Source organism: Protopterus annectens, chromosome 1.part1, assembly GCF_019279795.1.
Source record: "Protopterus annectens isolate FY-2018-M chromosome 1.part1, PAN1.0, whole genome shotgun sequence".
NCBI lineage: Eukaryota > Metazoa > Chordata > Ceratodontiformes > Protopteridae > Protopterus > Protopterus annectens.
In genome coordinates, this window is record NC_056726.1 from 149,575,363 (window position 1) to 149,719,541 (window position 144,179).

Below are 144,179 nucleotides of genomic sequence, written 5' to 3' on the forward strand. Positions count from 1 at the left end.
CCTGTGAAACTCCTGATATGTCTCCAGTCAGATGCTAAAAGGATCCTGAAGCAAAGCCAGTTAATGCTGCACAAACCTGTCTGTCCACTGGGATAAACAGTTCATGCATCTTCCTTGATCTATTATGATCTACTAGCTCCCATGTGAAGCCACTCTCCCTATAGTGGCAATCAACTATGTTCTGTCATGGAGGAGATAGTATGTCAGCTGCTAACAGACTGTTCTACAATGCTGTGGGTTGTGACATTAAGAAATGTGAACAGTAGCTTCAAAAAGGCCAGTAACTCATGTGGACCAGCTAAAGTAGATGCTTCCTCTAGTATTTTAATGTGAGTGATACAAGTTGAGTGAAACACCTATTTGTTGAGAAATTATAATTATTGGAAAAGGTGATCACCACGGCTTATCTTACAGATTTTATATATCTTTGAAATGTACCACGTTTGATTTTTTTCCATTTCCGTAAGTGATAGCTTTCATTAGCATGCTGGCACTCATTTGCTTGATATTATGCATTCATTTGCATATTACCAGCTAGAAAGTCCATATTACCAGACCTTAAGCCACTTTTTCTCCACCTTTCGTAATACCTCATGGCACCCCTAGGTTCCCTGGAGGATGAGGGAATTTTCCCAAATATTCTGACTAAATTTCTGCCATCTGTAAACATACCACCTTGAAGCTCCCTTAGAAGCAGGGTACAAGCCAAACAGGACTAACTCTTCTTCTTCTTCTTTTGGCTTTTTCTCCAGTTAAGGGTTGCCACAGCAGATCACCTGTCCTCTCATGACTGGCAGTAGAGTTTTACGGTGTTGAGTTGCCAGCCTGGCGCCCAGCCTTGCACAGAAAGCCCCAAATGGGACTAACTCTGACAACAATAAATAAATACTTTACCAGAAAGTCTCTTCAAAATTCCCATAACTTTGCACTTCTGGAAGATATTTATTTAACTTTTGTTTACTGGGAAAGTCTGACTTGGAACAGAGCCAATTTTCTGAGGAGGCCCAGGGAAAAACACTCCAAACACATCTTTGCAACATGAGAGGAAACCAAACCGCCCAAAGGAAACCCACGCAATTGCAGGGAGGACATGCAGACTCTGCACAGAGGGCATCCCAGCTTAGAATCAAACTGGAGAATGTCTTGCTGTGAGGTTATAACACTACCACTGCACCACTGTACCATCTGAAAATCATCATGCATTTCATGGTGGCTTTGAATAACTCTGGTTTCAGCATTCTCCAGCCGTGGTGTACATCAGTAATATATTCATGAACTGACCATAATGCCTGTCTAACTACTGACTTTACTTCATTGAGTAACACTGCCATTATTCACTGCTGCATGGAAGCATCATATCAACATATTATACTGCAAGACAACTGTACTAATATGTGCAAAAGGTGTGTAATTGGAATCTCACACACACATACACACACACACACACACACACACACACACACACACACACACACACACACACACACACACACACACACACACACAGACACAGACATGATAATTATGTGTAACACGTAACACACACTTAAAAGCAGTGAAAAGTTACACCTTGCCTAGCCTACATGGTTTAATAAATGTGCCAATATAGACATATTTGAGCAAGGAAGCTGTAAGGAATGCTTGGGATGATTGGCTAACAAGCGGGGACAATGGAAGGTAGTGATTAGCCATTCAATACAACACCCACATTAGACAGGGGAAATGTATGCCTTGCAGGAGAGGAAAGACCCCTATCTTAATGCTGCAACATGCTCTGGAAAGCTGCTATTGTTATTGGCCATGTTGTGTTTCAATGATTTCTGTAGGTTCCTCATCACTGGTCACACCATGCTAAGATCCTACATCTGCTTGAAAACATATGTCACATGGAGCCACAGAAGCCATGCCAACATGCATCATGGTGGCATAAATAACATAAACACAAGCATGCTACACCTAATACAGCATCTACACCACTCAAGATGCATAAAAACACAAGGATCAGTGTCTCATCAAATAAGCCCCTAAGGCAAAGCACATCTAAACCAAATTTTTTAGTCATTGATGATTCCATTGTGAGGCACACAAATGCCCCAGTCACCAGGCAGGATAAGGAGAAGGTTATTGTCAGCTGTCTATCGGGTGCCAGGATCCATCAAATCATATATGGTCTCAAGTCTCACAACAACAAGAACCATTATGACTTCATCATAGTTCATGTTGGTGTGATTGACTTGAGATGTACCTCACTGGACTATATGAAGAGACACACGATTGAGCTGTCTGAATACGTTGTCCCAGGCAGGTATGTCCCTAACAATGAGCAGGATTTTACCCTCACCGAGGATTATACCACAATATAAATAAAAAATGATTGACTTCAGCAATTGGCTTAGTTCCTGGTGTCATTCTAAGGGGATCCATTTTCTGTCAGCCTGGGATGTCATGGTTGGCAGACCACACAGCTTTGCCAGAGAGATGATGTTCCCCTGTCAACTCTAGGCTTTTGGTTACTGGCTAAGGTACTTGCCTCCCCATACAGCCTTTTTTTTTTAGGCAAGGTCTCAAGAACAAAGTTTCCAATGTGAAAATATCACTCACAAATAAATTAAGGGTCATGCTGCTAAATGCAAGAAGCTTAAATCAAAAACTGCACTCCTCTCCCTGTAGGATGCTGATGTCTGTGTAATCACAGAAACTTGGTTCAGAGCCACAGAGAGTACCTTGGTCATCCAAGTCTACAATGTCTTCCACACTTTCAGACCATGAAATGATTGTGTGAGAACCAAAGGACGAGAAGTATCTATCTTTATCAAAGATAAATACACCTCTAGCCTGGTTAGACAGGAAAACAGTATGGAGTTAGTCCAAGTTCAACTAACTGTGGGTAAGACCCCCCCCCTCAAGTCATCATTGGCTATAGGCCTCCTTCAATTAAGCAAGTTACCCATGCTGCTTATTTGAACCTACTGGAGTCAATCAAGTTAAAACCAAATAATCTAGTCATGGGCAATTTTAACTGTCCCTCCATTGACTGGGAAACTTACATGACTACCAACATGCTCGCACAAAGGCTCCTGGACTTTGTTAACACTAATGACCTGGAACAAATAGTATGTATCCCCCTCATCAACATGGGTGAATGTTGCACAATCACAAGTACAGGACCCTCACTGGTTAAATCAGATTACAAATCAGTCACATCTGAAGTAGCTATTAACACCTGAATCCATCTTAGGTGAAATCAAGCTAAAAAATTTCACCAAAGCTAATTATAGCTGCCTATGAGATGGCGTAAATAACTAACTAGCTCCTGTTCCCACAGATGGCATTGACAATTATACTAAGGTATACACAAATGCCCTATACAAGCACTTATACAAATATATTGACACAGCTCTACCTGATAAGATCAAAACAAGATCCTCAAAAAAAGCAAGCCTCCCTAGTGGATATCTAGCATTAATAACTTATAAAACAAGAGGAAGAAGTTGCTGTCTAAGAATAAAAAAGATAAGTCCCAGCACTATAAGAACGCCCTCTTCTGCATGAACAAACAAATAAAGCAACTTGTAAAATCCTCCAAGGGCAACTTCAAAAAAAATTAGCAACCATAGTTAAAGATAACCATAAGGCATTCTTTAGCTATATCCGTAACCTAAAATGTAGGACCCAGATGTGTGCTGAACTAGGTGTGGATGGCATCACACACACTGATCCTGCAAAAATAGTTAACCTATTAGCTGAAACGTCTGATGAAAATTTCAGCCCCCTGTCCCATCCTAACATTCCACAAATCATTCCTTCTACATATTCCCCACCTTGCATCTCCAAAGAGCAAGTCATTAACGCTCTCTCTAAGGTCAAAAACACAGCCTCTATGGGACTGGATGGCATACCAGGTTCCATGTTAAATGGTTTAAAATATTAGTTAACAACTCCATTAGTTACTCCCTTAAATCACAGTCTAAGTATTGGTTTTGTTCCTGCTGAATGGAAAACAGCAACTATCGTCCTGCTTCATAAAGAAAGTACAGCAACAGATCCTGGGATCAACAGACCCATAAGCTTAACCCGCCTTATCTGTAAAGCCATGGAACAAATCAACATGGACCTCATAAATAAGGATATAGGTGATCTCAATACCCTTGATCCGACACAGTTTGATTTTGTCAAAGGCAGGTCATGCCTATTAAACCTGGTGGACTTCTTTGAAAACATCACAAGAGCCATAGATGAAGGCAAATATGTACATACATCCTACCTTGTCTTAGCCAAGGCCTTCAACACAATCCCACATTTGGGCATCATTGATAAACTCTCCCATTTGAAAATCAACCCTTATTTTCTCAGGTGGGTTCATAACTGGCTCACTGACAGATCATACGCAGTCAAAGTCAAGGACTTTACCTCAACCAGCTGACCTGGTAGCAGTGGAGTTCCAAAGGGATCAGTGCTGGGCCCCCTGTTTTTTGGCATATACATCTCAGAAGTTCAGGCCAAAAGAGAAGGGCTGTGGCTACGTTTTCTGACAACTGCAAATTTGGTGCAATCACTGAATCTCCAAATGATGTCAATATACTTCAAGAGGGAGTTAGACAAACCAGTGATTGGTACAAAAGCCATGGCCTTAAATTCATTGCTAAAAATGCATTATCATCCTCTTCAATAAAAATTATATCCCTGCAGGCTATCACATAAATAATAACACCCTAAGTAACAACTCAGTAGTGAGAGACTTGGGAATGCAAGTTGACAGAAGCCTAAACTTTGACCACTATGTGTCCACTGTGGTAAGGAAGGTCTTCTACGTTGCATACCTCTTAGCAACGGCATTGCTTCAAGAGAGAAAAAGGTCATAACTCCCCTGTACTCGATCCTCATCAGGAAAATAATTGAGTACAGTGCTTCCTTTGGTATGTACCTTACCAGGCACCTGCAGCAACTTGACAGACACCAGAGATTTCTAACCATGAAAATTCAGGATCTACAGCACATCATACATTGACAGACTGAAGTCATAGTCACTGTACTCAGTAGTGTACATACTACTTAGAGAAGACTTGTGCCTGTCTTACAGAGCAATCTCAGATCCAAACCTAATGGAAATGCTGCACATCCACAAGTCAAATGGGACAAAGGTCACCCACTCTAGGTACCTTAACCTGGTCTGCAACATAAATAGGACCTGCTGGAGAGACAGATATGTCTCTTAGAGGTTGCTGCTCCTCTGGAATAGACTACTAATTCACATGAAACAAAGCCCCTCTATGACCTTGTTTAAGCATAGCCTAGATGACTGGATGGAAAACCGAAAATTCTTGCAGGGGATGTCACCTGTGACCCTCCTACATATGGGCAGTCATTGCTAATTAAGATCTTGAGTGTAGGCAAGATCCTATATATTGTGTTTCTCTAACATTATATTGGGGACACATGGCTAGGCTTATAAATACCTATAGCCTAGTGCTCACCTATGAACCTATGAACATATAAGCTGGCCAATACCACTGGCTCAAAGACACCTGCAGTCAGGTCATAGCAAATGGTGTATATCATCTTCAGTTTGCTATTCAATCTTCATTTATTATCTCCTTGCAACAATTAATCATCTCACCTCCTTGAAATATGGTTTTGCATATTGCTTAGCATTTCTTCCCATTTTTAATTAGAATATGTTCTGTCACCATGGCTTTCAGCAGCTCACAGCAGATGTCTCATTACCCAAAAGAAAATAAAAACAGAACAAAAGATGTGCTTACCATTCAAGTAACACAACATGCTCACTTGAGAAGGATCTGACATCTACCAGTAGCACAAAGTACATATGTACACATGTTCTCTGTTATTACTATATATGGACATAAGGTAGTGTGTGGATACATTGCAGGCAGTCTAGTTCACATCCATATGCACAAAGCAACTTTGTGTATCCATATTCTAAGTCAAGAAAGCTTTTATTTTGTTTCCAATATGTCTGAATGTCTGATTACAGAATTTATCTAAGTGGTGCATGGGTATCTGGTACAAAGTCTACTTTCTGGTGGCAATGCAGAAGTTCCTGTTGCATAGACCTCATTATTTGTGCAGTCACCATGCTGCCCCCTGTGTAGCTTTAGCTTTGGGGCTATCCTATATCACAGACCAGTCACCCGTGTGGTATGATACACTGTTGAAAGCCTGTTGTGAGGCATAACGGCTATAAATATAGCCATTATGGGTGCTACTTAAGTGGTAGATACACACATGTTCATGATAAATCCAGGATGGTTGCAGACTTTTTGCAGGGTGAAAGATTGAATGAAGTGGCTTTTTCCTTCTGTGGTATGGTCTGCACACAGTGCATGGACTGATATATGGATACAGTCAGTGATATTAACTGCTCTAAACAGATCCATCATCCTGTTGAAGTCACATAACACTGGAGCACCCTGCTTGAGTTGTAAGCATGCGACTGTTTTGAACTGCATATGAAATTCTGTTGATCAAAGACAGATGGAGGATTCAGCAGATAGAGGCTTGAGAAGTGCCAGTAGAATCCTCCGAATCACACTGACATGGCCCATGTGCTCCCTAATGTTATTATTTTGATTTTGAGTGTCATGTGGCCTCCATGTCATCATGCAGTGAACTGAAATTGTTAAGTGTGGGGGCATCTATCTATAGCCATTCAAGTAATTTGAGAGTGGCAATAAAAGAGACTAAAGTCAGGCAGTGTCACTGCATGCACTTTTTGGTTTTGTCTTCCACAGTGGTGGTATGGGATCCCCCCATAGCTGCAAAAATCCACAAGATAAAAAAAATATGACTGGGCTACATTTTAAAGTACACTAACATATGCCCCAGACTATGGGACATTAATCCATGATGTGCCTCTGACTGTGTGCAATCTACCATTATTTTCACATCCTTCTATCTTAACACATGTGTGATGTGGCCTTTCAATTGTGCTGTGCCTTTTGTGCACACAATGCTACTCATAAATGTCATTAGCATATGCAACACATGGCCTTCTGACCAGCTAGGTACCAGTTCCAGACACTTTTATAAACAGTTATCATTAAATTCTGTATTAATGCCACATTTTGCTAGATCATGTACCATCTGTACAAAGTATTTGCTATGCCTCTACACATAGTATTTGACTTATTTTTCAAAATTTTTGTTTTATGGGTCATGTATCATTTGCGTGCAACCTGTTTGTTTAGAAATTCAATAGTATTTTATTCTCTGAAAGAAGATTCCTATATTTTTATAGTTCAAGCCAACAGCAGGAGAAGAATAGCACTAAAATAATTACTTTATAGAAATTTAAGGGTAAATGTATATTAGTAAAACTATCTATATGATTATAGCTGTTTTTATCAAATATCTGTTACATCAAACCACCTTTCATCAGCTGAAAACATTAAACAGCCAATATATCAAAAAAAAAAATACTGCATGGGGCAAATCCACCTGTACACTAACCTGGAGGACTATATTCCACATATACCCTCTACATTAAATATAGCAACTCCAAGATCAGTGGGAGGAAAGACAAATCTCCCTACCTCACTGTTTAATGATCTTGGACATAAAAATACCTAACTCACTAAGTTAGTGATTGGCAAAATAGAAACTCGGTGAAAAGAGCAGGAAACTCCGATTTTGACCAAACAAAGATCTGATCTGCACAGCTGCACCCATATATCTATCTATAAACATACACATAATATAACTGCAGTTCGTAAGAGCCAGCATTCTTCTTTCTTGTTTTGATGACTGTTGGGCTGTTCTATGTCTGAGACTGTGGTACAGAGGGACTGGAAATTTGTCCTTTCCCTTCTGTTGTGTGATTTTGAATTTGGTATATATAATTATCAATTGGTGATGGGGGTGCAGAGGAAAATGCCCTTCTGTCTAATTTTTTTTTGTGTGTGTCATGTGACTGGACCTAAAAAGATCAATCATTTTTGAGTGTTTACTATTTTATTAGCCAAATATATATATATATATATATATATATATATATATATATATATATGTATGGGTCTAAAAGACTGAATCCCAAAAGACTGAAATTTCACAATACTGAATTTGCTCCTTCTCCACTGTTGTGCGATCTTGGAGTTGGTATATATATATATATATATATATATATATATATATATATATATATATATATAGTTAGCAGGGGGAGCGGGGGGTGCAGCTCCAAACATGAGGAGCACAGAGGGGCTTGTCCCCTGCATTAAAAATGTGGTCAGTAATTTGAATTTTCAGTCTTTTGGGATTCAGTCGTTTGGTTTGTCAGTCCTCTGAAGTAGACTTATATATATATATATATATATATATATATATATATATATATATATATATATATATTCCACTTCACAATGTTGAATTACTGAAAACTCGAACTTCATATGGTTGAGACCATATGATCGCGTTTTCAGTAACTCAAAATTACGATGTATAATAAAAAAAACAAAAACAAAGACATCGTTTCTGCAGGGGGGCAAGCACCCCTGCACCCCCCACACTCCCCCTACTTAAATATACCAACTCAGAGATTGCACTACAGTGGGGAAAAGGGAATTCTCCTGTTCTGCACTGTATGCAGAAGCGCAGAATGGGAGATCTCCCGTATCCTCGCTATAGTGGGATCACGGAGATGGTATATTTAAGTAGGAAGGGTGCAAGGGGGTTTGCAGAAATGTGTTTTTTTTTTTTATTTTATTTTTTTATCACACTTCTTAATTTCAAGTTATTGAAATCTCAATTATATGGTCTCGACCACATGAAGTTCAAGTTTTCAGTAATTCAACATTGTGAAGTGGAACCATATATATATATATATATATATATATATATATATATATATATATATATATATATATATATATACACACACACACACACACACACACACATATATATATATATATATATATATATATATATATATATATATATATATAAATAGATAGATAAATATAGATAGATAAGATAGATATAGATATATAAATATATTCAAAAGGCAGAACATTTATTCATTAAAAGAGCACAATAATAAGTCAAAAACTAAAATAAAAGTTGGCTGGAATGTCGAACTTGATAAACATGATGATCAACATTCAACATGCCAGACTTCCAGTTTTTAAAGTCCATGTATTCTTTTACTGTGACCTCTGCATCCCCCATGCTTATTATATGTACTAACACCCGAGATCGCACTACAGTAAAGAAAAGGGTAAATTACCCAGTCTGCACTGCACCCCTATCTTCATTCAAAACAGCAAGTTTTTATTAGCAAAAGTATACCCACTTTCGCTAATATACACTTGACGACTTTCAGTTCAGCAGAACAACTTAGAAACTACACATTCAACTGACTGGTATTCAACTGGGTGCATTTCAGAATTTTGATGGCAAACCTATGTATGCAGATAGATCTATATATATATATATATATATATATATATATATATATATATATATATATATATATAAATGATAGTGTATTCCTTTTTATCTAAGACACTTTTCTTCTCATCGTGAAATCACAAAATAGATAAAAAATGGATCTAATATACATTTAATCTAAAACACACTTACTCTTTATCACATTACATCTAAAATGACATATACTTCCACAAACCAAACCCTTTTTTCTGCCCCCCCACATGCAGACACACACACACACACGCATGAGCGTGCATGTACACACACACACACACACACACACACACACACACACACACACACACACACACACACAGACTTAAATATACTAACTCCACTGTTGCACAACCATGAAGAAAAGAGAAAACTCCGCATAAATTGAATCACTGCTGTTGTACAAATACAAACTTCAGGGATATGATATAACAGTGGGCATTAGAAAAAGTACAAATACTGACAAACACAAACTTACATTGCAGTTCCTGTGAACCAAAACCACACCAGCAGTGTTTTTTATAGACATACAGTGTGATTCAGGCATTTGTGTTTTTGAAGAAATTAATTTTAGTACAACTGTCAAACATTTTTTTTTTGTGGATGAAATATGTGCCATAGTTCAACTATCACAAACCCAAATATATAAAATATACCCACACACACTTTTGTATATATGTATTCAGTTGTATGAGTTTGTGTGCATGTTGCTGTGTGAAAATGCCTCTTTAAGTTAATTAGAAATCACTAGAGTTATTTACATTACTAACATGTGATCACTTTATGAGTGATATGATTATCCATTTCTATTAAACAATATTTTGATTTAAGTTCTACAGAAATCTTGCAAGCAGTTTACATTATATAACAAAAACATTCTGTATATCTTAGCGTTAGTAGTTTTTTTGGTGCTTCTCCAACTATTCCAAATAATGTCAGGTAAGATACGACCAGTGTCAGTCCATTAAGATGGAGAATGCATTTGTGATATAAATGTAGCACAATCTTAAGACAAGTGTGAGGGTGGGAGGTTTAATCGTTAAGATTTGTCTTTTCTCTTGTACACTTTCTGATAGCCTTGAGACTATTGAATACAACAATTTCATTTCCAAATACAGAGTACAGAATAAAAAAGGCAAATGTTCCTATAGAATTAAATAAATGAAAAGAAAGAAAAGATTTAGAAACAGTGCCCAGTCAGTGAGACAAAAGCCAGAATTCCTCAGTGTTAATGCAATACATGAGCGTGGTCATCTCCGCTGGCACATAATTATTGAAAAAGGAAAAGAACAAACACTGTCACAATTTAGTATAGATATCACAGTGGAATTGTAAATGTGGATTTTTCTTCTAAGTACATCATTAATCTTCTGGTGTCTTGCACAATGAACACTGTGTGCAGCCTTTGAGTAAACAGACCTTTAAAGATAAAACCCTTAGGGATTTGATTAGACTTCCCCATGAATGAAATGTTTTAAGCTCTCAAGACTAACATGATGTGTTTCTGTTAATCTGCTACTTCCTTCTTCCCCGTAGAAATCTCTGTTTAAGTCTGTTGGAATGAAAGACAAAGCTGAGAACACTCACAATTAAGGAGCACCTGTCAGCTTATAGATGACTACCTACACATTCAAAGTTAAGAGCTCTTGGCAGCATGTTCTAATCAAGACGTCGTTTGCAAAGAGAATCTGAGCAAGCATCGCCTGTTTTATTGTCATCTCCCCATGCATATGTATTACGTATTTACATCAGTGACTCACATTTCTCAAACATTTGAAGATAACACACACTATGAGCAGAACAGGTGCAGTCCTTAACATTAAAATGCAGTTTTTAATTTATTTAGTGAAGCATGTGATTTAATATCTGCATTTAGATTAGAGGATAATTGGCACACATTTTCCCCAGATGTCAAGTCTCATATATTTGCAGCACTACATACACAATGTTGTATCTAGATTACTATTTGCTAAGTCAGAAAATTACTATCAAGCAGTCATATTTCTATATTTCAATACTATGACATTTACTTTTCTAACCAAACTTTTCATCAGTTTTACATTAAAAACAATTACAATACAGTTCACCATTGACATAGTAGAATGTTTTAAGGGTGAAGCAATGACTTTGAACAGACAAGGGTGAAAAAAAACATGCAGTCATTCACCCTTAAAACTGATTTTACTTATTTGATTTGTTCATTTATTAACTAGAATAGAATGCAGATCCATGAAGACCGTTATTAATCCAATCCCCGGTAATAGAAGAGTAACAACCTATATCAGCACTTAGTGGATAGATGTGAAAGAAACAATGGGACCCTTCCTATTTGTGTGCATACACAAACACATGCACAGAAGTGCACACACACACACACACACACACACACACACACACACACACACGCACACTGATACCCAGAAAGATACACACATATACACACAGACACAGACACAAAGACACACATAAACACACACACTCACACACACACACACACACACACACACACACACACACACACACACACACACACACACACACACACACCCACACACACACGCACACACACGCACACACACGCACACACACACACACACACACACACTGATACCAAGAAAGATACACACATGTATACACACACACACACACACACACACACACACACACACACACACACACACACACACACACACACACACTATGCATACCTCTGGACAATTTTGTGGATTATCAGTTCACCTATAGCACTGTCTTGAGATGTATAGAAAATAAGGGAACCCAATGAAAACCCACATAGAGATAGGGAATATATAGAGATTCTGTAGAGAAGAAATTTTGTGTGAGAACTGAACAAGAGAACCAAAATGAATTAGTTATGACACATTAAGAGGAAACAGTGTGAGGGCTGTAGACCCTACCACACATAACAAAAGAGATAGGACAGACTGCAGGTAAAGCTACCTCTAGTTGTTAAATACGTAACTCTGCCTATTTTACAAATCTGAAATTCCAGGGTGCTGGAGAGATGATAAGTGAGCAAGCAAAGGAGAGTACTAGTATTGCTGGAATTTAATTCATCCTAGAGTATTGGTGAGTACCTTCATGAGGTGGACCTCGTTTTTTACAAAATCTCACCAAGGCAACGCCGACATAGGTTCATAGGTAGGTACTAGGCTATTTGCCCTAATGCCTATATAAGCCTAGCCAAAGGTACCCTGGCTTTTGCCACCCAAGAAAATTATTTTCCTATGCCACTGTTGAGCAGAGCCACAGAAGTGATCCCTGGGTGAATTTCCTATCTCCCATCCAATCATCAAGATTTTTCTTGAAGAGCACTAATGAGGAGCTTTGTTTGATATAGATAGGTAGTTTGTTCCAGAGTATGGGAAGTCTCCGGGACAGGAATCTATCCCTCCAGCATGTTCTGTTTATTGTGGTGATAAGGTTTAGGTCCCTAGACCGTGTACCTTGTAGGGATTGGGATTTCTTTAAGTGGAGCATGTCTAAAAGTTCTGGGTTTGACATAGCTTTGTGTGTTAGGCAGAGATCGCCTCTGAGTAGGCAATATGCAACGGAGTAAAGCTGCAGTTTTTTGAGACTGTCTGCATAGGGCATCTGTTTGATGCCAGTAATCCTCTTTGTGAGGTATTTCTGTGGCCTTTCCAGTTGTTGTAGATGTCCTGTGAGGTACATACCAAAAGGGGCATTGTACTCTATAATGGGTCTAATGAGTGACGAGTAGAGAGGAACAATGACCTCTTTTTTCTTGGATGAGAAACCTTTTGTGATGAGATGTGCCACATAGAAGGATTTCCTGAATACTGTGGCGATGTGATTATCAAAGGAGAGACTACTATCCACCTGTGTCCCAAGGTCTCTTATCACACTTTCAGTGTTAAGTAGACTACCGTCTATGTGGTAATTCATGGGTACTGAGTTTTTACCAAAAGGGATGACAATGCACTTTTTGGCATTGAGCTTAAGGCCATGGCTTTGACACCAGGCATCTATCTCAGCGAGGCCCTTTTGTAGGATGTCCACATCTTTTGGAGTTTTGATTATGGCTCCTAGTTTGCAGTCATCTGTGAACTTCATTAGCCAAACACCTTCTGTGTTGGCCTGTACATCAAAGAAGTAGATACCAAACAGGAGAGGACCCAGGACTGAACCCTGTGGTACTCCACTTATCACTGGTCTGAAGTTGGATTTGGAGTCTGCTACTTTCACAGTGTGGGTTCTGTCAGTGAGCCAGTTGGCAACCCATCTTGTGACATAGGGATTTATACCTAGTTTATTGAGTTTATCTATAATTCCAGAGTGGGGGATGGTGTCGAAAGCCTTGGCGAGATCTAGATAGGCTGTGTGAACCACCTTACCTTCATCTATGGCTTTGGTGACTGCTTCAAAGAAGTCTATCAGGTTTAGGAGACATGATCTGCCTTTTGCAAACCTGAACTGGGTGGGGTCCTGAGTTTGGAGATTACCAATGTCATTGTTTATAAGTTCCATGATGATACATTCCATAGCCTTGCAGACCAGGCTCGTTAGGCTAATGGGGCAGTAGTTTCCGGGGTCTGTGGTGGCTCCCCCTTTGTGGAGTGGGATAACTGTCGCTGTGCGCCATTCAGTGGGCACATAGCCTGAGGTGAGGCTATGATTGAACATGGTACTTAGGTGGGGTGCCAGTTCATTCTGTAGTTCATGTAGAACACAGCCTGGGATGTCGTCAAGTCCCATGGATGCTGTGTTCTTGGCTTTGGATAGTGTGTTTTTTACCTGTGCAGCCGTGATTACAGGAACTTTACAGGGTAAAGTTAGCACTGAACCTATCTGCCAGGATGTCGGCAATATCAGTTGGTTTTGTATATTTAGTGCCATTGTGCTGTAACTCAGAGCAGATCTGAGTGCTGCCATTGAGATCCTTGTCATAGCTTATAGAATGCTTTGTGGTTGTCTTTAGAGTCAGTAGTGATTTTGTTTTCATAACTAGCTTTGGCGGATTTTATGAGGGATCTCAGCTTCTTACTGAGGCTGACCAGGGAGTTTCTCCAATTATGGCATTTTACTCTTTTTTGCAACAGTTTCTTTCTTCTGTTGTAGAGTTTGTTTATGGCAGGGGACCACCAGATTGGCTTCCTTTTTTGGAGGATAGCATCTTGGTTCTGTTAGGGATTGCATGAACCATGCACTCATGTAAGTGCTTATAAAGTGCATTTGTGTAGGATTCAGCAGTCATACCTCAATTGTCCATCAGCATGGGTGTCGTGAAGTTTGCCACTTTTGTCTTAAGAAGCATGAAATTGGCTTTGGAGAAATTTTTTACTGTGGTTTCCCTAATGTGGGGTAGGGGAGGGATATGGATGTCTAGGGTGATTAACTTGTGGTCGGATCTGACCAACGAGGAATTGACCTCTGGTGTGGAGCACCGGTTGCCCATGTTGGTAATAACCAGGTCTAGGATATTGCTGCCCCTGGTGGGGGTGTGGATAAGTTGATCCATGGCATTGGAATTTATGAATTCCAGAAAACGTTGAGCACAAGAGTTGGTACATGAGTAGTTTTCCCAGTTAATGGTAGGGTAGTTGAAATTGCCCATTATTAGGGTATTAGGTTGTACCCTAATATTTTCCAGTGTATTAAGAAATGAGGAGTGGGAATCCTGGGGCATGGTGGGGGATCTGCAGCAAGCTACATTTTGGATTGCGGTCTTGCCTAGAGTTAGTTGCACTTGGATAATCTCGGATGCATTATGCTGAGCAACTAGCCTGGAGGTGTGGATATCCTTAATGAATATGGACACGCCTCTGCCTTTAGTGATACGGTCCAGGTTAGGTGGCCAAAAGGTGTGATATGAATTATAGCCTGGTAATGCAGGGGTACTCTCTGGAGCCTTGAACCAGGTCTCTGTCACTGCACAGATGCCGATGTTCTCCATTTTAAGGAGTGCCTCGAGTGAGTGCATTTTAAGGTTTAGACTTCTAGCATTGAGTAGCAATACCTTCAGATTCATCTTGCCTGTACCTGTTAGGGTGGTGAAGTTGTCATTTGAACCTTGCCTAAAAAAGGAACTATAGGGGTGGCTAGAGCCTTAGCCAGTATCTGGAATCCCAGGGGCGACAGGTGCAGGACATCTCTGGCAAAGCATCATGGTTTATCGATCATGTCATCCCAGGCAGACAGATACTGGATCCCCTTAGAATGACACCAGAAGCTTAGCCAATTGTTGAAGTCAATCATTTTGTCCTTGTACTGTGGTATCATTCTGGGTGATGGCAGGATGCTACTCAGGGCTAGAATCATACCTGCCTGGGCTACAAGATCGGACAGCTCCTCCATGTCACTTTTCGTGTAGTCCAAGGAGGTACGTCTCAGGTCATTCACACCAACATGGACAATGACAGAATCATATTTGTATTTGTGGAGTGACCTGAGTGCATGCGTTAAGTGGCGGATCCTGGCACCTGACAGGCAGCTGACAGTAACTTTCTCCTTGTTTAGCCTGGTGAGTGGAACATCAGTGTGCCTGACTAAAGAGTCACCTATGACTACAGTGTTAGGTACATTGTTATGCCTTATGGGCTGTGGTTGAGTGGCACACTGAGGTTGTGGGCTATGTGTCATTTGGGTTGTGTTGGGGGGGTGGAGGTTGCTTGTGTTTCTGCTTTGGAGGTCCCTGTTGCTTGAGCAGGCTTTTACTGAGAGCCTCTGCGAATGTAGGTGTGTGTTTTGTGTTTATGTGTATGCGTTTTGGTGGTGTAGGTTTTGAGGGACTATGTGCTGAGTGTGGTGTAGTGCAAGTGTTTACCATCTCCTCTTGACTATCTAGTCCAGTCTTGGGTGAAGAGAACTTTGCTTTTACTTTTTTACTGTTTTCGTTGTGGTCCAGTTTTGTTTCGAATAAAGATGATTTGCATCAAGTTCTAGGAGTCAAGGTTCTGATTGTTGCTGCTTACTAGTGAACTGGTCGGAAGTTTGTAGTGCAAGTGTTTACCATCTCCTCTTGACTATCTAGTCCAGTCTTGGGTGAAGAGAACTTTGCTTCCAGTTTGGCTATATAAGTGCATCTCTCACAGGTTATAGTGTTGGGTGGTAGGAGGAGAGGGTTGTCTGTGTACATGAGGCAATTACTGCATTGCCCCAAGATGCCCAGATTCATCAGGTAGACAGGAGAAAACACCGGGAGCTGACCCTTAGACATGCCTGGATAGGTGTTTATTTGTTAAGTACTAGAAACTGTTTTCCTCTAGATAGTGAGGAAAGTTGAGTGCTGTAGTAATTTGTAACTTATTTAATGCTTACAATAAGTTCTGAACAAGTGCTGAGCTCAAAGAAACAGACTTGAGTGCTGAAACAAAAAACTGGTTAGTTCTAAGAAACAAAATTAAGCTAGAAGGCTTCCCTCCAACACAGAAAGGCTTGGGGGCCTAGAAGCCTACAAATAGTCCTGGACACAACACATTTATATCCAGACTAGACTACCCACAGGAAAGGCAGGAAACAAGCTTAGAATTTTTTTTTTAATAGCATATGTTATAGACAGAAGTAGGTTAAAATAAAAAATATATAGCTGGATGCACAAGACCCAGGATTAAAAAGTGCCCAATTCTGGTAGGTGCACTGGTGCCAGGACTGGAAAAAATGACAGTACAGAATCCTCAAGACACAGTAATATTCCTACAATGGGGCTAGGCCAGACCCAGCAGGAGGATGCCCCCCCCCCCCATTATTGAAGAAAGTAGTAATCCACAAAAATCACAAAAACTGATAGGCCAAAAAAGACCCATAAAGACAACAGAGTAGACTACAGAGAATAGAAAGAAATTCTGTATTGTTACTATTATGCAAGAAACCCTGAATTTCTGGACAGAAGATATACAAAAAGATTAAGAGAGAAATTAGAAAAAAGTTAAATACTTCTGCAAGAAAAACTGTCAGTAGCTTCAAATAAAAAAAATGTGTTCATTAATACAACGGATTTATGAAAAACGTTATATAGACCAAGAAAACCTTGGGCCTTTTGGAATAAGAAGCAACTGAGGAAGTATGAAAATATTAAGAACATAATCTGGAGACTTTTGAAAGGTATAAAAAAGAAATATGGACATGGGAAAGAAAGAGAGATCTGATATGGTGCAATATTAATGCAAAGGGGAAAGCCAAATTAATCAATACAAAAAAGGCAGCCCCAAACATATTCATACAGAAATATAGGCAGAGACATTCAGATATGGAAAATTTCACAATACAAAAAATAAGATCACAAAGAGGGAACATAGAAGCGAAGATTAGCAAAGTAGAAGTCAAAAAGTAGAAGTTTTAGTTATAGAATACCTGTGAAATGAAGGATTTGGTATATAAAGTATAACAAAGGTTATATCACAGCATGATGGAATAACAAGCCCCACAAGTAATGAGAAACAGGTGGAGCAGGAGACATCTGAAAAAGAAATATGGACATGGGAAAGAAAAAGAGATTTAATATGGTGTAACATTTATGAAAGGAGAAACCAAAACTAATCAATACAAAAAAGAGCAACACCAAAGATATTAGAAGAGAAATACAGGCAAAAGCATCCTGACATGGAACATTTTACTATACAAAAAGATAAGAAAACAAAGAGGAAAAGTAGAAAAGAGGATTAGTAATGGAGAAGTTAAATAAATAGAAACTGAGGTCATGGAGTACCTGTGAAGTGAAGGATTTAGTGTAGAAAATCTAACTGATAACATCACAGCAGGACACAGCAATGGATCACTGAATTAAGTTAAAATGCAGTGGAGCAGGAAACATCTGTTCAGTTGCCATATGAAGATACTTTGGAACCTTCCAAAGGAAATCAGTACAAACGTTCAGTTGGAGTTGCACAGCAAGGGAAGTAACAGGAACCTGTGGCAACTCTGACACATTCAATGTGGAGTGATAGGCCAGTCAGTTCCCATATGAAAGAGCAACGGATTACGAAGGATGAAAATGAAGAGAATGAAGAACAGGAAGATGCTCAGGGACTTTCTATAGAATGCACACAGGAAATGGAGAGCAAAGAATGTGCCCTCAATTTGGAAAAAAATTATCTAAGAGAAGAGTTGCTTGATTTAATAGAGATGGACAGATATATTAAGATCAATGAAAGAAATAGACTACATAAAGTTAATAAAACTCCAAAAGATAGAAGTCTGATAAACAAGTGAATGCAGTAATTAGGACTGTTATAGAGATTCATGCAATATGACAGAAGTAGATAGGCTATATTACTCCGCAGCTAAGTTAATAACAAAGTCTTACCACAAAAGCACAGGGCAGTAAGGGAAAAGAAGGGGAGAAATCAAATGCCATCATGGAAGTATCAAATAGAGAAAACTATAAAAGAATTAAGGCAAGAGGTGTCAGTGGTAGAAGACTATAGAGGAGGGAACAGATCAACAAAAATACTCAGGAAGATAGACATGATAAAAGCAATGCATAGTATCAGAACAGATCAGGATGTATAGAGAACTATTGCAAATAATAAACTAAAATGTCAGTACAGGCAGGAAAAACTTAGAAAATATGCAAATAAATATAAAAGAAAAGTACAAAATAAGTAATTTATTGATGACCCAAAAAGTTTTATAGAGAGTTGGCAAACAAGGCAAAAGGAATTGAAACACCACCAAAAAAAAGAAATATATACATTTTGGAGAAATATCTATGAAGATCATATTGAACATAACAAAGATGTGAAATGGATAGAAGAAGTAAAAGAAAGAATAAGAAGTTTAAAAGTGCAGGATATGAAATGGGATGAAGTAACAGCCAGAGAGATTGAAATAAAGTTAAGAAAATCCCCTAACTGGAAAACCCCAGGCAGAGATGCAGTACCTAACTTCTGGCTAAAAGTGTTAACATCTTTACATGAAAATTCAGCCATGTGTAAGAACTATTTATATGAACACCCTGAACAGGCACCAGTCTGGTTAACAACAAGAAAAACAATACTCCTACTTAAGATCAAATCTGCAAACTATCCTAAAACTATAGATGCATAACCTGCCTTGCAACAACATATAAACTATACACTCGAATTGATGCTGACATAGTTTATAGTTATTTAGAAGAAAACTCAATCATGGCACTAGAACAAAAGGGTATCATTTGTTCTATAAAGTCATAATGGAGAACTATAAAAAGGGGAAGAATGGCATGAATAGACTACAAGAAAGTATTTCATAGGTTCATAGGTAGGTACTAGGCTAGCGGCCCTGGGGCCTATATAAGCCTAGCCAAAAAGGTTCCCTGGCTTTCGCCACCCATGAAAATTATTTTCCTGTGCCCCTGTCAAACAGTGCCACAGAAGTGATCCCCAGGGTGAATTTTCTATTTCCCATCCAGTCATCAAGGTTTTTCTTAAAGAGGGCCAATCAGAAACTTTGCTCAGCATGAATGGATAGTTTGTTCCAGAGTATGGGAAGTCTCTGGGACAGGAATCTATCCCTCCAGCATGTTCTGTTTATTGTGGTGACAACGTTTAGGTCCCTGGAGCATGTGGTTTAGAGAGATTGGGATTTCTTTAAGTGGAGCATGTCCAACAGCTCTGGGTTTGACTTAACTTTGTATGTTAGGCAGAGATCGCCTCTGAGTAGGTGATATGCGATGGAGTAGAGCTGGAGTTTTTTGAGACAGTCTGCGTATGGCATCTGTTTGAGGCCAGTAATCCTCTTAGTGAGGTATTTCTGTGGCCTTTCCAATTGTTGTAGGTGTCTTGTGAGATACATGCCAAAAGGTGCATTGTACTCTACAATGGGTCTGATGAGGGATGAGTAGAGAGGAACAATGACCTCCTTTTTTCTGCAGGAGAACCCTTTTGTGATGAGGTGTGTCACATAGAAGGATTTCCCAACTACTGTGGTGATGTGGCTATCAAAAGAGAGACTACTGTCCACCTGTGTCCCCAGGTCTCTTATCACATTTTCAGTGCTTAGTGAGCTAGCAACTATGTGGTAGTTCATGGGTACCATGTTTTTCCCAAAGGGGATGACAATGCACTTCTTGGCATTGAGCTTGAGGCCATGACTTTGACACCAAGCATCTGTCTCTGTGAGGCCCTTTTGTAGAATGTCTACATCATTAGGTGATTCTATTATGCTTCCAGTTTGCAGTCATCTGTGAACTTTGTTAGCCAAAGACCTTCTGTGCTGGCCTGCACTTCAGAGAAGTAGATGCCGAACAGGAGAGGACCCAGGATCGAGCCCTGTGGTACTCCACTCATCACTGGTCTGCAGTTGGACTTGGAGTCAGCTACTTTTACTATGTGGATTATGTCAGTGAGCCAGTTGGCCACCCATCTTGTGACTTAGGGATTTATGCCCAGTTTAGTGAGTTTATCTATAATTCCAGAGTGGGGGATGGTATCAAAAGCCTTGGCGAGGTCAAGATATGCTGTGTGCATTACCTTGCCCTCGTCTACGGCTCTAGTGACTGCTTCAAAGAAGTCAGTCAGGTTTAGTAGACATGATCTACCTTTTACAAACCCAATCTGAGTGGGGTCCTGGGTTTGGAGGTTACCTAAGTCTTTGTTTATAAACTCTGGGATGATACATTCCATGGCCTTGCAGACCAGGCTCATCAGGCTAATGTGGCAATAATTTCCAGGGTCCGTGGTGGCACTCCCTTTGTGGAGTGGGATAACCGTCACTGTGCGCCATTCAGTAGGCACATAGCCTGAAGTGAGGCTATGATTGAACATGGTACTTAGGTGGGGTGCCAGTTCATTTGTAGTTATTGCAGTATGCAGCCTGGGATGTTGTCTGGTCTCATGGATGCTCTGTTCTTCGCTTTGGAGAGTGCTGTCTTTACTTGTTCATCTGTGATTACAGGAGCTTTCCTATTCTTCTGGTATTAAGATGGGCCCTTTGGAGGGTGAGAGAGGGGTAAAGTTAGCACTGAACCTATCTGCCAGGATGTTGGCAATATCAGTTGGTTCTGTATATTTAGTGCCATTGAGTTGTAGCTCAGAGCAGATCTGAGTGTTGCCATTGAGATTCTTGACATAGCTGTAGAATGCTTTGTGGCCGTCTTTGGAATCACTGGCAATTTTATTTTCAGAACTGGCTTTGGAGGATTTTATGAGGGATCTCAGCTTCTTGCTGCGGCTGACCAGGGAGTTCCTCCAATCTTGGGATTTTACTCTTTTTTTGCAACAGCTTCTTCCTTCTATTGTTGAGTTAGTTTATGGCAGGGGACCACCAGATTGGCTTCCTTTTTTTGGAGGATAGCATCTTGGTTTGGCAGTATCCTACATACATCCATGGATACAAGAGTGCTTAAAAATGTATAAGATACACCTTACACTGATCAGTTCCATTACAGTGACCGTGAAACAGTGGCAAAACACTTTGCAGTTAAAACATGATAAAGGACAAGTTATTATTCCTTGGATAAAAATTCAAAGAGAGATATTCCAGAGTGACTCTCTGTCACCCCTGCTCTTTTGCCTTGCCCTTAACCCATTAAGCTGTCTACTTAACAGATTAGGTCTTGGCCAAAATTTGACTCCCAGAAAGCAACTAAGTGTAAATACTTCTCATCTTCTTTTTATAGATGATTTAAAACTGTATAGTTCAGCAGATGAGGAACTGAAAGCACAACTACAAGTGGACAAAACTTTTTTCAGATGATAAAAGAATGTCATTTGGTCTTGATAAATGTGCAAAAGCAAGCTTTAAAGAAGGAAAGCTGCAGCACCAGGAAAACATCAGTTTAGGACAGGAATGTGATATAAAAGAACTTGAGCAAGAGGGAATGTATAAATATTTGGGAACTGATGACGTATCTACAATAAAACATGAAAAATGCAAATAAAAATGATTAAAGAATATTATAGAAGATTAAAATGAATACTTAAAATGGCATTGACATCTAGGAACAAAGTCCAAGCTATAAACCAATTTGCTGTTCTTTTCTTAACTTACAGGTTCAGAGTGATTGACTGGTCCCAAAAGGCAGAGGTGCCGGAAGCTGTTGTAGATTTGGGGGTGGAGGGTGAGAGGGGTACTTAGTTATCTAAAAACAGCAATTTTTTAAAACTATTTACTACCACAACATAGGTTAATTTGGAGGACATTTTAAACTTAGCCATTTTCCATTTTGGTGTTAGAATTAACATTTCCTGATTGGTCTTACCTATCTCATGGCTGATAATTGTATATTAGCCCGAGTGAGAATAACTGTGATTATACCATAGATAATTTGAAGGGGCCCATGTAAGGGATGCAGCATTTAGAAACTGTCTCAATCCATTAGTGGCATGAGGGGCAATCCTGGAGTACATTTTCTATTACCTATCCTTAGATCCAAGTTGCATTTGAATATGGGCAGGGATAAGTTTTGTTTTACTTGAATGGATAGTCTGTTCTGGAACAGTTGTAACCTCTGTGATATATATATCCATCTCTCCACAACATTCAATTTAGATAACTGGAGTGACTATTTCTGATGCCATTTGACTTGCTGATGTTCAGTATATTAGGTCGGAGCATGCCTTGTGTGCCAGACATGTCACCTCTAAGCACTCTGTAGGATACTGAGTATAGTGATAAATCTTTGAGGTGGTCCATGCAAGACCTATTGTACAGGACTTGTATCCTTTTAGTAAGGTATCTCTGTGGGTATTCCAACTGTTACATGGGTCTGGACAGATACATGCCAAAGTGAGCATTATACAAAATGATCGACCTAATGAGGGCTTTGTAAAGGGGGAAAATAACATCTGTAGATCTAGTCACAATCAATTTGTTTATAAGCTGTGCAATATAGAAAGACTTTCTTATGACTCTGGGCACATATTGGTCAAAAGTTAGGTCACTGTACACACAAGTTCCCAAATGCCAAACAACTGGGTCATTTCACAGGGGGCATTGTCAATCTGGCAGATCCCTGGAGTAGATGACTTCCCAAAGGATACAGTAATGTATTTCTTGGAGTTTAGTTTCAATTCATGATTCTGGCACCAGTTATTGTTTGGGACAAACCTTCCTGCATGATGGTTAAGTCATTTGTGGATTCAATAACTGCTCCTAGCTTGCAGTCATCTCAAATTTAGTCGTCCAAAGCCCTTTGGTATTTCCTTTTACTTTTGATATGTATATGCCAAACAGAAAATGTCTCACCACCAAACCCTGGCAAACCCCATTGGTGACTGGTTTCTTCCCCTGTTTTGATCTCCTGCATCCTGTGAGCAAGCATACATGTATGCATTCTTTGATTCACCTTCCTGATTGTATTAAATTATATTCCTTGTATAAAACAGCACCACTTGTTAGAATGTGTTTTAAATTTGTAGTTTGGAACAGTCTTCTAGTAAGCAATGAAACAAAATGTATGAACCAATAATGACAAAACTACCCATTTCAGAAAATTTCAACCATAAAAGGCCACTCAAACTTCTGTCATTACAATCCACCAATATCAGTAAATATGCAAAATCTCTGCAGAAGTAAGCCATCTAAATAATTTCACATTAAAGGGATCTGTAACTAATGAAGAGGTTGCTGCTAGCAAACAACTTTATATTTCATTGTTTCATTTGCAAATAAAGTGCCTGTTGCTCTTCAAGAATAAATTGCGTATGATACATTAAAAAAAATGATAAGCCAATAATTTTGCAATGGGGAATGGATGGCAAACTGATAATAGAAACATAGCTACTAGGTAACTCTTCCTAAGGAGGTCATTCATAGGACTGCAGCATCCACTCCCTTTAAAGTACAACACAGTACAGTATCACTGATCCATCTGCATACTGTGGGAGTAGAACCCACAGCCTTTTGCATCAAAATCAAGTGTACTACCTGTTGCACTACTAACAATGCAAAGAGCTTAGCATAAGTAGCACTAAACTTCTCTTCCCCTGAAGTTCACTGCTCCTTGTAAAATCCACTTGACACTCAACTGAATCTCTCAACTTTGCAGCACAAGAAATCTGGAAAAAGCCAAACTTTATTTGGGGGGGGGGCAAAGGCCCAAAACCAGGGGCACATTTTAAATATTGCTTGTATAATCTTAGAAAGTTGCTAAAATAAAGTGTTTTGTGTTACCATATATTTCCTGAAAGATAAAAAGACTGAAACTTAAAGAGCGATCATTATTTAGTGAATTCAGTTCTCACTGATTTGGCAGAAAACCACAATTTTTAAGAGGAACAGACCAAAAGTATGAGCCAAATATTCAGTGAAAATCAGGACAGTTGAAAGCTATGTCAACTCCCTGAATAACAAATGGTGGTAGGGGTAGAGAATTCAGGCTATTGTTTAAGCCTGAGTAACAGTAATCACCAGGTATAGCTAAATGGGGCATTTCACACACACACACACACACACACACACACACACACACACACACACACACACACACACACACACACACACACACACACACACACACATGAGCAGCATAACTCCTGCAGTTGAAAGAACAAAACTCTCTTTATTGGCATGACTCTGGATCTGGCAGCACCAGAGCAATATGAGAACAACAGCTAGTTTAGTTAGTTTAACTTCCACGCTTGAATCCACGTTAGTGTGCAAACTCCACTTCATTAATTTTTCCTGACAGGTCTTGCAACTGTAAAAGTGTGTGGGGGGGGCTTCATCTCCTCCCTGGCTCTATGGTTTTGGCACCCATGCCAAAAGGTGTTGGAGTGATTGGACAGGAAAACAAAAAGGGTGCTTCATGTTCATCAAATGATTTATAAAAATCAGTGTACACCAAGACTATATATTCCCTGTTTTAAAGGAGGGATGGGCCTCCTTGAAATTGATTACATGTATAGATCTGCAATCGTAGGACTGCATACATATCTGCTGACCTCAGAAGACCCAAATGTAAAGTTTTGAAACATGAGGAGAATAAGTCTAAGATGACTAACCTGCTTACTTTAGCAGAAGCATATTGCTGTCAAGCGGGGAATGGAAAGGAAACCAGAAGCAGATAAAAATCAGGCAGCAATTGAGTGTACCAAAAAGAAATGAAGGAATATAAGATGAAGAATCAGATGAGAAGGCAGGATATGTGGAAAATGTATAAATACAGTTGCAAGTATAGAAAACTCCTGAAACAATCTCATGTTGATCCGGATCAAATGCAGAAATGGTTAAGGAGAGGTGAATTTAAACCAAAAGATGAAATGTTAATATCGTCTGCCCATGATAGTGGGCTACGTACATGTTGGTTTATAAAGTCCATTGAACATATGAGAGAAACAAACAAATGTAGGTTTTTAAAACAGAATTGGGAATAGTGGCACATCTTGTTGCTGGTTGTGATATACTAATGTCAGAAGGACTGTATACTGAAAGGCATAATAATGTAGCAAGACTGTTGTATTGGGAATTGTGCAAACATTATAATACTGAAGTAGTTGAAAACACTGGGAACTTGAGTCACAAAGCATTATAGAAAATGATGAAGTTCATATCACGTGGGATCACCCATTACCAACAGTTCTAAAAATAGATGCAAGAAAAACAGATATAATAGTCCATGAAAAGAAGAAAAAAGTAGCATTGATAATTGAAATTGCTACACCAAGTTATTACACTGTCTTACTTACAGAAAGACACAAAATCATAAAATGCTAGGATTTGCAGGCAGAAACAAGGGCAGTGTGGAAGAAGGATACCCAGACAGTTCCAATAGGAGTAAAGGTAATGGGTCTTATAAAAGATAATTTACAATCATACTTAGATAAGTTACTGGACAGCAGCAATAAACAAAGTCTATAATAAAAGGGAAAAAAAATTGCCGTCCAGGACCAAGAAGGAGCAGGTGCCAAATTGGAAGCAATCTCTCCTTTGTCTCAACAAGCAAATAAGGTCACTGGTGGAATCCTCTAAGGCTAACTTTGAGTAAAAATTGGCCACATCCACTAAGGACAATCACAATGCTTTCTTCACATACATCTGCAGTCTGAAAGGTAACACCCAAATCTGCTCTGAACTGGTGGTCAATAACACCACATACACAAACACCATAGATATAGCCAACCTACTGGCAGACAGGTTCAGTGACCCCCCCCCGTCCCCCCATCAGTAAACCAGGACATCCCCAGCACCTGCCCACCTCCCCTCATCACCAGGGAGCAGGTGTTTAAAACCCTCTCAAAGGCAAAAAATACAGTCTCCATGGGATCTAACAACATCTCTGTCTGTATCCTATATGAATTCAGGCATGAGCTGTCAGCTCTGTTAGGCACTCTATTCAACCAAAGCCTGAACACTGGCTTTGTCCCAGCTGAATGAAGGACAGCCACTGTGATCCCTCTACACAGAGTTGGAGAATCCACTGACCCAGACAATTATAGGCCCATCAGCCTAACTAGCCTGATCTGCAAGGCCATGGAATGTATTATCATGAATGTTATAAACAAGGACATTGATAACCTCCAAACGCTTGAACCCACATAGTCTAGTTTTGTCAGAGAGAGATTGTGCCTGTTAAACTTGGTCAACTTCTTCAAAACAGTCACCAACGCCATGGACGAGGGGAAGACGGTGCACACCACCTACCTTGACCTAGCCAAAGCCTTTGACACTATTCCCCACTCAGGCATAATAGATAAACTCTCCCAGCTTGGCATCAACTCATGTGTTACCAGATGTGTAGCTAACTGGCTCACTGATAGACCCCACTAAGTCAAAATAGGGGAAGCCACCTCTAGTAGTAGACCCGGAACAAGTGGTGTACCCCAAGGATCAGTCTTGGGGCCTCTACTGTTTGGGATATACTTTTCTGAGGTGCAAGCCAAAACCAGTAGTCTGTGGCTGAGCAAGTTTGCAGATGACTGGAAGCTGGGTGCTGTCTTAAAATCCCCTAGTGATGTGAACATCTTCCAAGAGGGCCTTACCCAAACAAATGACTAGTGCCAGAAGCATGGCCTCAAACTGAATGCCAAGAAATGCATCATTATCCCCTCTGGAGAAAATGGAGTACCACTAATTATCACATTAATTGCAATGTACTAAGTATGCAATCACTCGTGGGGGATTTGGGGACCCAGGTTGATAGCAACTTGACTTTTGACCACCATGTTGCCTCTGTTGTATGGAAGGCTTTCTACATGGCCCACCTCATAAGTAAGGGTATTTCATACAGGAATAAGGAGACCATAACATCCGTGTACCCCTCCCTTATCAGACTCATTATTGAGTACAATGTCCCCTTCGGCATGCACCGTGCCAAGCACATGCAGCAGCTGGAGAGACCACAGAGATCTCTGACTAAGAAAATCTAGGATCTCAAACACCTCTCCTATACTGATAGGCTAAAAGACCCTGTTCCTCTACTCATTCTTGTACAGACTGGTCAGAGGTGACCCATGTCTTGCATACAAGGCCATCTCAGACCCAGCGTTGATGGAGTTGCTGCATATCCATAAGTCAAACTCCACTCATGCAACATACATGCAAGGCCTCAACCTGGTCTGTGACATTAATAAAACTTGTTGGTAGGATAGATTTCTGTCACAAAGACTCCCCCTTCTATGGAATAGACTCCTCTCCATGTCAGCCATAGTACCTCCCTAGCCCTCTTTAAGAGGAGCCTGAATGACTGGATGGGAAACAGAAAATACACCCCTGGAATCCCACTTGTGTCCCTGCTGGACAGGGAAAACAGGTGCTAACTTTGTGGGAACATGGGCAAAATTATTGGCTAGGCTTATATCATCCTATGAACCTATGATACATGTAGCTCCATATGAATTGCAGGAGTCATTACTGGGCACATGGCAGGTACTGTGAAGAACACTTCTGGCTAGCATCAAATGTTGAAACAATTCTAATTTCATGAACTTAACTCATACTTTGACTTAAGAATGGCGTCCATTCCTGTCATGTTATTGGAGGCTAGAAGGGTCTGTAAGTTTAAGGCTGTAACCCCTCTGCACATGTCCATAACTTCCCCAGGGTTTAGCATGTAATAGGCATTAGTGAGGATGTGTCACTTGCTTTTGTGGGTGATTTAACTCCTTAAAACCTTCTTGCCTCCCTTGAAGACAGCTTTCTCACTGAAGCTCTGGTCTCCACTACCAAGTTTTTGAAGGGACTGAGCACCTAGACATGCCCTCTGTCCCCTCTCCTCAAAGAGAGGTTTGGCTGACAAAGCTACATCATTCTTTCCTTACCCAGTGACAGTCCAAGCAGGTGAGCAAGCTGATCTTTGAACCTGGGTTTCCTGAGTTACAGTTAAGGCTTTATCCTTCTATACCAACAGAATCATCCATTTATAGACAAAGATGCCTTGATTAGGTGTTCTGCACCACATGCTATGTTCAAAGAATCTGTTAATGGCCTAGAAATAAACTGCTCTAACTTTTCTTTAATGGAGTTTAAATATTTTGAGTGTAATGAATTCCTTTTTTGATGATGCATTCAGTCCACTGCAGACTGGACACTTACTCCAGGTGGCTGGCTGAACTTTGCCTGTTGTTCCTTGGGCAGATTGTTTTCTGAATTATGCCTCTTTCTCTTAGAATGAGGGGTGGATTTCATCTACTTTAAAAGAGGTCATAATGAACACACTCCTTAATGAGTCATCTTTGAACTTAACTAACTGGGAAAATGTCCATCCTGTTTCTGATATTCCCTTTTCAGGAAACATTATTGATGAAGCAACTGACATTCAGCTGCACTTCTACTTGACATCACATGGACAATTTGAGGCTTGCCGTTCTTTTTTATAGCTCTGTATACAATGCAGTACAGAAATGATCCTTGTTAAACTAGTGAGTGAAGTCATTATGGAGAGGTTTCAGAAACATCATGTTTCTTGTTATTTGTGGTTGATTTCTGTGCAGCAATTGATTCCATGGATCACTGCATCCTGAAGGAGCATCTTCACACCTGTTGTAGTCCGTCTTTGAAAGTTGTCATGTGGCTTACCTCTTTCATTTATGTATAATCTTAGTGTATTGTTTCTATGACCAATTCAAATGTACTCACTGGGATAAGGGTGAATGAGGCCCTATTTTAGCCTTGACTCATGCAAACTGCAGGGATTCATATCACAGTTAGGATTTGAGGTACTTTTCCGTTATCGGTGAAACACTTCAAAATGACCACTTGGAATCTTACCAGGCAATCGCAGTGATCTCGCAGCTGCTGCTGAAGTGGGCCACACACACACTTAATTTCCTGTCACTGATAATTATTAAATGTGACCCATATCTTTGTTATTGTAATCACAGAGTAGCCAGAAACTTTGTGTGGCATGTGTCTAAATCTAATAATCTGTTCTGTATATGCTACTAACTCACTTTTTCTTCAATTCCATTTCACTCTTAGCATGGAAATAAATGATGCCATGCCTAAATAGTAACACACTCAGATTGTCACTTGTAGCAATAATTACCTGTCTGGTGCTATCGCAGTTATACTCATTCCACAGATGGTGTTGATCTAACATACCTCACTTGACCAATTGCCCACAGCTTTTTTTTCTGTTTTTCATTGATTAAAGTGATTGTACATCGAGCACTGTACAATAAAACCCACAACTTGGCATGAATTGCATTATTATCTTAACATCTTTTGTAATGGTCTACTTCTATTTCTTCCGAAGTGATATGCACAAAGGCTATTAACATGAATGCTGACTGATTGGATTTAGGCTGCTATTTTGCTGCTGTGACAGAATTAAAACAAGGGTATAAGTAACAATTTCACTAGGTACTAAAAGGGTTTTAGAAAAGGCGGCTGTTTTCCGATGTTGACCTGATAACAGAAAGTAGTCATTAGAAGTGTTGCTCCAATAACGAACCGACTTTTAGTACCTAGTGAAATTGCTACTGATATCCTTGTTTTAATTCTGTCACAGCAGCAAAATAGCAACCTAAATCCAACCAGTCAGTGTTCATGTGAATAGCCTTTATATATGTCATTAGAAGTGTTGCCCCGATAACAGAAAAGTACCGGATTTGATTTTAATCATATAAGTAATATCTGACTTAAACTCAATATAGTAGAGATATAAAGTGCAGGTACATGCCATAATGAAACATTGTACCATTGGTGCATACCATATTCTGCCTGCTGCAGGTTTGGTATCCACCACTCTGTATTTTTAAGTGGAAATTAAAGAGTGTGTGCCAATATGTTGACAGCTAAGGACCAGCAACCAGGGGTTGTCAAGTTATCTTACTTCTTTCTGAAAATACTGCCCAGACATAGACCTCATTCTGCCATTGCACCTAATAACATATATTCTTGCACTAGAGTTAACATATCTGGCTTACTGTAGTAGTCCATACACAATGACCTTAGGATACTAACCTTTGCCATACATTGTAGCTCCAGAATTCTGAGGCAAGATATTTTCTATGATCATCTAGGTTGCATGATATTACTCCAATACTACCAGATCTGTGGCTGATCAGCCTATGGATACAATTCTCCATTTGAATAGTTGGGCACCACAGATACTCTGTATCCATATATTTAAAGGATCGTCTTGGTCCTTGCATCCCAGTGTATCCATCACATTATCAGGGGAGGGTTTGCTAACTGAAAACTTTGGGAGCTGTTCTTTTGCATACCCCATTCTGTTTCTATGAAAGTGTCTTGCTTCTCTGATGGTGATGAGGGATTGTGAAGCTTAATTTATGAAGACTCTTTAGTAGCACAATTTTAGAATTTTATTTTTCTTAAATCTCAGTAGAAAGAGTATGTGTCTTTTATTAATAATTTGTACTTTTAACATTCTCATATTTTAAGATGACAGATTCACGTTGCTATATCACCTATGTGTCTTTCTTTTCTCTATGAATTTCTTAGGTGATAATCACTTTGACTAAATGAAATGCAGGCAGTGGAAAGTCTACAATCTGATTAGCTAAACTGGACCTAATGCAGAATTTTTCTGGTAATACTTTTAACAGATCACTTCTTAAAACTATAAATACTGAGGCTAACATCTTCATAACTTCTCCAAATGATATAAAGTCCCTAGGAATCTCAAGAAGAGCAGCGAGATGGGGAGTGTGAGGAATTAGATTTGTAGGTTTTCTTTGTCCTTTCCTTGTACTAGATAAACCAACATTTCCTTCAGCTTCAACACTTGGCCTACAGCTTCCTGAATAAACTCTGAAAATCTTAAATATACCCATCATCTATCTGCTGCAACCCTAGACCTAATGTATCCTGAACAGACTGACTATCTTAACTACAGCTGACTTTCCCAAAAAAATCATGTTTCTCCCAAACTTTTTTCTCTGTGAAGCACTTTGAAAAGCAGAATTTGCCAAAAGGATACATCTTAGCAATTCACTTATCCATGTGTGCACTTAACAACAACAAAAAGTCATATAAGTACTTCCAAATGAAAATATTCTACTTAAGGAAACAGGAGTCCCCACAACTACCTCCAGTGTCATTTGGACTAAATTCATAGAAATGTTATATTAAGAATTCTTACTATTTCACTTCTCTTTTAAATCCTGGAAAATGTCCCTTATGTCACATATATAGGCATGTGTGAATGCATTTAAATACATGGCAGCTGTGAATTTAACTGAACTTACCATTACTGGATTAGTATCTCATGACCTTCCTCATCACAATAGTTCAGTTTAGCTATATTTTAATTTTGTATTTAGACTTGTTGATTTGGGATACAGCACCAATCTATGGAATGAGCTTTTTCATGCCCAGCCATGTTGCAGAAGTGACAAAAGAACAAACCCATTGGCTATGAAAGCATAAGTGTAGTAACTCCCAAGTAAAAAATAAGATGTTCTGATCCAGCTGTAACAAAAAGTAATTGTCTGATGTCTCATCACTTGTCAATCATGATGGTGTGTACTTTTTTCAGTATGCCTTTACTATATGGAGTCAGTATTAAACTTGAGTTTAGAAATAGCTACAGAGTTTCTGTTCTTAACCAAATTTTGTTCTTTTGAAGTTAGTTTTGAAACTTTGGAAATTCCTCTTTTAGTGCCTCTACAGTATCACATCCATATACAATAACAGATCACTCTGTTTTTCATTTCTCAATGGTAACATTTTTGCTTCCATTACTTAAACATTTTCATATTTTTACTGTTTAAAAATGAATATTCCAGGGGTGTGACCAAAATAGCGAACTGAGAGCAGCAACTGATGAAAGCTCTGTAACTGAAAACTTTTTTCTGACAGAAAATATAATAAAAAAAATAAAAGTTGGAGATACTTGTTAGCTAATTTTATTCATAATAGGTGGAGAAAAGATTTATAGCTTCAAGTTCAAAAGTTGTAATTTTCCTGTCAGAAGAGACTTCAACATAAGCCACTCAATAAATGGTTCTTGAGATTCTTGCATTAAAAAGACATCCAGTCTTTAATATCTAGTATGCAAGATGCATTGCTTAAAATGGACAAACTGGATACCAAAATAGAAAGTTTCAAAGAACAGACCAGAAAGAATATGGAACATTTAAAAATCCTTATGAAACAACAAAATGCACAAATCAACAGTATAGAAGATGCTTTTAATGTTCATGAAGGGAGAATAACTGAAGGTGAGTCTCCGACCAAATTTCTTTTAGAACAGAATAACTTGTTCACAAATAAAATCAATGATTTAGAAAACAGACTGAGATGAAATAACTTTAGACATTATGGTATACCTGAAAAGTATGTAGGCAGACACTATAGCAGATTTCTTAACAAACTGGCAAAATAAAACATTGGCTCTACCTAAAATTCTATCTTTTGGAATGGAAAGGGTACATAGATCCCCAAGAGCATCTTTGATGAAGGAAAACTCACCACCATATTCAGTTATAGCTAAATGTATGTCTAGCTTAGAAAAACATCAAATATTAAAAACAGCATAGTCCAACCCATCTGCTAAAACATGTGAACAAGTAGTCAGATTTGACAAAGATTATTAAAGTAAAGTAATGAGCAAAAGATAATCCTGCTTACCACTGATCAAGTAGAGTAAAAGTAACAATATTATAGACATGTTGGTGTTTCCTGCAAAGATGAAATTATTTCTTTCTGAAGGAACAAATATATTTGACACACTGGAGGAGGCATCCACTTTTGTCAACAAAACTAAAATCCTTTATACTACTGAAGAAATGTATTGGAACAGTAATATCATTAAATTATAAGCAATAGCAATGGTAATTTTACGACTATATTTTTATTTTACATTTGTATACCAGGAAAGTCCGACTGGACACAGGTCCTTTGTCGGCGTAGGCCCAGGGAGAAAAGCTCCAGTAGAAAAAAGGTTTACAAATATGGAATACAAAGACATTTACAAATTAGTAATGTAAAACATATAAGAAAAAGCAATACATTTTAATCAACATGTATGTGGAAAATGAAGGAGAAGTTACATATTTAAAACAAATACACAAAGTATGTTTAGTAGATTACTTTGCTATTAAACTGGAATACATGAAAGAATAGGCTCTGTATTTAGGAGCATTCACATGAACATTCAACAGAGTGCATCAACCACAGTGAAATACAATTTAGAGATGAAGAAGGTAGTTTACTTATAGATGTTTTACATAAGTTAAGAATTTTATTTTATTTTTTTAACTTTGCTTAGTATGCACATTGCTGGGTTAACTGAATGTCAGATCTAAGTAATATGCTAATTAGATGTGTTAAAGTGCTGGTGATTTTGTTTTCTTTGTTCCTGTGTAATACATTCCTTTCATACATCATTGTAAAATAATTAACACTTAAAAAGCTTGATAACAAAATAATTTCTCAGTTGTGTCAGAATGCTGGCTTCTTGCTTTCCTTGCTTCTCACCCTGAGCTGTTCTGTGAAAACAGATAGGAACATTATTTTTCTTTCAATTTTTAAGTATATATGTGAGAAATCTACTCAAAATACCATATTTTTTTCTTTTCTTAAAAGTGAAGAATTGGTAAAAAAATCTATAGCAATGTTTTATATTGAACTGCTGCTGACATATAATTTACTTACATTTGATGAATATGAATAGCTTATGCTGTAGTGTTATTAGCTCTAAATGTGCATATTAATGGAAAAAAGTAAATTTAGATGTCTGTTACTGATTAAAACAGTTTAAGAGAAATAAGAAGAATGAGAAATTTATAGAAGAAATTAGCAGCTGCTGTATGCTGTGAGTTGTCAGTTTCACATGCATTAATCAATGTCTAATGCCAAGATGTGGAGCTTAGATCAAAACAGCCATTCACAATGGTTAAAAATACACAGTCAAGTTAAACAAGCAGGAATTTTTTCATATAAAATCAAGATTGCTTGCAATACTAGAATTACTAAGAAAAGTAAATGTCTTATGAATACTATGCATATGCACAATGAATAAATTATCTATTATATAAGATTAATAAAAGAGTAGTATCAGTAAGATAAGACATGGAGATACATACAATAATATCTCATAGCTGGTGATTTAATAGCTCTTTGATGGGACTGAAAGATTTTAGAAATGCAAGTTATATGGAATAAGGTAGAATATTAGTGGTCAAATAAGACAAAAATATATTTAAATAAACTGCTTATAAGCAAGATATGTATTACATATACATGTATATGACAGAAATGTGAATGTACAAGGTCTCATATAATTTACATAGAACATCATATCAAATATTTGAAAATATCATGAAAGCTGAAATTTGAAGCTTGTCATGTGAACTTTGAAGCTTTTTGCATATTGTATGTTATCTGATTCATTAATACTACCTGAAATAACTAATTTCATAAGTCAGAGCTAAAATGAGTATTGAATCAGTACATCCATTTTGATAGAAAGTGAGGTAGATTTTTCAATATGTTTGAATCCAGACAGGGAGAATTAAGCACATTGTACCTTTTGAATATAATTTGGACTGCAATTTTTTGGACTCCATATAAATAGAAAGACATTTTTTATGACCTCAGTATTACACATATTTTTTTATGAATTAGTTTAATAAGCTAAAAAAACACAATTTTAAGATATAGGCACTAATACTTTTAAAATTAATTCAGAACTTTTGTTAGAACTATAAAGTATGCCTATATCTTTTAGCATGATAAATATATATGTGCATTACTTTTCCTTTTGTATAATAATTTAGTATAATAAGATTTGCTGTCATCTGTAAGCTTACACATTAATGTATTTCTTCAGGTCCCACTTTGTTCTTCTTATGTATTTAGATATTTAGTTATAATAATGTTGAATGACTGAATAATTTAAGAATATTTAATGGATAATGCATACTACTATTACATAAATAGGTATATAGTACACCATTTGTTGGATTATTTAATATCTGTAATTAACAGAAGAGGATTATTAAACTTTTATGTAGTAATGATGGAATAGTTTTAAATGGCAAAATATATTAGTAAAGTAATAATCTATTTTTTCTAATATATATATATATATATATATATATATATATATATATATATATATATATATATATTATATTATATTATATTATTTGTAAGTCACAATAGCTTTTGGCTAGCTTTTTGATTAATTTTAGGTATTGCTGGGTAGAGAGGTAGTATAGTAGTTTGTCTATTTGATAGGTAAACTAGGAATTTTGCTATCCATGGTAGGTTATGTTTATTAGTAATATATACAATTACAGTTGTAGACTTGTTTTTATTTACAAGTCTTACTAGTTCAGTTTGTAGAAAGGAAGAATTCAAAAAATGTGGAATGTTAAGCTAGTGGGAGCAATACATGAGAGTCTTCTGTGCAATTACATTAATTTGGTGGATAAATGTGTCATGTTATCTTTTAAAATAAATATATTTTTTAAATAAGCAGTATGGATAGTTTTAATCTACTCTCTGTGAAAATAAATGGATTAAATAACGGCAACAAAAGGAAATCATTATGAGATATCTAAAATTAAATAGGAAACATGTTCTTGCAAGAGACTTGCTTTACAGATAAAGATATACAATATTTAAATCACTTAGGTTACTTAATTTAATCATCTACTTCTTTTTATAAAACATGGAGAGAAACAGATATACATTAGAGAAAATCTACTGCAATGCTTAAGGTCATAAACTTCATTAATGACTACAAAGAAATGTATACATTTGCAATAATTAAATATAATGGCAAACACTATACACTAGTTAATTTTTACTGGATTCCCTGGGATAGGTGCAAGAGTGGCTAAAGGGCACCTAAACTCACTACAAATTCATTGGAAGGGTAATTTAATTCTAACAGGGTATTTTAACTGCATATTGAGTGCAGAATATACAAGTGAACAGAATTATGCTAAAATTCTGGCATCAGATAAAGCGCCTAACAGATGGATTAGTAATAACAATTTATTTGCTTTAGTAGTGAAAGCAGAAGCTAAGTCACTGCTCTTCACTTATTATTCTTATGCACATAGGATGCAAACTAGAGTTGATAGGATTTATGCCTCTACAGATTTACTTAATTAAGCAAATCATTTTAAAACCATTCCTTGTCCTGTATCTGAGCATAATGCACTAAGTATCAGTATATTAATGGATATAAGGAAATTTCAAATGATTTAGGGAATCCCAGTATATATGCTGAAATTAAAAGAATTTAACAGTTATCTTAGGGAACAAATCAATTGTTTTATCTTTGAATGGTGATAGGTTAATAAAACCATACTATGGGATATATATGGATTCACTTTAGAAGATCAAAAACCCATAACATTGAAATTCAAAACATTGAGACCAAAATCTTGAAAATTCAAAAGATTGAACACTCAAAACATTGAATCCAATAATATTGAAAATACATTGGAAACCAACATTTAATATATGCCAGCACAACTACATGCAAAAACAAATAAAAAAACAAACCATATTACATATCTCAAACTATAAGCTGGGGGGAAAGCCCCTTGCACCCCCATATGGGAGGCTGCGCCCCCACACCCCCTGCTACTTAATTATATTAACTCAGATCACACTACACAGAACAAAATGGCAAACTTACCATTCTGTGCTTCATGACTTCATATTTAAATTGTAAAAACTATCTTTAACCTTCTCTTAGAAGCACTACTTCACTGTTAAAACATTACACATTACTATATATGTACCAACCAAGGCTCTGCACGGACGGCAAGTGCAGAGGTCAAAATATAATCATAAATGGACACACAAACAGCCAGCACAATGAGAGGAATCCAACTTCTTATTCTGGAACAAAGAAGGCAGACCGGTTTTGGCCTAAATAAACCTTTTTTAATGCCAAAAAAGTATTGTACACAACACCAAGTGCTCCTTATATGTATGCCACTAACCTATGAACCAATAAAAAAAAGAGAAACAATTAGTGAGCAAAACCATATGCAAAGAAAACCTAAGCAAAATTCCTAATACAAATAGACTATAAAACAGAACACCATAATAATAATAGAAATAATTACATGAAATATTCCTAGAAATAGAAACAAATAACTTTTTTTATCAAACCTAATATAAATATGGAGAAGTAAACAATAATAAAAAATGTATTAAAGATGTTCATTTCAACCAGGTGGAAAAAGGCCACCCAATCTAATGATTCATGATCTTTCTTCATCATTAAGAAGTTCATGCTATTTCTTTTTGGAAAATTGTTGTTCCATCACCCTGTCAATAATTGTAAAATGAAAACAGGCTGTTTTGTGGACTAAAGTGTGCTTATATAGTGCATTGGTAGCAACCCTATTTTTTATGTTGCTTAAATGTTCTGAAACACACAGCTTAAAAGATCTGGATGTTTATCCTATGTAAAATGCAGAACATTGATATTCAGCCAAATAAATGACACAAATGCTGCTGCAGTTAGAAAATGTAAATATATCAAAGACCAGTGTTGTATTTTTGCTGGAAAATTCTTTGGCCTTTAATATATATTTAAAAAAACTGCAATGTTTGCAGGGAAAACAACCTGATAATTTGATGCCATCTAGTCTGAAGAAGCCTTAGGGTGAAAGCGCTTACTACTGTTTGTTCGAATAAAAGGTGTTGTTTCTACGAACGGGAGTCTTTGAATTCGTTTTGACTTTTGGAATTGTCGTACCATTTTCATTCTGGTGGACTGCCTGTTGCTCCTGTATATGCTCTCGATTTTGCGTTTTTTATATATTTGTTTTATTACTACAGGAGCAATTTTCCTGTTGTGGTTCTTGCTGGTTTCCATCTAGTGATTGTTGAACTGTATGTTTGGGGTATGGATGTTTTCTGTAAAAATTTAAATAACTTCCTATAGTGACACCCCTCCGATAGGAAAAAGTGCATCTATTGTTCAGTAATTCGGCTAATTGTTCATCAGCTAGTAAAATGTCCCAATGTCTTTGTATTAAATCCGTCAGTTGTTTGGTATTCCTACCAGATGTAGTGGTAAATCGGATCTTGGATCCATGGATGGATTTAGATCCTTTGTATGTTAATAATTCTTCCCGAGACATTTTGCTGACCAAATCACTGGTCTGTGTTAGCTGTTTAACTAGGTAGCCCCATTCTACAAACCTATAAATGAGATCCTCATTAAAATGTGTAAGATCTGACTATTTTGTGCATATCCTATAAACAGTGCTGGTTAAAGTGCCATCTTCTTGTTTATTAACCATAACATCTAAAAATAAAAATCTAAAACTGATCAATTTCTTTTTTAAATCTCTGAGTGGGATCAGAGGTAAAATACCCAAGTCCTTATTATCAACCAATTATCGTAAAGCTGCTTGTTCAGTCTTTGAGAGATTATTAGCTTTACATACATATTCAGTAGAATTATAATGTAAATCCGTCAAAACAGAAGTTTATAACATAAGAACATTGGGATGCATGGGGGGTGTAAACTTAGACCTATGATACTGAAACCTGTCATCATGAACATTGCTGTCAGAATTTACCTGCAGACAAGGGGGATGCAGTGATGGTCATGAACTGGAAACAGTATAAGGATGAGGCCATTTGACAATTGGGGGATGGACGCTACTATATGAACATGCCCCTCGATCCCACTCAGAGATTTAAAAAAAAATTGATCAGTTCTTGGCCTTAGCTAGGGAGGAAGGTATTATCTCGGACCGTGAATTACAACAGTTAATGGTCACAGATCCTACAAATCAATATATCTATTTCCTCCCTAAGATACACAAAGACCTGAATTACCCACCTGGTAGACCTGTTGTTTCAGGAAGGGGTTCCATTACAGAACCCCTATCCCAATTTTTAACTTTATGATTGCAACCTTTACTTAAGTGGGTACATTCCAGACTTCATGACACCACTGTATTTCTTCAAATTACTGCTGATACATAATTGGAACCTGGTTGGCTATTGTGTACCCTGGATGCTTTGGCCCTATACATGAATATACTGAACTGGGCAGGTTTGGATGCCTTGGAGTATTGGCTAAACAGGTCAGAACTTTACTCCCCAGGAGTGAATACTGTTATTATCAGGCTTGCTGAACACATATTAACCAAGAATGTTTTTCTCTATCATGATAAATGTTTTTGGCAAATCAAGGGGACGGCTATGGGGTCATCATTTGCCCCCATCTATGCATATTTATTCATGGCATAAATTGAGGGGTTTATAATTTATGATACCTCCCATAATATATATCTAAATGAAACTGATATCTGGAGGAGGTTTTTGGATGATTGCTGGATGGTATGGAGATTGGATGAGATGTATTTGAAAGAATTTGTAAGTTATCTTAGTAACAACAAGTGGGGTATTCAATTTACAGGCAGTAATAATTCCCACAGGATCACTCTTTTGGATGTATTGATCACTCGGAATGATGACCATTCCCTAGAAACACAGGTATATAGGAAATACCTCCAGTACAACTCCCTTCTCCATGCCTCCAGCTTTCGTCCACCTCATATCTGCAAGAATATACCTAAGTCCCAATTTCTTACAATGAAAGATATTTGTTCCAAGCCTGATAGTTATGTATGGTATAGGGATGATCTCATTTCCAGATTTAGAGATAGGGGGTACTCAATGGGCCATGTCTTGAGAGCTAGCAATACTGTCTCTTTATTGGACAGGCACAATACTTTACAATATAAACAGAAACCATCATCCAGTCATCCGTTTTGTGACCACTTATGGCAGGAACATGAAAGTTTTACTTAATACTGTTCAGAGACATTGGAAAATATTATGGGCAGATGAATATTTTTCTACCATTCTGGGGGACAGGTACTTGTTTTCATTTCATAGGGGGAGGAATATTGGGTCCCAGTTGAGTCACTATAAGCATATTAATAAGGGTTTGGTTGACTCTGGTCAAAAGACAATGACTGGTGACTTATTAGTAGGTTGTGGACCTTGTTGTCACTGTACCCACTGTAAGGTTGTTAATAAAACCATGGATTTTTCCAGCAGCAATACGGGTAATGTTTTTAAGATTCCCTTTTTTTATGAATTGTGGGACAGATTGGCCTATTTATTTAGCAACCTGTACTTGCCATGCCTTCTATGTGGGACAGACGTCCAGACCCCTTAGGATTCAGATTTCAAAACATCTAAGTGGGATCAGAAACAAAAAACCTAGTAATGCATTATATAAGCATACTATTAAACACCCCAATGCTGCATTTAGATTTACAGTTATTGATAAAATCATTGGAAATAGGGCTAATAAATCCAGATGGCATAGCCTTTTGGACTCAAAGGAAAGGAAATGGATAATTAAATTAGGTGCATTATTTTTACCTGGATTGAATGAACATTTGTAAGGAACTGATGGTTGTTTAGCATTCATTTATGTGTATGGTATTTAAGGCACTATATTTTTGATATTACCTTAAACACTGAGGAAGGCTAAATTGTACTGGAGCTGAAACCTGTCTGTTTCAATGTGCTTTATTGGAACCCAATTATTACAGTTTGTCATTGTCTGCTGGCTGCTTTTTGACTGATCAAAATATCTGCCCCCACACACCAAATTTATTGCAGTTTAATTTGTAGTGCTAGATGTTTGGGATTCACAGAGTTTAGCTGTAACTTTCTGTGCATGGACTTGATGAAACGCCATAAAAATCTTGTGGGCAATATACTTCCATAACATATGAGGAAGCAATTAATGTACTTAAGCCTTTTTTCCTTAATAAGGAAAAGAAGGACACAATTTATGTGTTGAAACACGTCAAATGTACTGGCAGTCAAAGAAGCTACCTATGCAAGGTTTTTTATCTTATTTTAACTAGAAATAAAGGGGTAAAAGAATCTTCAGATGCCTACATAATAGAACTAAGTGACATCACCATTAATGCTGTATCTTCAGTTACTCACCAGGTCGGTAGCAAACCTCTCTTGTTGCAGTTCTTCCACAAGGTTTATAAACACCAACTTACATATAAGAAGAGCTGTCTTCACATTTCCTATGCTTGACTGTTGTTTTGAGGATGATGCTGGCTGGGGGACCAGACTGTTTATTCCTCATTGCTCTTCTCATTGCCTGTTTGACCCCCTACCCTACCTCCATTTTCAACTACTTCCAGCACCAGCTTATTTATAAATCCCTTATTTGACCCTTTCCAAGTTATATCAGACAGCCCCAACAAAACAAGTTTCACCTTTACACGTAATCAACACAGCATAACTGACAAACTCCAGTCATACCATTAAACTCAGACATAAAAGTCTAATCTCTCTTTGTTACCAAAACCTGCATAATAATAGCAATAATAATAGTAAACTTTATCTAAACAAGTCCACTTACCATTTAACTAATAACTACCATTCCATAACACTGCACTCTCTCCCACATCTTACTTGTTAGAAACTGATAAGAATCTCTTTCACATATGTTTTCCTTGATAACCATTTCATCCCACTTAGCCATTTTACCTCTTATAAAATTAATAACATTTATGTACTAGAAGCTGAAATAGTAATATCTCTAAATGACAGTCTCCTCTTTTCAGTCACTTCTACCCCAAAGGAATACCACAATAGTCCCCATCACCCTCCTGCTGTTTCTAAAGTGAATAACATAGTTGCATGGCATTCACACCATCATTCATCAAACAAATACTTCTGATATTGACATCTTTCAAGTACAAAACATCCATTCATCACAGGAATCGTTACAACCAATAGTCTATCAAAATATCTCTTTAAAAAAAGATTTAATCACACTATCAACACTCAGTAAAGCAGTGTTAACAAAAACATTCAATAAGTACCTCAGCAAGACACATAAGCAACTCTAGTGGTACTGTAACATAAACTTTACACTACCGAAGTGGATGTATCTCATTTTACTCAAATTAACAATCCTGGCAGGTGATATGTACCTTAATACTGGTGCCCTCAATAACTCTATGCAACACTGGAAAACTTAAAGCTAAATGCACACTAAAAGCAATCTTGCAAATGTTGTAAAGGACTCAAAATTATAAATTGAAACATGCAGTCTTTGCAGGAAAAGTGATTAATTACATGTTTTATGGATTTCTACATACCAGACATATCAGTTATAAAATAAATCTGGCCAAAATATTACAAGATAATTGGGGAATTCACCCCTCTAGGAAATGATATCTTCTGGTAGGACATATCCCATAAAGGCACAGGAGGGACAGTTATGCTTACTAAAAACCATGCAAATTTAAACCACCTATGATAAACAATGCCTTTAAGAAATGAACATAGAAACCATAACAATAAACATACCTAACTCCTGGGTATTTATATTTCTCATGAAAAAAAGTGTGCATACCAGAAGACACCTTAAATTTGTTACTTGAAAATAACCCATTGGCTTTTAAACTGTTTTTAAACTGTATACTCTAAATATAGTGCATACTGTAAAAATCACCCGTATGGAGTTTGTGTCAGGAAAGTTTGTTATTAAAGGCAAGGATCTTTCATTTAAGCTTGAAACTAGCACATAGAACAATATATTGTTTGAATCTACATTTAAGACATTGAATCTCTCGATTTATGTGTACAAATCTCTGTGCATTTTTAACATATTTGCATATGAGTCATATATTGTTTGACAATGAATGTAAGTGCAGAAAAGACAAGCTGATGCCCTGAGCAATTTCCTTGGAAAGCATTATTGTCCCAGCCTCACTTTGAATAAACCACTCTGGACACACAAAGCCATTTGATGACCTTTATTATATATCATCATTACATGAACTTCAAACATATAAACAATATCAATTGCCTTCAGCCACAACGATCCTCAGGGCAGTGTAACAACTCCCGCTGCTCGATTACACCTCAGGGTAGCGTACCTGCTCACCCTGAAACTTCCTCCATCTGGGCAGCGTACCTGCTCACCCCCCCACACACAAATACTAGGCAGCGTACCTGCTCACCTTCCACCACACAAAACCATTGGCCAAACCAAACCACATCCTTAGAGGGGGAACAGAAGAGGACAATCCTGTCCCTCTTCTCCGCTCCAACCAATCAAACTTCCTCCACCAAAAAAGGGAGGGTGGGTGGGGCCAACTCACTCCAAATGTAACTACATCCTTTAGCTCCCTACACTTAAACCATCCTGGGTCCCACCCTTCCTTACCTCACTTCCTTAACAACTCCAATCCCCCTTCACTACTTACATTGCCATGACTCTAGTGATTAGCCAATCCCTTAATCCCTAGCCTAACTCTTCCCCACCCCCTTCCTACACTTACTCGTGGGTCCAGGACAACTTTGTTTGTGCCAAACTGCATTTGTCCTGGCCCCCCTTTTAACAAACCACTCTGGACACACAACACCATTTGACGACATTTATTATATATTATCATAACATGAACTTCAAACATATAAACAATATCAATTGCCTTCAGCCACAACGATCCTCAGGGCAGCATAACAACTACCCCTGCTAGCGTACCTGCTCATCCTGAAACTTCCTGCACCGGGGCAGCGTACCTGCTCACCCCCCCCCCCCAAATAATAGGTAGATTACCTGCTCACCTTCCACCACACAAAACGATTGGTCAAATCAAACCACATCCTTAGAGGGGGAACAGAAGAGGACAATGCTGTCCCTCTTCTCCACCACCAGCCTGATCCCAGGCTGTTCCCCCTACTAAACCTTAACCTGCAGCATCTCTTGTAGAAAGAGCTTGAGATGCAAATTAAACAAATCCAAACCAATTTCATTCAGATGAACTCCATCCATATGATACCAACCTACCTCTCCTTGCCAAAAGTCCCCATATTGAATGATATGTATCCCCAATTTTCTTCGTTGCCCCTCCAATGTATGGTTAACAAACCTCCTGGCCCTTTCAATAGCTTTATAACTGCACGCCTCCCTCCAAAACAATGGGGGAATCAACTTAAATCACAAAATTTGCATACCTGGGTACCTATCCTGTAGTCTTCACAAATCCTGCAAAATAATCTCCACTAAACACTTCTTAGTCAAAATACCCAAGCCATTACCTCCCAAATGAATTATTATTATATCAGGACACCCTATCCGTGATTTAGCCTTCTGAAATTCAAACATCAACCTATCCCAATGCATACCCCTAACCCCATGCCAAAACACACAACATCCTAAATAAGATAAACCCAAATTACTTCCATCCTCCCTGATTAAAGCATGCTTCTCAGCCCAGTGGATATACGAATGGCCCAAAATTAGTATACGCTTCTCTAAAAGAAAAAGAAAAATTGTTAATAATCACAAACACTACTATCTAATATAAGATAAAAAGGCATTTGAGGACCACCTTACCCGCCCTCTTAATGTCCTCAATTGAACTACCCTGTCTAGCCAAATCTGAAGCCCTCCAAATTCTAAAAGAATGAGCTGCAAACTTTTCAGCCGGAAATCCCATGCAACCCAAAATCTTCTTAATTAAAGTAATAAACCTACTACTGGAAACTACCCTGTCATCCTTTGAATAAAACACCAACCCCTCTGAACACCCCAACCTCCTACTCCTAAATTCTGTAATCCAAGTTAATGGGCAAAGATGAAGGTTCCTGCCCGCTTTGAGCATTACCTTACATCCCCTACCCAACTGATCCATCTTGCTTTTCTGTATTACAATGTTGACCTCTCTTTCAGTCACTATAACATCCTTCCAACATAAGGAACCTAACAATTCCGATACCCTGAAAGTGCCAAAATATAACCACGTGCATAGATTGCCCCACATAAAATAATCCAGTGACCCACCATGTAATAAACCTAAACCCTGTAACAAAATCTTCAATATTCCCTTGTAATTGGCAACCATGTATCCCTGCACTCCACCATCACCCTCCCCCACCCTCTCAACATACGTCCTAATGTCCAGGACTTCGTAAAATCGTGCAACCCCCCTAACTTAGCAAAATTGCTAATAGCCGCCAGATCCACTTTAACTGTCTTCAAAGCCTTACCTTTCTTCCAAGCACTAGCCACATATCTTAACAAAAAGTCCTCTGACCATACCCTTACCTCTTCCGGCAATCACAAAACAAATTGATTAAAATCAAAAAGAGCCCTACCGTATGCCTTCTTCATAGAAGAAGCCCAAGTATTCTGCACCAGATGCCTGACTATCCTGTCCCAAGATTACACACCTCCTCTGGCAGTGTTTCCGGCACCTCGACCGCCCCTGGAGCCAACCCTCGAAACCTGTAAAACTGAAAGTGGGACAAACTATTAGCAATATCATTTTTAACACCAGGCACATGTAACGCTGTAAAAGAAAAATTTATTAACAGGCTCTGCAATACCAACTTCTGCAATATCCTCAACAGTAATTCTGCCCTAGCTGTCTTCTTTTGTAACACCTTCACCACAGCCATATTATCCGAATGAAACACTACCTGCTTGTTCATCAGCTGTTCCTTCCATACTACCGAAGCTGCTCATATCGGCATCAGTTCTAAAAAAGCGACATCACGCCTCCATTCCTCATCCCAATCTGGAGGCCATTGCACTGCAAATCATCTTCCCCCAAAGTAAGCCCCCATGCAGATACAGCCCGCTGCATCAGTAAACAACTGAAGTTCTTCCTGACCCACCCAATCTGATTGCCAAAAGGAAATCCCATTAAATTGTTGCACAAAACCATCCCACAACTTCAAATCCTCCCACACTAGCCTGGTCACCCTAAACCAATGATGTTTGCTCCTACCCCCTTTAAGCATATAAGATAATGCCCTGCAAAACATCCAACCCAGATGTACCGCTTGACAGGCAAAGTTCAGAAGACTCAATAGTTCCATGACTGAACCAACCCGAATCTTATTCTTGTCCAACACCCCCCGTATAGCTGACCGCAGCCTCTCTATCTTATCCTGAGGTAGACGAAGCAATCCCCATTCCACATCTACCATTAACCCCAGAAACTCCAATGCTGTTGCAGGATCTTTCATCTTGTTCTGTGCAAAAGGAACACCCAGTTTCTCACACATACTAGTACATTCCTGCAACCCCTGTTGAGCCCCCACCCTCCCTTCCATGACTAACAAGAAATCCTCCAAATAATGCACCGCCTTCTGCGTTCCCACCCTCTGATTCCAAATCCAATGTAAAAGGGTACTACATTTCTCAAACGTCGCACATGCCACGGAACAACCCATTGGCATGGCAGTGCCAAAATAGCACTTACCACCTACCTTCATCCCCATCAACAGCCAATCCTTCCTCCTAATGGGCAACAAACAGAAAGCTAATTCAGTGTCAACCTTAACCAACCACATCTCCCAAAATTCCCTGATCACCTGCACTGCATCGTCCAAAGAGGTGTAACGCACCCTAACTTCTTCATCCTCAATAAAATATTCACTGACTTCCCATCTGGAAATGAAAGATGATGAATCAATCTAAACTCCCAGGCCATTTCTTCGGCACTAAACCCAACGGCGACACCTTGTAGCTAACAAAAGGTGGCGTATCAAATGGACCCCACAAACGCCCTGACTTACACTCCTTACCTACCAACTCTTCCAAAATGTCCTCTTTCACTTGCACTGAACGTAGGTTCTTACAACTCTCCCCCCCAACCCCACCATGGACTTAATAGGAAATCCCCATTGAAACCCTTGAATGACCTCAGTCTTAAGAACGAAATCAGGACACTGGCAAAGCATATCCTCCAATGTCTCCACCTTAATGGGGAAAGGCACCCTCCCCCATTGTCTCTAAAGTATCCCATTCCCCAGGGTCCACGAAAATTGCCCCTACCTCGAGCTGTCTGTAATCATTAAGAGGAAAGGAAATGTCCCTCTTGGCCCTTACCAGTGTTGTTCCATGCACCAAAACCCTGCTGTCCACAGTAAGCCACAGAACGATTTCCTCCACATCTTGAGCAAGTGTGTGCAAATTTGCACCCAACCCATGAACAAGTACCCTTGTTAAATGACCAACACACCCCATCTGCCTCATCCATGCTCATCCTCTTATTAAACCCACCAAAGCTGTCCATCATTGTAGTCAGCCATATACCAGGATGACACACCTCCCACCGCAGAGACTGGTCAACTGCTTTCCATTTATGGAACCGCTCATCATACCACAACCATGTGTTCCCTGGCCTCAATGAATGGTGAGAAAATACCCCAAAAGGGGCTAAGCCAAGGCTCCATCCTTCTCCAGCTGCACTGCCATGTAATAAATAAAGCCAACCACCTAGTTGTCCCAAGTCCTGGGCCTAAGCTTACCTGTCCTTTTCCTACCAAGCACTGCTAACACCACCAAGTCCTTGCTTGTGTCTGACTTCACTTTAACTAACCTCTGGAGCCCTTCTGCATCTAGCAGCTTAAACACATCCACATACTCATCTTTCCAGATTTTTTTCTTTCACCATCCCTGAAATGTGCAGGGTTAAAATAACCCCTCTATTGTCCTGTGCCAGCACCTGAGTAGCTAGCCAGTACCCTGGCTGCAGCCCAAAATTTGATCCTACCTCTGAACCAGTCAAGCAGTCCTTAGAGCCCAGGTCCACTCCAACCATCTGTCCGCCCGGACACCTGGCTGCCTGTACCAACCCCATTTGCACTCTGTCTTACACTGTTTCTCCCCTTTCCATATCCCCATCCAACAAGACCTCATCAACCACCTGTGCCTCACCATCCTCACTACCTCGTTCCCCAACCATTGGTAAATTAATATCATTACCTGCACCTTCGCCTTGTGACGTACTGTGAATAGGAGCCTTCACTGTAACTATCTGTTTTTCCGCCTGCTGCCTTTTCCCCCAGCTTGGAGTCATCACAGGGTGCCATCTCTTTCTGCCTGAAGCTTGCTCTGGCTCCGCCTCAGACCTCATCATGTCCTGGAATAATTCTTCCACTTGGGCTACGATAGCCTGCCATTTTTGTCATAATTCTGGTAACTTAGGTATCTGTAGAAAAGAACACAATGTTAAAGTTGTTCCACAAACCGGACTACCCTACTCCCCCAACCCCTATAATGTTGTCTTGCCCTATGACCCACCACTCTCTACCAACTCCCCTACTTACCTATACTCTGCAGCATAGAATCCCCCCTTGCATAGCTTACTTGCTAGGCATACACTCTTGTCAGTACTTGCACTTATACTTCCTCCATAAATAAAATATTCCCTGCCTAGCACACTCTTAACCCTTCTGCTGCACACTCATTCAGCCACACACTTCCCTACAGCTACCATCTCCTGCCCTATCACCACTCCTTCTGCAGTTTATATAAGGATACATGTATTGGTAGCATATCTAACTACTGCAAATTCTTTTTATTAGACCTGTTGCTGATACTGCTTTTGGAGCTTTCTGCGTATCTTTCTCCCAACTGCCATCATTTCTGCAAGTAAATCCTAGTATTTTATGACTTTGTGTCTCTCTGTACGCAAGGCACTGTAATCACTTTGTGTAGCAATTTCAATGATCAATGCTACTTTTGTCTTTTTTCCCCGGACTACTATATCTAGTTTTCCTCACATCTACTTTTTGAACTGTTAGTAATAGGTGATGAAATGTGATATAAACTTCATTGTTCTCTACAATGCTTTGTGGTTAATGTTTCTGATGTTTCTCAGCTTTTTCAGTACTGTAATATTTGCACAATCCTCAATGCAACAATTTTGTCACATTATTGAGCCTTTCAGAATACAGGCCCTCTGCCATGAGTGTATCACATCCAGCAAAAAGATGTGCGACCGTTTCCAATTCTTTCTTAAACAATCTGCATGCGTCCATTTCTTTGATATGTTCAATGGACTTTATACTCCAATGTGTATGTAGTCAACTATCCTGGGCCTCCATTATTTACCTTTCGTCTTTTGGTTTCAATTCATCTCTTCTTAACCATTCCTTTGTCAAATCCTAATCACAAGATCTCTGTACTTGCCCCAATATTTATGCCTTTTACACATTTCTTTACTTCTTATCTGATCCTTCTCCTTTTCTTTCTTTCATTTGTTTGTTGGCACATTCAGTTGCTATGTGATTTTTGTCTGCCTCTGGTTTGATTTCCATTCCCACTTTACACTAAAAATGCCCCTGCTAAACTAAGCAAAGAAATCATCTTATACTTCTTATCCCCATATTTTAAATCTTTCATTATGTTTGGATCCGGTGAGGTCAGAATATATGTATGCTGTCCCTTGACTGCAGATCTATATATCTAATCATGGCATGGTGTGTCATGCATCCCGTCCAATGAGTTACATAGACATAGTTCATCTAGTCCTGTAAGTCAGCATGCACAACCACAGTAGCCTCATAACATCTTCTAAGGAAATAGTGGAACTCACCTGTGTCTCCACAATGGCTTTGCACATATGTTTGCTGACAGATAGTGATGTACCAGCCTTGGGCAAGGATGGTAACAATACCTCCTTTGACCCTTTGACTGAATATATTGATCCCTCTGTGTGATACCTCCTACCCACAATGGCTAGGGACAAATATGGGCATGTCTACACCTGGGGCCACCAAGCTACCCTGATGTACAGTGTCCCCACCAAAATGTCCACTCTCAAATGGTTCTGTGTCATGTGTATGCATAAGCAAACTGTGTCCATAGTTCATGGAGATGATATGGGAAATCACACTCCCTATATCTCATATACACCCTGCAAACCCAGACCATGCCTGGTCATCCCTGCCATTGTCATCAGAGAGGCAGAGAATCCCCCAAAATCAGACCAGTGTAGTTCCACAGTGTTGGTGTCAGACAATGCTTCACCTGCGAATATACCCATAAATAAATAACTAAATAAATAAATAAATAAAATAAATACCCATTGTAAATTTGCCCATACACCACAACTACACACACAAGTACTATAATTTTAATTGCTAATAAACATTACTACATGTAAGAATGGCTATACCTTGTGCAGGTGGTTGGTGCACCTCTATGCCAGATATATCTATATGCAGTAGGTGAGATAGTGATTATAAGCATTCATTTACCTGACAACTGCAAATGGGGGACTTCCTGAAAGTAGGATTATATACTTGGGGCATCACTAGATTGAAATCTTCTGGGATCTATCAGTTTCTGCCCCAACTTTCAGCACTGCACTGTGAAACTCTGAGGAGTCAGTGCCCCTGAGTTATGCCAGGAACTCCTCATACCTCTCAACTGTACAGATTTCCACAGAATGTCCAGATTTTTGCCTCATTTTTTTGGTCCATTTTTCATAAATTTGTGTTTTTCTTGCAAATTAGTGGCAAATCATTAAATATTAAAGTTAGAAAATAACAATAGACATTTGAACTAATTCAAGACCTGTTATTTTATCAACTTTCTAAGTTTGTAAGGCCAATATTTAAAAATTGTCCATACTTCTGAGCCTTTGTCACACTTTTCCTTATAGCTTTGTCCAGGTTTCTTACTCTAAGAGGTTGAGAAGTATAGAACTCCTCCATTTTGATAAATGATGGAAAAGTAGACAGCCCACTACCAGTAGCCCTCTGTTTTCATGCCATGGTGTCCACTCTGACGATAGCCCTATGTATCATATGCCCTGTGTCAGACCATTTCATAATTAAAGCCATGGCCACTGGCAACATTTACATCGCTGACCACCTGCTGCCTGACACAGTCACAGAAGGCCTTGTTGGAGGCTTAAACTGCAATGAGTTGTCCATCAAACTATCCCCTCATTCTTAGCCTCTGAGATATGAGGCTTGTGTGTGGGTGTTCTCCTTAGTAGCCTTCATCTTAGGCATATCCCTGTTGTTTTGGAATAAAAACTGGATATTAAAAGGAATGTTCCTGCACTGGTAGTACACGAAATGTAACAATAAGGGAATACATACCAATACACTGCCATGCAATGGCATTCTGGGGCCTAATACAAACATAAGTCATCTCTAAAAAAGGACAACCAACAATCTAAAGTCCAGCTGCATGTGTCCACCCTTCCAAACAAAAAGAATTAACAGGTTCACAAGTGTCAAGTTATCATATACACAACTCTTAAGCAGAGCAACAATTTAAAAGATAACATGCAAAACCTAACTTTGCATTGAACAAAACTGTGCACACATTTTGGTTTACCCAGCATTGTAATGGCACATGTTAAAATGTATTACTCTATAAAAACAAACTTGTAATCTGTGTTGGCAGGCTACTAAAGGCTGTAGTCGTGTGCTGCACTGTATCCATAAAAGACATTTCTTATGACGTTTGCAATTATGTTAAACAATATAGATGTCTAACCATCTGAAGTTGTATTACCCATTGAACATATATTCAGTGTAGAAAACAGTGGAATGGAGGTATGCCATGCTTTAGCACAGTCAGTGGACATAGAGAGCACAATAAATATTTTCCATACATTTTTATAAGTTTGCCATCCAAAACATGGTTGCACCCTTTTTTTATTGTCACACTTTAATCTGTTCCAAAAGAAAGCAGTACATACTCATGCCCAAACAGTGTATTTCAATGTAAATTCACATTTCATAAGTAAAAATAATTGCAAGTGTAATGACTTTGTTCTTAGTAAATTGTTGCTTGGCACAACTTTGTATTCCAGTCTAATTGGTTCAGGGTTATAATCCTGCAAAGGTGTTATTTTTTTAAGTTTGTAACTCTGCATTCCTTTCCAATAAATAATATCTCAAAGCTGAAAATGTTTTACATATATCTGTTACTTGTGCCTCATGGGTCCTGTGCACTATGATTCCTTAAGTGACTAAATTAGCCAGTGCAATGATAATCAGTCCGTATTAATGACAGTCTTGAGTATATAAACATCCATAAATATCAATGAAAGTAACCCCTTCATCATGCACATCATATAGTTATTCAAAATCACAACCATTATCCATTAGCAAATGTTAACAAAGTAACTTACACATGTAGCCCCAAAGGAAATATCGAAGAAAAATGTGTGTTCATGTTCAAACTCTGTGCAGTTGTCAATGGTTGCAATAGAGAAATGTTGCTGGTCATTGATGACATTTATGAGTTCTCAGCCAAATGTAAAAACTGAAAAAAATTCCTATGCATGTGCAAAGCCTTAGCCATCATTTACACAAATGTGCATGGTGTCGGTGCATGTCAGTTAACACATTGAACACAGACACAAGTGGTGTCAGAAGATTAATTTCCCATACAATTAATTGTTTTAGTCTCAATAAGGTTTGATACTAACTGTACCGTTCAAATCCACATATACATTTGATCTTAAAAACAGATACACCTGTATTCAACATTTTCAGTTTATCAATTCAAATCACTGCCCCTCATTACTTTTAAATATAGTCAGATGTGTACTAACAATAAAGGGTTGCGTTGTTTTTATATAGACATTGATGCATATCAACAAAAGAAGTTGGTGAACAATATACAAGTCTGAATTCAAACTCTAAAAGCTTGTATTCTTTAAAGTTACAATTCTTTTCTGAGGATACCATGCTATGCTTACCTATATGTGTATCAAAGGGCTCACCTCAGTAGTTTGAAAAACCCATAGCTGTGCACATGCTGTGGAATAAAAAGGATAATTAAAATAAAAAAAGACATACTCCCCAAATAAATGTACATTCCAATATGTAAAAAATGCCACAAAATACAGAATTGCATAAATATGCTCCCACATTGTCAGTGGCATATCTGGCTAATGCACTTTCTGTTTTAATATGTTAGGAATGTGTATGGGCTCACAGCATCTCATATGATGTAGCTGTGTCATTTTCCACTATGTTTTCTTCCCCTAAAATAATAATGATGCTATTTAAAACACAATTACATCACGCACATGCACCAAAATATTCTTAAAAAGTAAAAATGCCATTTTTATGGTCATTCATCGTGTGACAAGTGGTGCAGAGAAATGTCACTGGTCAGTGATGACTGTAGGGAAATGGTAGTTCTTTTCCAGTAATTTACACTTTTCTTGTCCTCACTTCACACCCACATGATGTAAGTTCCCGTGTACCATCACTAGAGAATACATAGTTCAATAGGTGGTGAGTTTTGCTTCTAGAGGTTTGATTCCAATATTTTGTATATAATCCATTAATAAAATGTTTTTCTCTCTATGCAATGCATTCCAAAATCATGTTAAAAATACGCAATCACAATGCACAGAAACACCAAAAATAGTTAGGGAAATAGATTTGTGTAAGACTTTTAACCTCACAAATTTTATAACCAATCCCTGTGCACATGCTGATGGTTGTGGATGCCATTTCTCCCTGCAGCAAATTCATCTAATATAAATGTTACATTGCATATAAGAGCCCGTTCATGGCCCTATTCAAATGGAATCTGGATCAATGGATGGGTGAGTGCAAATTCACTCCAGGGGCGGTGCACATGTCCCTCCTGGACAGAGGAAGGCAGTATTAACTACTATGGTCCTTTATATTTGCAAACTTCACTCACTTAACCATCGACAATTGTGGCAACACGTGATACATATGGCTAGGCTTGTAAGGTCTCTAGCGCCATTAGCCTAGTAACCTTCTATGAATCTATGAACCTATAATTATAGTGATAACATAGAATAATATGTCATCAGGCCAAGTAGAATTTAAAATCAGTTGCATCTCTGCAGCTATTTTAGACTATTTACATTCCCTATTGAATGGCTGTTATATGTGAGAGCCAATTGTATTACAGTGATAGCATAAAAGTAATTAATGGCCATGCATGTTTACATCTGGGTGTAATGAATCCAAATAATGTACCTGGAATGTGTAATGACTATGACCTTAATATTAAAGAAGTATATATAATGCTTTTGTTGTATGTGCCTCACCACTTTCTTTCTTTCTATCCTTTCTATTTGATTTCTTTGAAATGATAGAAATAATATCATTTACTGTTCCATCACAACCTCCAGCACTGAGAGCTAGGCTAAGCACAGTGGCTTGGCTTTCCATACCCCCAGAGATGGCAGAGGCAGTGTTCCCCTCCAACACTACAAGTACCCAGCACTTATGGGTCACAACTTGTCAGCATTGCATCCACACCTCTTACATTACCTGCACCACCTGCAGCAGACAGTTCTGCTCTGAAGGTTTGTACAGTGATACCCACCCAAAATACCACCAGTAAAAGTGGTGATTTTGTCACCCAACAAGGCTGGTAGGGATGGTATTAGAGATCATGGATAGGAGACTTGGTGCCACAAATGGAGAAAAGTTGCACTGGTTTACTATATTACTGCCCTGTTCATCACTGCCTGAAGTTTCTGAGGCAGGAGACACTGGTGACACCTCTGAGGATAAGAAATATTTTCTTAATGTGTTTATGCTTCTAAACATCTATTCCAGTCCTCCATCACAGTGCTCCCCACCTTGTGTCTGTCACCAGTTCTGTTTGTATTTTATGCCTTATTTGTCTGCACCTGCTACCTAACCACCCCTACTTGCCTACATCTGATATCCCTAGGTTTCTTCCCCAACTTTCCTCTCTCTGAAAAGAAAAAAAAAATATCCATCCCGCAAAAAAAATAAATAAATAATAACATTCCATGCATAACTCTCCACTCTGCCTTTGTGTGTGTGTGTATTACACACCTGGTTCCAAGCAGTCACACAGCATTGTTAAGTTGTTGTCATCATACATTATTTATAATGCACTTATCTGAAAATCACAACATAACTTGTAAAGAAACTGAGGCTTATGGTCCTATCAAACCTCCAACTAGATAATTTATGAACTAATACCCAGTGTGTGCTACCTTCTGCTTACTCCCCCATTTTCATCTCTGTCCTATCATCCATTAACTCACCTTTAATCTGGTCAAAAATAGTGAGCACACCACACACATGGTCATAAATGGCTTATAAGCAGAAACATCTATTTCAATACTCGCCATTATGCAAGAATTTGCTAGGAACAAATTCCTATGTGTGCTTTAAGACTTTGCCTTCAGTTACCCACCTGAGCTTTATACCATCGAGTGTCAGTAAGCTACTCTGACATGACGAAAGTAAGGTAATGGGATTCAGTTCTCTGAAACTGCCTTCATGGCATAACAAATAAATGATGTAAGGTGTCCATTCCAGACTAATCAGTACATTGTTCTAAGCCAATGAGATGGGATGTTGTTTAACATTTTCTTGTCAGTCTGTCACTGTCTTCCATTACTCTGAGTTCTTCCACAGTCTATACATCACAGTTTGTCAGTAATGGCCATGATAGCCCTAACCATAGAAAGTTCTAGTTAGTATTGACCATAATATTCCTAGTAGGAAAAACAGGGATTGAGGTTTGCCATGCAGCACGTGTTACAGCACAGTTGGTGCAGAGAGCTAATATTGCACCATTAGTTCTTGTGAGGCAGGGTCTGAGTCCCTCATCCCTCATTTGCCTACTATTGTCATCTTGAGCAAGTCATTTAACCAGATATTGTTCCAGGATCACCTCTGAAAAGGGTCTGTGGGCCTATTATTTATTATTACATTGGTTTTGGAATTGTAAGACTTACATGGCTGCAATGTTCTTGTTACGCCATCCCAACATCTGTGCAACCATCTGCTTCCTTCCCCTTCACTCATCTGTCATATCTTCCATTGCCAACATATAATTTGCTCAAAACGTACATACACATATGAAATACATGGCCACAAATGGTTTATAGAACCATTTTTCTAACTGATATTTTTTTCTTATCTAGTTAAAGTATCAGTTACATGAAGCTTGGCATTGAGCAGCATCGCTAGTCATTTATTAGCAGAGGGCAAAGAAAGTTCTCATTTCATGGCAAAAACAAGAAAATTCATACATAGGTGCTAAGAATTTTCCACCTGTCATGCAACTGAGCTTTACAACACTGCATGTCAGTAAGCAACTCAGACAGAATGCAAATAATGAAAATTGCCTGCTATTTGCATTTGCTTTCATGGTTCAAACTAAAAATGAAAAGTTCCAATGCATTCAGTATAGTGTTGTACGTCACTAAAGGTGGGATGTTGTCTCACATTTTTCTATTCATTCTGAAACTGTTTGCCTTTCAACTGGTAAAAGATGGAAATTTGCAGAATGATAGCACAAAAATACATAATGAAATTATTTTAGTTTGTACCTTGGTATCATTCTGCATATGGTACATGTTTAACTGTTATTTCTCACTGAGGAACACATACAGACAGTCTTACTTACAACATCAGATACTGCACTGATATGGAAGAAATCAATATATTATGCATGAGTTACACTCTAGTATGTTATATATGTTCCTATCACCAGCCACCATCCTGCTCAATCCAGGCAGCAGATGCAGTTAGTTTGTAATTTCGCTCCTCTGTCACTTGTCAGATAAATACAGTATAAGTACCTCTATTTCTTCCCCTAATACAGCATTGATGTGGAGCATATCACTTACTCCAGCATGACCTCCATTCCACTGATGTATATTGTGCATCACTCTTAGACACATACACACACACACACACACACACACACACACACACACACACACACACACACACACATATATATATGTGTATGTGTATATATATAAAAAATAATATATATATATATATATATTTATATATATATCTATATATATATATATATATATATATATATATATATATATATATATATATATATTAATATATATATTATTTATGGGTTTACTTTCAAATCCAACCCTCAAATGATCGACTTTCAAAATCCCGAGACGAAAACCATGAAACGATAAAAACCTGAACATCATATGTTTACCAGGGTAAGTCAACACTTGCCCAACAGTAAACAGAACTCACCCTGAGGAAGGTAATCTCCCCCCCCCAATGTGGGGGGGCACACCTCCTACACCTTCCCCCAACTATCTATACCAACTCCAGGATCATACTACAGTGGAATGCCACCTCAGCATGAGTTCTGTTTATTGTTGGGCAAGTGTTGACTTACCCTGGTAAACATCTGACATTTGGGTTTCCGTGGTTTCATGATTTTCGTCTCTGGATTTTGAAAGTCTATCATTTGGGAGTCATGATGAAGAGACAGACATTATGGATCTTTCAAACTATGTGTCTCAGACTGGTATGGGCTTAGCATTGAGCAGAATATTGCCATCACTGAGGATGATGCCACTACATTAGCAAAAAATGATTGATTTGAACAGCTGGCTGTCTTTCTGCTGCAATTCTAATGAGATCCTGTACTTGTCAGCTTGGGAGAACATGGTTAATACAGCACATTGCTTTGTCAAGAATAATCTGCACCTTTTCCATCCAGGCATTTGCATTCTAGCTAAAACTTAATTCAAGCCAAGCTGACAAACTTAACTTCATAGCAAAATCAATTTGACTAAACCTCAAGGGGTTAATGCTAAATGCCAGTAGCCTAAATAAAAATCTACACTCCCTTCATGCCCTCCTCACACTTCAGAATATATAATTCTGTGTAGTTACTGAGACTTGGTTTAAAGCAGCGTAGAGTATCACAGCAGTGCAAGGTTTCTCTGCCTTCCACACTTTTAAACCAGTAGTCATGCAGACAAGGGCTAAAGGCGGAGGTGTCTTGATATAAATCAGTAACAAACATACCCCTAGGGTGGTCAGACAGGAGGACATGCATGAGTTCCTCTACATACAGATCATGATAGACAAAATCCCTTACCATATCCTAGCCAGCTATGGATCACCCATCAAGTCATGAGAAGCTCACAATGCATATCTGGAGCTACTAGAAGCACTTACTGTGTAACCTAATACCTTACTCATGGGAGAGTTTAATTACTCCTCTACAGACTGGGAATCCTATATGACCTGAAATCAACAGACACATAATAGATTCCTGAACTTTGTAAATACAAACACCCTTGACCAAATAGTAAATACACCAATTAGAGGCTCCAATATACGGATCTCATGCTCAGAAATACAGCAGAATGTAACAAACCCCAATGTCTCGTCCTCCCTGGTAAGATCCGACCATAAAGCCATCTCCTTCAAAACTAAAATCAACTCCATTGTCCCCTTTAAACCAGTAACAGGAACTATTCCAAGGTAAATTACCTTTTAAGTGATGGTTTGTCAAATTTCAATGCCCATCCAAACCCGAGAACACAGCAGCCTATACTGAATTGCTCTGAGAAACTCTGTACAACAATGTCAATGGCTGTATAGAAGCTGCTGTACCTACCAGAAGTAAGTTCAGGACTAGCCATAGAAACAAACTTCCCTGGTGGCATCACAAATAAAACAGGATATACAACAAAAGGAAAAAAGAATTATGGCAAAAATCTGGAAGGATATTTCCCATAAAGATAAAAACTCCCTCATCAAACTAAATAGGCAACTAAGAGGGCTAGTTAGGTAAAGCAAAGCCAACTTTGAGGATAGCCTCTAAGGTGAAAGATAACCAAAAGGCCTTCTACAGCTATGTCTGAAACCTCAAGGCACAACACAGTAGTGTGCTGAAGTGGTGGTTAATGGTGACACATTCACCGAGCCTGGCAATATAATGAACTTGTTAGCAGACAAATTCATTTCTGGATTTACCCCTTCTCCCCCAAATTATCCCCCCAAAATACCATCAAATATAACCCATCCAACTATAACTAGGGAGCAATTTCTAGCTGCACTCACTAAAACCAAGAACATGACCTTAGTGGGCCCCAATAACATCTCAGGATCTCTCCTGAATAGTCTAAAATATGACAGATGAGGACCCCTGGAGTCATTATTTAACTATAGTGCCATGTGAATGGAGGACTGTGACAGTCATCCCCCTTCAAAAGGGAGGACCTTCAACAGATCTTGGAAGCTACACACCAATTATTTGACTAGTCTTATTTGCAAAACCATGGAAAGATTTAGCATAGACATTATTAACAAGGACATAGGAGACCTGCAGACACTGGATATATTTCAGTTTTCCTTTGTCGAAGGAAGGTCATGCTTACTGAATCTAGCAGACATTTTTTGGAAAGGTCATTAGGGCAATGAATGAGAAGAAAATGGTTCATGCAGTCTACCTAGATCTGGCTACAGTACTTGAGAAACAACAATGGGACAACCATGGCAAAGCACATATATTTAATAAACAATAAGCAATAAACAGATAAGCACTTCTGGAGATGCCTTCTTCATCAAATCAATACAAAAAATATAAAATCAGTCTGCATATAAATACACTTGAAAAACCAATTGCATTAATTAAAACCTTTAACCAATTAACATTTTCTAGCCTTTAAAATAGGTTTTAAAGGTATAAAACCATGTAAGCCTGGTGGAACATCAGCTCTCAAACCAGCTATCCAGTGGGTTTCTTTAACTTCTGTGGCATTCTTTATATCACCACCTCTAGGTGCAGGAGTGTAAATATCCAAAGTCATAAATTTAAAATCATCCTGTGGAAATTCATTAATGTGTTGGGCTACTGCACTTCTTTGCACATTTCTCCATATATCATCCAGATGCTGTAAAATACGTTCCTTTAACATTCTATTGGTTTTACCAACATAAAAAGAAGTGCATTCTGAACAGGTTGCTATATAAATTACATTTTTAGTAGAACAGCATACATAGTGTGAACACTTATATATCCTTTTAGTAGCAGGCTGCTCAAATACATTATCAGTCTTAATATACCTGCAACTTTCTGAAATCTGTGCACCTTGTTTGCTGTAGCACAGAAGTTAGTAGTTTATTGGCCATTTTGGGCTAATTTCTCTCGCTTTAATTTCTGACAAACTTTCAACTTAAGCACTCAAACCATTCATTTCATAGCCCAGCACTTGCTCAAAACTCATAGCAAGCACTAATTAACCCTAGCACTAGATCCCCTATACTGTCCAGAAGGGCAAGGCTCTCTATTCGTCCCTACCAGCTAATCAGTAAAACAGCTCACTTCACCTATTCAGGCATGTCCAAAGGGCAGTTTCAGGTGTACTCTCCTGTCCAACTGGTGAATCTCGGCATTCTGAGGCAATATTACAACTGCCTCATGTACACAGACAGCCCTCTCCTCCTACCACCAAATGCTAATATATGCGAGAGATGCAATTATACAGCCAAACTGGAGGCAAAGCTCTCTCAACCCAAGACTGGAACTGACAGTCAAGAGGAGAAGGAAAATACTTGCAACACACCACCAGTCTCACACAGACCTACTAAACCAGCACCGGCAAATAACACACATAAATAGACGAAAACATACTTGGAGGCTCTAAATAAAAATCTGCAAAAGCAACAGAGACCTCTAAAGCAGATGCCCAAGCAACCTCAACACCCCATCACAAACCATGAAACACATACGTCACATAATCAGTGTGCCACACAATCACAGCCCTTAAGGCAAAATAACATACCCAACACACTAGTAATAGGCGACTCTATAGTCAGGCACACTGATGTCCCACTAACTAGGCTGGACAAGGAGAAGGTTACAGTTAGCTGCCTGTTGGGCTTCAGGATCCGCCACATAACACAAGCACTCAGGTCGCTCCAAAATAAGTACAAATATGACTCTGTCATTGTCCATGTTGGTGTGAATGACCTGATATGCACCTCCCTGGACTACATGAAAAGAGACATGGAAGCACTCTCTGATCACATAGCCCAGGCCGGTATGACCCTGACCCTGAGTAGCATCCTGCCCTCATCAAGAATGATGCCACAGTATTCAAAAACCTGGATATCAACCCCAAAGCATTACCATTTCTAAACACCAGTTTAATGAAATCCTGTAATTTAATAGAACCCCTTAAATACTCCATTGTACTAACACAAAAATTATTTAAATCATTAAACCTTATACAAGCTATGATGACCTTACAACCCTTACATAAAAACCCTAATCTCAAAATAAATAATCAAACTTTAAATCTAAATCTCTTCCCCCGACTAATAAACACAACCATACAAGACTTATATCCATACTTAAATTGCTCTGTTCAAGAATTAAGGAACCAATTGAACATTCCCAAATCATATTTACTGATCCTGACAGATTAAGGAGTTATGTACTAGTTATCTCCATGAAACTACCATTAATAATGAAGACATAGTAACCTGTAAATTACTTTGGAAGACTCTCCTCTTAACTAAAAAATCTACCACATGTACTTACAAAATGATCAAAGACATTAAATTCCAGAAACATATACTCATCTCTGTTTATTGGAGGAAAAACCTTCCATCCATTGATAATCATGAATTGAATCAAGCAATTAACCTAACAATAAAATCTATATCCCTTCAAAAACTAGCCTTTACTCAGCTCATGATCTATAATAATGCGTATTTCACACCTACTATTTTACATAAATTTAACCCTAAAAAATTCCCACTCTGCCCACACTGCAAAGATAAATCTGCTGACTTACTCCACATTTTCTGGAGCTGTAAATGTGTATTCAAACTCTGGAACTCCCTTAAACTTCAACTACAAAAGATGGGATATCAGTCATCCACACTCACTTGGGAATTTATGATATTACACATCCTCCCAAATAATATCTCCTAAAACCAAGCAATTACTCTGATTAATATTGTCCTCTTAATGAAACTTTATATAGCTACTAACTGGCTCAACTCAACCAATAACTCTTGGGAGAACTTTAGATTGATGGCGATTAAACATCTATTAGCCCATAAAATAATAATTAACAAAAGGGAACAAAATATTAAATCTTGCAAACTATGGGAACATATTTTTAATATCATACTTGCATAATCTACCACAAATGACCATATTTCATCATAACTAAGAATTCTCACAACTTTTTACATCCCTAATTTACATAAATATCTATTTCTCTTTAAGACCTTATTTATACTAACCCTATTGAAATTATCTCTTTTGCTAGGTCGAATTTTGGAAGCATCTATGTACATAGTGTAGATAAGATTGTTTGATGGATTAACCTCTTTTTGTATTAATCTTAATGTATAACAATTGTTTAATGCTCATATGTTTTTGTTTTTATTTGCTACATCTCAGTTTCTGTTCTGTTATGTTGTAAAAATAAATAAATATTATTGAAAAAAAATGATACATTAAAAAAAAGAATGATGCCACAGTATAAAGAAAAAATTATCAATTTCAACAATTGGCTAAGTTTCTGGTGTCATTCAAAGGGGATCCAGTATCTGTCCACCTGGGATAACATGCTCGATAAGCCACATTGCTTCACAAGAGATGGCTTGCACCTGTCACCCTTAGGCTTTCGAATACTGGCCAAGGCTTTTGCCACCCCCATAGTGCCTTTTTAGGCAAGGCTCAAAAGACAAACCCACCACCGTAAATAGCAGAAGTAGCCAAAAACTGAGGGTAATGCTAGTCAACGCCAGAAGTCTAAACATCAAAATGCATGCACTCGAGGGACTCCTCAGTATGGAGAACATCGATATCTGTGCAGTAACAGAAACCTGGTTTAAGGCTCCTGAGAGCACCCCAGCACTACCAGGCTATAACTCATACCATACTTTTCGGTCACAGAACCCAGACCGAAACACAAAAGGTGGGGGTGTATCCATATTCATCAAGGATACCCACACCTCCAGGTTAGTGGCACAGCACAATGCCTCAGAGATCATCCATGTGCAACTAACAATGGGCAAAACTGCAATTCAAATTGTAGCTTTCTACAGATCACCCACCATGACCCAGGACCCTCATTCCGCATTTCTGGAGACACTGGAAAATATGAAGGTCCTACCAAACACCCTAATATTGGGTGATTTCAATTACCCAAACATTAACTGGGAGAACTACTCAAGTACTAACTCCCTTGCCCAACGCTTTCTAGAATTTATAAACTCGAATGCCCTGGATCAACTGGTCAATGCCCCCATCAGAGGTGACAACATATTGGACCTGGTCATCACCAACATGGGCAACCAGTGTTTTACAACACAGATCAAACCCTCGCTGGTTAGATCAGACCATAGACTAATCACTCTGGATATCCACATGCCGCTCCCACCCCCAATCAAGGAAACCACCATGAAAAACTTTTCAAAAGCAAACTTCACATTATTTAAGACTGAGGTGGAAAGGTTCACAGCCCCCATGCTAAAGGACAACACTGTCCAAGCTGCTGAATCCCTTACAAAGGCACTCTATGAGCACCTGCAAGAATGCCTGGATTGTGCTATCCCAAGCAAAACCAAGACTCACTCCTCCAAGAAAAGGAAACCAGTCTGGTGGACCCCTGCCATAAACAAGCTATACAACAGAAGGAGGAAACTAGTGCAGAAAAGAGTAAAATCCCAAGAAGGAAAAACATCTATGATTAGTATCAGCAAGAAACTACGATCCCTCATAAAATCATCCAAGGCTAGCTTCAAAAGAAAAATTGCCAAGGACTCCAAAGATAACCGCAAAGCGTTCTTTAGCTATGTCAAGAACCTAAGTATCTGCTTTGAGTTAGTGCAGAATGGCACAAAATACACTGAACTGACAGATATTGCCAACATTCTGGCAGACAGGTTTAGTGAAAACTTCACCCCCCTCTCACCCCCTAAAGGACCCATAACCATACCAGAAGAATGTAGTGCCCTGGCAATCACTGACACACAGGTTAAAACAGCCCTATCCAAAGCCAAAAATACAGCTTCAATGGGTCCAGACAGTGTCCCAGGCTGTGTCTTACACGAGCTCCAAAATGAACTAACCCCTCTCCTAAACACACTGTTCAAACTCAGCCTCTCTGCAGGCTACGTACCCATAGAGTGGTGCACAGCAAACGTTATCCCGCTACGCAAAGGTGGAGCCACAACTGACTTCGGGAACTATCGCCCTATAAGCCTGACTAGCCTGGTCTGCAAGGCTATGGAGCGCATCATCATGGATTTCATTAACAGAGACATTGGGAACCTTCAAACATTGGACCCTACCCAGTTTGGCTTTGTTAAGGGCAGATCATGCCTCCTAAACCTGGTGGACTTCTTTGAGACAGTTACCAAGGCTTTAGATGAGGGAAAGGAGGTCCACACAGCCTACCTAGACCTTGCAAAGGCTTTCAACACCATTCCCCATTCTGGTATTATAGACAAGCTCACCAGCCTGAACATAAACCCCTATGTCACGAGATGGGTTGCCATTTGGCTCATGGATAGAACCCACACAAGGAGAGTTGCAGGCTCTAGGTCCGACTCTAAACCAGTTACAAGTGGCATCTCCCAGGGCTCAGTCCTGGGACCCCTCCTCTTCGGTATATAATTCTCAGAAGTACAGGCAAGCACAGGAGGACTATGGCTGATCAAGTTTACAGATGACTGCAAACTGGGGGCCATAATTGACTCTCCAGCTGATACAGACATGCTCCAGAAGGGTCTCACTGAGATGGATACCTGGTGTTAAAATCATGGCCTCAAGCTAAATGCCAAAAAGTGCATAGTCATCCCCTTTGAAAAAAAACAAAGTACTCACAAACTACCACATACGTGTTAGTTCCCTATATACAGAAAATGTAATAAGAGATCTGGGGACCCAAGTAGATAGTAATCTCTCCTTTGATAATCATATTGCCAAGGTGGTTCAAAAATACTTTTATGTGGCCCACCTAATCACAAAAGGGTTCGCATCTAGAACAAAAGAGGTTATTGTGTCCCTCTACTCATCACTCATCAGACCCATCATAGAGTACAATGCCCAATTTGGGATGTACCTTACAAGACACCTGCAACAGCTGGAAAGACCACAGAAGTACCTCACCAAGAGGATTACTGGCCTCAAACATATGCCCTATGCAGCCCGACTGAAGAAACTCCAGCTGTACTCAGTTGCATACCGCTTACTCAGAGGTGATCTCTGCCTGACATACAAGGCCATGTCCAACCCAGAATTGATGGATATGCTCCACCTAAAAAAAAACAAATCCCCAAGAGCCACAAGCTCTAGGGATTTAAACCTCACCACAATGATAAATGGGACATACTGGAGGGATAGATTCCTGTCCCAGAGACTCCCCATGCTTTGGAACAGGATTCCAATCTACATTAGGCAGAGCCCCTCACTAACACTCTTCAAGAGAAACCTTGACGAGTGGATGGGAAACAGAAAATTTACCCAGGGGATCACTGCAGTGGCTCTGCTGGACAGAGGCACAGGGAACTAATGGATCTGCTGGACCGAGGCACAGGGAACTGATCTAAGGGGGCGGTGAAAGCCAACACATTCTGGCTAGGCTTATAGATGCCCTCGGGCAGATAGCCTAGTACTTACCTACCTATGAAACATACCTTACATCTTTTACATGGATATGTACCTGATTTTCCACTATATAATTTACCTTGGTTATTCTTATCACGAGGTCCTGGTCTATAACATAACAGACTCTTTAAGTTACGATTTCTCTTGTAGCTGAAGTTTGGCAAATCAGCTAGTATATTTTTCATCCTGTCATCGGACAGTAATATCTTCCAGTTATTTTGTATTATATTCTTTATATATTTAAAATCAGTACTAAAAGTAAAGGGTATCCTAACCTTACATATATTTCTCTGTCCCTTATTAATTGAATCTCCAGTGTTCTTTTAATACCAAGGTCTACCTTTCACATCTCTCATGGACTTAACCCTTTCTGATGCTTCCCTGTTATTATTATTCTCTGTTACATTTATATGATGTGAAAAAATCACTTTCCTTACTACAAAGTTGGGAAGTACTCAGAAGCTGATTATACATGGCATTCTTAAAAATATGGTGGGGGTGCATGCTACCCCTATCCAATAGAGCTTTTTTCCAGCATGACCTATGGTATAACAAAGTGCTTATTTTACCCTTTCATCCACTTATAATAAAATGTCCAAAAATTCTATAAAATCTACTGATGAATGCACAGTAAATCTTAAAAATGTGGTGGTTGTCTCTAAATAGTCAACAAAAGCATCCAATTGTTGTGTATCCCCTTTCCACAAAAAGAAAAGACATCATCCACAAATCTACAATATAAACCCATATGTGCTAGCCACAGATTTTCTTCAGTCAAAATGTATCTCATCTCCTATTCAGCTAGAACCAGGTTCACATAGCTGTTAGCACCGTGTGTGCCCATGGCAACATCCCAATGCTGTAAATAAAACTTTTGTTCAAAGGCAAACACATTGTTCTCAAGTACAATACTCAACAATCTGCATATATGTTCAACATATTTTTGTCCATATATGCTACTCTTTCATTAAAGCAATATATGTACCTTAGCCCTATATCTTTAGGAATGACTGTAAAGAGATTCTTTACATCTAGGGTCACAAGAATAAATCTTGCATTTGAATTCAAGCTCTCCATATATTCACTTCATTGTTGCAAAAAGTGTTGAGTCTCTTAACACAGAGATAGCCTTATTAACCATAGGTCTAAGTTGTTTGTGTTGTTGCAGTTGTTTCTGTAACCTATCCGGAGCCATTTACTATTGGCCTTAGAGGAAGTCTTCTAAAGATTTATGTATCTTAGTAAATGGCTCAGGATGGGCTACAGAAACAATTTCTAAATGAGTAGATGGACAATTTAGACCTATGGTTAACAGGGTCTATATTAGAAGATCGAAGACACATTCTTTTGAATGCATTTTGGTCGAATTTAAAAGGCTGAAAACGCAAAATATCGAAGCGGCTGTTGAGCGAATTCTTTCCTTGGGAAAGAATTTGCTTGGCCGCTTTGGTACTTGGCCGTTTTTGGCACTGTAGTGCGGTCCCAGAGTTGGTATATTTAAGTAGGAGGGGTGTGGGGGTGCAGCTCCCCACATCAGGGGGTGTGGGGGGCAAAGCCCTTCGCTTAATGTAATGTTTGAAATTGTTTTTCTTTATTTTTCTTTATTTTTTTTGTTGGAACAGCGATTTTTTTCCTTTGGGAAAAAATCTCTGTTTTGACAATTCGACATTGCAAGCTTTTGCTTACATAGGGTCGATTAATCACCATTTGCTTTTTTAAGCATTCAATGATCTAATATAGATCCTGGTTAATAAGGCTGTCTCTGTGTGCTAATAGACTCTTTACGTGTTTTACAACAATTAAGTGAATATATGGAGAGCTTTAATTCAAATGCAAAATTTATTATTGTGCCCTTAGATGTAAAGAATATCTTTACAGTCATTCCTAATGATATAGGGCTAAGGTACATATATTTCTTTAATAAAAGTGTAGCATATATGGACAAAAAATATGTTGAACATATATGCAGATTGTTGAGCATTGTACTTGAGAACAATGTGTTTGCCTTTGAACAGAAGTTTTATTTACAGCATTGGGATGTTGCCATGGGCACACCTTGCACTAGCAGCTATATGAACCTGGTTCTAGCTGAATGGGTGATAAGAAACATTTTGACTAAAGAAAATCCGTGGCTAGCACATATGGGTTTATATCGCAGATTTGTGGATGATGTCTTTTTTTTTTTGTGGAAGGGGATACACAACAATTGGATGCTTTTGTTAACTATTTAGAGATAACCACCACATTTTTAAGATTTACTGTGCATTCATCAGTAGATTTTATAGAATTTTTGGACATTTTATTAAAAGTGGATGAAAGGGTAAAATAAGCACTTTGTTATACCATAAGTTATGCTGGAAAAAAGCTCTATCGGATAGGGGTAGCATGCACCCCCACCATATTTTTAAGAATGTCATGGATAATCAGCTTCTGACAACTTCCCAACTTTGTAGCAAGGAAAGTGATTTTTTTACATCATATAAATATAACAGAGAATAATTTGTTAGAACATGGTTACAAAAGTAGGGAAGTTAGGGAAGCATCAGAAAGGGTTAAGTCCATGAGAGATGGGAAAGGTATACCTTGGTATTCAAAGAATACTGGAGATTCAATTAATAAGGGGACAGAGAAATATATGTAAAGTTAGGATACCCTTTACTTTTAGTACTGATTTTAAATATATAAAGAATATAATACAAAATAACTGGAAGATATTACTGTCCGATGACAGGATGAAAAATATATTAGGTGATGTGCCAAACTTCAGCTACAAGAGAAATCATAATTTAAAGAGTCTGTTATCTTATAGATCAGGACCTGGTGATAAGAATAACCTAGGTAAATTATATAGTGGCAAATCAGGTACATATCCATGTAAAAGATGTAAGGCATGCAGGTATATTAAGACTGATAATGTGTTTGAGCATCCTGCTACTAAAAGGATATATAAGTGTTCACACTATGTATGCTGCTCTACTAAAATGTGATTTATATAGCAACCTGTTCAGAATGCACTTCTTTTTATGTTGGTAAAACCAATAGAATGTTAAAGGAACATATTTTACAGCATATGGGTGATATATGGAGAAATGTGCAAAGAAGTGCAGTAGCTCAACACATTAATGAATTTCCACAGCATCATTTTAAATTTATGGCTTTGGATATTTACACTCCTGCACCTAGAGATGGTGATATAAAGAATGCCACAAAAGTTAATGAAACCCACTGGATAGCTGGTTTGAGAGCTGATGTTCCACCAGGCTTAAATGGTTTTATACCTTTAAAACCTATTTTAAAGGCTAGAAAATGTTAATTGGTTAAAGGTTTTAATTAATGTAATTGTTTTTTTGAGTATATTTATATGCAGACTGATTTTATATTTTTTGTATTGATCTCATGAAGGAGGCATCTGCTTATTGTTTATTAAATATATGAGCTTTGCTGTGGTTGTCCCATTGTTGTTTCTCAAGTATTTTAACCTGCTTTTTTCTACATTGGGACTGATTTTCTCCTTGTTGCTGTTTGCCTACTTTATAGATTGGCTAAAGCATTTTATACAATGCCCCACTCCAGTTCACTGATAGGACTCAGGAGGTAAGAATTGGTGAGGCCACATCCACAAAGTAGCCAGTCACCAGTGCAGTCTCCCAGGGCTTTGTGCTAGGCCCACTCCTCTTTGACAGCTACTTATAGGATGTCAAAGCCAATGTCAAAGGCCTCTGGCTTACCAAGTTCACAAATGATTGCAAAATGAGAGCAGCCATTGAATGCCCTCAAGATGAGAACACCCTTCAGGAAGGTCTAACACAGGCAAACACTTGGTGCTAAAGCCATGGTTTAAAACTCAATACGATGAAATGCATAATAACACCTTTTGGAAAGTCTGCCACCCTGATTAACTATGTCATCAATAAAACACCATTAAAAGTTGATTCTCTAGTCAGGGATTTGGGAACTCATATAGATAGTAACATAGCCTTGACCAACATGTGTCCAAAGTAGTAAAAAAATCCTTCTATGTCACTCAACATATACGCAAGGACATGGCATCTAGGTCCAGAGGGGTCATCGTACCTTTATACTCGGTCTTCATCATACCCATTATAGAGTACAATGCCCCCTTCAGTATGTACCTGACCAGACACATGCAGCAACTGGAACATGTACAAAAGTTTCTTACAAAAAGAATACAGGAAGTAAAGACAATGTCCTGCACTGATTGTGTCAAAGCCTTGTCTCTTTACTTGGTGTCATGCAGTCTTTTGAGAGTTGATCTTTGCCTGGCACACAAAGCATTCCTGGACCCTGTTTTGTTGAACCTTCTCCATGTTCACAAAACAAACAGCATCATAGCTACCAGATTAAAAAAAAACTAAATTTTGCTTGCAGCATAAATAGGACCTGTTCAGATATGTTTCTCATAGAATTTGCAATCTCTGGAGCAGGCTTCCCATCCATGTGAAGCAGAGTTCCTCCATATCCTTGTTTAATCACAACTTGGACCAATAAATGGGTAAACAAAAATTCACCCCAGGTGTGTGCAGCACCTATGTCTCTGATGGACAAAGGCAGTCAGTAAATCACCCAGTGTATAAATCAAATTTGTAGGTTACATTTGGGTTGTACATCTAGGCTTATAAGGGCCTTAGTTGTCATTACCCTAGTATACACCTATAAACCTATGAACCCATGTGAAGAATTTTGATCCCCTAAAATACTGTACTCCCTTTTAAGCAAGGTTATAATCATTCACACACAATGGTGATGGTGTCCTCTGAAATGTGTGCTTTATGACAACTGCTGTATAGGCCCTCTTTTAGCATCTTCCTTTAAAGGACAGTGAGTTAGGCAGGCAACAGTTCAAATCCGGAGCAGTGCACATTGTCTCAGTGTGTAAATAGCAATTGGTGATATGCAAGAATGGCTTCCTGAACAAGTGGGATGTGAGACATTCTACTTGGTTGTGACACTTTCACCGGTGGAGGGTTATGATTCTCCAAGTGTCGCACTCTCTTTTAAGCAAGGTCATATTCATTTGCACACAATGGTGATGATATCCTCTCAAATATATACTTTCTAACAACTGCTGTGAAATTTTTTCTGTGATATTGTTCATTAGTTCCTATGTCCAAAGACTGAGTTAGGCAGAACACAGTTTGAATCCAAGACAGCACTCATTGAATGTGTAAAAAAGCAATTGGTGATATGCAGGTATTGCTTCTTGAGCGTATGCGATGTGACAAAATCAACATGTGTGTCACACTTTAACAGGTGGATGGTTCTGATCCACCAAATATTGTACACCCTTTTAAGGAAGGCCATATACATTTGGACACAATGGTGGTGGTACCTCATCGAATGTCTGCTTTCTGAACATGGCTGTACAAGTTCTCCTTTGGCATAACATTGCACATTGCTGTTTAGTGCATAAGTCAGAATAGCATGAGTTAGGCAGGCAGCAGTTTCAATCCAGTGCAGCATGCATTGTATCAGTTTGTAAAGTGCAATTGGTGCTATTCAAGAATGGCTTAGCAAACATATGCAGTCTGATAAACTAATATTTGACAGGTGCAATATTTTGATCCCCTGCTCCAGAGGATTAAGGCTGTGAGCTGTAGCTCCTGTGGTTCAGGATTTAATTCTAATGTGATATTTATCTTGTCAGTAAGGTCTGTACATGTTTGTGATCCATTGATTACTGACATTTGTTTAACAATGCTCATTTATTTGTCTGTTTTCCATAATGGTGTCACACTCCCTTCAATCATGTGGCTTTCAACAACTGTTGTATAACTATTTTCACTTGGGAGATCAAAACCATCCTCCTGTGAAAGTGTCACAACCACGGAGAATTTCTCACATCACATCTCTTCAGGAAGCCACTCTTACTATGACCCCTTGGACTATGTACATCAGTCATGAGAATGTGAATTAGGCAGGCAGGGTCTCAAGTCCCATCTGGTGTATGCTCTGTCAGTCTGTGTGCTGACGTAATACTAAGTTAATGAATATATATGTGTTGTAAAGAATTCAGTTTGAATGTTACTCTTCCATAGGTGGAGGGTTTAATCTCCTAAGTGTTGTACTCCCTTTTAACCATGGTCATATTCATTCACAAACGCAGTTGATGCCATTCCTTCAAATTTCTCCTTTATGTCAAGTGCTATATAGCCTGTTGTGTGGCATCAATAGCTACTGCACAAGTCCAAAGACTATGAATTATGCAGGCAGTGGCTGAAATCTATGATGATCTAATTTGTGGAATGGAGACAACTGTCATTATCATGCACTAATAATGTCATATTAGTGTAAAATGCTGTAACATGATATGTGTATCTGTTAGATTCTGATTCACTACAATCATGCAGTGGTTCATACAGTAGATGGTAGCTTTCATTCCTCACTTCTGTTATGTCATTTTTCTTTGCTCATTTTATGGCCTAAAGCATTAAGTTTAACTTTATATGTCTACGTGTATTCAAACCTCTTCAGAACTCCTTAATCTCTGGCATATCTTGGGCACAACCGTAACTCTGCCATATCAGTATGAAAGGTCAGGCAATCCAACACACACATGTGCATTTTGTTTCCTGATATCACCTAGACTGTTTCCCTGAAATGCATTTTGCAGCCACCTGTTTCATAGCACTTTGCTCGCATGCCATGACAATACCCTGTTCTGGTGAACAGACTCTGAAACAAAGTCAGGGATTTAAACCAAAACATATGCATTTGGTTCATCTTAATATAAAGTATTCCACACCCTAGAAATGTGTTATTCTAATCACTGTTGCTCTCACTGCATGGCCTGCTGCTGCAGTAGTTTCAAATATATTAATAGCATCATCAAGGGTTCAAACCATACCACTGGTTTTCCTTTTTCAGTGTTGTCATCTGTTACATTCCCACAAATGTAAGTTACCCTGTCGTGAATTTGTACATTATATGGGGTACATTGGCATTGCCTATCTTAATTTATTCATCCTGATTCATTTGCCATGTTTAAATTGTTGGGGGGATATGTAGTCTTAATGTCTATTTGATTGATGAATGTAGTTATGCAAAAATGTGAAATGTGTTGTATAGCACTTGCGACATGACAGCTTCTCTGGCTACCCTTGTTGAGGTGATAGTGTGATACATTGTAGTGCGGGACGTCTGGGTTTATTTCCCTTGAGGTCTGTCACATGCTCTTTTTTCAATTACAGTCCACGTGCACATGTGATACATTTTATAGTTATGTTTTTTATGACAGTTTGCACTATGAACTTGCCAGTGTCTCACCTTAACTTTACAACATTGATAAATTTTCATTGTAGGCTGAAGTGCTTCCCTGACTCACCTCAGGACAGACATCTTTTATTTTCTTTACTTAGCATCCTGGTATAGTGTAAGAGGACAGGTGACACATACTATTGTTGTTAGGTATGGTGCATGCTTTTGAATCACATTACTGAATTACTTTCCTATCTCACATCTCCCATATATAATTCAGACTGTCTTAAAGGCCATATTATGTCACACATTTTTATTGTGTACATTTCTATGCAATGTTTTATTATCACTTTGCACATTAATGTTCACCGTCATCATGACCCATGTCTGTGAACTCCACTCCTGTCTCAGTGTCTGTGTTACATGGCTTCCATTGCATATATATTTCTGTATGTATCCACTGATGTTGATTATATCATCATACAGCACTGTGCATGCACATTCACTTAGTATAAGGTGGTTTATCATGCACACTCATTTGTTTACAGCATGTATATAGATGTAGCTACAAGGCAGCTTACCATGATATGATGTTGGCTGGAGAATAGGCTCCTAATCATGCCTTGGCTGTATGCATATGTGATTAGCAATGCATCTTTTCACACTATGAAGGTAAATAGTCTTGGCTTGGCAGGGACACTAATACACTGTTAATGAATCCCAGGGACTGTTAAACATATAGAGCCAAATAAGTGGGCAAGATGGACAGTGACAGTTGTGAGCAGAACAAGCTGCATACATGTTTAGTCCCTTAAAACTTACAAAAAATAGAACAAAATGGAGCATTATAAGTAGGTTCAAAGGTTAGTACCAGGCTAACAGCCCTTGTCATTATTTCTAAGCCTAGCCGATTATCCCATTAGTTGCTTAAACTTAATCTATCTCACTGAAGTTTTGATTCACGTAACTCTTTCCAAGATTTACTCTAGTGATAATTACTAGATTAAAACATAAATATATGGAGGGGACCCATGGATTGAGTTAATGCCTTAAGGAGTTGTCTCTGTCCATTAGTAATATGGGGGGGGGGGGGCTGGGTTAAATTTCCTATTTTCCATCCATTGATCCAAATTACTGTTGAATGTGGCGAGGAATGAGCTTTGTTTTACTTGGATGGAGATTCTGTTCCAGAGCTGTCATGTCATCTGTGAGATATACCTGCTCCTCAAAACAGTAAATTCTTAAAATGCTCATGGAGATGCAGGGAACCAACAGACATTTATTACTGTATACAAGGTTTAGTGCTTTCATTCCCAGACACAAGGACTTCTTCAGAACAACTCTAAAAAATACAAAACCAACTTAAATAAACTTTAACACAAACGTCAATCAAACATCACATATAACACCACCTCCTATCATTCTTTAAAAAGACAATGTACCTTATCACTACAAAACTCGATAAAATTATCTTAAAAATGCAAAAATGTACCAAAATGCTAAACATTATAGTTAAGAATAATCAATATTCATCCCATTAATGATAATTCATAAGTCCTCAACTTCAAATCCTATTAATGGATATTATATCATTCAAATCAAGAAAGTCAGAAGCATTTAAAAGTAATTGCCACCAAAGTTCTCTTTTCTCAATAATCTCAGACCATGGCTCAGCCCTTATTTATTTATTTATTATATTTATTTTGGCATTTGTTAACCAGGTATGTCCAACTGAGCAGTAGCCCATTTTCAGTGGAGGCCCAGAGAAAAGCCCCATACAGACACAAATACAAAAATAGTAATAAACACAGTGGCATCACAGAGAGTAACAACAAACACAGCTGCTTTTATATACATAGACATATTTGGGCACCAATTCAAAGGCAAAAAAGAAAACTTAATGTGAATTATTAATGGAAATATGTTTGCATGATGCATTATTAATATTAGCCTTCTCAATATCATGCATATACTTGTATATCCTATCTTTATACCTTCATTGGGTCTTCTAGTATAAAACTCTTGACAATGGTAATAAAGGGCCACTTAAATGGAACCCCTGGATAAGCAATTAATATGTCTTCTGGGTTGTATCACTTCTTTTCCAACCAGAATGCACTCTTTATTTATAACATTATGACATTGTTTACAGATGCCACATTTAAGAGTACTTACTTTTTTATTTGCCAAATCATTTTTAACCCACTTTGTCACTTTATACATATTATCAAAATAGTTTTTTAAAAAGTTTACCTCTTTTAAAACTAATCCTAGGGGAGGTATCCAGAAGATCCCTCATTTCCTGATTGACTAATAAAAACTCCCAGTTTTTGCCTAATATTTGTATAGTAGCCCAACAATCCAAGCTATAAAGTGTTATGAATGACTTGTTGAAATCAATATTAACATTGTTCTCCTCTTTAGTAGCATTAGCTAATACTTATTTGATCATAAGGGGGCCATGTACACAGCTTCATCCCATATCGAGTCCAAGAAATTGTGATGATGCACCTATCCTTACAAATATCTCAATTAAGATATCATATTCTCTCAAAAATGTATCAAGATATATGACCGTTCTTGCTAGTCTAACTAACAGTCCCTTAACAGAAGCTTTTTTCCTATATGTTGGGTGTCAACTCAAAAAATGTAACAATGGGTTTGAATAGGTGGTCTTTATATATATATATATATATGGTTCTACCTGACATAGTCGAAACCACACAACACCGACAACCACATCACCGACACCACATATTCGACAGTCCATAAACACGAAACCACACATAACCGACAACGAAATAACCGACGGTACACAAACACGAAACCCCATACACTGCACACACCACAATAACAATTAAAAACAAAACACATCCCCATTCCACAAACCACACACACAACACAAGCACACCAAAATCCTTACAAGCCCACACTAAACCTTACCCTAACCCTAAGGTCCGTCACTATCGCACACTTACCTACCCGCTCCTAACCCTAACTCACTTAACCCGCCCTATCGCTCCTAACCCTAACTCACTTAACCCACCCCTATCGCTCCCTAACCCTAACTCACTTAACCCACCCTATCGCTCCCTAACCCTAACTCACTTAACCCACCCCTATCGCTCCTAACCCTAACTCACTTAACCCACCCCTATCCCCACAGACCGTCAATCTCCACACTTACCTGCCTCGCCCTAACGTCCGTCACTACGCATACTCACACAGCCTTTCCCCATGTCGGCATCCTCGGCGTTGGTGTTGTCATCCGTCGTGTCGGTCTTCTGCATTGTCGATGTTCTGCCACTCGCGATTCGGCCGGTCTTCTTCGTTTTCGATCTTCTGGAGCTCCGAATTCCGCTGTCGGTCTTCTGCGCTGTCGACGAAGTCAGGTAGAACCATATATATATATATATATATATATATATATATATATATATATATATATATGTATATATATATATATATATTAGTTACAAAACTATTTTCCAGAATATTTTTACTGCTTTCCAAATCCAAATAATGAATACACTGTAAATTAGAGGATTATATCAATTTCAAAAATGTAGTAGTTGAATTAATATACTCCGCAAATGCCTCTATCTTGGATATTTCATCTGTCCACAAACTAAAAATATCATCAAGGAAATGAGTATAAAAAGCTCATGATTTACTGCTTTACCCACTGGGCCATGACCAAGTCAGAAAACAAATGGGGCAAGTAGTACCCATTGCCACCCTTCTCCTTTGTCGGTAATACAGACCTTCAAAAAATACTAAATTATTACTAAATACAATATCCACATGATGTGCCAAAGTATTAATCTCCCCTGGATCAATATCAATGAAGCCAAGTTTTACTGGAAAATCTCATGAATCTTTACAATAAAACTGGATAGCTTTATTAAGATGTTTAAGTCTATGGTCTAAATATTTTGCTACTGGATGTGTTTTTGACCAACCAGCATCTACTACCGGTCACAGGGGGATTAGTTAAACCTTTATGAATTTTAGGTATCCCAAAGCTAGCTGGTATAAAAGGCTTATCAGTAATCATGTATTTATAGACTTCTTCATTAATCTGCCCCTAAGATAAAAGACTGAATAACCGAACATCAGTTTTTGTAAACAATGTTAATTTAATTTCTTGAAACTTCCTCATATGTTTCATCCAAAAGTAAACAACACATCCTGTTACTATAATCACTCCAATTCATAAGAATAGTTGCCCTCTTCTTTATCTGGTTTCATAACTCTTAGTTGAGGGTTCTGAAACTATATCAAAAAATAACTCCCAACCTTCCTTCCTTCCATATTATACCAATTGTTGTCAACGTTATGGGTTAACATGAGCCTAAAATCCAGTCCACAAGTTTTTTTTTCAAAGATTTGTATCAAAGGATGCAATGTAGAATTAAACGTGTTAATTTTTGGTATTGACTGCCTTGTACTTGCTCAGATTTGTGTTTAAAGAAAACTTAAATTCAATTTCCTTGTTTACAATGCCAAACCAAATAATACATTGCATATCTTAGATCTTGAAGTTGGGAGAAGAACTGTGATCTGTTTTCTCCTGGTGAGAAAAGGAGTGCAGATGCATTATTTCCTGGAGACTGCTGATTACAGAAAGCTTAGTAACTGCTTTATAGGTGACAGCATGGAATCAGTTCTTATATTCTGATCCTGGTGAGAGTAGGAGCAGAATGCATTGATTCTTGACTCTTTCTGGTTGTAGAGTGAATGTTTGTGCTTATCATACTTGATTGGTCTGGTAACTATTCAAGGCATCTGCCAGAAAAAGGCTACAAGCCTGCAGACAATTGCATCATCTGGGATAAGACTGTGGATCACCAAACAGGCCATGGCCTGCTTCTCTTCTTGGGATTGGTGCTAACATTTTGCTTCTGGTGAGAGAAGAAGCAAAGGAGTATTGTATCCCAACAGAGTGAAGCTGTGCTGAGACTAGCAGTAGTAGTAGCCAGGCAGTAACAATTCATGTGACTCCTCTCTTTTCATCATTCTTCACAAGCTAATTCTTTATTTTTCAGTAAGTACTGCTTGATTTCTTTCTAACTTCATAATATCTGCCTAAATACTTCATCCTTAAATTTTCAGGGTCTATGTATTAGTTTCCTCTCAAGTGTTTGGCAGTACTCTGTGAGGACACAGACACCCTGAGTGAATTTTTTCCTGTAAAAGGAATATATAAGGAAACAGCTCCAGTACTTAGTAATAATAACCATCCCTCTTGGCATGTCTAAAGTTCAGTTCCTTGTGCTTTCTCCTATTAACCTGATGAACTTGGGCATTCTGAGGCAGTGTAGCAACTGCCTCATGTACGCAGACAACCCCCTCCTCTTACCTCCCAACACTCAGATTTGTGAGAGATGCATTTATATATCCATACTGGAAGCCATGCACTCTCAAGCCAAGACCAGAATAGCTGGTGGTGTCTCCATATTCATAAAGGATATGCACACCTCCAGACTAGTAGCCCAGCATAATGCATCTGAGATACTTCAGGTACAACTAACATTGCGTAAGATGGCGATTCAGGTTGTAGCCTGCTATAGGTCACCAACAATGTCCCAAGACTTTCACTCTACATTCCTAAGCAACCTGGAAACTATTAGGGTCGAACTCAACACTCTCATACTAGGTGACTTCAACTACCCCGCCATCAACTGGAAAAACTACTCATGCACCAATACACTGGCCCAATGCTTCCTGGAATTCATTAATTTCAATGCCCTGGACCAGCTCATTCTTACCCCCACTAGAGGCAGCAATATCCTTGACCTGGTTTCATTAACATGGACAACCATTGCTCTACACCAATAGTCAGTTCCTTCCTGGTTAAATCTGACCACAAACTAATCACCACGGAAATCCACATCTCACCTGTACCTCTCTAGAAAGGTAACCACCTTGAAAAAATTCTCCAAAGCTGACTTTGGGCTCCTAACAACAGAGGTGGCTAACTTCACGGCACCCATATCAATGGAAAATAGATGCCTGACTGCCGAATCATACACCAATGTACTGTATGAACATGTACATAAATGCATGGAAGTAGCCATACCCAACAGAGCCAACACAAAGGGCCCATAACCATACCAGAAGAATGTAGAGCCCCTGAAATCACAGACACTCAAGTTAAAATATCCCTTTCCAAAGCCAAAAACACAGCATCAATGGGACCGGATGGTGTCCCAGGCTGCGTCCTACACGAGATCAAAGACGAACTAACCCCTCACCTAAAAACACTGTTCAAACTCAGCCACTCCACAGGCTACATACCCATAGAGTTGTGTACAGCAATGGTTATTCTGCTCCACAAAGGTGGCGCTACAACAGACCCCAGGAACTATCAACCTATAAGCCTGACTAGCTTGGTCTGCAACGCTATGGAGCGCATCATCATGGAACTCATTAACAGAGACATTGGGAACCTCCATACACTGGACCCTACCCAGTTTGGCTTTGTTAAGGGCAGATCATGCCTCCTACACCTGGTGGACTTCTTTGAGACAGTTACCAAGGCTATAGATGAGGGAGAGGTGGTACACACAGCCTACCTAGACCTCGCAAAGGCCTTCAACACCATTCCCCATTCTGGTATTATAGACAAGCTCACCAGCCAGAACATAAACTCCAATGTCACAAGATGGGTTGCCAATTGGCTCATGGACAGAACCCACATGGTGAGAGTTGTGGGAGCTAGGTCTGACTCTAAACCGGTTACAAGTGGCGCCCCCAGGGCTCAGTCCTAGGACCCCTCCTGTTCGGCATATACTTCTCAGAGGTACAGACAAGCACAGGAGGACTATGGCTGACTAGGTTCGCAACCGACTGCAAACTAGGGGCTACAACTGACTCACCGGCTGATACAGACATCCTCCAAAAGGGTCTCACTGTGGCGGATACCTGGTGTCAAAATCATGGCCTCAAGCTAAATGCAAAAAAGTGCATAGTTATTCCCTTTGGAAATAACAAAGTACCTACAAGCTACCACATAGGTGGTAGTCCCCTAAATAAAGAAAACATAATACGGGATCTGGGGACCCAAGTAGATAGTAATCTCTCCTTTGATAATCACATTGCCAAAGTGGTTAGGAAATCCTTCTATGTGGCCCACCTAATCACAAAAGGGTTTGCATCCAGATCAAAAGAGGTCATTGTGCCCCTCTAATCATCACTCATCAGACCCATCATAGAGTACAATGCTCCATTTGGGATGTACCTTACAAGACACCTGCAACAGCTGGAAAGACCACAGAAGTACCTCACCAAGAGGATCACTGGCCTCAAACAGATGCCCTATGCAGCTCAACTGAAGAAACTCCAACTGTACTCGGCTGCATACCACCTGCTAGGAGGTGATCTCTGCCTGACATACAAGCCATGTCCTGCCAAGAATTGATGGACATGCTCCACCTAAAAAAAACCTTATCCCCTCGAGCCACATGCTCTAGGGATCTAAACCTCACTACAGCAATACATAGGACATGCTGGAGGGATAGATTCCTGTCCCAGAGACTTCCCATGCTTTGGAACAAGATTTCAATCTACATTTGGCAGAGCTCCTTGCTAGCACTCTTCAACAGAAACCTTGACGAGTGGATGGGAAACAGAAAGTTTACCCCAGGGATCACTTCAGTGGCTCTGCTGGACAGAGGCACAGGGAACTAATCTAAGGGGGCAGCGAAAGCCAACACATTCTGGCTAGGCTTATAAATGCCTTTGGGCAGATAGCCTAGTACCTACCTTTGAACCTATGAACCTATATCACTAGGTGGGTTGCAAATTGCCTCACAGGTAGAACCCACGGTGTGAAAATAGTGGACTCTAAGTCAGACTGCCGACCAGTCATGAGTGGAGCTTCACAGGGATTGGTCCTGGGTCATCTCCTGTTTGGCAATCTACTTCTCAGACATCCAGGCCAACATGGAGGGACTCTGACTGACCAAGTGTGCAGATGATTGCAAGCTGGAAGCCATTATTAACTCCTCAAGTGATGTAGACATCTTCCCTCATTACGCCAATCATCAAATATAATGCCCCATTTGGCATGTACCTCACTAGACACATGCAACAACTGGAAAGGCCACAAAAGTACCTCAAGAAGAGCATTCTAGGCCTTAAACACATGTCCTACATGGACAGACTCAAAAACTCCATTTATTTTCTGTCTCATATTGTCTACTAAGAGGCGATCTCTGCTTGATTTAGAAAGCCATGTCTGACCCAGCTCTGCTAGAAATGATTCAGCTAAAGAAATCCCAATCCCTCTGCACCACACACTCCAGAGACCTCAACCTTATTACCACACCCAACAGAACATGCAAGAGGGACAGGATCATAACCCAGAGACTGCCCATGCTCTGGAATAGACTTCCCATACATGTCAAACAGAGCACCTCACTGGCCTTCTTCAAGAGAAATCTAGATGTGTGGATGAGAAATAGAAAGCTCACCCCGGGGATCACTCCAGTGGCTCCACTTGATAGAGGCACTGGGAACAAACATCAGGTGGCACGATGCCCGGGCACCTCTATGGACTAGGCTTGTAAAGGCTCCAGGGCCATTAGCCTAGTACACACCTATGAACCTATGAACCAAAAAATTAGCATGTTGTTGACTAATATCAATGTCACTAAAATTATAAATCTTAAAGTCACCAAGTCTAGTTAAAATAATTTTAGGAGTTGCTTCACTGAAAAGCTCACCTGCTCACAGTGTCCAAAACTAAAATCGGGACCATCATTCAAATAAGTGACCTGTACAAAAGTTACTGTATGTGCCATGGGTTTTGTGCCTGCCAAGAATTGTTGTTCTTGCAGAATCTGTTCCTGATACACTCCAAACATCATGGGTTGGGGGTATTGTCATGCTTTCACCTTTCAAGTAGCTGATTTGCACTCTGTACTGCACGTTCAGCTAGACAATTTGACTGAGGATATTCAAGACTAATAGTGACATGTACAAAGTGCAAGTCTTTTGCAAATTTCCAAAACAACGGGCTAGTTAATTGAGTACCATTGTCAGAAAGAAGTTTGCGTGGACTACCATGAACTGAGAAATGATGTTCCAGCTTAGTAATAAGAGCTGTGAATGTTAGGTTAGGTAGTAGATCAATCTCAAACCAATTTGAATAAGAGTGTGCTAAAACTAAGTAGTGTTGTTTGTTCCACTCAAAGATATCATCTGCAACTGTTGACCACAGTAGTTCAGGAACTGGACTTATCTGAAGTGGTTCTCTTTGCAAACGCAGTCTAGTACTATTGCACAATGAACAAGATGAAAGTTCTTTACCAATGGCTTTTGGTAATGAAGGCCAAAATGCTAATTTTCTCGATCTTCTCTTAGTGGATGCAGAACCTGGGTGACCACGATGCAAAATCTGGATACATTCTTGTTGTAAAGATGCAGGAACAACAATTTTAGGACATTTGGAAATAATGCCATCTTCCATAAACATTTCATCTCTGTAGGGAAAGTAAGTTTCCACTTCAGGTGGTACACTAGATTTCTTTGATGACCATCCAACATTAATGTAGTGAGCGAGCTTCTGCAAAATTGGATCAGTCTAACTGTATTCTCTCAACTCTTCAAGTCTAGTGGTAGAAAAATGATGCACTGCCATCACATCAAAATCAAAATTCTCTGCGTCAAGCTATTCTGTCATATTTCTGGGTGATCCAGATAAAGTATCAGCCAAATAAAGGAATTTACCTTTTTTGTAGACAATTTTAAAATTGTACTTTTGTAATTTAAGAATCATTCTTTGCAATCTTGCTGGAGCGGAGTACATAGGTTTCTTTAGAATAGTAAGTAGAGGTTGGTGGTCAGTCTCATTCTGAATAGCTCGACCATAAATATAATCATGAAACTTAGAACATGTAAATACTATTGTCAAAAGCTCCTTCTCAATCTGAGCATACCGCATCTCAGTTTGGATTAATGTTCTAGATACATAGGCTACTGGTCTGCCCTCTTGAAGTATAACTGTTACAAGACCAAGTAAATGGTTTGTTTACATCATAGTATCTTAATGTAGATGGGATAGCAATTTTCTGCTTAAGGTCTTCAAATGCCTTCTGTTGCTGTCCCAACCATGACCACACAACATTTTTGCATGTTAGCGCTCTTAAAGGTGCTGTCAACTCACTGAAGTCTGGTATAAACTTGCCTAAATAGTTGACATACCTAGAAAACATTGTAGAGCTTGTACATTATCTAGTGCTGACATCTCAAGAATAGCTGTTTGCTTGGTCATGTCTGGTCTCAAGTCCTATGTATGTAACTTCTGGAAGTCTGAATTTGCACCTCAGAGGACTGAGCTTCAATTCAAGTTTACCTCACGTGCTCTATCTAGAACATTCTTGAGGTTTCTATCATGCTCTGCTTCACCACTGCCTCCAACTAGTAAATCATCTGCTATTATGGCACAAGGATAGCCGAAAAAATATGCTCCATTGCACGTTGAAAGACTTCACTTGCAGAATTTATTCCAAATGGCATTCTTAGGAATCTGTATCTGCCAAACAGAGTACCAAAGGTAGTTAGAAATGAAGATTTGTGATCAAGCACCAATTGCCAAAATGAACTCTTTGCATCCAAGACAGAGAAAACAGTGGCATTCAGTATTAAGGCTGCAACCTTTTCATTTGTTTGCATTGGATGATACAGTCTTTTTAATGCTTTGTTCAGATCTCTTGGGTCAATACATATTGTGATTTAATCTGAGCCTTTTTTGTGAGCTGCTATCATAGACGATACCCATTCAGTGGTTCTGTGACTGGATACATCACACCTTGCTTCATCATTTTATCCAAATGAGTTTTAACTCTATACTGCATAGCTATTGGAACTATTTTTGCTGGTCTGACTACAAGAATAACCTCTGGATCTAACTTCATGGAATACACAACTGGAAGTTTGCCTAACTTGCCATCAAAAACATCAGCATACTCTGAGAAAATGGCTTCAGAAAAATTAGAGCTTGCAAATACACTTACATGATGAACTCCTTTAGCAAAAGAAAGTAGATTCATTCTTAAACTATCTTTGAGACCCAATAAAGATTGCACTGGTCTACAGACTACATAGAACAAGTTGTAACAGTTCTCAGCCAAATAACATGAAAGCATCACAGAACCTTCAGTTTGAATTTCTTCACCTCCATAAGCAACAAGTCTCACACTACTGGCTAGATAGAGTTGTTTGTTAGTTCTCACTTTAGCAAATGTATCTGCTGATATAACATTACACTTTGAACCAGTGTTTACTTTGAGCTCTGTGGATTTTCCATTATTCCAGACAGTACAAAACACTTCACTTCTTGTTAATAAATTCACTGCATCAACTCTTTCATCAAGTACTGATACACCATCTACATAGTAAGCTGTCTGCTTTGGCTCTACTTTATCAACTTGCTTCTTTGTGTGACCTTTCTTTACAACTGTGTGAGGCTTACTTAATTTACAAAACTTTTGGAAGTGGTTTCGTTTTTTACATTTGTAGCATTGCTGAACATATGCTAAGCACTTCTTTCTTTTAGACTCATGATTTGCACCACAATTGCAAAAGTTAACAATAAAGCTGGACTTGGGTTTTGCTGATTCATGCTTGTACTGCATTGAGCTAGAACACGCTCCTTTCTTAGAACTTGCTGGAAAGCTATGAGTCTTCCATGAAAATCTCATAGTTGTCACGTGCTTGGGCCTACTTTTGTCTGCCACAGGTTGCATACTATCTACATTTGCCCTGGAGACAAATGAACTCATGCTCTTGCCACTTGCAAGCATATTCCTGTGTTTTTTCTGTCACCTCATGGATTTGACAAATCTCAATGGTTTTACTCAACATTAAATCACTATCATGAAGCAGAATCTTTCTCACAGCAGCACTGTTAATACCACACACAAGCCTGTCCTTTATCAGCTCATCTTTTAAGTCACCAAACCGACACGTTTTAGCTCTGAATCTCAGGTCAGTTATGTAAGCTTCAAATGTCTCCCTTGGTTTCTGACCTCTCATGTAAAACAAATGCCTCACTGATGTAATACTTGTTTGAGGGTTACAAATTCCTCTGAACTTGCGCTTCAAACATTCTGGGTCTTCCCTTGATTCAGCCTGTACAACAATATGACAATTTTCATGTTCTCCTTCATATACTGCAGATACATACACAAATGAATGCTCTCTTTCTATGGCCTCTGACCCAGCTAGGTTTAGCAAAATGAATGCCCTGGTATGTGCATCTCTATATGCATAAGCTGCTTGTATAAAAATATCATACTCTTACTCGAATATTCTCCAGTTTTCTGCAATATTCTGATCAAACACAAGTGGTAGGGGTTTTCGAAATCCATCTGCCATATTAACACATACCAGCGAAGGGTTTTGCAAATAAGCACAAACATGCACTCATGCACATACGCCAGAAACTTATGCCAGTACTTGTATCTGAATTTATTTCTTTTGGGCTTTTTGAAATAATGCTAATGAACAAACTTGCAGTACCTTTGAATAATTGGACTTTGTGAAATATACTTCTCGAGGAGTTTAATACTCTTGTAGTATCGTTTGGAAGACTAAATGCTAAAGTCATTTATCATCATTTTGCCAACATCATTTATCATCATTTTAAGAAACATCTCAAACAACTTTACGATGTGAGTGAAATAAACTCTCTGGCACTGTAATATTCTTGTAATATTGTTTTTGCAATAAATTACCTGTTATTAGTTTAAGTAACATAAATAACTGTACAGTGTGAATAAACTGGACTTCTTTTGCCCAAAACTCAATAACATTCCTAAGTAGTTACACTTTGTGAATAACTGCATATAGCACACTGAAATGTCCCCATAATGGTGGTACTTTGCTAGGCAATTCTTTACAGTGCACAAAACACTCTGTAATGGTCGTACTTTGCAAATAGACACACCCAGCACAAGAAACTTTTCGAAATGGCCATACTTTGACTGTGTTTCATGAAATAGTTGCACTTTGCACACAATAAACTCTTTGAAACGCATGCACAGTAATAAGCACACACAGTAAGCACTTTTACATACCTCGAGATACTTCAAATAACTTTAGTTACACCCTTGATACAATATGAAGTTGTAGTTATGCCAAAATATAGCACTTTGCCAAAACACATGCAGTTGCATTGTTTTATTTTTGCTTAATGTGCCCTTTTTTTCTCGTTTTGCCTTATTACATTAATTTGGCTTGTTTAAGCCCTTTTCATGCCCAATGTACTTTTCTTGTGCTTGTTTTACTCTACACTTTCCCAGTTTTGTTTTGAACACACACGCTTTACTTTAAATATGCTGGTTTTATCTTTATACACACTCATTTTGCTTTAAACATGCTTCTTTTGCTTTACTGTTAATCATTTCAACAAATACTTTTGTTTTAAACATTTCTTTTGGCCAACAAACTTTTCATGCCTTCTGCTTGCTCAGTAATGCAGTTTGTGCCCTTATAATATCCCTGTTTTATCTCTTTTATCAAATAAACAGTTTGTGCTACTTACACTATCTTTATGGAGCTTTTCTTCCCTGGCCTCCACTGAAAATGGGCTCACCTTGGCCCAGTAGACTATCCCAGTAAACAAATGCAAATAAATAAATAAATAAATAAATAAATAAAATGTTCTAACTTTCCTGGTTTGAGCAATACAATATCCATTAATAGCATTTTGAAGTTGAGAACTTATGAAATATGATTAATGGGATGAATAGTTATTATTATCTATAACTGTTAGCATTTTAGTACACTTGTACATTTTAAGATCATTTTGTAGAGTTTTGTAGCAATAAGGTGCATTGTCACTTTAAAGAATGACAGGAAGTGATGTTATAAACATTTGACTGGTGTTTTTGTTAAAGTTTATTTAAATTGGTTCTGTACTTTTAAGAGTCATTCTGAAAGGTCCCTCTGTTAGGGGATGAAAGCACTAAACCTTTTATATAGAAATAAAATTCTGTTGGTTCCCTGCATCTCTGTGAGCATTTTAAGATTTTATTGGTTTGATTTATGCCTAGCCAAGGTTTTGCTTATACCTGTTCCTCCAAGCCATTCTGTTAATGTTGCAGAAGAGGTTTAGGTCCCTGGTTTGAGTATTTCTAATATCATTTAATTTGCAGATTTGAAGTAAGTCCATCAGTAATACTGATCACCAATTTGCAGTCTATAACATACTGAATATAGTAATGTGATCTTGAGGTGATACATGTTAGATGCATCCTTTAGGTCTTATATCCCTTTTGTAAAGTATTTTTGGGGTGTTCCTCTTGCTGCATGCATCATATCAAAAGAGGCGTTATATCAATGACTGGCCTAATGAGGGTGAGTAAAGGGGTGTAATAACATCCATGGATCGAAAAGCAATCCCCTTGTTTATGAGATTTGCACAATAGAAGGACTTCTTTACCACAGACAACACATGCATCTCAAAAGTTTGGTCTCTGTCCCCATAAGTCCAAATCCCTTACTAATGGGTCAACACTTTGGGTTGTATTTTCAATGTGGTAGTTCCGTGGAAGAAATTACTTTCCAACGGAGATGATAATGCATTTTTTGGCATTAACTTTAGTTCCTTTAGTCTGTGAGTCTGGCAAACAGTTATTTGTTTGGGACAAGCCTTCCTGTGGGATAGCTGAGTCTTTTGGGGATATGGTCACTGTTCCTAGCAACAAGAGAATTTATTTCTAGTTTATTAAGCTTGTCTGCTATGTCTGAGTGGGAGATTGTGTCTAAAGACTTGGCTAGGTCAAGATTGGTGGTGTGTACTGCTTTACTTTCATCCATTGCTTTGGTGACCTTTTCAAAAATGTCCACCAGGTTGACTAAACATACTTGCTTTTAAAGAATACAAACTGAGATCAGTCCAGTGTTTGGAGGTTCCCTATATTCTTCCTGATTAATTCCATGATAATTCTTTCCATGGCTTCTCATATGAAACTGGTCAGAGTTGTGGATCTTTAATGGCCTGAGTCCATGGAAGGCCCTTCCTTATGCAGAGGAATAACTTCTGGTGTTCTTAATTTTCTTTGCACAAAACACACATGAAGACTATGGTTGAACAGTTTTGTTAGGGGCGTGACTAAATCATGTTTTATGCTTTTGAAGATGCATCATGGGATATTGTCAGGACCCAGTGACACTGTCTTTTCTTTTTTTGCTTTTGAGAGTGCTTTCAGAAATTGGTCTTGTTTTTTTTTTTTTTTTTGTGACAAGTAGGTTTCAGATATTTAATGTGAGATAGATGGGGAGGGGTAAAATTTGAAATGAACTCATTGACCAATAGGTTAACAACAGCTTAATCTTTGGTTTAGGTAACATTGTTTACAATCAGTTCAGCACATTGCTGCTTTGTGCTTCTGACATGATGAATGTAATTGAAAAAAAGGCCTTGTATCTTGCTTGGGTGGTTATTTTTATTTGGATGAGAGCATCCTCCCATGTCCCGTTAAATGCACTTTAGAAACGTGTCATCTTTGCTCTTCTCTTCCTTTACCCCAAATGACTTTTATGGAGTTATAGGCTAAAACTGGGCGCAAGACATCTATTCTTTTTCATTTGAACTTTTTTTTGTTCCCTGCTTTATGCTGACCATCAGCTCTCCATGATCTGTTGGCTCACATGTTCCTCACAGGGTGAGAACTATTCACAGCTCATTTGTTCCCATCAAGGTGAGAGAAGATAATAGAGCTGTTATCCTGGCAGCCATTAGGGAATTTTATAAACGCAGCTTAACCTCACCCCCTTGTCATGACATGGGTTCTGCATCAATAGTGAGGTGCCACCTAGGTCTCCTCTGTAAGGGCTACTACATTGGCTTAGGTGAACCTGTAACATTCCTCCCCCAGTGACAGTTCTTGGAGTATAAGGTCACCAAAGCAGGAGGAGCCACAACAACCCTCAGTCTCAGGTGAGCCCACCAAAGTATGTTGTAGTCTTCTTAGTCACTCACATCTGGTCATATCTCTCAACCTCTTAGAGCAAGAAATCTGGACAAAGACATAAATTATGGGGGGCAAAGGACCAAAAACAGGAACAGTTTTTCAATATTGCTCTTACAAACTTAGCAACTTAATAGAATAACAGTTTTCAAATCAGCATGAATTTTCTGAAGGGTATGACGTCTGAAATGTAAATGCCTATAATTATTTACTGACTTCAGTCCTCAATGATTTGCTAATGATTTGTCAGAAAACCACAATTTTAAGAGAAATAGACCAAAAATATGAGGCAAAAATCTGGTCATTCTGTAAAATTCTGGACAACTGAGAGGCATGCATCTGGTTCTTCTAGCTTCCAAAACTGCTAACCGATCTCAATTCATCTGAGTTATAGGCAGGGCTTTTTCCATCATTGTCACAGAACCAGAATCCGTAAGAATTCTATTTGGCAAATAGTAAAATTTAGGTCCTATGTGTAGCCCTATTCAGTGTCTCTTTCATAACAGGGGATATTCAGATTTGTTTTTTTTAATGTATTTTAGCTTTATTGGGTATAAAATTATATTGCAGTAATGATCTGCCGTCCAGCACAAAAACTGCATAGGTCCTTCTGATTTCATGTATTTTATGTGTTATGCATTTTTAAATTTGAGATAATGTGCATGCAGTGATGAAACATCTTTGGAAATTCCTAGCTCCTGCTGTTATATGCACTGATGTCTGTCACAAAGTGACTAAATGAAGGTAAATGGATTCAGAAATCTAAGAAGCCTGCATATTTTTTTTATTCACAGAATTAAGACGTGCCAATTAGACAAAGTACAAAGATTCACCAGACTCATATGGCTTGCTCTTGCATGTTTCTCAATCATTTAAACTGCATAGTGTCAGATATTAAAAACAAAGTCTAAAAATAGGAGTAAAATAGCTAAAAATAAAATGCACAGTAAAGTAAAAAATGCAATGTAAATCAAGTAGAATTCAATGTTCTGCATGTCTTACCTCGGACGTTCTTTTGAAAGTAACATGATCATTAAAATCAGGTGACATACTGGTGTCCAAATGAGTTTGACAACTCTATTCATTGTAATATAGCTGGCACTCTAAATCACAACCATGAGTATTAATTTCAGCTTTGGCAATCATACAAATTATGGAAAAAAATTAAAAAATAGGACGTGTTATGAAATTACATGCACAAAGCATTACTACTTTCTGTTTTGAATACCATAGGATGTTCATAAATGCAGTTAAGGAGCTTTCTCATTGCACATCTCACATAAAAATCCAAACACATAGGATCATAGGTTCATAGGTAGGTACTAGACTATTGGCCCTAGGGCCTATATAAGTCTAGCCAAACGGTACCCTGGCTTTCACCACCCAAGAAAATTATTTTCCTGTGCCCCTTTCGAGCAGAACCACAGAAGTGATCCCTGGGGTGAATTTCCCATCTTCCATCCAATTATCAAGATTTTTTTGAAGAGTGCTAATGAGGAGCTTTGTTTGATATAGATAGGTAGTTTGTTCCAGAGTATGGAAAGTTTCTGGGACAAGGATCTATCCCTCCAACATGTTCTGTTTATTGTGGTGACAAGGTTTAGGTCCTTAGAGTGTGTAGCTCAGAGGGATTGGGATTTCTTTATGTGGAGCATGTCCAACAACCCTGGATTTGACATAGCTTTGTATGTTAGGCAGAGATCGCCTCTGAGTAGGCAATATGCGACAGAGTAAAGCTGGAGTTTTTTTGAGGCGGTCTGCATAGGGCATTTGTTTGATGCCGGTAATCCTCTTTGTGAGATATTTCTGCAGCCTTTCTAGTTGTTGTAGATGTCTTGTGTGGTACATACCAAAAGTGGCATTGTACTCTATAATGGGTCTAATGAGTGAGGAGTAGAGGGGAACAATGACCTCTTTTTTCATGGGTGAGAAACCTTTTGTGATGAGGTGTGCCACACAGAAGGATTTCCTGACTACTGTGGCGATGTGATTATCAAAGGAGTGACTACTATCCACCTGTGTCGCAAGGTCTCTTATCACACTTTCGGTGTTAAGTAAACTGCCGCCTATGTGGTAGTACATGTGGCATTCTACTGTATGAACTATGGCAACTGCTATATAAGTGCTATATAAATTGTATCCTCATTTCAGCAATGAAAATACTTCGGAGTATGACAACTTTTTCTACTATTACTACTGTAGAAGGAATAGGAATTGGAGATGATCCTACACTATTTATACATGTTAAATGAATACATGCCTTTTTTTCTCCTAATACCTCTCGACTGTACATAATTTCTCAGAATGTCCATATCTTTGTTTCATATCTTTGGTCTATTATTCATAAAATTGTGGTTTTCTGGCAAATCACCAAGGACTGAAGTCAGAAAATAATAACAGACATTTGAATTTCAGTTTGTAAGATCGATATTTAAAAATTGTTCCTATTTCTGGGCCTTTTTCCGCCTCGATATTTGTGCCGTTGTCCTGATTTCTTGCTCTAAGAGGCTGAGACGTATATTAATGCCTAATATGTAAACAGTGATCTTGTCCTCAAAATACCACAAGTTGAAATTATGTTTGTCAATAAAAACAGAACTATTTCCAAAAAGATTTTTAAACTCCCTTCATCTTTTCAGTGCCCACCAATTAAGAATGACTTGACTGCAGGGCTACCAAGACTAGAAGTTAAAGCACACAATGAACGTCTTTTTGAAAGTCCAGCAGAAGTTTGTTCAATTCCTGCAGCACTTGTGAATATATTAATATCATGATAGGGCTGAAATTTACCTATCATGCCTTCGGGGACATCCATATGAGCACTATTGAAAACAGCTATGGGTAATCCATGTTCATAAGTGTTTCTTGGACAGCCAAAAATGAAATCTGCAGTAGTGTGTCTACTAATTGGAGCCATCTGTCCCTCCATAGTGTTATTTTTCTGAAATGCAAGGTATGTGATATAACATTCCTAGTAGCTGTTAGTAGATATTTCTTTCATAGCTGTACTTTTAAAAATGTTTTTTTCTCAAAACCATGACTTCTATCCATTAAGAAAATTTGCTGATTTTAAAATTAAACTTTAAGAAGGTAGTACAATGATTAAAGTAGTCTTTAAATGATGCCCAATGTTCATTAAAACATTACCAAAACCTGTGAAGGAAATGCATAAATGATGTAACATTCTCAAAGAGGATTTGGTTTCTTAAATCTGTCTAATAATCATCAAGACTCATCTGTATTTTCTAATTCCCTGGAAAGCAATGTTTTCCATATTTTACAATTATAATCAGACCCACATGAGGCCCTGTTCTTCTTTCAGTGCTGAGCCACCAGAGAAACAATGAGCTGAAACTGGCTTTCCCAGTTTCAGCTCACTTGTGACAAATTCTTCTTATCCTTCCTGTATTTTATACCACATTTGGTTATGGACAGTAATGCTGCTGTCTGAGTTTTTGTTTTCTTTTTTTGCAGGAAACCATTTGTTGTATTATGGAGTTTGAGGTTGATTTTCTAAATTGTCAGCATCTGGTCGTTGTCCTCTAAAGTTTGCTTTCCATTCAGTCTCACATAGTGAGCAGCTGTCTTCTAGATTGTCTCCTTTAATATTCTGATCCTTCCTCTACAAGCCTTTTAGCTTTTTCAGCAATACAAACAGTACTTTCTGCCATTTCTGTGATACTGCCTGCCCTGCAGCACACACTATCCAGGCTAGACAACCCGAGGAGATGATTTTTAGGTGCACAACATTCGTTAACTAGCTGTCATCAAAAATGTCCATAAAACATTTTCTACTAACTCTATATGCAATCATTTCAACTTCTTCTTCCTTTACCTGTCGCTATTAAAATGATCCATTATTTAACTTGACAAGAGTGTATACTAGTAAATGCATGACTGGATTTATTCAGTTCATCTATCTTTCTTCCAAACACTTCATGATATGTGCATGAGTTATAATACTATGTACTTATGAATTATCTTAGATCTTCCTCTGGAATAGTTTCTTTTATTCATAGTATCTGCAAATTGCATCTCCCCATGTGTTTCTGTAGGTCCTACAACTTAATTATCTGCATCTTGTTAAATGTTTCTAATTCCTCGATTCTTATATCTGAGAGGTTCTAATTTATGTTCCAGTTAGAAGTATACAGAATGCATCCTTACATCCTCATCTAACACTTTGATTTTCCTCCTGGTGTTGGCTTGCTGTAATGTCAAAAATAGAAATCAAACATAATGCACTATGACAGACTGTGATATGCAAGGTCACATCTATGAAACAGTTATTCAAAGACCTTTGTCCAGTTTAGCTAATACTTCCAAAGAAATTATATCTGGTCTTTTAAGTATATAACAAAAGTAAATCTGCCATTTTCCCTTTAGGGGGTCTTGATACTGGCCACAATGATATACCACTACAGAAAGTTTGCATTATTTTATGCAATATATACAATTTATACTTGTGATGTCATAACTGTTCATTAAACATATGTTTTGAACATAGATTGTTGTCCCATCCCTGATCTGAAGTCATACAACTACCCAAGTGGAAAAGAATGCAATGCAGAGTGCCAGACTGTGACTGTGAAATGATTGTACATAAACTACATATAAATGGCAGTATCTAAATCTCTCATTTAAAAGTGTTGACAAAACTTTCAAGTAATTATCTTTGAGCACAGATTTAAAATACTACGACTGGTATTCTTTCTGGGAGATTTCAGTGCATTTTATTGTTAAATTTGAACCCAACTCATTGTCCGTATCAGCTCACAGAGTTTTGGATGTGATAAGCATCTGAAGGCAAAACAAGTAAGCTTTTCTGAAGAAATGTATATGGTTTTCTCTTTTGATGTCATGGTACCTCATTAAAGATATATTCTATGTATACTTTGAATTCCCAGCTTTGAAAAAAAAATGTCAGACATCTACTCATACTGAAAACTAGATATAATGCAACATTTCAAACCATGATAGTGAACTCCCTAGATTTGGTGCACTTGTTTAGGGAATGGGAAAACTGTAGATTAAACACTGACAAGAGACTGATCATTCTCCAGCAAGGTGTTAATGTACAGGTAATGCCCACTGAAAAGCAAGTTTCCTGCTTCACAACAGCACATTAAGCTGCTGTGAAGCTCAGACATTAAAATGTAAATGACCACCATTTTTTTCATTCAATAAACAGCACTTTCCTGTTTGGCAAGTGTAAAATGAAAAAATTAATATAGCTAAAAACTGTTTTGTGTGTGTGTGTGTGTGTGTGTGTGTGTGTGTGTGTGTGTGTGTGTGTGTGTATATGCGTGTGTGTGTGTGTGTGTGTGTGTGTATGCATGTGTATGCGTGTGTGTGTGTATGCATGTATATGCGTGTGTGTGTGTGTGTGTGTGTGTGTGTGTGTGTGTGTGTGTGTGTGTGTGTGTATGCGTGTATGCGTGTGTGTGTGTGTGTGTGTGTGTGTGTGTGTGTGTGTGTGTGTGAATGAAATGGTTTGACAATAGAAATAACCATTACAAAGTGCTTTTTAGCACTGGAAGTAAATTAAAGTGATTCAAAGACATGCAAACTAGCCAATAATGAGGTCTTCCTCATCATGGCTAGATATGTTTCTGAACTGCTTTTTCCACAATCACATACACTGAACCTACCTGCAAAGACAGTTTACACTGGCACTGCCCAGGTCTCTGAATAGCAACAACTGTTTTTGGTGTGTAATAATAATGAGATGCTTCAAACTGCATTTAAAGAAAATTATAAATATCAATATTGCAAAAAATTGAAATAGATATGGGATCATATGGAAGGTTTAGTAGATGAAAAAATCTGATTTAGATACATGGGATAAAGTGCTTTTTCTGATGACACTGAGTTTCTGGAAAAGAATAGGTAAAACATTTTTGTATAACAGAGTGATGTAAATGAAGAAGCAATGATGAAAATAAAGAGACAACTTTATCTAAAACGGGAGCTGTTAAGTTTGGGATGCATAGATGATGATATAATTAATATTAATGCAAGTGTGTATACTTAAATGAAGTATGCAATATATGAATTCATGTGTCTAGATAATGCACCCTCTGCTTGCTTCAATAATCACTGGGGGATTTTTTATATCCACCTAAGCCGCCACCAACCCAGGCAGATGACACCTCTGCTTGACATCTCATCTGAAGTGTGACATATGCAGGAGTGCAGTACTCCCTTATGCTACACCATAGTGTCAGTACTGGAAAATGAATCCAAGCACCGGAGCTAGGAAAATGATCACAGGCTTCTAATCTTCCAGCATCAAAGGCAAATGTGCTGTGCTAATCTTTGAGCCACTGACTCCTGCTCCTGATATTTATTGGCATGGTGTAAAAATAAACACAAGGTTGGAGTTGGGACAGTTTCAGGGCAGGAATGTAGCACCTTTGTTATGTACAACAGATATTGTCCACTTAATCACAAGTGACAGAACTCTGTAGTGAACACTGGTATGACTCCATACTGAGGGTGAAGCACTTGAAATGAAAAATGAGCTCAGCCCAATCAAATGTCTTGTCTGTCTAATAAATGGGCCTAGTTGAGCTCTGCAGGTGAGTATGGAGCAACTACCATAAGTGGAGGATTATAAGAATCTTGAGATCTCATCAATGACTGATGCTACGATCAGGAGGCTGGCAAGCAGGGAATTACAGTAGTAGCCATACTGGACTCTGGTAATAAAGTAAGTTAGGATGAAACTATCAGTTTACTAATGAGTACATGTCTCCATCCAGTCCTATGGTCTCAAGACATGGATAACGAGGAGAGTGTGTGAGTGCTGAGCATGATACTGCTTAATTACTCAGCTCTGCCCACAAACTGTTGACTAAATGTTGATGTAATACATCAATCTCCTTACTTCAGTAGAAAGGAAAATACGGGGCTTGGAAGTGTACCGCAACATGACAGGATGTCATTTGAAGTATAAAGAAAAAAGAAGACAGGAAAGAAAAGCTTGACCAGATGCTAAGCCCTGTGTTAGGACTGAAAGTTGAGGTAACTGCCTTACAACTTGAGGTAGGAGAAGTTAATGGTAATAGCATTAGAACTACTAATTAATTTAGAACTACTTTTGCAAAATATATATATATATATATATATATGATAAATGCAATGAATAGTGCAGAAGCAAGCAAAGGGAATAAAACTGAGGTAAAGTACTATACATGGCTTGACAGATGCATACATTGATAACTGATTGTTTTGCCAGAAGAGAAAATGTTAGAAAATAAGATTAGTCAGGAAATAGAGAGAAAAGATGCCTTAAACTACATAGAGAAGGTGACTGCTAGTACAACTGGAGGTATGCACTACTTAGACTGCTGGACTCATCCAGCATGGCATGTAAGCCATGTAACAGTGAGTGGAAGCCCTACCATGAGAGACCATATCCTCATGGCACTCCATTCTGAATCACAGACAGTCTATGGCAATGCTTTTCCATGAGAAGAACAATTACCACATAGAGCAGTCCATGGCTCTGATATGTGACAGTAAACCCCAGAAATATAAACCCTTTTAAGTTCAAATTTCCAGGAAATTCTTCAAACAACTTCATACAGAATTAGCTAGATTTGTATGGGAACCGAGAAAAGTTAGGATATCTTATGACAAACTGATGAGTCCGAAAAATAGGGGTTGGAACTATCGAATTTTGAAACATATTATTTAATAATAAACGCTAACAGAATTTTAAGAGTAGTTAACTTTGATAAGATCAATTCGAAATGGGCTCCTAAGTGGTTGATTTTAAATCATAAACATGTTGCTGGTCTGGGTATTAATTGTAAGGCATTACCTTTTTTAAACAAAGATACCCTTAAAATGTACGTATTGATGGAACATATTAAAATATATATAATATCAGTACAAAGTCTGTTTAACTCACTAAATCTTTTACAATATATGATGATTTTTCAACCATTTCACAAAAATCCGAATTTGAAAATTGGTAATCAGTTGATAGACCTTAAGAAAGTCCCACTTATAAGTAATTTAACCATATCCCTTTCTAGGAATCTCAATGCATAACATACTAAGAGAGATGGATCTCCCTAACTCATATTTAATTATAATAAGACAGTTATAGGACTTATCAATAAGCTATTTTAGTAATAGGAATTTTAAAATTAAAGAAGAAGATTTAAACATTTGCCTAAACTTATGGCAAACCTTAACACAGGAATGTAAATATATAATAGCGTCATATAGTTTGATGAAAGAGGTGAAATACAATAACCAAATACTTTTATTGAAATACTGGAAGGAGAAATTGTTAACGATTGAGGACAGTAAAATAGTGAGAGCAATTAACTTAACCTTAAAATCAGTGTCCCTTCAGAAGTTATTATTTGCTCAGCTGATGATATTTAATAATGCGTATTATACGCGTCTCACTTTACATAAATTTAACTCAAAAAACTCACCCAAATGCCCATATTGTATAGATCAAACGTCTGACCTTTTACACATGTTCTGGAGTTGTAAATGTATTTTTTAAACTCTGGAACTCTTTGAAATTCCAACTACAAAAAATGGGATATCAACAGTTTACACTTTCTTGGGAGTTTATGATTCTGCATATTCCACCAACTAATTTGGATAGATCTCAAAGGATCATACTCGTAAATATCTTTTTGTTAATGAAGCTATATATAGCTACAAATTGGTTGAACCCATCCCAGACTTCATGGGAAAATTTCAAGAGTGTAGCGATAAAACATATCTTAGCACATAAATTATTAATTAGTGATCATAAGAAAAGTGTAAATAATACACAAATATGGGAGCAAATCTTTAACATTGTCTTAGCTTAAGGTTCCATTCAACTTTTCTCCGGGAAGTACAGACTAACTATCGAGTTGTCTATAGATAAGTATTATACTGATACTAGATTTTTATTCTTTTTTTTTTTTTTCTCTGTAATATCTATTTAGAAGTGTATAGTTATGTATAATGACTCTATGTAACTGTTGGAAGCATTCATGTATATATTGTAAATAGGTTGTAGTATTGTATTAACATTTAGAATAAAAAGAAAAATAAAGAATTATTATTGAAAAAAAAAGAAGTGTTGACAAAACTTTCAAGTAATTATCTTTGAGCACAGATTTAAAATACTACAATGACTGGTATTCTTTCTGAGAGATTTCAGTGCATTTTATTGTTAAATTTGAACCCAACTCATTGTTCGTATCAGCTCACAAGAGTTTTGGATGTGATAAGCATCTGAAGGCAAAACAAGTAAGCTTTTCTGAAGAAATATATATGGTTTCTCTTTTGATGTCATGACACTTCATTAAAGATATATTCTATGTATACTTTGAATTCCCAGCTTTGAAAAAAAAATGTCAGACATCTACTCATACTGAAAACTAGATATAATGCAACATTTCAAACCATGATAGGGAACTCCTTAGATTTGGTGCACTTGTTTAGGGAATGGGCAAACTGTAGATTAAACACTGACAAGAGACTGATCATTCTCCAGCAAGGTATTAATGTACAGGTAATGCCCACTGAAAAGCAAGTTTCCTGCTTATCAACAGTATATTAAGCTGCTGTGAAGCTCAGATATTAAAAATGTAAATGACCACCATTTTTTTTTTTCATTCAATAAACAGCACTTTCCTGTTCGGCAAGTGTAAAATGAAAAAAATTAATATAGCTAAAAGCTGTTTTGTGTGTGTGTGTGTGTGTGTGTGTGTGTGTGTGTGTGTGTGTGTGTGTGTGTGTGTGTGTGTGTGTGTGTGTGCCCGTGTGTGTGTGCGTGTGTGAATGAAATGGTTTGACAATACAAATAACCATTACAAAGTGCTTTTTAGCACTGGAAGTAAATACAGGTGATTCAAAGACATGCAAAGTAGCCAATAATGAGGTCTTCCTCATCATGGCTAAATATGTTTCTGAACTGCTTTTTCCACAATCACATACACTGAACCTACCTGCAAAGACAGTTTACACTGGCACAGCCCAGGTTTCTGAATAGCAACAACTGTTTTTGGTTTAATAATGAGATGCTTCAGACTGCATTTCAAGAAAATTATAAATATAAATATTTCAAAAAATTGAAACAGATATGGGATTGTATCGAAAGTTTAGTGGACGAATAAATCTGATTTAGATACATGGGATAAAGTGCTTTTTCTGATGACACTGAGTTTCTGGAAAAGAATAGGTAAAACATTTTTGTATAACAGAGTGATGGAAATGAAGAAGCAATGATGAAAATAAAGAGACAACTTTATCTAAAACGGGAGCTGTTAAGTTTGGGATGCATAGATGATGATATAATTAATATTAATGCAAGTGTGTATACTTAAATGAAGTATGCAATATATGAATTCATGTGTCTAGATAATGCACCCTCCGCTTGCTTCAATAATCACTGGGGGATTTTTTATATCCACCTGAGCCATCACCAACCCAGGCAGATGACACCTCTGCTTGACATCTCATCTGAAGTGTGACATATGCAGGAGTGCAGTACTCCCTTATGCTACACCATAGTGTCAGTACAGGAAAATGAATCCAAGCATCGGAGCTAGGAAAATGATCACAGGCTTCTAATCTTCCAGCATCAAAGGCAAATTTGCTGTGCTAATCTTTGAGCCACTGACTCCTGCTTCTGATATTTATTGGCATGATGTAAAAATAAACACAAGGTTGGAGTTGAGACAGTTTCAGGGCAGGAATGTAGCACCTTTGTTATGTGCAACAGATATTGTCCACTTAATCCAAGTAACAGAACTCTGCAGTGAACACTGGTATGACTCCATACTGAGGGTGAAGCACTTGAAATGAAAAATGAGCTCAGCCCAAGCAAAAGTCTTGTCTGTCTAATAAACGGGTCTAGTTGAGGTCTGCAGGTGAGTATGGAGCAACTACCATAAGTGGAGGATTATAAGAATCTTGAGATCTCATTAATGACTGATGCTAAGATCAGGAGGCTGCCAAGCAGGGAATTACAGTAGTAGCCATACTGGACTCTGTTAATAAAGTAAGATAGGATGAAACTATCAGTTTACTGATGGGTACATGTCTCCATCCAGTCCTATGGTCTCAAGACATGGATAATGAGGAGATTGTGTGAGTGCTGAGCATGATACTGGTTAATTACTCAGCCCTGCCCACAAACTGTTGACTAAATGTTGATGTAATACATCAATCTCCTTACTTCAGTGGAAAAGAAAATATGGGGCTTGGAAGTGTACCGCAACATGACAGGATGCCATTTGAAGTATAAAGAAAAAAGAAGACAGGAAAGAAAAGCTTGATCAGATCCTAAGCCCTGTGGAAGGACTGAAAGCTGAGGTGACTGCCTTACAACTTGAGGTAGGAGAAGTTAATAGTAATAGCATTAGAACCACTAAATAATTCATAACTACTTTTGCAATACATACATATATATATATATATATATATATATATATATATATATATATATATTTATAGGATAAATGCAATGAATAGTGCAGAAGCAAACAGAGGGAATAAAACTGATGTAAAGTACTATACATGGCTTGACAGATGCATACGTTGATAACTGATTGTTGTGCCAGAAGAGAAAATGTTAGAAAATAAGATTAGTCAGGAAATAGAGAGAAAGGATGCCTTAAACTACATAGAGAAGGTGACTGCTAGTACAACTGGAGGTGTGCACTACTTTGACTGCTGGACTCATCCAGCATGGCAGGTAAGCCATGTAACAGTGAGTGGAAGCCCTACCATGACAGACCATATTCTCATGGCACTCCATTCTGAATCACAGACAGCCTATGGCAATGCTTTTCCATGAGAAGAACAATTACCACATAGAGCAGTCCATGGCTCTGATATGTGACAGTAAAATGCTATAGCTACATATAAAAAAGAGTGACTAGGAAGAGCAGCAGCAGTCAAAAAAATTGCAGGATGTGGGGTCAAAGTAGTGAACAGTTATGCCATATATTCCAACCTTGCAGCACATGAAATATGAACAAATAATATGGGGCAACAGCCCAAAAGTAGGGGACATATTTAAATAGTGTTCTTATTAGAATGTTGTTATAATAACAAATTTTGCAATGGCTGTCATTATGTAATGACTTCAACCCTCAATGATTTGACAGAAATCCACAACTTTTCTGGAGAAACAATGAAAAAATAAGAAAAAAATAAAGGCATTCTGTGAAATTCTAGACAGCTGGGAGGTATGGAGTATGCCTCTCTTGTATATGCTATGAGAAAAAGAGTATCTCAAGTTGGATGGCACATTAGACAGCAGCTACCAAGCCAGTATATCTGGCTGCTTTAAAAATAATGTGAAAAGGCACTGTATTCTGGGCCAGAACAGAAAACACAGCCATTTATCTATACAAACATGTAATGCATGAGAAAGCCAGATGGTGGTATGTGGAAGGGAAAGGGAATTAAGATGAAAGAATGTGATAGAAAAGAAGATTAAACCAAACAGCAACGAGGGACCCAGAGTCAACAATATTAAAGGACAGGAGGAAACAGAGAGTAGCCCATCAAAACAGAAGGAAGGAAAGGCACTACAGAGAATGAATGCAGTACAGTATAAAGATTAGGTGTAAGACAAATGTAAAGAGAAAGATCTCCCCTAAAAGATAAAAGGGAAAAAAGTTATGACTGGGATAAGGACTTTGATAACTGATACAGTGATTAGGTGGAACATTCATATCCAGGACCAAGGTGCAGTGGAGAGTAAAGGGAGGAAATGAAAGAAAGAAAGAAGGTCACAGAGATGGAAAGAGTTGGAGATGGGGCATATGGACTGCTGGGTCAAGAGATTTTTGTATGGGCTGCAAATAAAAAGGAAAGGCATAACAGTATCTAAGTTAATTAGGTAACATATGAAAAATGGAAAATGGTATGAGGGTGTTACTGTTTGAAAGTATCCGAGTGATTGGATCTGTACTGCTTGCCACACTGCCCTGCCTGCTTCCAATTGTTTATATTGCATATATCCTTAACTAATGTGTTACTAGTTCTTTTATGTATATGTTATCAGATATGTGATACAAAAGACTGTACCCAGGGACACCCTAACACCCTAAATAACACCACCAGCCCTACACCTTCTCCAACCCGTACTAACCCTACCACACAACAGACTCCCTCTAGCTTTTCCTTGTCTCCAGCACCTACCCAGCTTAATACTAAACTCCTTAAAAAGCTAAAACCTACCACACTATCTGCTGACAAACTTCCCGCTGATTTCTTTCAACTAACAGCTGAAACTATATCCTACCTCGTGTCTATACTCATAAATAGATCCATAGCATAATGCAAAGTTCTTAATCTGTGGAAAATATCTCATATTATTCCACTCCACAAAGGCGGCAACTCCCTTGAGCTCACCAACTACCACCCAATTACAATTTTATCTCCTTTATCAAAAATATTAGAAAGAATAATACATTCACAACTAATGCAATACCTCCTACAAAATAACCTTATATCTACATCTCAGCATGGCTTTCGACCCTCCCATAGTACCACCACTGCTCTTCTCTCGTATACCAACATAGTCAACACCCATAGAAACAACGGAATTTTAATTTCCTCTGCATTCTTAGACTTATCTAAAGCCTTTGATGTGGTCAACCACAGTCTTTTTCTCAAAATGCTATCTACCCTTAACATTAACTCTCTCACTATATCATGGTTCAACAGCTATTTATCAGGCCGCCAGCAAGCAGTTCTTTGGCAAGACCAGCTATCCTCCCTTCTACCTGTATCCTTAGGAGTACCTCAAGGTTCAATACTTGGTCCTTTGCTGTTCTCCATATTTACAAATCAGATAGCTGCCACCTTTCCCTCTGCCTATATGTGCTATATGCAGATGACACCACTGTCATATGTGCCATCCCAACCTTAAGCAAACTTCAAACAATAACACAGCACAACTTTACTCTGGCTGAATCATGGTTTTCTAGCATTAAACTTATACTCAATCCCCAAAAAAAAACAAACCTACTTCTCTTCAGTCCTGGTAGAGCTCCTGCACTAAATAATGATTTCACCATAAACTCCAAGGACAATACCTCAATCACCCCAACAACTGAAACTAAACTCCTAGGAGTAATAATTGATAACAATCTAAAGTTTGACATGCACATAGCCCAAACAATCAAAGTAAACAAAAAGCTTGGTCTACTGTATTGGAACAAGCAATTTATGACCAATTATACCAAAGCCACTATTGCTAGAACACACCTATTATCCACCCTACTGTATGCCTCCCCAATCCTGACTAATCTCCGCCACAGCGAACTAAACAAAATGACATCTTGCTATAACAAGATTTCCAAGTTTGCTACAGGTGCCTCTAGTAGATCTCATCACTGCCTTTCCCTCAAACAGCATAACTGACTTGAGTTGCCCCAACTACTTCTTGCTACTCAAATCTCCACAACCCACAGACTGCACTATCTCTCTGACAAAACTCCTGCTCTACAAGAGATAATACAGCACTACACCACCACCCAAACCTTAAGATCAACAGACCAAAATCTCATAAATGTCATCAAACATAGGAATGAAGCAGGTAAAACTCTTTTTGGCTGTACTACAGCAAAAATCTGGAACTCACTCGCAAATCATATAACATCTACAAGCTCTGCTTCACTATTTAAGAAACTACTCAAAACCCACTATACTAACATTTGGCTGGGCACATGTGACTCCCCAGGCTATGCCACTACATGCAGTTTTGCAAGGATTCTGCCAAAGATCACCTATAAGTTTCAAACCTCTGAATACCTATTCTTACTATAAATTTTTAACCTCTGAATACTTACTCTTACCAAACAATGTTCTATTTTGATAGTTTTGATTTAAATGTCTATGTAGAAATGTTGAAGTTTTATTCTGATGCTATTGATTTTTTTATATCTATGCAGAAATGTTAAATATGTTTTTTTAAATGTTTAATTGCATGCCTTAAGAACACAGTTATATATTTTACAACATGTATTGTAACATTGTATTAAGTGGAGCTTTTCTCCCCAGGCCTCCGTAGTAAATGGATCTGTGTCCAGTCGGACTTTTCCGGTTATCAAATGTAAAATAAAATAAATAAAAATAAATAAAATGCTGCAAGTATGTGCATGTAAACATTTCTCTCCCTTCTCTTTTCTCTTTTGTTTCATTATATTCCTCAGATTGTATATCTGCACTCAGATGGTATGTGCTCAGCTGAGAGGACGATTGAAGTGCACCTGGGACCTAATTTATAGAAGTATAAACAGAAAGAGAAACACAAGCATTTGCAATTTGATGAACAAAATGAAGGAAATATAGAGCTGCAAATTATTGAAGGGCAAATGTTTTAAAAGTGTTTCATAAGAGTCATGTTGGACTTGAAATCAGATAGGATTTGAAGAAATTGGTAAAAAGGACAAGACTGACTGCAGAGAAATAGAAAAGAAGATTATAATAAGGATAATCAACCATATTTAAAAGTATGCAGTTGATGTTTCAGAAGAAAAATGTCCATTTGAAATAGTTTTTTTTTTTTTACTTATACATAAGGAATGCAAGTCACTTGAAAACAGTTTTGGGGCAGGAAACACAAAAGAGAATTACAAAGAATAGTATATTATGTGTAGGGGAGGGTTAAAAGAGGAAGAAGATGGTTCACGGAACACTAAGAAAAAAGGACAGCAGAGTTCTTATTATAAACATAGCAGGCTGAAGAAATAATATAACAAAATAAGTAAATATGCAAATCTTTAATACAGATGGTATGAAGAAAAATGAGTATACCAAGCAAACAATGAGGTAAGAAGCAATCTAAATGAATGCGTGAATAACAGTATAGGGTGATGTGTCATTAGGTGGGAAATGAAACTGTTTAAGACAGCTAAAAATGGTATGACAATAATATGTGTGCATAACAGTGGTTAGGTTATCTGTCACTCTGTGCTGTTCTTCAGTATGGTTCCTCCTCAAAAAAATGTCCTCTTAAGGTTGTGGATTAAAAAATAAATCTTGTGCTACAGGTGAACTCTCACACTGCACATGAAGTTCTTCAGCCCTCACTACAAATACAGTATGCATTCCTTTCTTAATGTAGTATACCAGTACCTCACTAATGGCATTTGCTGATTGTGCCTCCTTAACATCTTGCATCAGCGAACACCGTTCCTTTTTCCATAATGTAACTACACTTTTAACAATATCCATCCATTCTTTTCTGTTACAGATATTGATATATATGGGGAAAAAATCACTAGGATATGGATGCGATGCAGAGTAGTTGGGGGGACCGAAGATTCTACTCAAATGGATTAGTGAAAAAGACAATGAGAAGGGTAGGTGCACTTGTTCAAATGATGAGATGTTACATTAGCATGTTTTGAGTGCAGTCTGGGGGGAAGGGATGGACAGCTATCATCACAATGGAGGTAAGTTTCAGTGACCGGCATTGCTCATTGCCTGGGGAGGGCAGTATAGATAATCTACAGGGGAGTAATCAATAGGCACATAGGCCTTGCTGTAGAGGAGCAGTGTATAGATGCAAATTAAGGGGGGTGAGGGTAGGGATATACAGTGTGGAAGAAGTCAGTCATGTGATAAAGAGGGAGAGAGTGTTGCAGAAGATTAAAGGGGCTGAGGTCAGGATATAGTTTTCAATTAATATAAACATACCTCAACCTGTACTACCATACTATAAAATTGTGTAGATGCTCTTAGTAGAATAGTGTTTCAAAATTATGTCAAATAATGTAAATATTGCTTGTAGAAAAGTATAAATCAAGCTGTTGTCTCAAAAGTGATGGAAATAACACATATAAAAGGAATCAGCCTTAACTAGTCTGATGCATTTTTTTGCATTAGCATGTTTAAATTATGCATAAATGGCAGGCCTATACCCCTACCAAATCAGAGAAGTTGGCACCTTATACAGAGGGAAAGGTTGCCTGGAACATCAGTTCTGGTTGCTATGCTATAGTAAGGAACAACCACTATGGACTGTTCTGAGAAGACCTGGACATATTCATGTGAGGAAATCCAGGGAAGAGAGACTCTGTATGTGGATATCTGTACACACTTTGATTCCTGCTTCCTACCAGTACAGAGAGGAATTGTTAGAATGTTTTGGATATAACCATTGCCTTTTTGTGATGCTCTTTCACTTTTGAAAAAAAAAAGTTACTCTGCAGTTGTTTTTCCTTTTGACTAGAAAGCTATTTTAGTGCACTAGGTTACATAAGAATAAGACTGCATCATTGCCTTTTGTTTTATCATGAAATAAAACTACATGTGTTGATAAATCCTTGGACTTTTGGTACATCACTATATATATATATATATATATATATATATATATATATATAACACGTATATATACACACACACACACACACACACACACACACACACACACACACACACACACACATATATATATAAAAACTATATATAACTATATATATAATATATATATATGTGTGTGTGTGTGTGTGTGTGTGTGTGTGTATATTTATATATATATATATGAATATATATATATGTATATATACATATACATACATACATACATACTTGTTTTCTGTCAGACCTATTACACATTCATAAGTCTAATGGTGTTGTAACCTCCCACTCAATATATTTTACGGAGGGATATGTATGTATCACAAAGAATACTACTACTTCACTACACATAAAGCAAAGTACTTCTCTTACTCTATTGAAACATAAATCAAAAGAATGACTGGGTAACCAAAATTCACTCCTAGTTTAATAGCCTTGTCTGTCATGGACTGGGTAGGTATGTAACTGTTCCAATGTTTCCCTGTTTGGCCTGTCACTTGGTTATTGATATGCATATTACAGAGCTAGAATCTGTTGTGGGAATGTAAGGCAATATTTCTTAACATCCTTAAAGATCAATAGCCTAATAAATACCTATGGACCTATGAAACTAAGAGCTGTATTAAAGAAACAGCTTCTACTGTTATAACACTAGCACAGCTGAAACAGTGAATTTGTGCAACAGTTTGATTTTATTTAGTTGTATCATTAATGAAAAAGCATTTTTGTCACTTGTTGAGCTGCATCCTTTTTTCTTGCAGTACTGGTTTTGAAAAGCTGCAGTAATAGAAAATGATTCTATCTAAGAATGTGTGTACTTCCTCCTGAGTATTTTAATATTGCACCTAAATTAGTGATCCTGTGCAACATTTTGCTCTCTAGTTGTACTACTGTCTTCTGTGCTGCAATGACATTGTTATACATAATAGTGATCAATGCTAACTGTTGTATTTTATAGGTTCATAAGTTTGTAGGTAAGTACAAGGTAACGGTCCTTGTGGGCCATTTTAAGCCTAGCCAAAATTCCTTTTTGTGCTTACAATAACCTATCTCATCTGGTTATAGTCTGGCCTTTCCCATCCGTTGGTCAATAATTTTATATTACTCTTAATAAAAATAACTGACACCATACCATAGATAATTTGAAGGGGCCCATGCATGGGATAAAGCATTTAGGAGCTGCCTCTGTCCATTAGTAATACAGGAGGCAGTCCTGGGGTAACTTTTCTGTTTCCCATCCATAGATCTGAGTTGTGCTTGAAAATGGACAGGGGTGAACTTTGACTCGTGGATGGGAAGTCTCTTTCACAGCAGCTGTAGCTTCTGCAAACCATTCTGTTGATGTTGCAGAAGCGGTTTAGACCCCTACACCCAGTAATTTTATCAATGCATTATAAGTAAATGGTGTCCAGTTAATTTACGAGTCAGTCCTTTTTTGTATTTGATGCTTTCCTGTTGCAACTTTGTATTAAGTTAGTTGACAAGCCAGACTGACTCATTGGTGCAGACAGTGAAGCTCTCATTATGACCCAGGCAGTCTGAGATCAAACAGCATCTCAGATGCTGGAAGAAAAAGGAAGGGTTAGAATTAGTAGCTCATGTTGATTCTTTGAGCTGTGATTTTTTTACGTCTCTAAAAACTAGCTAAGAATTTAGATTCTGATTATTGCCAGTAATTATGAGTTTTGTATTGGAGATTTGGAGGCAATCACTTGACACAAATGGTGACAGAGAAAGAGATGACCATTCATTCACATCTGATCCTGATAATATGGCTTTTGCTAAAAGAATAATGAATTAATAGAAAACGAGGTTTATATATAAAACATATTATTGGAAAATGAAAATAAAGAAGGCATTATTGGCCTGACCTTGAAAAGAAACAGATTAGATTGTATTATCATATAAAAACTACAATGACAATGTCTAAGCTTTGATATATGTTTAAGAACTGGTATGGTGCTGAGCATTTTAAGAAATCCGAAATGCTGACCTATGCCAATATTTATCTTAAATAATTAAAACAATGGCAAGCATTATATCTAAAACTTGGTATGGACTGTTTTAAGTGGATGGATACATTTTTTACATATATTATTATTTTTTTCTTTTTCAGAAACTAGTTAAGTTGTGGTAGAAGTATTGCTTTTACTTTCACATTTATTATTGCGGTATAAAATAGATCAATAGTAATGGTTTGCCACATCTTCACAAATTAAAATTTGTACTTGAGATGTATGATAATGTGGCTTTACAAGTGAAACAAATGATTGCCATTAAGAAATGAAAGTTAAAACATGTTGCTGAAGATTTCAGAAAGGGGTACATCTCTGTTTAGTTCAAATGTATGTCAGGAAGATGCAGTATCTACAGTTCAGCAAAAAAACTCAGCCAATGAATGTGAATTTCCAAGATAAAACAGCAATACTGAAAGAAAAGCAGCAAGAGTTTCAACAACAAGAAGTTAAATTATAATATGTGAAATGAGACAGCAGATATATATTACTAAATAAATGATAATGGGCCGGATTCACGATGGCTTGCACGGAGTCTAAGAGTAGAGTAAGACTCCATGCAGCCATCATGTCCGACGAGCGATCCAGGAACAGCCTGTAGGGGCATGTAAGAGAGCTCCTAAAACAGCTCTTACACGGATAGGGCTCAGATATGCAAATTACCTCAATTGCAGCCGAAAGGCATGCAAATGAGGTAGATTTGTGATTCAGGAAACCCGAACCATTCCGAGTAAGAGCAGTGTTATTTGCAGAAATGTACTCAGTTGACAACTGAGTAACGTTCTGCAAATAGCAAAATGGAGCCGTGACAGCTCCAAATAAAGGTTGCATCCAGTAGAGGAAGCATGCCAATGGCCAAATATACGGCCATTGGCAATGTTTCCCGATGCAATATGAAAAAAAATAAATTTATTTTTTTTCTCCGATTTCCGATGTTTAAGCGTAGCGCAGCGCCGTGCAAACGGGCTGTGCTCTACAAACCAGAAAAATAAAACTTAAAACCCACAAATGAGGATTTTATGGGAATTTTCAATGTACAATGCAAGGCAATGGCAGGCTGAAGACAACATGGCTACCGAGTAGAGGTTGGTAAGGGTGAACCCAGTCTAAGAGATGTAACCAAGCATTAGTAGGCAATCCTATGCAAATGAGGGTAAGGATAGTGAATCCCAAGTCTACATAACAAATGAGCACAGTCAGTGGAGTATAAGACTAGGATAAGGGGAGTAACAAAGTAGGACATAGGTGACATCACAAGGGGGTATGTATGAAAGAAGATAAGCTCATTGGAGGAGAGTGGCATGTGTTAGCTGTCAGTTGCTGGAAGAGGTGTGTCACCAGGTATCCTAGCTAAAGTCAAGAAATAGAATGTGCACACTGTGGATATCACCAAAGTTTCTTGTAAAAATGCTTGCAACGTGTATGCACATGTGTGCACGCCTGTATATCCGAGTAAGACTGTGTGCACATGTATAAGCAGGAGTTAGCATGTGTAATGTTGTCTAAGTCTGTGTAAGCATGTTTGCACTTGTGTGCACGTGTTTAAGCAGGAATTAGCAAGTGTTAGGCCGTGTAAGCTTGTGTGCGCGTGTTTAAGCAGGAATTAGCTAGTGTAACTCTGTCTAAGCCTGTGTGCATGTGTGTTAGTGTGTGTGTGTGCGCGTTTGCACTAGTGTGCATGGAGCTGCCCCCTGAGGAAATGGAAAGGGAAAAGGAAGCACAACAAACAGTAGGAAGTTAACCAGGGAGAATCAGCAGAGCTAGCAGGTGGAAATAATCTGAATCAGGCAATTACACAGGCAGTAAACCAGCCTAGCCCAGCCCAGCACTTAAAACTCTGCAAACAACTTTTCACCATGTATTCCTCAGAGACACTGCAGCACTGCAGTAAGCTAAGAGAAGTGAATACTGAAAAGGCTTAACTGAGACAAAGAAATGTTAGTGGCTGCCATTGCTGTCATAAACTGACATATGCAACATGCTGAGGGTGGTGACAATGGGAATGCTGCCAACCAACCCCAGTGAGGAGATGGAGAAGAGTGTACAGGCCCAGGTTAACCTACCAGGGGCTGCATGAGCTGGAGATAGTGGAGCGCTATAGAGTGGACAGAGACCTCATGCAGCAAATTGTTGAGCTGTTCAGGCCACGCCTCACACACAGGACCAACAGAGGGGAACCCATTCCAGTGGAAACAAAGGTATGTGTTGGCCTACGAATACTAGCAACAAGTACCTTCCAGAGACCAACTGGTGATATGATGTGGATATCACAGGCATCAGCATCCAGGGTACTGCACCAGTTCCTGGATGCCATGTCAGCACATGTCGGTGATCATGTATATTTCCCTAATTCATGTGAGGTATTGGCCAGCAATATGCATCTCTTCCAGCAAATAGCAGAATATCCTGAGGTAGTGGGTGCAATAGACTGCACGCACATATGCATCAAAGCACCAGCTGCTGAGCGGGGTAGGGCCTACATTAACCACAAGGGCTTCCCCTCCATCAACTGCCAGGTCATTTGTGATGCCCAGGGCATAATAATGAATGTGTGTGCTGGCTGCCCTGGAAGCTACCACGATTCACATATCTGGCATCTGAAGCAGCTGTACCAGACATTTGCCAATGGGGACATCCCTCATGGTCATCTAGTGGGGGATGCTGGTTATGCACTGGAGCCATGGCTGATGACACCCATCAGAAATGCACACACACCACAACAGAAATGCCATGATGAGGCACATGCACAAACACGAAATGTAATCGAGCGTGTGTTTGGGCTGATCAAGTCATGGTTCCGGTGCCTGGACACCTCTGGTGGAGCCTTGCAGTACTCACCAAGTACATGTACCCAAATTGTCATGGTGTGTGCTATGCTACATAATATGATCCTGCAAAAACAGCTGCAGAAGGATCAGCATAGGCTCGAGCCAAACAGCCCTCCATCATTGCCAAGGCCATCACAGGCGGAGGGTGACTCGGAGGAGGAACAACCTCAGCCTTCCCCAGTAGGCAGAAGGAGGCGTGCCCAGTATGCTTTGGCCTTGGCAAAGAGGCAACGCATAGCACATACACTGGCTCAGTAGGAACCCTGGAAATGATACCTCTCCCTGACCCACACATACAGTAAAAGGGATGCCTAACTTGACACTACCTGTTGTCAAACATGTATAGGGAGTGTACTATGTGCATCCAACATAGGCAGCCCTGCAGCACCACCTGAGGCATGATTGACCTGTGTTAAGCAATATAAAGCAGTGCTAAACATCTTTGCCACTACGTAGTATATGTAAACAAGTGTGCACACTAACTGACACAACTTTGGGCAATGTTGAGCAATATTGGCCAACGTTCAGCAATGTTGAAAACTGTTGAGCAATGTTGGTCAAGTCTGGTCAAATTTGCCCATAGTTGAGCAAAAGCAGGTAAACATGCACATATATGCTTTAGTTGACCTTAAGCAGTCTGGTCTGGCAGGTATGAAAATTTAAAGCAGTGACAGGCCTCGAACCCAGAATACTGTGTACTATAGTCACCTTACCAAACCACCAAACCAAGACACTGTTTCATTGCTTAGCTTGTATGAAGACATGCTGATAAGTGTATGCAAAGTGTGTCATGGAAACCCCGCAGTCACAGCATAATACATGTCAACTTATGATACAAAGGTGACCCCTGCAGTATAAATATAACTTGATGTCAAACACACATAGTACACATGTTAATATTGGGCATGTTCACACATGGTAACAAATGTACTGGCCTCCAGACAGCAACATACTGAAAGGTCACACTGGGCATGCTCACACACTTAAAGAAATGAAACAAATGTCAGGCAACAAAACAGTGAATGTGCAAACTGGGCATGCTCACACACTTAGGCCTTGTCTGAGTGCAGCAGTGGGCCAGACATATCTGGCAGTTCACCTGTTAACCCACAAACCTCTCCCTAGCCAACAATCCTGCCTTGTGCACACAGTTATAAGACAACAGACACATATATAACATCTGGGAATCCTGTCATAATCAAATATGTACAACAGATAAATATGTTTTACATAGAAAGTGGGAAAGTAAAGAAGACAACAAATATGCAGTCAGTATAATCAATAAACAATGTGCACTCCAAACATTATCATAGGTACATAGGTTCATAGGTTGATATTCGGTATCAGCCCTAGGGCATTCAGAAGCCTAGCCAGAGTGTGTATGGCTGTCACCACCCTGTGCCTTTGAATAATAGGTCACACAAGATAGCCGTAGTATGGTTAGTGTACTGTGCCTCTGTCTAGCAGGGACCCAGAAGAGATCCCAGGGGTAAATGTATGATCACCCATCCACTTGTCAGTATTTCCCTTGAAGAGGGTCAGTGAGGGGCTCTGCCTAACTTGGACTGGGATGTCGTCCCAGAGTGAGGGGGGCCTCTGGGATAAGAATCTGTCCCTCCAGCATGTCCTATTAATTCTGTGCTGAGGTAGAAGTCCTGGAGTGTGTAACTGTAAGGGATTCTGATATCCTGAGGTGAAGCATGTCCAACAAGTCTGGGCTGGACATGGCTGCATACAGCAGCCACAGATTGCATCTGGGTAAGCATTAAGCAACCAAGTACAGCTGGTGTTTCTGTAGCTGAACTGTGTAGGGCATCTGTATGAGTCACCTGTCCCACTTCGTGAGGTACCTTAGGGGTCATGACAGTTGTTGCAGGTGTCGGGTAAGGTACATCCCAAATGGGACAGTGTACTCAAGTATGGGTGTGATGAGTACAGGTGCACAATGACCTCTCTGGATTTAGATGTGTAACCTTTTGGGATAAGGTGGGCTATATAGAAGGTCTACCTAACCACTTTGCCAATGTGATATTCAAAGGAGAGATGAGTATCTACTGTGGACCCCAAATCCATATGTACACCTTCTCTATGTAATGGATTACCACCTATGTGTTAATCTGTGTGCACTTTGTCATTCACAAAGGGGATGTGTATGCATTGTATGGCAGTTAGTTGTAGGCTATGGCTCTGGCACCACTTATCCATCTCTGGGAGACCCTGTCGGAGGATGCATGTGTCAGCTGGAGAGTCGATTATGGCACCTGGTCTGCAGTCATCTGTGAACCTGGTCAGGCATACTCCCACCGTGTTAGCCTGTACCTCAAAAGAATATATACTGAACAAGACAGGTCTCAGAACTGAGTCTTGTGTGATGCCACATGTAACTGGTGTAGAGTCTGACATGGCACCTGCACGTCTGAACATGTGGGTGCTATCCCTGATCCAGTTTGCAATCCAACTTGGGACATATGTGTTGATATGTAAGCTGGTGAGTGTATCTAAGATGCCTGAGTGTGGTATTGTGCCAAAGGGGTCTGTGAGGTCCAGGTAGGCTGTGTGGACTACCTTCCCTATGTGTATGGCCCTGGTAACTGATTCAAAGAAGTCAGCAGGTGCAAGAGGCAAGATCTGCCCTTAACAAAGGTGAATTGGGTAGGATCCAGTGTCTGGTGGTTGTCAACATCTGTAAATGTGTCCCAGGATGATACTCTCCATAGCTTTGCAGACCAGGCTAGTCAGGCTTATAGGCTGATAGTGTCCAGGGTCCCTTGTGGAACCACCATGGTGGAGCGGGACCACTGTTGCTGTATGCCATTCCTTGGGTACATATCCTGTAGTAAGTCTGATATTGAACAGTGATGTTATGTGAGTGTTATGTTCTTCATGAAGCATGTGTAGGATGCATCCTGGAACACCATCTGGACCCATTGATGCTGTGTTATTGCTTTGGAGAGGGCAGCTCTCACATGTTCATCTGTGATGTCAGGGAAGCTACACTCTGTTGTCAGGGACATGTGTGTGTGGGGGATAGGGGTTAGGAATATGCACTCAACCTGTCTGCCAGGATTTTGGCAATGTGTGTGGGTTAAGTGTCCTTTGTTGTCACTATGCAGTAACTCAGAGCATATCTGGGAGTTTCCACCCAGGTTCCTGACATAACTAAAGAAGGGCTTGTGATTGCCTTTAGTGTCATGTGCAATCGTAGTGTTGAAGCTGGTCTTACATGATGTTATGACTGATTGTAGCTTCTTGCTAGTACTGATCAGAGATACCTCCCCTTTGTGGGAGACTGCTCTATCATGTAGTAGCCTCCTCCTTTTGTTGCATAGCTTATTTATGGCCGGGGTACACCAGACAGGTCACCTGCCTTTAGAGGAGTGAGTCTTGGAGTTATGTGGGATAGCATGATCCATGCATTCCTGTAGGTGTCCATACAATGGGTTTCTAAAGGATACTGTGATATGAGTCGTAGTTCCCAGTGGCCTGGGTGTTTTGAAGAAAAACACCTCTATTCTGAGAAGTATGACGTTTGCTTTTGAGAAGTACCTCACCGAGATTACTTTGGCTGGGTGTAGGGATGGGATATGGATGTCTGGTGACATAAATGTATGGTGTGACCTTAACAATGAGGGGTATACCTCTGGTGTGGAACATAGAGTCCCCATGTTGGTGATGACCAGGTCCAATATGTATACCCCTCATGTGGGGGTGTTGACCACTTGTTCCATAGCATTTGATTTGATATATATGAGGAACCATTGTGCGAGGGTCTTGGGGCTTGAGTAGTATTCCCAGTAAATGTTTGGCTACTACAGGTCATCCAATATAACGTTGTTTGTACACACCTACATATTCTACAGTGTTCTGTTCTCATGAAAGCCGAGTGTGTTCCCTGGGTTTGGGAGTGTGGTCTGTAGCAGACTACTACCTGAAAGGTGGTTTAGGCCACTGTTACTTACACATGGATGGCCCCCAATGATTTGTGCAGTGCTACTATCCTAGAGGTTAGTGTATCTCTGGCGTATATGGATACTCCCCCCCAATGTGGTGTGGCCTGGTTATTGTGTCAGAAAACCATGGTATGATGTGTAACCTGGTAGTGCTGGGGTGCTGTCAGGAGCCTCGAACCAGGTGACTGTTACTGCACAGATATTTATATTCCCCATACTGAAGAGAGCCTTGAGTGTGTGCAGTTTGAGGTGTACACCTCTGGCATTGAGCAGCATTACCCTTCATTAATTTCACCTGGTATTGTCTATGGAGTGGGATTTGTCATGTGAGCCCTGACTAAAAATGGCACTATGGGTGTGCCACGTGCCTTAGCCAGTATTTGAAAGGCCAGGGGTTTCAGGTGCAAGGCGTCCCTAGTGAAGCAACGTGGCATGATGAGCATGTTATCCCAGGCCGACAGACACTGGATCCCCTGTGAATGACACACATACGTTAGCCGACTGTTAAAATTGATCATGTTGTCTTTATACTGTGGCATCATTCTTGGTGAGGGTAAGATGCTACACAAGGACAGGGTCATACCAGCCTGGCCTACATGATCATAGAGCTCCTGTATGTCTCATTTCATGTAGTCCAGGGAGGAACGTCTCAGGACAGTCACACCAGCATGGACAATAACGGAGTCATATCTGTACTTGCTTTGGAGTGACCTGAGTGCATGTGTTATGTGGTGCATCCTGGCACCAGATAGACAGTGACCTTCATCTTGGTCAGCCTGGTGTGTGGGACATCAGTGTGTCTGACATTGCAGTCACCTATCACAGGTGTATTAGGTGTGTTGTTTAGCCTTGAGGACACTGACTCTGTGGCACAGTGACATTGTGTACTTTGTGAAATGTGGGTATACTGGTGGGGAAGCAGGTGTCTGGGTGTCTGCTGTGGGGGTCTTTGCTGCTTAAGCAGAGGTTTATTTAGAGCCTCCAAGTATGTGACTGTGTGTTTATGTGTTTGGTCTGCTGTTGCTATAGGTCTATGTGACACTGGAGTCGTAGTGTGTGTGGTTACCTTCTCCTCCTGATAGACTGTGCCAGTCATGGGTCTAGAGAGCTCAGCCTCCAGTTTGTCCATAGAGTTGCATCTCTCACAAATATCCGGGTATGTTTGGAGGAGGGGAGGGTTGTCTGTGTACATAAGGCAGTTGTAACATTTACTGACAATCCCCATATTCACCAGCTGGACTGGAGACTACACACAAAGCTGACCCTCGGACATGTCATGATACTATGATGAAATACTCATTTGACTGAACAAAAAGGATCAGTAGGGTGTTAAGTGTGTAAAAGTGTATAACATGGGTTTAGTGCCTATGTTCCTTGGTGTTTGGTAAGATTATTTGTGAAGGAGTCCAGACAGAACTATGGCACTTCCTTCAGCTATGTCATACATAGCAATGTACACTCATATATGTCCTGAGTCAGGGCCAACTGTAAATGACTGACAATGCCGACATCCCCTGACACACAAGGCCATACATACATAGCCACCTCCCACTGTCAAAAGGCCCTATCATCATACCAGGGGATATCACATGTAGATTGGATATACAAGTACTGCCAAAGCTGAACACATGGCATTGAGTGCATTACAATGTATCCCATATGTGTCATACGTGAACTGCAGAACAAACAGACCCTGAACCTGAACAGTCTTATGAGCCTTACCATCTCTACAGGATATGAAACTGTTGAACTGGTTACAGCAACATATGGCACACCCCACAAGTGTTGGTGCACAACAGACCATGGGAACTATAGTGTTATATGCCTATGACATCTGATCTGCAAGGCCATGGGGTCCTACATGATTGAAGTCATAAACAATATCCAAAATCCCAGACACATGTTGTATCTACATAGTCAACACTCTGTGCATAGATATGCATTGTCATATGATGGACTGGCAACTGGTCCAGAGATAGATCACACAAGCCAAGTATTGTGGTGTCCTGTTCAAGCTGTTAACACCTGCTGTCCCCCATGGTGCAGTCCTGGGATTGCATACAACAAAGTGCACACAGTACCAGGTAGAGCCTGATGATGTCAGTATCTGACAAATGAAGCAGTGGAAACAAAAAATCCCAGTAAAGTATATAGCGCGTTGTGTTAATGCATACTTCACTAGTATCATAACATAGTTAGGTAGAGGTTTGAATCCTGAAATTGCTGAGTGTGTGTATGAGGGAATGTGTGATTTCCTTATCGAGAAGTGCCCTTTTTGGTGAGTAGGTAAATGCCTGACAAGTGTTATATTCCCCTTTGGCAAGTCTGATGATGTCAGCAACCTACAAATATAGCAGTGGAAGCAAATAATTTCAGTAAAGCATATAGCATGTTGTGTTGATGCGTACTTCACTAGTGTCATAACATAGTTAGGTAGGGGTTTGAATCCTGCAATTACTTATTGTGTGTGGGGGAATGTGTGATTTCCTTAGAAAGAAGTGCCCTTTTTGGTGAGTAGGAAAATGCCTGACAAGTGTTATATTTCCCTCTGGCAAGTCAGATGATGTCAGCATCCTACAAATACAGCAGTGGAAATGAAAGATCTCAGTAAAGCATATAGTGTGTCATGTTAATGTGTACGTCACTAATATCATAACATAGTTAGGTAGTGGTTTGAATCCTGTAATTACTGAGTATGTCTGTGCGATTTCCTGGAAAAGAAGTTCCCATTTTGATGAGTAGGAAAACGCCTGAAAAGTGTTAAATTCCCCTTTGGCAAGTCTGAAGATGTCATCATCCTACAAATATAGCAGTGGAAATGAAAAATCCCAGTAAAGCATATAGCGCGTTGTGTTAATGTGTACTTCACTAGTATCATGACATAGTTAGATAGGGGTTTGAATTCTGCAATTGGAGGGTGTGTCTGTGTGACTTCCTTTGAGGGGAATTCCCTTTTTTGGAGACTAGGGAAATACCGACAATGAGGTATATTGCTCTTTGCCAAGTGTGATGATGTCAGCATCCTACAAATAGAGTGGTGGAACTGCCGACTCAAATAAAGCATGTAGCGCCTTGTGTTAATACTGATGTCACTAGTATAATAGCATAGCTAGGTAGTGGTTTGAATCCTACAATTGCTGAGTGTGTGTGTGTGACACTGTTGGTCAATGTGATCTGTGTTTCTCTTTTACTACAGTATGACATATCAGGGAACAGACAGTATGTGCATTGCACACATCAGGTATCTGTGTGGCAAATACATATATGTACATGTGACCTCAAGTAGTACATAGGTGTGTAGCCTGCATATTACATGAATACATTTCTTACATGTGACAGAATGTGCAGCTGCTTCTCAGATCATAGGTCACAGAGGTATGTATGTGACAAAGCCGGCCACTGTAGTGATCTGTGGCCACAGTCAACTGTGTCACACACACCCATGACGGTTTGTATAGACTACTGTGAGCGAGGGTACATGCCTGGGGTATATGTCAGACATGTTGATACACAACAAGGTCTGGCAATAATGGACAGTTATTATAGGTGTACAACAGACTTGTGGATATGCATACAGGCCCCTTATTGCTTATGTGATACACGAAGGGATTTCAGAATACCTTTGGATATGTGGATACCAAAGGACAGAAGACATAACACTTGGCTGTACGTGCACATTGCTACCCAACATACATGTCGGGGGCTACCACCTATGTGGTACTGTCATAGATTCATAGGTAGGTACTAGGCTATCGGCCCTAGGGCCCATACAAGCCTAGCCAAAAATGTACCCTGGCTTTCGCCACCCAAGAAATTTATTTTCCTGTGCCCATCGAGCTGGGGTGAATTGACCACTTCCCATCCAATCATCATGATATGTCTTGAAGAGTGCTAATGAGGTGCTCAGTTTGACATAGGTAGTCTGTTCCAGAGTATGGGAAGTCTCTGGGACAGGAATCTATCCCTCCAGCATGTTCTGTTTATTGTGGTGACAAGGTTTATGTCCCTAGAGTGTGTAGCTCGGAGGAATTGGGATTTCTTTAACTGGAGCATGTCCAACAGATCTGGGTTTGACATAGCTTTGTATGTTAGGCAGAGATCGGCCCTGAGTAGGCAATATGCGATGGAGTAAAGTTGTAGTTATTTGAGACGGTCTGTCTAGGGAATCTGTTAGAGGCCAGTAATCCTCTATGTGAGGTACTTGTGTGGTCATCCCAGTTGTTGTAGATGTCTTGTGAGGTACATAACAAAAGGGCCATTATACTCTGTAATGTGTCTAATGAGCAATGAGTAGAGTGGAACATGGACCTCTTTATTTCAGGGTGAGAATCCTTTTGTGATGAGATGACCCATGTAGATGGATTTCCTGACCACTGTGGCGATGTGATTATCAAAGGGGAGACTACTGTCCACCTGTGTCCCAGGGTCTGTTAACACATTTTCGGCATTAAGTAGACTACCAGCTATGTGGTAGGTCTTGGGTACAGAGTTTTTACCAAAGGGGATGACAATACACTGTTTGGCATTGAGCTTCAGGACATGGCTTTGACACCAGGTATTTGTCTCAGGGAGGCCCTTTTGTAGTTTGTCCACATCATTAGGAGTTGTGATTATGGCTCCTAGTTCACAGTCATCTGCAAACATTGTTAGCCAAAGACCTTCTGTGTTAGCCTGCACTTCAGAGAAGTAGATACCAAACAGGTGAGGACCCAGGACTGAACCCTGTGGTACTCCACTTGTCAGTGGTCTGATGTCAGATTTGGAATCCGCTACATCCACAGTGTGGGTGCTGTCTGTGAGCCAGTTGGCAACCCATCTTGTGACATAGGGGTGTATACCTAGTTTAGTGACCTTACCTAGAATTCCAGAATGGGGGATGGTGTCGAAAGCCTTGGCGAGATCTAGATAAGCTGTGTGAACCATGTTACCCTCATGTATGGCTTTGGTGACTGGTTCAAAGATGTCAGTCAGGTGTAGGAGGCATGATCTGCCTTTTACAAATCCATACTGGTTAGGGTCCAGAGTTTGGAGATTACCAATGTCTTTGTTTCTGAGTTACACGATGATACGTTCCATGGCCTTGTAGACCAGGCTCGTCAGGCTAATGGGCCAGTAGTTCCCAGGGTCCTTTGTGGCTCCACTTTTGTGGAGTGGGATAACCACTGCACTGCGCCATTCAGTGGGTACAAAGCCTGAGGTGAGGCTATGATTGAACATGGTACTTAGGTAGGGTGCCGGTTCATTCTGTAGTTCATGTAGAACGCAGCCTGGGATATTGACAGGTCCCATGGATGTTGTGTTCTCAGCTTTGAAGAGTGTGTTTCACGTGTGCAGCTGTAATTATAGTAACCTTGCATACATCCGGTATACAGATGTGCCATCTAGGGGGTGAGAGGGGGATAAAGTTAGCACTGAACCTATCTGCTCGGATGTTGGGAATATCAGTTGGTTCTGTATATTTAGTGCCATTGTGCTGTAACTCAGAGCAGATCTGAGTGTTCCCATTTAGATTCATGACATAGCTATAAAATGCTTTGTGGTTGTCGTCAGAGTCAGTGGCAATTTAGTTTCTGTAACTAGCTTTGGAGGATTTTATGAGGGATCACAGCTTCATACTGAAGTTGACCAGGGAGTTCCACCAGTCATGGGTTCTACTCTTTTTTGCAACAGTTTCTTTCATCCGTTGTAGAGTTTGTTTATGGCAGAGGACCACCAGATTGTCTACCCTTTTCTTGGAGGATAACATCTTGGTTCTACTAGGGATAGCATGCTCCATGCACTCATGTAAGTGCTTATAAAGTGCATATGTGTAGGAATCAGCAGTCACTAGCCTGGAGGTGTGGATATCCTTAATGAATATGGACACGCCACCGCCTTTAGTGCTTCGTTCAGGGTTATGTGGCCGAAAGGTGTGGTATGAATTGTGGCCTGGTAATGCAGCGGTGCTCTCAGGAACTTTAAACTAGGTCCCTGTCACTGCACAGATGACAATGTTATTGTAATCCTAAGGGCGACAGGTGCAGGCCATCTCTGGCAAAGTATTGTGGTCTGTCGATCATGTCGTCCCAGGCAGACAAATACTGGATCCCCTTAGAATTACATCAGAAGCATAGCCAATTGTTGAAGGCAATCATTTTGTCCTTGTACTGTGGTATTATTCTGGGTGATGGCAGGATGCTACTCAAGGTTAGGGTCATACCTGGCTGGGATACAATATTGAAGAGCTCAACCATGTCTCTTTTCATGCAGTCCACGGAGGTACATCTCAGGTAATTCAAACCAACATGGACAATGACATTGTCATATTTGTACTTATTGTTGAGCAACCTGAGTGCATGCGTTATGTGGCAGATCCTGGCACATGACAGGCAGCTGACAGTAACTTTCTCCTTGTCTAGTCTAGTGAGTGGAACATCAGTGTGCCTGACTATAGAGTCACCTATGACTAGACTTTTGGGTACGTTGTTATGCCTTATGGGCTGTGTTTGGGTGGCACACTGAGTTAGTGGTCTATGTGTCATTTGGGTTGTGTTGGGGGGTGGAGTTTGCTTGTGTTTATGCTTCGGATGTGTCTGATGCTTGGGCAGGTTTCTATTGAGAGGCTCCGCGAATGTAGGTGCGTGTTTTGTGTTTCTATGTGTGTGTTTTGGTGGTGAAGGTATTGAGGGACTATGTGATGTGTGTGGTGTGGTGCAAGTGTTTGCCATCACCTCTTGACTGTCTAGTCCAGTCATGGGTGAAGAGACCATTGCTTCCAGTCTGGCTATATCAGTGCATCTCTCACAGGTTGTAGTGTTGGGTGGTAGGAGGAGAGGGTTGTCTGTGTACATGAGGCAATTGCTGCATTGCCCCAAGATGCCCAGATTCTGTCAGGATACTATGTATAGTAAATGTGGATGACAATGCTATAGTAGGCTTACAGCTCTGCAGCATGTGTTGGACAACAGGCATCTGTCTGTATGATACCCATGTGTAGGATATGTGTCCCATCTGGAGAATGCATTGTAGGTGACTGCATGCATTTCCAGATGTGGATGGACATATCCCTAGTGTGTTTGCATGCACCTAAGGGGCTATATGCCAAACATGTGTGGGCCCAGGAACAGGTGGAGGTCAATACCACTGGCTACTCTTATAGTATAGTACCAGAAGGATACAACTGTCACTGAGTTCACTACATCTGTGTGTCACTTGTCTGTACATCATCTGATAATTGTTTATAGTCAGGCTGATGAGGTTGTGTATGCTACCAGAATGCTAAACAGTGACAGTTAGTAACAGTATCACCCACAGCAGAGTGCCAAACCATGTCACACACATGTGTACCCATGTTAGAACATATCTGTAGTAGTATGCATACTGGCCACCAAGAGATACTTGGAGATGTTAACACTGTGTAATACAGGGTATGTCACACATCCCATGTGTCCAGTATGCACGTACATGCAGACAGTGCACCCCCACCATGTTCACAGATGTACACCTGCAAATCTGTACTGCACACATCACACACGTACTGTCCACTCACTAACACATGCTGCCAACACTACACACTGCATCCATGTGGCACATGGGCAAACAAGACATACTCAGACATAACACAGGTGTACACAATATGACATTGACAATCATAGCTTCGATGCACCATGCCTGCTCAGATATACCTACAAGGATATCATTACACTTTCCTGTCGACAATCTGATAACATTGCTACACTGCTACAAAATCACCCTGTGCATCAGCACCATGTTAGCCTGTTCCTGCATCAGTGTTACAGATGACAGGAGGTGGTACAGGTCTCATCATATGCACAGGGTGTGTTGTCGGTTTGCCAGAGCCCGACATTGACCCATCCAATCAACATGTCTGTGTGTGTGTGTGTGTGTGTGTGTGTGTGTGTGTGTGTGTGTGTGTGTGTGTGCGCATGCGCATGTGGGACAGCAGTACAGCATGGGCCAATGCTGATGTGATGTGTGCGTGTCTGTGTGAACAATAGGTGTTTGGTTTATGTTTGTGTGTCTGCATGCACACAGCTCCACCATGTGGCTGCCATATATGGGAGGTTGTGGGACAGCCACAGACTGTACCTGCCAGGCTGTACAGATCATTGTCTCTGGGCATGGACACGGAACCTGTGCCTGGCAGGGGTGCTACGGACAGTATCGGATACCAAGCCTGACTGGGTACTATCATCAGAGGCAGAGGTATGTCGACTGGAGCTACATCCCTGCTGGGACTGCCCAGAGCCACGTGCACGTGGTCTACTAGGACGGTCGATAGACAGGCCAGCCCCAACATTGCTGGGGCTGGTACTGGCACTACAGGAGTGGCTGTGATCTGTGAGTCATCCGCGACGACTGCCAGCTGCTGATGTTGCTGGCATACGTCCGCGTCAACGTCTCAGCCATCCCGCATGGTCCTGGCTCATGGAAAACACATTTTGGAGGGCATCTAATGTCTCCCCCCAACGTCTATCAATGACCTCGGTGTAATTACGTATGGCACCAGCAAGGTCACGGATACTGTCATTGATAGCAGTGTTATGGGCCCTCTGTGCCCTTAGTCCCTGTCTGGTGTACCGTTCCATACGTGCCTGTGCCTGCATTACAGACTGGAACATAGCTGAGGATGTAAGACCTGTGGGGACACGTCTGCCAGGGGCAATACGACCAACGGTGCTCCCATAAGAACTCCTGGACGTCTGCCTATGTGGTACCATTCCACGGATCTGGGTATGGCTGCTGTGAGGGGATGCATGTGCCATGGATACCACACTCTCCTGGGTAATGCCAACTGTATGCTGTCCCTTGGCTACGGCCATTGGTGATGAGGGATATATTGGCAGTATGAGTGTGCGCATAGATGGGGTTGAAAGATGTGTACTGTTGATTGGTGGACCAACAACAGACCCTGTCAAACCTGCCTGTGCCACAATACATGTCTCATCATCTCCACTAATTGTGGCAGTGACTTCAGGTTCCCTGCATCATTCAGCCAACCCAACCTTTGCACCCGTGAGAGTAAGACAGGAAACACACTTTACAATCTGTACATGATGTTATCACACATGCACACATGCATACATGCACCCATGCACCCATGAACACATGCACACATGCACACATGCACACATGAACACATGCACACATGCACACATGAACACATGCACACATGCACACATGAACACAGGAACACATGCACACATGCACACAGGAACACATGCACACATGCACACATGCACACAGGAACACATGCACACTCCTCACTACAGCAAATACACACACACAACAGCAATCCAAAACATACTCAATAGTGGTTGAAGTTGGGTGACAGTATCACAAGGCAAACAGACACGTCACACATGTCATCATGCAGAATTAGTGTTGATCAAGTCCATGCAGTGTGAGTGTAGACTGACAATGTACATGGCTATGGTGCATGTGTGCACATGTTCAGTGATTGCCTACACCCTGGAACACAATGTGTACAAGGACACAACATTTCTGTGCAAGTATTATAAGCTCTGCAATGTCCTGTGCACCATCACTCACAGGTATACATACCATGGCTGCATGTGTTATCTGTGTGTCACATGGATTTCCATGTCTGATTGCAGTGTCTGTGTCTGTAGCAGATAATTGTGGACACAGGTGTAGCACATGCATGCTATGTACACACAGGGGATGAGTGGTGCATGTATACATGATGGAATACCAATCCTGGACATGGCCATTGTACAGTGGTTATGGTGAGTGTGGGTCACATTCCAGATATACCAGTGCCAGCCATGACATTGCATGGTACATGACTGCAACATTAAACATCACACATACCCAATGTGTGTCATGTGACCTATATACCCAATAGCATTCCAGGACAAATATATGTCACTTTGTACAGAATGCGACTGCTATGTATATTGTATATAGTTGCATATGTTTGCACACACACAACATGCTATGCATAATGTGTATATGTGCATATGTGTGCACACACAGAACATGGAGGTGTAAAGCAATGACAGCTATGTGTAGTACTGTGGTCACAGAAACTGTATGGGGTGTAGTACCATTATCCATCATCATCATGCATCATGTGGTCACTCAAGGCCACTAAAGTGTGCTAGAACACAGCCTAGCATGCTGTACCTGAACCACAGTGCCGTGTCTAAGTTCACAATTACACAGCCATGTTGCACAACAGTGTGTGAGGTGCCCACTAGGGAGCATAGCCTAACATGGCTGTGTTATGTGTTGAAGAGTGTTGCACAGCCCCATGCTAGGCCCCTACCCCTCAGGTATATTATGCCTGGTGTGGGGATGACATGTGGGATACTGAAGTGTGACCTGGCAGCGGGTGTCCGGTTACACTATGTGTAACATGTTGAGGTGTACTGCATATGACAAACGTGTTATGTTGTGTACATGTGTGTCAACTATGCCTATCCGATGTGCAGTACAGTGTTGCCACATTTGTGTCTGATGCTCTGTGCATTGCATGTGATTGAGGCAGCTATTGACTTTACTGAGATGTTTAACGTCTCACAGCAAACATGCACAGCATGCATTATGCGTAGGTGTGTTATGTGTACATGGCCTACACCTCACCTATGACATGCACATTTCAATACCAATTTTAAAGTGTTAACACACTCACCAGCATGTATCATCTGCTCTGCTGTCACACCAGAGGGACCTACAAGAATATGACACAGTTTGTCAGTGGCCACAACTGTGGCATTGCTACTGTGAGTGTGCTAAACTACAGTAGAACAACAGGCATAGGTGTACAGATAATAGTCAAAATATCAGTATTGCACACAATAGGCAGCACAACTGCTAAACACAGTACACATCTCACATATGCATAATCTAACAATACAGGTAACAGTAGTCTACAGCTAGGGCATGTTGCCTGCCCACTCCATGTCACCATGCTGGGTGGCTCCACCCTCCATGATGACACATGTGTGATGTTGTTGCTGCTGTAGGCCAGGAGCCACCACACTTAGGAGCAGTTCCTCCACTCTGGTGAGGGGGGATGTATGGCCACCCCACCACCCGTGGAAAGCTGTTGTCTATGGATATCAGACGCACGCCGCCGGACATGTCTAATTAAATCACTGCAGTGATGTTGTACCTGCTCATATGTCCACTTATGCATGCCTATGTCATTTACCCGACGAACAAGATCTTGCCACAGTGCAGTACTCTCAAGCTGGTGCTGGCTGGCCCTGGAAAACAGCAGGGTATAGTGCTGAAGCAGGCCGTGGTGTATTTCCTGTTCCTCTGCAGCTGTGTAGGAGGGATTCCTTTGATGAGCCATAAGCCTAGAAGACAAGTAAAGGATATGTGTGAGCAAGTCATGTGGCACACTTAACATTATACAGTACAGATATCAGTTAACTGCCATATATAGCATCTGTTTGTCTGTCAGAGGATACACACATTCAATACCACATATCAGTGCTCATCCCACAACTGGCTGACAGTGCCTACCGTACTCCCATATAACAAACCAGTATACAACAGTACTCAGCACACTGTTTAGGATCTAATGCACAACCTCACCACAGGGGTACATATCAAGCTAATGCATGAAGAAATATGTCATCCATTGCAATGAATGTGAAGAACAGTTACAGTATTACCAGTAACCCTCCCTAGTCGTTGATACCATACCCCTACCTAACGTATGTACACAGTTGTTAATATAGCTGGCATACTGCTGTAACAGAGTATACATGCTGCTAGGTACACACGCAAACCCTGTAACACACATGCGATTGCTGACATGGTACAGGCATCATTACACACACATCAGACATTCATACAACACACAAATGTATGCTGACACAGATGAGCATTTCCTATGTACCTTACAGTACTGTGTGCCCCTACTTACAGATACCTATGCCTGAGGTATGTAATCTTTGCAGACTACAGGAAACACACAAGACAGTGTTACCAGGGAATGTGAACATACACCATACTGTGCTGTTTAGGCCTACAGCTTCAGGGAGTACAATAGTTCAAATGTTAGCTGGATTCACCAGCAGTACCACTTACTGAGCATACATGTATTGCTTCAGCCTACGATGGGACACCACAGTCGTACACAAGGAACTATGTCACAACATATGCCATCCTACTATGTCTGCATCCCAATAACTGACACATCTTTCTCTGGCCTCACACCTAGGACACAAACGACCATGACAGAAACAACCTCACACTAAGCTATCACACCATTACAGACCTTGCACACATTCACTGTCACACTCATTCCACCTCACATAGCAGGTATTGCACTGAGTACATGTGTGTGTGCATTGTGTCATAGGTAGGTAATACGCTATTGGCCCTAGGGCCTCCAGCAGCCTAGCCATATGCTACCCTGGCCTTAGACACACATGTGATTTGATTTCACTTGCTGCTGTCAACCGGATACACAGAGGTGATGCCCAGGGCATGTTACCTATCCCCCAGACAATCAGGGGTATGTATGACATCTGATACTGAGGAGCCTTGTTTGTTAATGCTGGGTGGTTTACTCCAGAGTATGGCATATTTGCCAATAAGAGCCTATCCCTCCAGCATGCACTGTTTAGTGAGGTGGTGGGGATTAGGGACCTAGGCCGTGTAGCCCTGTGGGATAGTGAGGTGTTGACATGGTGGTTGTCTGACTGCTATGGGTGTGACATACCTCTGTATGTTCAGCAGAGATAACCTCTGGGTGGCCGGAATGCAATGCACTGTAGCTGTGGTTATGTGAGTCAATCTGCATAGATTATGTGTTTGAGGGTAGTATGACTCTTTGTGAGGTATGTCTGTGGCCTTTCCACTTGCTGTAGTTGTCATGTGAGGTACATACCACATGGGGCATTGTGATGAGTACAGGGGAACACTGACCTATATTTCCGCACATGACACAACTTTTGTGATGACACGTACCACGTAGACAGATTACAAGACTAGTGTGGCACTGTGAATATCAAAGGGGAGGTTACTGTCCACCTGTGTCCCATGTTCCCTTCTGACACCTTCACTGTTAGGCAGGCAACCACCTATCTGGTATTTAGTGGGTAAAGTGTTTTGGAATGGGATATGGCACTGCAGTATCAACACTGGTGTTCAGTCCATGCCTTGGTCACCAGGCACCTGTTGCAATACGTCTGAGCACTTGTCTCCCTCTCTCACTATATATATATATATATATATATATAGATATATATATATATATATATATATATATATATATATATATATATATATATATATATATATATATATATATATATATATATATATATATATCTGTATATATCTATATATATATATATATATATATATATATATATATATATATCTGTATATATCTATATATATATATATATATATATATATATATATATATATATATATATGTATATATATATATATATATATATATATATATATATATATATCTATATATATATATATATATATATATATATATATATATATATATATATATATATATATGTATATATATATATATATATATATATATATATATATATATATATATATATATATATATATATATATATATATATATATATATATATATATATATATATATATATATATATATATATATATATATATATATATATATATATACATATATATATTTACACATACTTGTAAACATCCATTGCTGTACAATATAGGCACATATACTGCCCACCTTTCATGGTGGGAATATCAATTATGAAACAGTTGTGAGACATACAATTATGTAATAATATTGCACAGTGTTGTGCAGAATGCATTTTGCTGTCCTCAGGCCGTATAGCTGTAGCAGGCCTTACTAGCTGTAACTCAGTCCCACAGCATTTATCCACCACATGACATATACCTGCACTGCTTGCTGTTTTCAATGCCACACACTACAACCTACATAGATATGTGCACATAGCAACTACATATATATGTCCAGCCTTCACTAACAGTAGCAGTATGTCTCTTGCTCTATGCACATCTGCATATACATATAGATACAGACTGCTACCACATATGGAGGGTTCACAGTATGTAGAGTACCCTTCAGACACATCATTCAGATGTCAGCAAATACATATCTGTTACATACCATACCTTTGTATTTCTCACCTCTGTCTGTTGTACCTGTTGACGTGTTTTTTTTTTTTTTTGGTGTCTCCAACTGCCTCTGTTTGTTTGTCTGTCTGTCTCTGTCTGTCTGTCTCTCTCGCTCTCTCTCTCTCTCCAGTTGCTGCAATGATATTATTGCATGTGTGGACAGCAAGTACAGGCTGCTTTTGTAGGTATCTGCACATGTGCATGTGATGGCCTCTGCACCAATTGGTGCCCACCATTTAGTAATTGCATGCAGCCTGCTGTGTGGTAATTGCAGTTCTCACTGTGATTTCAGGACACTGCTATAAAATGATAGGTTAGGTAGGCATAGGCCTTTCAGCTTTGCAAGGTGGGGACCATGCTTGTTTGCTGTGGACACTGTTGTGTCAGTCAGAAGGTTGGTATATGTCTCATATCTGAAGCTGGGTTGTAGCCAGTGAAATGCATGTTGTACTGAAACCTGACTGTTGCTTCTTCTAGTACACTCTTCTCAGTGTGTAAGTTTACTCACACCTCCTAATGCTAACATTGGATACATGGGAGTTTGTACTTTCATTTGGAATTAGGGAATTAACTGGCATACAACAGTAGTTATTGCAATGTATTCCTATGGCTTTTCTATTTTCCCTTTACATTCAATCCTTGCAATGCATGTTATATTTCTTTATTGCAATGTATTCCTATGGCTTTCCTATTTTGCCTTTACATTCACTCCTTGTAATGCATGTTATATTCCTTTATTGCAATGTATTCCTATGGCTTTCCTATTTTCCCTTTACATTCACTCCTTGTAATGCATGTTATATTTCTTTCAGCACCAAGTTATTGCATATTTGCTGTGGCTTAATGATACGTCACGCAGACTGGTGTTTCCAAGGTGTGGAGTTTGAGACTGACAAGGGCATTTTATTTTGTTGCTGAACAGTACAAGGGCCTTGTCATACAGAGTGACTAAGGCACTTTTAAGCAGTTGTAAGTGGGTTTGCGTGGGTTTGCTTGCCGCTTAGCAATGCTTAGCTAAGCTTACACAAGCTCACACTCACTGTTTAAATGTGCTTACTCCCGCTAAGCCCCGCGTTAATTTCTTTTAAAGAAAAGAAAATGGGGAGATAGGAAAATGGTGAAAAAGGGGGCACAAAGAGGGAAATACAGTAGGGAAACCAGCTTGGGATGTGCAGGATGGGTGTAGGGAAGGTCCATAGCTGCCCATTTGTTTACCAGTGACAGCTGTGCATATGTTTGAAATTTGGTGTGAAATTTGAAACCTTCCACCCGTGAGAGAGGGGTGAGGACAACAAAATATGTTGTACTACCAATTAGAATTATCAGTTTACATGTCCAGTGGACACGTGTGCGAATTGGGCAGCTATGTATGGGGCGTAATTTTTTTGTGGGAACAGATTGCCCTTTTTTTTAATTTTTTTTTTTCAGGTGAGAGTGGAATGTGAGGTTGAGGAAGTAGGTGTATTTGGGGAAGTAGGTTGGGGAGGTAAACAGACAAGACAAACAAGACACATACAAGGGCAGAGTTTGACACATGGGGTGGGTGAACACAAATGATGGGGAAGGATGTTTGGAAATCGCAAGCCCATGAGCACACAGATGGTAACAGTGGAACTGAGATCCCCACCCATGGGCAGTCACCACTGCACCTTCACAGCCCTGAAGGTGGCTGCGCTGAGGGCTGTGTAGGACGGGCAGGCTCACCTGAGAGATGCGCCACTCTCGCCTCGAGCTGGCATAGGGGATCAGCGACTGAACGCTGGATCTCCCTATGCACCACAGCCCGGACCCTAGCAAGGGTGACAGGTGGCCCTCCTCCGCCCACGCTTGCACGGGGGGGCGAGCTCCATCCTCTGCAGCACTTCAACCCAAAGGTGGCACAGGATCAATGGAGGAGGGGAGCTCGGGCTGGGCACCAGAGCCACTGGTGCCAGGTGCACTCGCCAACTGAGGAGGGACAGGTGGGTCCGCTGGGACTGGCCTTCCCATACGTTCTGTGATTACGTGTGTTTAATTACAACATAAGCAACAGCATTCCAGATTAGTTGTAACAGCATGCAGTAATATTCCCATTAACCCAACACACCAAGGTTCCAACAGTTGAACAGCAAGCATAACACATGCATATATTGAACGACAGTGGATATTCCAACAGCATGCAGGGATGTTTGGTAGCAACAGGCCACCATGAACGTGGTGTTTGAACAGGGCACATGCATCAACATCAATGCAAATATTTATAAAACAATAGGACATATGTCCCAACAAATATTTAAGATTACACATACCCGTTGAGGTGTTTGATTGCATGGTTTATGCACATATGGTAGGGTGTAGAAAAAACCTCGGTTAACATCTTATAATGACCTTTTAGTCTACACTACATTCCCAGTGACTGCAAGTGTATATCCCCTACTTGTATTATTACACTTGCCACCATACATTAGGTTGTGTCATGGGTTTGGCTAGTTCAACATATGCTTGACCTATATCTGACATATTAACTGTCCGGGATGCAAATGTTACTGCTACATATTTCTTGCTTGCATTTATATTTCTTTATCTACATATCTGGGATGTTTTCACATGGCATTTTCACTTTGATTTGTACAGAACCCTGCATTTCTTGACACACACTCACATTTCTGGTGAATAATTACATGCTACATGCGTGCCAGGTTTACTTATTCATGCCAGCCAGTAACTGACTATTGTGGACTGTATATATGTTTCACAGCTACTAGCACTTCCATCACCCACTTTATATGGGTCTGCATAACTCTGGGTTGCCAGCACATTTTCAAACAGTACTGTTTGTATAATGCAAGGGTACAACAACATTTCAGACTCTGTGACACAGATACACTCTGGGTTTTAGACCTTTATTAATAACATTGCACACTTTTCCACAGGCTCACTCCTTTATTTGTTTTAACGGTGTTTATGGCAGACATGTTCAAGACATATTATACCTTTATTAATAGGTTAGAACAATCTTTTTTCAGGCTCACTCACTTATGTTATATGACAGTGCCTGCAGGGATATTATTCCAGACATATGTTACCTTTCTTAATGGGTTACTACACTCTTGTTCTGCCTCTCTGACGTTTTTATCTGACAATACATGCAGATGACTTATTCAGGCAATTCTATGGCTGTTTTATTGGACTACAACACTTTCTTTCATGCTCTCTCCCATATTTTATATAACAATACATGCAGAATAATCACTAACCTGCCTGGTGGCGCAGCCTTAGCAGCCTATCTGCATAGGCTTGCTGATTCGCAGCACGGTCACCTGCAGTTGTAAAGTAAATGAAGGGATATTGAGACATACCTATCCATTATACATACTCCATTATCAATTCTTACATACTGCATTCCATGGCTACATACTCAGTTGTGGGGCATTCTGCATCCCATGGGCCTCCTGTATCCACTGGTTCAGGCGGTCCTGCTTTCATCTCTTCAGGTCTGCATGGTGGTGACGGACCTGCTCACCAGTCCGAGGAATGCCTGTGGCACTGGTGAGGTCACAAGCTAACCAGTTCCAAGCCTCTGCTTTGTACTCCATCCCTTGGAACTGGCCCTGCAGGAGTCTTGTCTCGTGATGATGGACAAGGAGCCAAACCATGTATTTGGACTCCTCGATGCCCCAACGTTGCACTCAGAAGCGTGAACCCTCTCCTGCACCTGCCATTCTGACTGCAAATGTGAGTTACAATCAGTTATGGTGAGTATTCCCGCCTATGGGGCTTAAATATGCCGTATTTCCTGCACTTTTTTGTGATTGGCCATTTTGTAAAATTCTCATCTGACTGCAGACCTGCTTAGTAATGGTTAAACTGTCACTGTCTGGACATTCACTACCGTCTCTGACCATACTGAGCATTCTTTTCAGCCCTAGAGCTGCCTTCCCCTGAAAGTACTACTAGTGTTATACCAGCTCCTGGCCACGAGGTGGCACCCTCTCATAGTCCCTAGCGTTTGCCCATCCCAAACCCCTAGGAAAATCCACTCTTAGCAGATTACTGTCCTCACCTGTTACTAATCTCCTTCCACACCTCCTGCTTTACTGTACTCTCCCACTATTAGCCCTGAAAATCTGCTTCTATACTTATTTTGTCTCTCTTCCACTTCCTTAACTTAACTTACCTTTCAGTCAGCATTCCACTGATTGTTCTCCTGCAACACTCAGCTTGTCTCTACCTGCTCCGTTCGCCCTGCGTGCTCACTCCACTCCCCTCCCTACCCCCAAATCTCACCCACCCTCAGGTTTCCTACCTTTATACTTCCGACCCATACCTTCTCCTCTTCCTGTTACTCTCTAACCACACCCCTTTCTTCTTCCCATTACTCCCTAACCACACCCCTTCCTCTTCCCAATACTCTCTAATCACTCCTTATAATCCTACCTTTTTCTCTTCAAAGACACTCTTCCCACTATCTTTTCTCCCTACACACTCTCCTGTCTCCAAACTCCACTAATATTAACCTCACTACCCTCCTCCTATCACACCACACTCTACTCACTCTCTCATCTCCTCACTATAGATTTCTATTTTCTACCTACATAAAACACTATTTATACATATAATGAATAAACAATCTATCCCATTCTTTTTCACACTCTTATTCACACTCTCACTACTTCCTCCTTTAATCCTCACACATCTATTCACATCTTTTGAAAATCCGCTAGACCCAAACCAAAACTAACCCGAAAAAGAAACCAACTCTCCAAATTCAGCTCTATATTTTATTCATGCTAATATAACATCCTCATCTAACTACATACTTCCTAAATATCATAGAACACTACACACAAAATATAGCAATCTAAATCCCAAAAAATGTCTATCGCTATACAGCAGACTACCCAACCCATATTATCTAAGCATGCTACTCTCTTTAAAGGATGGTGACATCCACCCTAACCCAGGCCCCCTAACAACTCCTATCTCTCCCATCAACCTCAAAGAATCAACTACCCAAGCCCTCTCTAAACCATCTAACTCCCTTTTAATTGCTCATCTTAATATCTACAGTATAAATAATAAAGTTACTCAACTCCAAGCTCTAACTGAAATCTATTCCTTTGATATTCTCTGCTTAACAGAAACCTGGTTAAAACCAGCAACAAAAGATAATGAAATCATCCCACCTGGATATAATATCCTGAGACTAGACCGTACAACCAAGAAAGGTGGAGGGGTTGCTATCCTATATAAACCTAGCTTACAATTAACCACTCATAACTGCAAACCACCTTTAGACTCCAATGCAGAAATTCTTATATCTAAACTTCTTCTTAACAATTCCAAATATATCTATATTATCTGCATACATCTACCTCCTGGTAATAACACAGCAACTATGGAAAATGTACTTTGCTGGCTTTCCCAAAACCTACCTCAAGAAACCATTATCCTAGGTGACACAAATATTGACTGGACCTGCTTCTGCAGCAGCCTCCCCGCAAACCACATTAACCTATATGGGTATTCCCAAACCATTACCTCCCCTACCAGAATAAATAAATCTAACAAGAAATCAAGCTTATTACACTAGATTCTCATTAACCATCATCCTCACATTTATGACTCAGGAACCCTCCCTGATGATTTAAGTGACCACTCTCTTACCTATATCATCAGACATAAAATCAACTCTCCCTCCCCAACATCCATTAAAAACATCAGGTCTAAAAAGTACTTCAACCCTGAACTTTTCCAGATGGAACTAAAAGCATGTAACTGGTCACCCTTACAAAACCTTCCTTTAGATGAAGCTGTTAGTTACTTTAACTCCAACTTCCTTGCCATCCTCAACCACCATGCCCCATCCAGACTAATTAGAATTAAAACCAAACATGCTCCATGGCTCTCAAAAGAAACCAAACATAAAATCAACATGAGAAACAAACATTGGGCAAAATGGAGGAAAAGTAAAAACCCTATAGACCAACAAAAATTTAGACAACTAAGAAATGAAACTAAAAAAGCTATATTATCTGACAAAAAAACTACTACCTGCAATCCCAACAAGCTAGTCAAAACAAGCCACAGAAATTTTGGTCCACTATCAACCAACTACTCCATCCAGGACAATCCACTACTCCAAACCCTCAAAACATTGAAGACAAAACACCAATGAATATAGCTAATGCTTTTAATACCTTTTTTACTGATGCTATACAAACACTAGCTAGTCAACTGTCACCAAATACCTTCACTCTACCTTCCAATGAATCAACCTCACCCCTTACATTTCACTTTCAACCCATACCAACATCCTATATTCAAACCCTTCTACAGAAACTGAAACCATGCTCCCCCTCAGCAGACCAACTACCTGCTGAATTCCTACAACTATCTGCCAAAGCCATTGCCTATCATATTTCTATATTAATCAATAGAACTATTACTGAAAGTTATATCCCAAGTTTATGGAAAATTTCCCATATTATCCCCCTCCACAAGGGAGGTCAATCCACTGAACTCTCCAATTACCATCCCATTGCCCTCCTCTCACCTCTGGCAAAAATCATGGAAAAATGCATTCACAGACAATTACTTGACCATCTAACAAAAAATAACTTACTAGCCAACTGTCAGCATGGTTTTAGACCTTCACATAGCACTACTACTGCCCTTCTTTCCTTCACAGATTGTATCAACAAAAACCGTAATCTAAACAAATTCTCTTCAGCCCTATTCATTGACCTGTCTAAAGCTTTTGACATGGTAAATCACCAAATTCTCATCAAAATACTAAAATCCCTGTCACTTGATACATCCTCCATAAAATGGTTCCAGTCCTACCTTGATTAAAGACAACAGGCCGTACTTTGGCACAAATCTCTCTCTACTCACCTGCCCGTCAACCTGGGTGTCCCTCAAGGCTCCATCCTTGGACCTCTACTCTTTTCCATATTCATCAATGACCTTCACCTTGCTATCCCCCAAGCTACATGCATACAATATGCGGATGATTGTACACTGATATGTTCAGCCCCCTCTTCTCCAGAACTTCTCTATCTTACCCAACAAGTATTTAACACAGTTAAGCAATGGTTCACACATAGATGCCTTCTCCTAAACCCCAAAAAGACTAAACTCCTCCTTTTCTCTCCTACTAAGAAGTCCCTCCCAATGGATTTCTCAGTAAACTCTACCAATAAAACTATTATATACCCTGAACCAATCACCAAACTATTAGGTGTCACCATTGACAATAATCTGAACTTTGACATCCATATTAACAACACTATAAAAACAGTCAACAAAAAGCTAGGCTCGCTCTATAGGATAAAATCCTTTCTCCTACCTTCAGCTTGAACCACTATAGCACACACTCGTCTAATATCTTCTCTTCTTTATGCCTCTGCTATTTTTACTAACCTATCTCAAAATAATCTTAGCAAATTGGAAATGTCCTACAATAACATTGCAAGATTTGCTTCAGGCAACCCATTTAGAATCCATCACTGCCTTCATTTAAAGCAACTAGGATGGCTCGAACTCCAAAATCTAATTAAATTCCATCAACTAACTATAGCCCACAACACTCTTTACAAACCTTCCAAAACAGCTATTCTTTCTACACTAATCACTCCCTATAAAAACCTGGAATCCTTAAGGTCTTCTCAGAAACTTCTAATACATACTACTAAAACAAACAATAAGGCTGGTGACTCCCTTTTTTCTAATATAGTTGGAAAAGCCTGGAATCTCCTCCCAAATGAACTCTCCACACTTCACTCCCTAACCTGCTTCAAAAATAAATTGAAATTGTTCCTCAAAACTCACTGGTTATGCCCATGCTCAAAACCTGACTAGTCTATATGTGTCTCTAAATATTTTTCGCTTCCTACCCTGTCTACTCACACACAGCAACGCCTCCTTATTAAACTAATTTACTAAACTATCTCTAACATACCTTGATTGTATTAGCATTCCTTTGTTATGCCTGTATTCTGCACTGTAAATATTACTGTGTTAACCTGTAATAGATACTGTTAATAGTTTTTATTTGTCTCATGTTTCGTTAGTTGTGATTGTGTTAATTTCATTGTCCTACCTAGGAGCTTATCTCCCCGGGCCTCTACTGAAAATGGACATGTATCCAGTTAGACTAGCCTGGTCAACAAATGTAAAATAAAAATAAATAAATAAATAAATAAACTACCATTCGTAAGTTTATGAATGGTAATAGTGGCTGCTTTTCTTATGTTGTCATGGCTTAGTGGTTCTGTACTTTGATTATGATGCAAAGGGTCCTTGGTTCGAACCTTGTAATTCTTTTATTTTAATACTGTCTAGGCAAGCTAGGGGGTGTAGCTGCATTTAAGCAACTTAGCTCTATGTTGCTCCCCGGTGCCCTATGGTGCCCTGGTTGGCGTGGCACGCACGTCTGCGCAAACATATTGCGCTGGGTAAAGCACTTTTAAACTTTAGGCAACTCTATTGCACTGGGTAAAGTGCTATTACACTATGGGCAACTCTGTTTAGCTGGGTGAAGTGCTATTAAACTATGGGCAACTCTGTTTAGCTGGGTAAAGCACTATTAAACTATGGGCACTGGTGTTTAGCTGTGTAAAACGTTGCTTAACAGCAGGCTATTATATATCTGGGTCCTTTAAATATATATATTTTGTTCACTGATACATTGGCCATGTCACTGCTTTTAATAACATTTTAATCATATATGTCTGGTATTATTTCAAATACTGATTTAAAACTTAAATAAGAAGGGGAGTGGTGAGACTCGAACCGTGAATGCCTTCGCTTTGTGCATACGCTCTGCCATTACACTATTGCTATTTGGATTAATTTGCATAAGTAGTAATTATATGCTCTTCAATGTCACAATTGCTAACTGGGGTTAAGCAATGGGCACATCCACGCAAACAAGCGCAAATACGGGCAGCTATATTGTGGATTTAAAAAAAATAAAATTAATATTTTACGTTTTATAACTGTGATGGGGGGGTTACAGTGTCAGGGAGTGTGGTGTTGGGTGCAAGTACATTTGAGCGAACTCGCTCTTGTCTGTTGACATTATGCTTTATAAAACCTTGCAGGGGAGTGGACTTTTAGACTGCTCAGCAGTCAGACACGCCCCCTGCTTGCCTACTCAGTCCATCTAAGAGTTACGGATGAGTCAGCGTGCCCTCATGAATATTCATGGCACACTGACGTCATACCTTTCAACTGCAGCCTCCAAGTAAGACATATTAAGCCTTACATTGAGGTTTTGTGAATCCGGGGGAATATCTTGCATATTTCATATTAAAATTCCCCATTATTGTGCTTTACCAAAACAATCATAAAAATCTAATTAACCAAATTATCAGATATGCAATTGAAAAGCACAAATCCTCAACCAGAGAATGAAAGTATTAGATTAAGTGGTTTCATCTGTAAGCATAAAGGACTTCATCAGAATAATTATCATCCTCACCAATCCCCCTTCTTCTTGTTTTCTTCATGGGGTCAGGGTGCTGTGTTACTTGTCACCATCACTCTATATTCAGTACCACTCTCCTACCTTCTTCAACAATCGTATTTGACTGTCACAGGTCTTCTCTCACACAATCCATCCAACTCTTTGTTGGTTGCCCTCATTTTCTCTTGCCTTCTTACTGTCTGTCCCAGACGTCCAAATCTTTTTCACCAGATTCTCTTCTGCTTTCCTGCCTGAACCACTGTAATCTGCTCTCTTTGACCTTTTCTGTAATTGGAACGACTTTGGCTTCTGCTCTTATGTCCTCATTCCTTCATCTGTCCCACACTGTGCTTCCTACCATCCATCTCAGGCACTTGATCTGTATCACCTCTAGCTTTCTCAACTGCTCTGCCTTTACTCCCTAGGTTTCTAGTACTGGTCGCATCACTGTTTTGTGCTTTTAAGCTTCTTTGGCTTTCTTCTGTCATACACTATGCATGGCAGTCTGTGCCAGTTTGCTGCAGGCCCTCTGATTCTAGCTTTGACGGCCTCATTTAGACTCCCTTTCTCCATATTCATCAGAATCTGTTTACAAGCTAAAAGCACTCATGTGACCTAACAGCATGTTAGCTGGATTATTCTATTCAATACAAATAAAAAAAAGAGAGTTCTTTAAAAATTAAGCAATGCTACACTAAAATCAGAGATATGTATACTAGATTCAGTATAATAGCCAGGAAACAGACCCACTTCTCCCATGTGGCAGGTGAGGACTGTATGACTGCACCATCAAAGAATATCATGATATTTCAAACAGATAACACTTGATTTTTATATTAAAAATATTTTAAATGAAAAAAAAATGTAAATACTTGCCAGCCTTTAATGTTAAGATTTGAGTTATAGGAGTGCTGTCATTTAATTCTGGTTTAACTGAAGCATTCAGTCTTACATGTCAAACAACCTCCCTGTATGCCAAAATGGATTCCCATGCCACCCATGATATGGGCACCTTTTCTAATGGAAAGAAAATAAAACATTGAAAATACTTACATTTTAAGGAGTGTTTGTACAGTGCATTGTTAATATTCTCACACTTTATGTCATATGCATGTTCATAAATTCTATCCCTCAACCTCTTTTCTTGTTTTGCTTGCATAGGCAGGTCAATAAAAAGTGCATCCCCCCACCCCAGTGTTATAATCAAAATTACCTTGTACTAGCTAAAATACTGGAGTAACCACTTATTAAATGCTAGGACCATCACCCAATTTTCTCATGCACCAGATGTTGAAATTCATATTCATAGCAATGTTGTATTCAACCTCATTAATCTATTTCGCATATATATATATATATATATATATATATATATACATACATATATATATGGGAACATTTCACAATGCAGAAATCCTGAAAGACTGAATTTCAAATGGCCGACACCATATGATCAAACTTTCAGAATCCCGACATTGTGAACGGAGATCTGAATACAGTGTGGAATGGGAGATTTCCCTTTTTCTTGCTGTAGTGCGATCTCAGAGTTGGAATATTTAAGTAGCGGGGGTGTGGGGCGGGTGCAGGTGGGCTTGCCCCCCCTGAAAAATATTTAAATTGTTGTTGTTTTTTTTTTTGGGATTTGCTTTGGAATTTCGATATTTCGAATCATCGATCATATGGTCTCGGTCATATGAAATATGATGTTTCAGAATTTCGAGATTTGGAAGTGAATCCATATATATATATATATATATATATATATATATATATATATATATATACATACATACATACATATTACACACACGCACACACACACACACACACACACACACACACACACACACACACACACACACACACACACACACACACACACACACACACACGTATTATGTGATATTAAGTTATATTACATTATTTCATATTATATTATATTATATTATATTATACAGTATAGATGGGTCCCTATGACTTGATCAAATGCTCAGATGAGAAATCAACTAAATATCAAGCCAGGAAACTTGAAGCTAGCCATAGAAATATTGCCATTTAATTATTTTTTAACTGGAGCATTCAGTCTTAACTGCCGAAGTACCTCCCTGTATTCCAAAGTGGTATATGTATGTTTAAATGCAAATGCATATACATATGTATAATGTAAGTTCCATTTAAGTGGTCTGGCACTTTATCTAATCAGAAGTGATCTAAAGAAGTAATCTAATCATAATCACAACAGCATGACTGCCTCTAATACATTTTACCAGTTATAATTCTGATTAAAATGAAAGTGTCTGATCTCTCGATCATTAGTATTATTTTCTTATAGATTTAGAAGTAATATTGCAGTTTGCTTTATCATAGTGTATGAAACTGTGCAATCTTTTGATGCACTTCCATTTTTTTCCCTTTCTTCCACTACAGAGTTGTTACATTTATGTTAGTGCTGGGGGTGGGGGGTTCTTTTATGTTTTTTTTTATTTATGCTAGGTTAGATGAAGTGTGTTTAAATGAAATGGCATATATATTATCAAACATTTGGAATCTCATACACTTTTGTAGCTGTATTATGAAATTAAATACTCATAACATTGAAGAGTGATCTCATCTGTATTTTGGAAATCACCGTATAGCGGAAAGTATGAATTTGCCCTTTCCCTGCTGTTATGTGATCACAGAGTTGGTCTATATATATGACACACAGTGTGTGAGGAGTGCTGAGGGGTTTTCTTAAATCATGTTTTTTTTAATGTTTTCATTTGTGAGTTTTGATCTTGTAAGATCAATATTTTGCAATTCGAGCATGTCTTTATTTCATTAAATGTCATGCACATGTGCGCGTGCACACACACACACACACACACACACACACACACACACACACACACACACACACACACACACACACACACACACACATGGTTCTACTTTACATCATTGAGTTACCATAATGTTGACTCAGTTAACAGTGAGACGATGTCTAAACTTCAAAAGAGTTAACTCCCAGAACTGTGAATTTTGCCTCTGGGAAACTAACCACTTGGCCACTATTGACAATAAAAAAAATAAATTAAACCCATGCACATGTGAGCACTGTGCTTGCGCGGCATGCCCCTGGGCTTAAACAGGAAGGTAATGGGAAGGGAAAACAGCAGTAGGAAGCTAATCTAGGAGAACTAGCATAGCTGGCAGGTGAAATTTATCAGAATCAGCAGGCCAGCCCACCCCAGAACACTACTATAAACTATGCAAACACCTTCCTCTCTGTTTTTTTTCCCATACTCTACACCACTGGTTTACACAAGCAGGGAACTTTTAACAAACAAAACAACAAAATGATAGGGGCTACAACAGGTGTCATACAACAACATGTAGAAGAGGCTGAGGGTGGTAAGGATGTGAATGCTGTTGACCAAACCACAGTGAGGAGACGGAGAAGAGTGCACAGACCCAGGGTAACCTATCAGGAGCTACATGAGCTGGAGATAGTGGAGCACTATAGGGTGGACAGGGACCTCCTACAGAAAATTGTTGAGCTGTGCCAGCCATGCCTGACACACCGAACTAACAGAGGGGAACCCATCCCAGTAGATACGAAGGTATGTGTAGGCCTAGGAATACTAGCCACAGGTACCTCCCAAAGCTCAACTGGGGATATCATGGGGATCTCACAGGCATCAGCATCCAGGTATTCCACTAATTCCTGGATGCTATATCAGCACATGCTGGTGAGCACGTATATTTCCACAACACCAATGAGGTGTTGGCCAAAAATATGCATCTCTTCCACCAAACAACAGAAGCCCCTGCAGTAGTGGGTGCTATAGACTGCTCCCACATACACATCAAAGCACCACCGGCTGATCAGGGTAGGGTCAACACCAACGGCAAGGGCTTCCCCTCCATCAACTTCCAGGTTGTGTGCGATACCCAGGGCATTATAATGAATGTGTGCGCTGGCTGCCCTGGAAGCTATCACGATTACAACATCTGGCATCTGACACAGCTGTACCAGAGATTTGCTCAAGTCATGGTTCCGGTGCCTGAGCACATCCAGTGGAGCCTTGCAGTACTCACCAGCTACATGTACTCATATTGTTATGGTATGTGCCATGCTACACAATATGATCATGTGGAAACAGCAGCAGCAGGAACAGCACAGGGCAAGGCCACACAGCCCCCCACCAATGCCAAGGCCTGCAAAAGAACAGAGTGACTCGGAGGAGGAACAACCTGAGCCTGCCCCAGTAGGCAGATGGAGGCATGCCCGGTATGCCCTAGCCTTGGCAAAGAGGCAATGCATAGCCCATACATTGATATAGTAGGGACCCAGGGAATGACACCTCTCTCTGACTCGCACATCTTGGGTTGGGAGGGTGGCCTAATGGTTAAGGTGTTTGCCTTACAAACACAAGGTGCAGGGTTTGGAGCTCACAAGCGGGGTATTGGGTAGGCTTAAAAATTAAGGGCAAAAAGTTACTCTACTATCCATGAACATACAGTAAAAGGGATGCCAAACATGGCACTACCTGTGCTCAACCATGTATAGGGAGTGTGCTATGTGCATCTGACATAGGCAGCCCTCCAGCACCATGCTCAATACTGGCACACCCACAAGGTAAGTCAATCAACCTACCTATTGCCGAATGGAGTAGAATGTGTTGTTACCTGCATCTATGGTATGGATGTGAGCATGCAAGGGAATCGGGTGGCTGAATGGTATGCCAGCAGATAGTAGACACCTACAGTGGCACCATGAGATCTGTAACAGATACTGGAGTCACCATAGTAGCCATTACTACACAGGGCGACAAAACCCACTGCAGGAAATGTGCTGGGCAACATGTGTGTCCATATGACTCACACTTGCCAGTCTGGGAGGTTCGCATACCCAAAAATAGTCTCAGCAGCAGGACAGGTATAAGCAAACACAAACAGAGTCTGTGCTATGGCCTCTGAATGATGCCCAGGCCTACACAGACAGACTACAGCAGGTCAGGCAGTGGGATGTTAGTTCTGAAGGGTAGGAAGTCAGACACTAATATGTTAGTCAACCAAAACTAAGACCTGTAGTACACTGATATGCCTCTAGTCAGTATGATAGGTTAGAATACATAATAAAATGGAGTACCTGACATACCAGTACAGTCATAGCAAATGTGTACAAGTGTCAGGTGTGCCCCCCATCCTATGTTGAAATGTAGAAACAGTCAGGTGTCCCCCCCACAATCCTATGTAGAAATGTAGTAACAGTCAGGTGTGCCCC